Source organism: Leptodactylus fuscus, chromosome 8, assembly GCF_031893055.1.
Source record: "Leptodactylus fuscus isolate aLepFus1 chromosome 8, aLepFus1.hap2, whole genome shotgun sequence".
NCBI classification, from domain to species: Eukaryota; Metazoa; Chordata; class Amphibia; order Anura; family Leptodactylidae; genus Leptodactylus; species Leptodactylus fuscus.
In genome coordinates this window covers 31,106,915-31,251,093 of record NC_134272.1, presented here as the reverse complement: position 1 = coordinate 31,251,093, position 144,179 = coordinate 31,106,915, and the positions used below count along the sequence as shown (strand labels likewise).

At 43.2% G+C, this 144,179-nt stretch overlaps 4 protein-coding genes across 6 annotated transcripts; 2 read left to right on the top strand and 2 right to left on the bottom strand.

Moving 5' to 3' along the window:
* Positions 1 to 34,946: 34,946 nt before the first annotated feature.
* On the bottom strand, positions 34,947 to 43,686 carry MAIP1 (matrix AAA peptidase interacting protein 1). The gene is made up of 5 exons (XM_075284355.1): positions 43,327 to 43,686; positions 40,825 to 40,896; positions 39,147 to 39,273; positions 37,496 to 37,646; positions 34,947 to 35,117 (listed from the first exon to the last, which is right to left on the bottom strand). The coding sequence occupies exons 1-5, from the start codon at positions 43,603 to 43,605 to the stop codon at positions 35,039 to 35,041; spliced, it is 708 nt and encodes a 235-aa protein (XP_075140456.1). The 5' UTR covers positions 43,606 to 43,686; the 3' UTR covers positions 34,947 to 35,038.
* Positions 43,666 to 64,062, top strand: TYW5 (tRNA-yW synthesizing protein 5). Of its 3 annotated transcripts, XM_075284346.1 has the most exons (10): positions 43,666 to 43,780; positions 44,061 to 44,222; positions 46,752 to 46,840; positions 48,292 to 48,446; positions 48,522 to 48,591; positions 50,358 to 50,402; positions 56,329 to 56,466; positions 59,629 to 59,716; positions 62,521 to 62,637; positions 63,788 to 64,062. In XM_075284346.1, exons 2-10 carry the CDS (start codon positions 44,084 to 44,086, stop codon positions 64,042 to 64,044), a joined length of 1,098 nt encoding a protein of 365 aa, XP_075140447.1. In that variant the 5' UTR covers positions 43,666 to 43,780; positions 44,061 to 44,083; the 3' UTR covers positions 64,045 to 64,062. The 3 variants fall into 3 exon arrangements, with proteins under 3 accessions (XP_075140447.1, XP_075140448.1, XP_075140446.1); XM_075284347.1 differs by lacking the exon at positions 44,061 to 44,222; XM_075284345.1 differs by lacking the exon at positions 43,666 to 43,780 and having other exon boundaries at positions 43,795 to 44,222.
* Positions 64,063 to 71,809: 7,747 nt separating this feature from the next.
* Positions 71,810 to 75,543, bottom strand: C8H2orf69 (chromosome 8 C2orf69 homolog). The gene is made up of 2 exons (XM_075284349.1): positions 75,183 to 75,543; positions 71,810 to 72,994 (listed from the first exon to the last, which is right to left on the bottom strand). The coding sequence occupies exons 1-2, from the start codon at positions 75,414 to 75,416 to the stop codon at positions 72,182 to 72,184; spliced, it is 1,047 nt and encodes a 348-aa protein (XP_075140450.1). The 5' UTR covers positions 75,417 to 75,543; the 3' UTR covers positions 71,810 to 72,181.
* A 19,187-nt stretch (positions 75,544 to 94,730) lies between these two features.
* On the top strand, positions 94,731 to 142,476 carry LOC142216451 (aldehyde oxidase-like). Its single transcript, XM_075284272.1, has 35 exons — positions 94,731 to 94,809; positions 96,296 to 96,353; positions 98,634 to 98,730; positions 99,419 to 99,527; positions 104,827 to 104,953; positions 107,157 to 107,218; positions 107,659 to 107,781; positions 107,954 to 108,034; positions 110,244 to 110,385; positions 112,615 to 112,707; positions 112,791 to 112,942; positions 113,026 to 113,119; positions 114,239 to 114,348; positions 116,227 to 116,411; positions 116,666 to 116,828; positions 116,915 to 116,989; positions 117,518 to 117,687; positions 118,627 to 118,768; positions 119,006 to 119,128; positions 120,936 to 121,032; positions 122,776 to 122,900; positions 123,956 to 124,089; positions 125,855 to 125,942; positions 128,406 to 128,492; positions 128,729 to 128,920; positions 129,997 to 130,224; positions 131,462 to 131,557; positions 132,798 to 132,926; positions 133,257 to 133,331; positions 137,031 to 137,083; positions 137,965 to 138,079; positions 138,671 to 138,736; positions 139,236 to 139,424; positions 140,313 to 140,480; positions 142,082 to 142,476. Exons 1-35 carry the CDS (start codon positions 94,756 to 94,758, stop codon positions 142,130 to 142,132), a joined length of 4,053 nt encoding a protein of 1,350 aa, XP_075140373.1. The 5' UTR covers positions 94,731 to 94,755; the 3' UTR covers positions 142,133 to 142,476.
* The last annotated feature ends 1,703 nt before the right edge of the window (positions 142,477 to 144,179 follow it).

Genomic DNA, 144,179 nt, shown 5'->3' with positions numbered 1-144,179 from the left:
TTCAAAGAATATATTGGGGTGACGTGCACCCACAATTTTTGCTACTGCTATACAGTTCCATTGTCTCACTGGGAATTCAAAGAATATATGGGGGTTATGTGCACCCACAATTTTTAATACTGGTATACAGTGCCATTGTCTGACTGGGAATTCAAAGAATATATGGGGGTTATGTGCACCCACAATTTTTAATACTGGTATACAGTGCCATTGTCTGACTGGGAATTCAAAGAATATATGGGGGTTATGTGCACCCACAATTTTTACTACTGGTATACAGTGCCATTGTCTAACTGGGAATTCAAAGAATATATTGGGGTGACGTGCACCCACAATTTTTGCTACTGCTATACAGTTCCATTGTCTCACTGGGAATTCAAAGAATATATGGGGGTTATGTGCACCCACAATTTTTAATACTGGTATACAGTGCCATTGTCTGACTGGGAATTCAAAGAATATATGGGGGTTATGTGCACCCACAATTTTTACTACTGGTATACAGTGCCATTGTCTGACTGGGAATTCAAAGAATATATGGGGGTTATGTGCACCCACAATTTTTAATACTGGTATACAGTGCCATTGTCTGACTGGGAATTCAAAGAATATATGGGGGTTACGTGCACCCACAATTTTTAATACTGCTATACAGTGCCATTGTCTGACTGGGAATTCAAAGAATATATGGGGGTTACGTGCACCCACAATTTTTAATACTGGTATACAGTGCCATTGTCTGACTGGGAATTCAAAGAATATATGGGGGTTATGTGCACCCACAATTTTTAATACTGGTATACAGTGCCATTGTCTGACTGGGAATTCAAAGAATATATGGGGGTTATGTGCACCCACAATTTTTACTACTGGTATACAGTGCCATTGTCTAACTGGGAATTCAAAGAATATATTGGGGTGACGTGCACCCACAATTTTTGCTACTGCTATACAGTTCCATTGTCTGACTGGGAATTCAAAGAATATATGGGGGTTATGTGCACCCACAATTTTTACTACTGGTATACAGTGCCATTGTCTGACTGGGAATTCAAAGAATATATGGGGGTTATGTGCACCCACAATTTTTACTACTGGTATACAGTGCCATTGTCTAACTGGGAATTCAAAGAATATATTGGGGTGACGTGCACCCACAATTTTTGCTACTGCTATACAGTTCCATTGTCTGACTGGGAATTCAAAGAATATATGGGGGTTATGTGCACCCACAATTTTTACTACTGGTATACAGTGCCATTGTCTGACTGGGAATTCAAAGAATATATGGGGGTTACGTGCACCCACAATTTTTAATACTGGTATACAGTGCCATTGTCTGACTGGGAATTCAAAGAATATATGGGGGTTATGTGCACCCACAATTTTTAATACTGGTATACAGTGCCATTGTCTGACTGGGAATTCAAAGAATATATGGGGGTTACGTGCACCCACAATTTTTAATACTGCTATACAGTGCCATTGTCTGACTGGGAATTCAAAGAATATATGGGGGTTACGTGCACCCACAATTTTTAATACTGGTATACAGTGCCATTGTCTGACTGGGAATTCAAAGAATATATGGGGGTTATGTGCACCCACAATTTTTAATACTGGTATACAGTGCCATTGTCTGACTGGGAATTCAAAGAATATATGGGGGTTATGTGCACCCACAATTTTTAATACTGGTATACAGTGCCATTGTCTGACTGGGAATTCAAAGAATATATGGGGGTTACGTGCACCCACAATTTTTAATACTGGTATACAGTGCCATTGTCTGACTGGGAATTCAAAGAATATATGGGGGTTATGTGCACCCACAATTTTTAATACTGGTATACAGTGCCATTGTCTGACTGGGAATTCAAAGAATATATGGGGGTTACGTGCACCCACAATTTTTAATACTGCTATACAGTGCCATTGTCTGACTGGGAATTCAAAGAATATATGGGGGTTACGTGCACCCACAATTTTTAATACTGGTATACAGTGCCATTGTCTGACTGGGAATTCAAAGAATATATGGGGGTTATGTGCACCCACAATTTTTAATACTGGTATACAGTGCCATTGTCTGACTGGGAATTCAAAGAATATATGGGGGTTATGTGCACCCACAATTTTTAATACTGGTATACAGTGCCATTGTCTGACTGGGAATTCAAAGAATATATGGGGGTTACGTGCACCCACAATTTTTAATACTGGTATACAGTGCCATTGTCTGACTGGGAATTCAAAGAATATATGGGGGTTATGTGCACCCACAATTTTTAATACTGGTATACAGTGCCATTGTCTGACTGGGAATTCAAAGAATATATGGGGGTTACGTGCACCCACAATTTTTAATACTGCTATACAGTGCCATTGTCTGACTGGGAATTCAAAGAATATATGGGGGTTACGTGCACCCACAATTTTTAATACTGGTATACAGTGCCATTGTCTGACTGGGAATTCAAAGAATATATGGGGGTTATGTGCACCCACAATTTTTAATACTGGTATACAGTGCCATTGTCTGACTGGGAATTCAAAGAATATATGGGGGTTATGTGCACCCACAATTTTTAATACTGGTATACAGTGCCATTGTCTGACTGGGAATTCAAAGAATATATGGGGGTTATGTGCACCCACAATTTTTACTACTGGTATACAGTGCCATTGTCTAACTGGGAATTCAAAGAATATATTGGGGTGACGTGCACCCACAATTTTTGCTACTGCTATACAGTTCCATTGTCTCACTGGGAATTCAAAGAATATATGGGGGTTATGTGCACCCACAATTTTTAATACTGGTATACAGTGCCATTGTCTGACTGGGAATTCAAAGAATATATGGGGGTTATGTGCACCCACAATTTTTAATACTGGTATACAGTGCCATTGTCTGACTGGGAATTCAAAGAATATATGGGGGTTATGTGCACCCACAATTTTTAATACTGGTATACAGTGCCATTGTCTGACTGGGAATTCAAAGAATATATGGGGGTTACGTGCACCCACAATTTTTAATACTGCTATACAGTGCCATTGTCTGACTGGGAATTCAAAGAATATATGGGGGTTATGTGCACCCACAATTTTTACTACTGGTATACAGTGCCATTGTCTGACTGGGAATTCAAAGAATATATGGGGGTTATGTGCACCCACAATTTTTAATACTGGTATACAGTGCCATTGTCTGACTGGGAATTCAAAGAATATATGGGGGTTACGTGCACCCACAATTTTTAATACTGCTATACAGTGCCATTGTCTGACTGGGAATTCAAAGAATATATGGGGGTTACGTGCACCCACAATTTTTAATACTGGTATACAGTGCCATTGTCTGACTGGGAATTCAAAGAATATATGGGGGTTATGTGCACCCACAATTTTTAATACTGGTATACAGTGCCATTGTCTGACTGGGAATTCAAAGAATATATGGGGGTTATGTGCACCCACAATTTTTAATACTGGTATACAGTGCCATTGTCTGACTGGGAATTCAAAGAATATATGGGGGTTATGTGCACCCACAATTTTTACTACTGGTATACAGTGCCATTGTCTAACTGGGAATTCAAAGAATATATTGGGGTGACGTGCACCCACAATTTTTGCTACTGCTATACAGTTCCATTGTCTCACTGGGAATTCAAAGAATATATGGGGGTTATGTGCACCCACAATTTTTAATACTGGTATACAGTGCCATTGTCTGACTGGGAATTCAAAGAATATATGGGGGTTATGTGCACCCACAATTTTTAATACTGGTATACAGTGCCATTGTCTGACTGGGAATTCAAAGAATATATGGGGGTTATGTGCACCCACAATTTTTACTACTGGTATACAGTGCCATTGTCTAACTGGGAATTCAAAGAATATATTGGGGTGACGTGCACCCACAATTTTTGCTACTGCTATACAGTTCCATTGTCTGACTGGGAATTCAAAGAATATATGGGGGTTATGTGCACCCACAATTTTTACTACTGGTATACAGTGCCATTGTCTGACTGGGAATTCAAAGAATATATGGGGGTTATGTGCACCCACAATTTTTAATACTGGTATACAGTGCCATTGTCTGACTGGGAATTCAAAGAATATATGGGGGTTACGTGCACCCACAATTTTTAATACTGCTATACAGTGCCATTGTCTGACTGGGAATTCAAAGAATATATGGGGGTTACGTGCACCCACAATTTTTAATACTGGTATACAGTGCCATTGTCTGACTGGGAATTCAAAGAATATATGGGGGTTATGTGCACCCACAATTTTTAATACTGGTATACAGTGCCATTGTCTGACTGGGAATTCAAAGAATATATGGGGGTTATGTGCACCCACAATTTTTAATACTGGTATATAGTGCCATTGTCTGACTGGGAATTCAAAGAATATATGGGGGTTACGTGCACCCACAATTTTTAATACTGCTATACAGTGCCATTGTCTGAGTGGGAATTCAAAGAATATATGGGGGTTATGTGCACCCACAATTTTTAATACTGGTATATAGTGCCATTGTCTGACTGGGAATTCAAAGAATATATGGGGGTTATGTGCACCCACAATTTTTAATACTGGTATACAGTGCCATTGTCTCACTGGGAATTCCACAAATAATTTGGGGATTCATTCACCCTACATCTCAGGCTCTTGCCATATTCACCCAGGTTGTCAGTGCTGCACCAGCTCGTTCCCAGACAGCTCGGCCCGAAAAACGCGTTACCTATATAGAGGATTTGGACAATGAAGACAACATGTTCTAAATCTAATGTCTGCACCTTCTCCAGAATTAAAATAAAGGCAGCGTTTAACTTTCAAATAGCACTGCACAAAGGAAGAGCTTATCAGCTTGTCTCATGACATGCTACTGAAAAGTTTCATTTGTGTATCTTAATGTAAATATAGTTGTATAAGCTTTTTGGGTTTTAGGCACTGCCAAGTTATTTATTACCACCCACTCCCTTATAATGATGATGACGCCAAAGTCACTGTGGGTGTTCAGAGCTCACAGCTTTGGGTGACATTTGTCTTGCTCTCTGTCGGTACCAGCTGTCTTTTTGGATACCGTAAAGTTATGTTGACTTTATTAACAGCTATAGAAGCTTTAGCCAGGTTGTGACGGTGTGTAACCCTAACAACACTAAGTGGGATACACATTAATAGTCAGTCTATGTACGCTAAACGTATCACTGAAGTAATTTTTTTTCCCTCTCCCCTAATATAAGAAAGGAACAGACATTAGACCTAGACCGGGGTTCGAGGCTTGAAAAAATCCAGTATTATTTGTTCTTCATGATGTGAAATATGTGTTGAAAAGCAACCCAAGATGAAGTCAGCCATGTGTGCCAGTGTGTTACTTGGCATGCCTTTGCTGGCCCCAACTGTAAGGGTCACTCTCCATTTCCTCCATTTTCCACTCCCCTTCACACCATTTGTGGTGAAGCAATGGGATGCACTGAAGTGCACCCTCTAGCCTCGTGTGGGATAGGGACATCAGATGCCACTCCAACCCCCTCGTCTTCCTCCGCCAGCCAACGGTGCGAAGATGAGAGGAGTGTGCTCTGAATGTTTTCTGCCTAGCAGAGGCTAGTTCTCACTTACGAAAATGGCCCCACTTTGACCTGTATATCAGGCACAATGGTGTAGGTTTCAAAGAAACATGGCACCAACAAGTTGGAAAACGTGGGCCATGCGTGGACCGTGTTTGAGTCTGGCAAGCTCCAGATCTGCTACCAGGTTCCAGCCATTATCACAGGCGCAAAAATGCCAGGCCCCAGGTGTAGCAGGGAAAAAAAAATGCCATCTCAGCCAGGATGGCATCCCTGACCTCGGAGGCACTGTGCTGTCTGTCCCCCAAGCTGATCAGTTTCAGCACGGCCTACTGACATCTCCCCATGCCAGTGTTACAGTGTTTTCCGCTAGTAGCTGGGGTGGAGGTTGCAGCTTCGTAGGGTTTCAGTCTACTCCTGCCATGAATTTTGGCCTGGGAGAGGAGATAGGCCACCCCAGTTTGCACCCGGGGAACAGACTCCACCACATTCACCCTGCCTGTCATTAAAGATAAGCACTGCAGCATCCCTGACCACAGGCGCTTGTCCATGTGTCGGTGGTCAAGTGGACCTTGCAGCAAAGCGCAGAGCTCTGGGCCCGACTGATGTTATGGGACACATGCAGGCGCAAGGCAGAGACAGCACACCAAGAGAAGTAGTAACGGCTAGGCCCAGCATAGGGAGGTGCCCCAGCTGCCATCTGCTGACGGAAGGCCTGGGTCTCCAGAAGCATAAACAAACACCAACATCTCCAGGGCCAGCAGTTTATCGATGAGGCTGTTACAGGCTTGGGCATGGGGGTGGGTTGTATTGTACTTCTGCCTGCAATGAAAAGCTTGGGAAATGTGGAGTGGCTGGGAAGAGGCGCATGATGGTGCAGGCCAAAAGGGCGCATGAGGGTGAACTCCCCAATGTGTCAGAGATAGGTGTGTAGGTGTCCTTGCATCATATACTTGCACCATATTTGGCTTTGGAAGTTAATTTTGTGCCAAAAAGTGGTTAAGACAGCGATCCCTCAGCTACTCCCGTTACACTGTCTATTGAAGTTACCATCTGTGGAAGTGGACCACCATTTCTAAGATCCCAAAGGAAGCAGGCAAGAGATGTGCAGTTCAGAAAAAAAGATGAGAAAATAAGTTTAGGCTGTAGAGCACAGAGGGATCGGAGAGGACAGAGCTGGTGTCGGCCAGGTATTCCCACAACATGCGCCTATACTTGTCCCTCCTGGTGACACTAGGCCCCTGAGTGGCAGTAATTTGTCCAGGGGGGCCATTAACGTGTTCCAGACCTAGGAATAAGTCTTCCAACAGGGTAGAGTTTTGCATGCCTTTGCTTCTACCCACTGTTTTTGCTGCTTAGCTTCCCTCCACATCTACTCTGCTTTCACCCCTAAACATCACCCCAGTTTATGCCTTTGCTTCTACCCAGGTTTTTTGTTGATTTAGCTTCCCTCTACATCTACACTGCTTTAGCCCCTAGACATCACCCCTGTCCATGTGGGGTCGGTGGCCTCGTCATCCACCAACTCCTCTTCCAATTGCGCACTGCCCCCTTACTGCAAACCGCACATGACCACAGCTTGCCTTGATGGCAACTGTGTCTCATGATCCCCACTTAGGTCCAGACAAGTCGGTGGCGGGTCCAAAACCCCAAAATTGGAAGGAAATGGCAGATGCTGCAGTATTTCTAACACCTGTTCCTGGTGCTCGGGCCTGGTCTGTGTTGTACCCTGCACCCTGCTTAACGCATCTGCCATATCCGAAGTTGTGCTGAGCGCATGCTAATGTTTCGTGTCCAGTGCAATGGATGGGATGGGATTTCACATAAGTCTGCCACCCATGGCCACTCATGGTTGAGCAACTGAGGGAGTTGACTTTGACGAACCCGAGGGTTTTGGAGTTGGAACTACATCAAAGGTCTGTGCTGCTCACACACTCTGCTCAACACATGATATGTTTAGTGCCAGCAGTGTGGAGACGTCGCACAACAGCCGTTGTTCCAGCAGGTACAGGCGTTGTAGGAGTGCATAGAGGCTAGCAGCGGCAACTATACACTTTAAAAACTATCCGCACAAGCGCCACACTTTCACCAGTAGCTCAGGAACATTGGGGTACCTTTTTCAAAAGATTAGCAGCAATGAGTTAAAAACGTGGCCCAGGCATGGAATATGTTGCAGGCTGCCAAGCTACAGAGCCAATCCCAGGTTACGGCCATTATCACACATGACAACATGCCTGGGCCCAGGTGCAGTGGCAAAAACCACATTGCCGTCTCATCGAGGATGGCATGACTCACTTTGTAGGCAGTGTGCTGTCTGGCCCCCAAGCTGATGAGCTTCAGCACGGCCCGCTGACGTCTCCCCACACCAGTGTTGCAGCGTTTCCAGCTCGTAGCTGGGGTCAATTTAACAGCGGAGGAGGGTGGTGTTTCAGCCCTCCTCCCAGGAATGTTGTGTGGGGAGACAAGTCAGGCCACCACATTTTGCGACCCGGTCCACGCCTCAACTACATTCAACCACTGTGCCCAAATTGAAAGGTAGCGTCCCTGTCCGCATGCACTTGTCCATTCGTAACTGGTCACATGGAACTTTAGGGCTAAGCGCTGAATTTAGGGACCGCCTCATGTTTGGGGGAAAGTGCTGGTGTGGACGGCACAGTGCGGTGGCGCAGTAGACACTCTGCCCAAAAAGGGCAGAGTGTCCCCCAGCCGGGATTCCAACATCTCCTGGGCCAGATTTCTTGAGATGAGGCCGTTGAAGCCTTGGGCATGTGGGTGGGTTGCGCTGTACTTTAGCATGAAATGAAAGGCTTGGGAGATGGGGAGTTGATGGGAAGAGGCGCATGATGGCGCGGGCAAAAGGAGAAATGGCAGGAAAAGGTGAGGATAAGGGTGAACTCCCCAAAGTGTCAGAGGCAGATGTGGAGGTGTCCTGGCTCCTGGTCTGGACTGCAGCGCCAGCCCTGTCAACAGTGGAAGAGGCAGTGGCCGCCAGGCCAAACGACGATTATCCTGCGCTTGCTCTCACCCACTGAGCCCAGGGCTTGCCTTCCAAATGATGGCACCCGCAAGAGGTGGTGAGATTCCTCTCCGCAGATCTCCAAACCATCTTGGACTTGCAAATTGCACTAAATTTGTCATGTAACTGACATGTATATGATGAGTCTATCCATTGTCTGTTCATTTTGGTGAAAGTCAGCCTGTCAGCTGACAGACAGCTGTGCTTGTCAGTGATGATGTCACCGGCTGCTTGTACCCCCAGTTTTTGCTGCTTAGCTTGCCTCCACATCCACACTGCTTTTGCCCCTACACATCACCCCTATCCATGCCTGTGCCTCTAGCCATAAGTCTGCCACCCATGGAAACTCATGGTGCAGAAAGTGAGGGAGCTGACTCTGAGGAACCCTTGGGTTTTGTAGCTGGTACTCCATCAAAGGTCTCTGCTGCTCACACACCCTGCTGAACATACGGTATCTAGGGTTAGAGCGTGTGGTGACCTCGCACAACAGTAGGTGCTTCAGGCAGATGTAGGCCTTGCTGGAGTGTATTGCGGCTAGCTCCAGGTACTGTAGACTTGGGAAAGTGGGTGTCCAAGTGCCGCACTTTCACCCTTAGCTCAGCTAATTTGGGGTATGTTTTTAAAGATCATTGCACCACTACATTGAACATGTGGGCCAGGCATGGAACGTGTTGGAGGCTGGCAAGCTCCAGAGCCCTCCAACAAGCTAAAAAACCTGGCCCCAGGGGCAGCGGGGATAAACAAATTGCCATCTCATCCAGGATGGCATCCCTGACCTCAGAGGCAGTGTGCTGTCCGTCTCCCAAGCTGATGAGCTTCAGCCCAGCCTGCTGACGTCTCCCCACACCAGTGTTGCAGCGTTTTCAGCTCGTAGCTGGGGTAAATCTAACAGCGGAGGAGGAGGAGGGTGGTGTTTCAGCCCTCCTCCCAGGAATGTTTTGTGGGGAAACAAGTCAGGAAAATTCTTGAAACGGGAGAGTTTTGCATCTTTGCCCTTGCTGCCTATGGACATCCCTTTGCCTCTAGCCACCATTTTCCCTGCTTTGCTTGCCTCCAAATCCACACTGCTTTTGCCCCTAGACATCACCCCAGTCCATGCCTTAGCTTGTACCCCCAGTTTTTCCTGCTTAGCTTGCCTCCACATCCACACTGCTTTTGCCCCTAGACATCACCCCAGTCCATGCCTTAGCTTGTATCCCCAGTTTTTCCTGCTTAGCTTGCCTCCACATCCACACTGCTTTTGCCCCTAGACATCACCCCAGTCCATGCCTTAGCTTGTACCCCCAGTTTTTCCTGCTTAGCTTGCCTCCACATCCACACTGCTTTTGCCCCTAGACATCATCCCTATCCATGCCTCTTCCCCTAGCCATAACTCTGCCACCCCTGGAAACTCATGGTGCAGAAACTTTGGTTGCTGACTTTGAGGAACCCTTGGGTTTTGTAGATGGAACTCCATCAAAGGTCTGTGCAGCTCACACACCCTGCTCAAGATATGGTATTGTAGGGTTTCAGCGTGTGTGAATGACGGACAACAGCCTGTGTTTGGACAGATGTAGGCCTTGCTAGAGTGTTTTTAGGCTAGCAGCGACTCCTGTGCACTTGCAAAAGTGGGCGCACAAGCGCCGCATTTTCAACAGTAGCTTCGGTACATTTGGGTATGTTTTTAAAAAACTTTGCACCACTAGGTTAGACGTGGGCCAAACATGGAACGTGTTGGAGGCTGGCAAGCTCCAGAGCCGCTACCAGGTTCCAGCCATTATCACAGGCGTAAAAATGCCAGGCCCCAGGTGTAGCAGGGAAAAAAAAATGCCATCTCAGCCAGGATGGCATCCCTGACCTCGGAGGCACTGTGCTGTCTGTCCCCCAAGCTGATGAGCTTCAGCACCGCCTGCTGACGTCTCCCCACACCAGTGTTTTAGCGTTTGCCGCTAGTAGCTGTGGTGGAGGTTGCAGCGTCGTAGGGTTTCAGTCTACTCCTGCCATGAATTTTGGCCTGGGAGAGGAGATAGGCCACCCCAGTTTGCACCCGGGGAACAGACTCCACCACATTCACCCTGCCTGTCATTAAAGATAAGCACTGCAGCATCCCTGACCACAGGCGCTTGTCCAAGTGTCGGTGGTCAAGTGGACCTTGCAGCAAAGCGCGGAACTAAGGGCCCACCTGATGTTGAGTGACACGTGCTGGTGCAAGGCGGGGACGCCACACCGGGAGAAGTTGAGACGGCTAGGGACGGCATAGTGAGGTGCCACAGTTGCCATCAGGTCCGGGAAGGCGGGAGTTTCAACAAGCCGGAACGCCAACCTCTCCTGGGCCAGCAGTTTAGCGATGTTGGCGTTCTAGGCTTGCGTGGGTGGGTGGTTAGCGGTGTATTTCTGCCGGCGCTCCAATGTATGAGAGATGGTGGGTTGTTGTAAAGAAGCGCCTGATGGTGCCTTTGATGGTGCAGGAGAAGGAGATAAGACAGAAACAGGGGAGGATGAGGGAGAAGTCAACAAAGTGGCGGAGGCAGATGAAGTGATGTCCTGGCTCGTCCTCTGGAGTGCATCGCCAGCACTGTGAGCAGAGGCAGTGGCATGAACGGCGGGCGACGTTTGTCCTGCCGTTGCTGCCTGCCACTGATTCCATTGCTTGGATTCCAAATGACGGTGCATTGAAGTGGTGGACAGGTTGCTCTTCTCAGGGCCCCTACTCGATTTCGAGAGGCAAATTGTGTAGACGACACTATATCTGTCCTCGGCGCATTCCTTGAAAAAACTCTACACCTTCAAGAAACGTGCCCTCGATGGGGGAGTTTTTCTGGGCTGGGTACAAAAGGGAACATCTTCGGACATTCCGGGTCTGGCCTGGCTTCGGCAAAGCAGCTGACCTCTGCCTCTGGACATGTCTCTGCCTCTAGCTACCCTTTTTGGTGCTGCACCTGCCTCAACATCCACACTACTTTCCCAGCTTGACATCTGCCTTGTCCAGGTGGGGTCGGTGTCCTCGTCGTCCACCACCTCCTCTTCCAACTCCTGTCTCGCCTCCTCCTCCTGCACAATGCGCATGTCAACTGGCTGCCCTGACAGCAACTGCGTCTCATCGTCGTCGATGAGGGTGGGTTGCTGGTCATCCGCCACCAAATCGACCGGAGATGGAATGGAGGAGACTCTAGTGTTTGAGCATCTGGACACAGATACTCGTCTGTTAGGTCCGTGGAATCGCGAAATGGAGGGGCAGGTTGCGGTACAGTCAAAGGAAGGGAGAACAGCTCTGGGGAGCAGGGACAGTTGGGGTTATTGTTCTGAGAAGATTGGGAATTTTGGGTGGAAGGAGGACAAGACTGTTGGGTAAGAGGAGGTAGAGGCTGACTGGCTGGTGGACAATGTGCTTTAAGCGTTATCCGACAGCCATTGCAAGACCTGTTCCTGGTTCTCGGGCCTACTAATCTTTGTACCATTCAGCCTAGTTAATGTGGAACTTTTGTGCAAAGCGCAGAACTTAGGGCCCGCCTGATGTTAAGGGACACACGCTGGTACAAGGCTCAACTCACCCTAAGTGCCAAAAACACTGCTGGTGCAAGGCTCTACTCATGCCAAGGGCCTCAATCTCTGCTGGTAGCTCAGCTTAAGGTCATGTAACTTTGTTTGGAAGGGCTCATGTTAAGGGCTAGAAAAGTGAATTTTGGAAGGTCTTACCACATCACACACACACACACACACACACACACACACACACACACACACACACACACACTCAAAATGACAGTTAAGGGTGAGGGCTTTTGGAATTCCCATTGCCTATTCCATTTGTGGTTGTCATGGGGAACGTGATTTAAAGGGGTGGTTGTTACTGTTTGTTGAGCTTAAATTGGGGTTTGTGTCCATCCATTTGGGGAGTAAAGAAGGTTTCCAGGTATTTTCCCACTTTGATAGAGGTTTTTTTGAATGTGGAAAGTGTGTAGTTGTTAGGCAGTGATGTTGGGGTAATAGAGGGTCTTTGGTGTGTTAGATGCCCCCAGGCATGCTTCCCCTGCTGTCCCAGTGTCATTCCAGAGGTGTTGGCATCATTTCCTGGGGTGTCATAGTGGACTTGGTGACCCTCCAGACACGGATTTGGGTTTCCCCCTTAACGAGTATCTGTTCCCCATAGACTATAATGGGGTTCGAAACCCGTTCGAACACACGAACATTGAGCGGCTGTTCGAATCGAATTTCGAACCTCGAACATTTTAGTGTTCGCTCATCTCTATTCCCTACCCCTGTTTTAGAGGGTTAAACAATGGGCGTTCCCAGAGATTCCCAGGCATCATTTTCTCTGTTAGAAACATGCTTTGCACAGCTTTGTTCTACAACCTGGTCACTGGAAAATGACTGTCCAACTGCTGTGACATCACCCTGTACTCGGCGAAATCTTGCGCATGTGCAGTATGCTCTTGTAGTATTCAGTGTGTATGAGCATATGTCGCATATGGACTATTCACGTGTGCGACTTTGCAGCGCATACTGCACATGCACAAGATTTCACCAGGCAGATGATAATGTTGCAGCAGTCGGATAATCATTTCTCACTGGCTAGGGGGTGGAACAAAGCTGTATAGGAGCGTGTTTTCAACAAAAGCAGAGCTCAGGGAACTCTGGGAACACCCTTGTGCTCTGAGTACCCAATTTGAATCATGAATACAATTTATTTTTCTCAGCATCCGTGGGCTATGCGTAACTAAAGTTCTGTGAGCCTTGGTGAAAACTTGACCGTGACTCTCTACCCTCTACAGCGTGTTCTTGATAGCAACAGGTCCAGAGGACGGCACGGTACGAAACACGTGTTGGGGTGGGCCTACTGACAGTATTGTGCACTCATTTATGCTGTAACATGGGAATGTTTTTACTGCTTTTTCCATGACACCTTCATGCATACTTCTCTTTATATTTGTGACCTACTGATGCTGCTCAGCCACTGGGAAGTACCCTGTGCATATTTAGCACATATTTTCTATTCCTATTCCTCTCCCCACTTTTGGGGTCTGAACTAGTCATTGTACTTTTGAGGATAGGTATTAGTGACCTACTGATGCTGTCCAGTTATTGGGATTTATAGATATATTTACTCTGTGCTTATTTAGCACGCACTCACTACTGTGTTTCCCCCGAAAATAAGACCGTGTCTCATATTAAATTGGCGCCCTAAATATAGGACCTGTTTTATTTTCGGGGAACGTCTTATGACAACCGGCAGTCATGCCGGCACTTTCTTAGTGGAACGCAGAAATGACTGTAGGTAGTGTAGGGGAGGGGGAGAAGGTATCCTACTTACCTTTCCCATCTTCGTAGCAGCGCTGGTGCTGCTGTTCGTCCTGGCAGTAGTGGGCAGGGCTTAGTGAGGCTTCGGGGGCAGGGCTTAGTGGGCCTTTCGTGGGCGGGGCTTAGCGATCCTCACTTCACTGACACAGCAGCCGGCTGTGCACACGGAGCACATCGCACAGTGTTCAGCCGGCTGTAATGATCCCAGCCAGGATCGGCAAGTGAATAGGGCCCGTAACGGCCTATTAAAAAAAAAAAAGCGGTAGCGGCTGTCACGGGGCCCCCTAATGGCCCGGGCCCTGTGGCAGCCTCCGCTGCCTCTATGGTAGTTACGCCACTGATAGTGTCATATACTAGTGACAGATAAATTGGTCCATGTAATGTCTTATATCATACAATGCCTATATAAATAATACTTGCACTTATGGTGTCAGGCATGTTCACATATCTGATGTCAGACATGTCATACAGAGTCCAGATGCCACATCTTACACTGCCCATATACACAGTGTTATATAAAACTCATGTGAATACTGCCATAAAATGCCATTCTGATGCTGCCATACAGAGCTATCTACAATCACTGACTGATGTGCATACAGGACATAACAGTTGTCAGTATTAGCTTAGTACATACACTCACCGGCCACTTTATTAGGTACACCATGCTAGTAACGGGTTGGACCCCCTTTTGCCTTCAGAACTGCCTCAATTCTTCGTGGCATAGATTCAACAAGGTGCTGGAAGCATTCCTCAGAGATTTTGGTCCATATTGACATGATGGCATCACACAGTTGCCGCAGATTTGTCGGCTGCACATCCATGATGCGAATCTCCCGTTCCACCACATCCCAAAGATGCTCTACTGGATTGAGATCTGGTGACTGTGGAGGCCATTGGAGTACAGTGAACTCATTGTCATGTTCAAGAAACCAGTCTGAGATGATTCCAGCTTTATGACATGGCACATTATCCTGCTGAAAGTAGCCATCAGATGTTGGGTACATTGTGGTCATAAAGGGATGGACATGGTCAGCAACAATACTCAGGTAGGCTTTGGTGTTGCAACGATGCTCAATTGGTACCAAGGGGCCCAAAGAGTGCCAAGAAAATATTCCCCACACCATGACACCACCACCACCAGCCTGAACCGTTGATACAAGGCAGGATGGATCCATGCTTTCATGTTGTTGACGCCAAATTCTGACCCTACCATCCGAATGTCGCAGCAGAAATCGAGACTCATCAGACCAGGCAACGTTTTTCCAATCTTCAATTGTCCAATTTCGATGAGCTTGTGCAAATTGTAGCCTCAGTTTCCTGTTCTTAGCTGAAAGGAGTGGCACCCGGTGTGGTCTTCTGCTGCTGTAGCCCATCTGCCTCAAAGTTCGACGTACTGTGCGTTCAGAGATGCTCTTCTGGCTACCTTGGTTGTAACGGGTGGCTATTTGAGTCACTGTTGCCTTTCTATCAGCTCGAACCAGTCTGGCCATTCTCCTCTGACCTCTGGCATCAACAACGCATTTCCGCCCACAGAACTGCCGCTCACTGGATGTTTTTTCTTTTTCGGACCATTCTCTGTAAACCCTAGAGATGGTTGTGCGTGAAAATCCCAGTAGATCAGCAGTTTCTGAAATACTCAGACCAGCCCTTCTGGCACCAAGAACCATGCCACGTTCAAAGGCACTCAAATCACCTTTCTTCCCCATACTGATGCTCGGTTTGAACTGCAGGAGATTGTCTTGACCATGTCTACATGCCTAAATGCACTGAGTTGCCGCCATGTGATTGGCTGATTAGAAATTAAGTGTTAACGAGCAGTTGGACAGGTGTACCTAATAAAGTGGCCGGTGAGTGTAGACCAGCGCTGCATTGCCTCTAGGCTCCGCCCCTTTTACTCGGTCACGTGACTAGATGCAGCTCACCCGCCCACGCGGGTGATTGTGACGTCACAATCGAGCTGTAGAATATTTACCAACAGTAAGTGCAGGAAAAGTCAGTCTAGTTTCTGAAGAAGAAGGAGGAAGTTAGGCAGAGGCTCCATCTAGTGGCCGCTGTATAGTATGACAGCTTTGTGAAGCAGTTATCACAAATAATGCTAAAGAGAACCTTTCATCACTTTGGGCACATGCGGTTTTATATACCGCTAGAAAGACGACAGTGCGCTGAATTCAGCAGACTGTTAGCTTTCACGATCTGTGCCCCAGGTGAAGCGCTGTATTGTGAGTGCAGGGAGGAACGCCTCCCCCAGTACTATCTGACAGTGAAGAGCTACGGTATCGGCACCAATAGCTCTTCACCTGGGGCACAAATCGTAAACGCCGACAGTGCGCTGAATTGAACGCACTATCGGCTTTCTAGCAGTGTATAAAACCGCATGTACCCCAATTGACGAAAGGTCCTCTTTAAGGTTGAAACAACGGAGTGTTGTAGGAACAGGAAAATGCAAAGTAAGCGGAGGATGGATCTATCATATGGCGCATCTCTATAGACCCCATTATAATTGCATAGACTATTTTATTATATACTTTATATGTTAAATACCAACACATATTATATTAGACATTTTAGATATAGTCTATATTTTTCTATGGGGCCCATTTCCCCTCATACAGATGGTGTGTACTATTAGGGCTAGTTCACACGTAGTTATTTGGTCAAAAGAATGTCTCCCATAGAATTCAATGGGAGCCGGTTATTTCCTTTTTCCACAAGCGGTATTTTACCGCTCACGGAAAAAAGAAGCAACCTACCTTGACGCGGATTCCGCAGCGGATTCCGCGTCAAGACAATCCCTCCGGGCTAGGCCCTTTCATTTGGGCCTAGTCTGGAGCAGAAAGCTGTGTGTCAGAAGTCGTGACAGTTAGGCTGGGTTCACACGATGTATTTTGGCTCGTAATGTGGCACGTAGACAGCGCGGGAGCTTTTGTGGGTTATTGGGAGGCTTTTTTTGGAGGCTGATTTTGAGGCGGATTCCTGACCAAATTCCTGACCAAAAAACTCTGTGTGAACTCAGCCTATAAACACCACTGCACTACCTAAAACCCACTATTAGGGTCCGTTCACACGGAGGAAAATGGGACTGAATTTGGTGCTGAATTTCAGTGCTGATAAAAAGCCTCCCATTGACTTCAATGGGTTCCTTTCTCTGCTAGCAGAACTGAAATTCTGCTAGCAGAAAAAGGAATCCATTGAAGTCAATGGGAGGTCTTTTTCAGCGCTGAAGTTCAGCACCAAATTCAGCCACATTTTTCTCCGTGTGAATGGACCCTTATAGTGAGCGGCACACCTCCTGGAATAGTTAACATTACCTGTAGCCGTGCTATCCTGGAAAAGCTGATCTGCAGGGGTTCAGGTTGTTGGACCCCTGCAGATGTAATATTGATAACTTATCTTAAGGACAGGCCATCAATATTAAATAGATGAGTTAACCCTTTAAAGCCTATCAGGGAATTGAAGCAACCCATGTAGTGGACAGAAGGTGTAAAATAGAAAAGAAAAACAAAACAAAAAGACGTACTCACCGGTCCCCGGCGCTCTGTTGTCCGCCACTAGTGTCCATTCAGTCTCATTCCGGGACATTCTCGCTGTGAGCCCTGTGCCTCATGTGACCGTTGAGATCAATTAGGTATAGGGGGTATAAGATTAACAGAAATGAGACCGAACAGTCACTGACGGGGTGCTGGGGACAGATGAAAATGTTTTGTTTCTTTTTTAAAATTTTATGCCTCCCTTTGCACCACAGGGGTCACTTTACTTTACGGACAACCTCTTTAAAGGGGTTGTCTCAATCTCATTTTTTTTATGGCTGCTTTACTGATCCCCCCGATACAGTGGCCCTTCCATACTGTAATGGGGACCAGTGTTTGGATATTAACATATGTGGGTGCAGTGAGGGGGGGGGTGGGTAAGATGCAGTAGAGGCGCAGGCTGCTATACAGCAGAGGGATATTTCTGCTTCTTGTACCTTATTGTGTACAGGACAGGTTCTAGAAGCTGCGCCGTACAGCTGAACAGTCCAGTGGCCGTGTGTCGGCCCTTACCAATCAGGTATGTATGACCTATCCTAAGGATAGACCATTAAAAAAAAATTAATCGTGGACAATCCCTATAATTCTGCCATCTAACATAGGAATAGTGTCATATACTAGTGACATATAAATTGGTCCAAATAACGTCTTATATCATACAAAGTCTATATAAATAGTACTTGTACTATTTATGGTATCAGACATGTCCATATATCTGATGTCAGACATTTCATACAGAGTCCAAATGACACATCTTACACTGCCCATATACACAGTGTTATATAGAACCCATGTGAATATTGCCATAAAATGTCATACTAATGCTGCCATACAGAGCTATACTAATACTGCCATACAGTTCTATATTAAGAGTTCCACGCTAATACTGCCATACAGTTACCATCACTGACTGATGCGCATACAGGACATAACACGTGTCAGTATCAGCTTAGTACAGTGCTGCCATGCCTATAGGCTCCGCCCCTTTTACTGAGTCACGTGACTAAAGTCAGCTCACCCGCCCACGCGATGCTCTGTGACATCACAATCGAGCTGTAGAATGTTTACCAACATTCTAAGTGTAGGAGACGGCAGTTTAGACTCTGAAGAAGGAGGAGGAACAGCCAAAAGGAGAGCGTCCGCTCCTCCGCCCCCCCCCCCCCCCTCCGGAATAGCAGCATCGCTCCTGCCGCTGCTGGCTTCATGCAGGGCAGGAGTGTAGCGATGTCGCAGGCACCCGTGTCGGCGTCTAACACTACCCGGCATCCGCCTTTATTGCAGCGAATGCCGGGTCTGTATTGCATTGTGAAGGCTGGAGAACTGACTGGTCTCACCATCTATGAGCGAGCATGCAGGGCCAGCGGCATCTCGCCGCTGGCTTTGCATATGTAACCCCGCCCACCAATGACGCAACAAAGCAGGAAGAAAGAAGAATTTACAGCAGCGAAGAGTTGTGAGTATGCGACGTGGGAATACCCCTTTAATGTCTTATGCTGTTTCACTGGTATCTTCTCCTCAGCCAAGAAAATTAAGATGCATGATTGTTAAATATTATATATTTACAATATTCTCTAGCAGACATGGGGTTAACACTCTACTGACATCATATCTGTTGTATTTTGGGTACATGGGTGCGGTTAGAGTACACCATTTTAGAAATCTCCCTACATAGCTGTAACATGGAAGGTAACACCCACTCTCATGAACATAAATGAGTGACAGACACACACGTCGTTGTCGTCATCCATGAGGGGAATCCATGGGGAATCTATGGCAGGTCTGTCTGCTATCCCTCTCTGTCATCCTGGACAAGATGTCGTGAATATCCCAGATGACCAGACCAGATGACAAGCATGAACCAAGCTGTAACTACAAGATATCCAGATGATTTAACTTCTCTGAAGATGTAAGCTATTGACAATTGACTGATATTTGTGTTATTTGGACATTTTCCCTGTTCCTGTGTTTTCCTTCAAGATATTAATAAACCTCTACACTGTTTTATAACAAGCTGACTTCTTCCTATCGTGGATAAGGCCTTCAACACGTGACACAAGTCTATCCCACAATTTCAAGGCTAGGTACGGATATTTAACAGTGGATACAAGTCTCACCGGCAAATACAAGATATTTAACAATGATGCTTTTTCGTTTCTTGGCCCAAGAGGATGATCTGACGCCAGAGGAAAATGGCATAGCATTTTTTGCGGATTGGTTAGTCAGACATTCTGGACCATCAGGCACTTTACTATCAGTTACTTGTAAGTTAGATGATAGGAAATACTGCGAGCAAATGCAACAATTCTGGAGATGGATAGGGCAGCATATTGGGGTTGGAGGTGGCTGCATTTTTAATGTCATGGGTGAAGGCCCTAAAGCTTGCATCCATGTTGTTAAATTCAATTGACTGTGCCTGACAGTTCAGACTATTGACCCTATTGTCGTTTGTCAAAGCAGCAAACTTCTTCCTTGCAATTGGCTTCAGCATTGAGTTCCAGGTTCTTGCCCTCACTGTGGACAAGGAAAGGACTTTTTTGTGATAGAGAGAAGACAAATGGTGTATTTTTTTGTTACTAGAAGAAAGCTCCTCTTTTGCATAAGTAAGATCTCGGTGCGCTACTCCTGTACTATTCTACGGTGACATGCGTAGTGATGGGTTTAACTACTTTCGTTTTAAGCAAGATGCTTTGTGAGTGGTCCGTACTTAGCAAGATTAAATCTTATAAAAGTGTATACCTTTGCCGTCTTGTGCCACCTCAAGCTTGCCGTTGTTTCACTCCTGTCGTCCATCACAGGGGTGAACTTTTTTTCGGCCGATGCAGCATATTGCCTTCTATGTCTTCATTTAGTGTGTTATGCCTTTTCATTGGCATCTTCTCCTCAGCCAAGAAAATTAAGATGCATGATGCTTTTTCTTTTCTTGGTCCAAGAGGATGACCTGTCGCCAGAAGAAAACGGCATAGCTTTTTTTGCGTATTGGTTTGTCAGACGTTCTGGACCATCAGGTGCTTTACTATCAGTTACTTATAAGTAGATGATAGGAAATATTGTGAGCAAATGCAACAATTCTGGAGATCGATAGGGCAGCATTTTGGGGTTGGAGGTGGCTGCACACCATGGGTGAAGGTCCTGAAGCCTGCATCCGTGTTGTTAAATTCAATTGGCTGTGCCTGACAGTTCAGAATATTGACCCTTTTGTCTTACGTGAAAGCGGCAAACTTCTTCCTTGCGATTGGCTTCACCGATAAGTTCCAGGTTCATGCCCTCACTGTGGGGAAGTAAAAGACTTTCTTGTGACACAGAGGACAAATGGAGTATTTATATGTTACTAGAAGAACGCTCCTCTTTTGGATAAGTAAGATCTTGGTGCGCTATACCTGTACTATTATGCGGTGACATACGTAGGGATGGGTTTATCTACTTTCGTTTTAAGCAAGATGCTTTATGAGTAGTCCGTATTTAGCAAGATTGAATCCTACAAAAGTGTATACCTTTGCTGTCTTGTGTCACCTCAAGCTTGCCGTTGTTTCACTCCTGTCGTCAATCACAGGGATGAACTTTATATCGGCCGATGCAGCATATTGCCTTGTATGTCTGCATTTAGTGTCTTATGCCGTTTCACTGGAATCTTCTCCTCAGCTAAGAAAATTAAGATGCATGATGCTTTTTTTTTTTCTTGGTCCAAGAGGATGACCTGTCGCCAGAGGAAAGCGGCATAGTTGGGTTTTTTTTTGCGTATTGGTTTGTCAGATGTTCTGGACCATCAGGCACTTTGCTATCATTTACTAATAAGTAGATGATAGGAAATATTGTGAGCAAATACAACAATTCTGGAGATGGATAGGGCAGCATTTTGGGGTTGGAGGTGGCTGCATTTTTAACACCATGGGTGAAGGCCCTAAAGCTTGCATCCATGTTGTTAAATTCAATTGACTGTGCCTGACAGTTCAGAATATTGACCCTTTTGTCGTGCATCGAAGATCCAAACTTCTTCCTTGCAATTGGCTTCAGCGTTGAGTTCCAGGTTCTTGCCCTCACTGTGGACAAGGAAAGGAATTTTTTTGTGATAGAGAGAAGACAAATGGTGTAATTTTATGTTACTATAAGAAAGCTCCTTTTTTGGATAAGTAAGATCATGGTGTGATACACCTGTTCTATTCTGTGGTGACATACGTAGAGATGGGTATATCTAATTTCGTTTTAAGCAAGATGATTGATGAGTGGTCCGTACTAAGCAAAATCAAATCCTACAAAAATGTATACCTTTGCTGTCTTGTGTCACCTCAAGCTTGCCGTTGTTTCACTCCTGTCGTCCATCACAGGGGTGATCTTTTTATCGACCGATGCAGCACATTGCCTTCTATGTCTGCATTTAGTGTCCTATGCCTTTTCATTGGCATCTTCTCCTCAGCCAAGAAAATTAAGATGCATGATGCTTTTTCTTTTCTTGGTCCAAGAGGATGACCTGTCGCCAGAGGAAAATGGCATAGTGTTTTTTGCGTATTGGTTTGTCAGACGTTCTGGACCATCAGGTGCTTTACTATCAGTTACTTGTAAGTAGATGATAGGAAATATTGTGAGCAAATACAACAATTCTGGAGATGGATAGGGCAGCATTTTGGGGTTGGAGGTGGCTGCATTTTTAACACCATGGGTGAAGGCCCTGAAGCCTGCATCTATGTTGTTAAATTCAATTGACTATGCCTGACAGTTCAGAATATTGACCCTTTTGTCGTGCGTCGAAGATCAAAATTTCTTCCTTGCAATTGACTTCAGTGTTGAGTTCCAGATTCTTGCCCTCACTGTGGACAAGAAAAGGACTTTTTTGTGATAGAGAGAAGACAAATGGTGTATTTTTATGTTACTAGAACGCTCTTCTTTTGGATAAGTAAGATCACAGTGCGCTACTCCTGTACTATTCTACGGTGACATACGTAGTGATGGGTTTATCTACTTTCTTTGGAAGCAAGATGCTTTATGAGTGGTCCGTACTTACCAAGATCAAATCCTACAAAAGTGTATACCTTTGCCGTCTTGTGTCACCTCAAGCTTGCCGTTGTTTCACTCCTGTCGTCCATCACAGAGGTGATCTTTTTATCGGCTGATGCAGCACATTGCCTTCTATGTCTTCATTTAGTGTGTTATGCCTTTTCACTGGCATCTTCTCCTCAGCCAAGAAAATTAAGATGCATGATGCTTTTTCTTTTCTTGGTCCAAGAGGATGACCTGTCACCAGAGGAAAGCGGCATAGCTTTTTTTGTGTATTGGTTAGTCAGACGTTCTGGACCATCAGGCACTTTACTATCAGTTACTTGTAAGTAGATGATAGGAAATATTGTGAGCAAATGCAAGAATTCTGGAGATGGATAGGGCAGCATTTTGGGGTTGGAGGTGGCTACATTTTTAACACCATGGGTGAAGGCCCTAAAGCTTGCATCCATGTTGTTAAATTCAATTGACTGTGCCTGACAGTTCAGAATATTGACCCTTTTGTCGTGCATCGAAGATCCAAACTTCTTCCTTGCAATTGGCTTCAGCGTTGAGTTCCAGGTTCTTGCCCTCACTGTGGACAAGGAAAGGACATATTTTCTGATAGAGAGAAGACAAACGGTGTATTTTTATGTTACTAGAAGAAAGCTCCTCTTTTGGATAAGTAAGATCTCGGTGCGCTACACCTGTACTATTCTGTGGTGGCGTACGTAGGGATGGGTTTATCTAATTTCTTTTTAAGCAAGATGATTTATGAGTGGTCGGTACTTAGCAAGATCAAATCCTACAAAAGTGTATACCTTTACCGTCTTGTGTGTCCTCAAGCTTGCCTTTGTTTCACTCCTGTCATCTATCACAGGGGTGAAATTTTTATCGGCTGATGCAGCACATTGCCTTCTTTGTCTTCATTTAGTGTGTTATGCCGTTTCACTGGCATCTTCTCCTCAGCCAAGAATATTAAGATGCATAATGCTTTTTCTTTTCTTGGTACAAGATGATGACCTGTCGCCAGAGGAAAGCGGCATAGCTTTTTTTGTGTATTGGTTTGTCAGACGTTCTGGACCATCAGGCGCTTTACTATCATTTACTTGTTAGTGCCTGACAGTTCAGAATATTGACCCTTTTGTCATGCGTTGAAGCGGCAAACATCTTCCTTGCGATTGGCTTCAGCGTTTAGTTCCAGGTTCTGTCCCTCACTGTGGGCAACTAAAGGACTTTTTTGTGACACAGAGGACAAATGGAGTGTTTATATGTTACTAGAAGAACGCACCTCTTATGGATAGGTGTAAGATCATGATGCGCTACACATGTTCTATTCTGTGTTGACATACGTAGGGATGGGTAGAATCTAATTTCTTTTTAAGTAAGTAGAACGTTCTGGACCATCAGCCGCTTTGCTATCATTTACTAGTATGTAGATGATAGGAAATATTGTGAGCAAATGCAACAATTCTGGAGATGGATAGGGCAGCATTTTGGGGTTGGAGGTGGCTGCATTTTTAACACCATGGGTGAAGGCCCTGAAGCCTGCATCCATGTTGTTAAATTCAATTGACTGTGCCTGACAGTTCAGAACATTGACCCTTTTGTCTTAGAAAGAACAAATACAACAATTCTGGAGATGGATAGGGCAGCATTTTGGGGTTGGAGGTGGCTGCATTTTTAACTTCATTGGTGAAGGCCCTGAAGCCTGCATCTATGTTGTTAAATTTAATTGACTATGCCTGACAGTTCTTAATATTGACTCTTTTGTCGTGCGTCGAAGATCCAAACTTATTCCTTGCGATTGGCTTCAGCGTTGAGTTCCAGGTTCTTGCCCTCACTGTGGACAAGGAAAGGACTTTTTTTGTGATAGAGAGAAGACAAATGGTGTATTTTTATGTTACTAGAAGAAAGCTGTCTGCATTTAGTGTCTTATGCCGTTTCACTGGAATCTTCTCCTCAGCTAAGAAAATTAAGATGCATGATGCTTTTTTTTTTCTTGGTCCAAGAGGATGACCTGTCGCCAGAGGAAAGCGGCATAGTTGGGTTTTTTTTTTTGCGTATTGGTTTGTCAGATGTTCTGGACCATCAGGCACTTTGCTATCATTTACTAATACAGTAAGTAGATGATAGGAAATATTGTGAGCAAATACAACAATTCTGGAGATGGATAGGGCAGCATTTTGGGGTTGGAGGTGGCTGCATTTTTAACATCATGGGTGAAGGCTCTGAAGCCTGCATCCATGTTGTTAAATTCAATTGACTGTGCCTGACAGTTCAGAATATTGACCCTTTTGTCGTGCATCGAAGATCCAAACTTCTTCCTTGCAATTGGCTTCAGCGTTGAGTTCCAGGTTCTTGCCCTCACTATGGACAAGGAAAGGAATTTTTTTGTGATAGAGAGAAGATAAATGACGCACCTAGGTTTTAGAGGAGGAAAATAGGGAAAAAAAAATTTGAAGCAAAAAATGGTAAAATATTTAATATTTGGGAGTTGTAGTTTTGCAACAGCTGCAAGGCCACATTGACAGGTGACCCTGCAGCTGTACGGGGATGCATAGAGTGGGGTTTTTTGCGGGGCCAGAAGTACTTTTTAGTTTTACCATTTTGGGGAATATCTATTGCTTAGATCACCTTGTATTGAAAAAAAAAACCCGGTGGTTTATGACATATGATTTTCTACTTTTATATATATGTTCTAGGGACAGGAGGTGATTTAGAACTTTTATTTTTCATATTTTTATTATATATTTTAAAAGTTTTTTTGTTTTTTTTTTACTATTTTATTCCCCCCCGGGGGCTTGAACCTGCGGTCACTTGATTGCAAGTCCCATAGACGGCAATACAAGTGTATTGCCGTCTATGGGACATTCTGTCTATTACTATTACGGCTGGTCATAGAGACCAGCCGCAATACTAATACAGCAGTGACAGGCCTGGGAGCCTCATTAGGCTCCCGGCTGTCACCCGAACAGGTCGGCTCCTGCGATATCGCCGCGCAGGAGCCGGCCTGCAACTTTACAGGTACGGGGCCGGTGGGGACCGGCCCCGGGGGAGAAGAGGCCGCTGACAGACTGCAGACCTGGCATCCGCTGTACTAGAGAGGCGGATGCCGGGGAGGGATAGACGCCGGGGCCTGAGACATCGCTACGATCCTCTGCCCTGCCTGAAGCCAGCGGCGGGGGGACGGAGGAGCGGAATAGCATCACTCCTCCCGCTGCTGGCTTCAGGCAGGGCAGAGGATCGTAGTGATGTCTCAGGCCCCGGCGTCTATCACTTGCCGGCATTCGCCTCTCTATTACGGCGGGTGCCAGGCCAGGCACATTCAGACTATAAGACGCACCCTTCTTTTCCCCCAAAATTTTGGGGAAAAAAAGTGCGTCTTATAGTCCGAAAAATACGGTAATTTTATGTTACTATAAGAAAGCTCCTTTTTTGGATAAGTAAGATCATGGTGTGATACACCTGTTCTATTCTGTGGTGACATACGTAGAGATGGGTATATCTAATTTTGTTTTAAGCAAGATGATTGATGAGTGGTCCGTACTTCCTTGCAATTGACTTCAGTGTTGAGTTCCAGGTTCTTACCCTCACTGTGGACAAGAAAAGGACTTTTTTGTGATAGAGAGAAGACAAATGGTGTAATTTTATGTTACTAGAACGCTCCTCTTTTGGATAAGTAAGATCTCGGTGCGCTACTCCTGTACTATTCTATGGTGACATACGTAGTGATGGGTTTATCTACTTTCTTTGGAAGCAAGATGCTTTATGAGTGGTCCGTACTTACCAAGATCAAATCCTACAAAAGTGTATACCTTTGCCGTCTTGTGTCACCTCAAGCTTGCCGTTGTTTCACTCCTGTCGTCCATCACAGAGGTGATCTTTTTATCGGCTGATGCAGCACATTGCCTTCTATGTGCTTCAGCACATTGCCTTCTCATGTGCTTCAATTTTTAGATTAGAAAACAATGTTTTTATGGCCATTTAAGTCTCTTGCTATTTCTATGCATCCTAAGAACTTGTATGTGTTTTTGGGTAGCTGTTTTTTACTTTTAAAAAACGATCTTTAGAAAAAAAAAACCCATAGACTTGCATTGGGATCGGAATTGGGATCGAGATCAGGTTCGAATGAAAAATGATTGGCAATCGGATTTCAAAATCGATCCTGAAAAGTCAAGATTGGCTCAACCCTATTTGTCAGACGTTCTGGGCCATCAGGCGCTTTACTATCAGTTACTTGTAAGTAAATGATAGTAAATATTGTGAGCAAATGCAACAATTGTGGAGATGGATAGGGCAGCATTTTGGGGTTGGAAGTGGCTGCATTTTTAACACCATGGGTGAAGGCCCTGAAACCTGCATCCATGTTGTTATATTCAATTGACTGTGCCTGACAGTTCAGAATATTGACCCTTTTGTCGTGCGTGGAAGATCCAAACTTCTTCCTTGCGATTGTCTTTAACTTTGAGTTCCAGGTCCTTGCCCTCACTGTGGGCAAGGAAAGTACTTTTTTTGTGATAAAGAGAAGACAAATGGTGAGAAAGCTCTTTTTTTGGATAAGTAAGATCATGGAGTGCTACACCTGTTCTATTCTGTGGTGACATACATAGAGATGGGTTTATCTAAATTCTTTTTAAGCAAGATCCTTTATGAGTGGTCTGTACTTAGCAAGGCCAAATCGTTCAAAAGTGTATACCTTTGCCGTCTTGTGTCACCTCAAGCTTGCCGTTGTTTCACTCCTGTCATCCATTCAGGGATGAACTTTTTATCGGCCGATGCAGCACATCGCCTTCTATGTCTTCATTTAGTGTCTTATGCCTTTTCACTGGCATCTTCTCCTCAGCCAAGAAAATTAAGATGCATGATGCTTTTTCTTTTCTTGGTCCAAGAGGATTACCTGTTGCCAGAGGAAAGCGGCATAGCTTTTTTTGTGTATTGGTTTGTCAGACATTCTGGACCATCAGGCGCTTTACTATCATTTACATGTAACTATGTGATAGGGAGTACAAATGCAACAATTATGGAGATGATTACCCTGCCTAAAACACTCCGCTTCCTTTTTTATCTCTATGCGCACCCTGCTTGTTCCTCTTTCTTCAACTCTGGTGTGAGAGAGTGAAGGGTGTGGTCTGGGAAGACAAGTATGTCCCAGCCAGGCAGCTAAAGGGTGTTTGGTAAAGACCCATACCAGGAAGGTCAGCTGACTAATCAAGGCCTGATAGTCTGTGTGTGAAGACTGGCAAGTGGGAAAAAAAACCACACATACACATCTGAATTTTCCAGGCACAGGCATAACTTGAAGCTACTGGCTGCCATGCAAAATTTGTATTGAGGCCCCACTTACTATGTGGTAGCTATAATAATGGTAGATTGTTATATCTTAGAGAGGTCTTAGGATCTCATTGGGCTCCAGGGCTTAGTAGCTATTGCTATCTCTACACCCTCTAGAACAATGCCCCTTATTTCCATGTAGACATTTATTAAGGCTATATAGGCATAGCCATAATATATTCTTTCATTTCTAAAAGAGAATCTGTCACATTTAACCTGCAGCCAACATGTTATAGAGCAGGAAAAGATAACTAGTATATACAGTAGTTGTTTGGGAAAAGAGTCAGAATAACTTGTAATTCAGTCATTGTAATTTGGGCTTAGTAGAGATGTATAATTTCCAAAAGATTCTAGAAGTTTTGGTTCTGCAAGTATGGTGACATGGGACTGGTTGTAAAACCTATTTACCACTAGAGATGTGTGAATCTGTTTCTACTCACCCGGATTTGACCTAGATATTGCAAATATATTTTTAGGAACCGAACAAATGGAGATTCATATCAGACAAACTAAAATGGCAACCACATTAAACTGTGTGGTCTCTTCATAATTGGTGGAGGCGGAGAGGAGGTAAAAAATAAAACAATATTCACACTCACCTTCTGTTACCTCTTCTGGTCCTACTCGCGGTGTCCAGCACTCTTCTGTGATGCCATCAGCCTAGACTCAGCAATGAAACCGTGCTTGGGCCTTAGCCGTGATATGAACAAGACGTACGTCATGAGCTCACTCCATACACTACAGATGGCGGCTATATAATATAGCTAGCACCTAACAGTCGTGATTGCTGCTGGCACCGATCGTGGCTGTACACGGTTTAGGTACCACAGCAAGATGCAACTGTGGCATCTAAAGTGCGTTAGTGGCAGGTGCTGGCTGTATTATACATCCAGCACCCACTGTGTATGGACAGCACCATATTAAACGACGTATGTAACTAATACATACCAAAACTTTAAACACTAGGACACATTAATACTCAAGTTCTCTCTACAAAGCTAGCACTGGCCAACAGGAGAGCAGATGCATATCCTGGTGGGCCCCTACCCAGGGGGCCTAGTGGGTTCATAGCCCTTCAACCCATGCAAGAATGGCTCATTTCACAGTACACTCTCTCCACTTCATACAGATAAGTAGCATACCATATGGCAGCTAGCCTATGCACCTATATAATAAACTGGGTACAATCCTTAACAAACTACTCCGTTTATTAAATATATATGCGTTGGATAGCTGAAATGGCATCTTGACACAGAGGCAGGTCTCCCTCTTGGACCGTCTCCTGTCACTTTGGGGACCACCAATCATCTTGCCCACAAAGCAAAGGGGATCCTAATCTAAGACAAGGGGTGGGTAGTAGGCTAATACTGAGAAAAATGGGTGGCAGGTAATATTTGTAGGGTCCCGAGAATTAATACTACTACCCTAGGCACACTAGTCCGATACTGCTATCTACCCACAATTCTATCAGTGATCTGTATTTGCAATGTGGATATAAAACATTGTTTATTAAATATCTGAAAACCAAAAGCATTAAAATCTTCATTCAATGCTGTGAGAATTGCTATGACAGTATTAACAGACACTCCAGCAGCCAGTGGTAGGAAAAGCAAATAGCCCCTGTTCTTTGCATATGCCTGCAAGTCAATCCATGATATAATCAGTGACATCATAGATCTATATTTATCTATTGATTAATATAATGGTGATGGGAGCAAGAGTGTACTACCTGATAGGGGGATACATATTGCTTCCTTGCAAGTATATCTGTTAATATAGGACTGCTAGTGTACCCTCTTCTGTCCCCGACAATCTCATTAGATTCTGCAAGTCAATCCATGATATAATCAGTGACATCATAGATCTATATTTATCTATTGATTAATATAATGGTGATGGGAGCAAGAGTGTACTACCTGATAGGGGGATACATATTGCTTCCTTGCAAGTATATCTGTTAATATAGGACTGCTAGTGTACCCTCTTCTGTCCCCGACAATCTCATTAGATTCTGCAAGTCAATCCATGATATAATCAGTGACATCATAGATCTATATTTATCTATTGATTAATATAATGGTGATGGGAGCAAGAGTGTACTACCTGATAGGGGGATACATATTGCTTCCTTGCAAGTATATCTGTTAATATAGGACTGCTAGTGTACCCTCTTCTGTCCCCGACAATCTCATTAGATTCTGAGATAAACCTGGTTAAACCTCTAATTTTCCTTACCAAAGTATGTTATACATTATATAAAGAGGAACTAGAGAATTGGTCACCGATTTAAAACAATGAAGCAAACAGCCCCTCCCCCTTCCTGACAAGTTTTGCCACAAATTGGCAACCTTTGAGGTACCTCTGACGCCGCTAAATCTGTGAGCCTTTCTATATGAATAGTATATCATATATGTAGCATTTTCAGAATCAAGGAAGTTGCCCGTGTTACTAGGAACTGTAAATGATAACATTTTCAAGCACCCGGCACCCATTGAACACAAGTAAACTCGTGTCAGAATCAAGCACTGCAAAACAGAATCCCATTGAGTTTAATGAGTTCCGTCGTTCCATCTTATGCCCAATACACATTGAAATGGGAGGCTTTTTAACCCAATGATTTCAATGTGTTACGCGCGTTAAACGGAATCCATTGAAGTCAATGGGATTCTGTTTTGAAGCGCTGATTCTGACAGTACTAATTCATTCTACCTAGCTAAGAAAGATAAAAATGGGGATAGAATTGAAGTGGACGAATGATCAGGATGCAATATTAACAGTTTACAATACATCAAGAATGGCACATAGTGACCCATTCTGTACTACAAGTCAAATTGGATCTTATATCCCAAACCTAGGGTGGCAAACATTGTTGACAGCTACAGATGTTCCATTGACCTCATACCACTGTCCTCAAAGGCATGGTGCACAGCAAGATGGCAACAGAATGAAGGCCTGTCCTTTTCAGCTACGAGTGTCACTTTTGTCTCAGATGCTAGAGATTGGTCTGGAGACCACATGGTTAACGCCATGAAGTGGCCTTCAAAAAGGGAACATCACACTGGTCCTACTTCTGGGATTATGGTATGGGGTGCCATGCCATAATTTATGGTAACCAGACCCCACTAGTCTTCATTTCAGGTACACTACAATCTCTAAAGTATCCCAGGAGCCACTTTTGAACTGGATGACGCCAGGCCACGTGTTGCTGTGGCTGTGCGGCCTAAATCTGCTACCATGGCCTGCAACGTCCTCTTGTCTCCCATCCAGCACATCCATTATGTCATTGGTCAGCAATTGCAAAAGGAGCTGCCAGCAGCCCATCAGAGGTATACTTTAGAGTTCAAGATTTCATTTAATCTGAACACCCGACTCTCATTTGCAGGGAGTGCCACTTTAATCATAAAAGCAGTCTATCAACAGCATATTGGTTATAAACCAAATCACCGTAGAGGAGATTCTACAGTTTCCAAATATGCCTGTTACTCAGCTTTGGAACCCCATTTTCATATCATTCACTTTTATTAATATGCAAAAGAGAGGAAAAGTGCTTTTGCTTAGGAATCTAGAGCCGAGACTAAAAAAGGTGAGCTAATACAGGTCTGCAAATGACTTTCCCCATATTTGCATATAAATAAATACAATAATTTACATGAGAATGGGGCTCCAAGTTTGGTAACTATAGAATAACTTTACAAAAGTACTGGGAGTATGTTTATAACAATTTTATTGCTGACAGAACCGCTTTAATGTAAATTCTATGATAGCAATTGTGATACATAATCCCAGTAAAGCAGTACTGTAGTTAATGGTATATTTGTAGATATTCTGACCTAGTTTATTGTTGGTTACATACCTCTACATTTTTGTAGCAGTAACAATGTTCACGAAGCGTCGCAACATTTGCTACTATTTGTCACAGCACCATGTGACGTCACTCAGGAGGCTGGAAGAGGCCAAAGACCTGTCATAGCCCAGGGAAGGTGAATTACATTGTTTTTATTGGGGATTAGAGATGAGCGAGTACTATTCGAAACAACAGTTTCGAATAGCACGCACCCATAGCAATGAATGGAGCCGGCCGGCACGCAGGGAGTTAAGCGGCAGGACGCTGGCCCCGGCTGCGTCCATTCATTCCTGTGGGTGCGTCCTATTCGAAACTGCTGTCTCGACTTACAAAGCCGTTTTCTCTCCACTGGGGGATTATGGGAAAATATGCAAATCTGTTTTCCAAGATGTAAATAGGAAAACAGTGCCTCTGCTTGCTGCCCTCTAGGGGCAGCCCCCTTAAACATCATGCATGACTTTTTCAACAAGCCTTGTGTCACAGCTAATCATACTCTGGAAACTGAAGAGAAGAGTATCACAGCAGTTCAGGTTTGGACATGTTCGATCTGAACAAATCTGCAGGTAGAAGCTCACAAATACTGTAATAACTAAACCGAAATAACCAATGTTCACAAAATCATGTTTATTAGCCTGATTCATGGTCAGTTTTGGTTATTTTTGATTAACATTGTATACCTATTCATGGCATGTGATCTGTGGACCTCAAACAGCTGGACCCCACATAGATCAGATGTTCTGGCAATCTCCAGGTGCCAAAAGCAGCTGCAGTGTATGGGAAGTGCATTCAGGCCCATCCACTGCAAAGTTCTGCTTCAGGACGTGAATAGGAGCAGCCTGCATGCACTTCCAGTCCACTAAATCAGTTTCCGATGCCAAGAAGCTGCTGGAACATCTCATTTCTTCAGGGTACGAGTGTTGGACCCCACAGATCACATAATGTGGTTAGGTCATTGGTATGAGAAATCCATTTGCGGCCAAAATTCCCTTTATATAAAAAAAATGACTGACTATGACAAGCTAAAAGCACACAGAGTGCTGGATGCAGTGGCATCCGTCCTAGACACACCTGTAGGTGTGCCAACAGTGTTAATCCCTTTTAGGATGAGGCCCTACATTGCAAAAACACAGCGTTTTTGGCTGCTGTGGAAATGCAGGGGGGATGGAAGCTGTGTTTTACAATACCAGCAATGTGAATGAGGTTGTAGTTAATCTCATCTATGCGTTGTAGAATAGCTGAAAAAAATTCTCTGTATATTGAATAGGGAAAGAAAAACAGCAGAGAAAAATGCAGCAATAATTATGTGGAATACTGTGGAAAAAAACCATTTTTCCTGCAATTTTCTGCAGTGTTTTTTAGCTGCATTTCGCTACGTGGGGCCTTAGCCTTAAGTTGTGTCCTCAAGTTACCTCTATCCACAGGATGAGATGGTGATGGGGGTGTCCAACCACCTGAAATTGCCCACTGGACAGTTAAGCATATAAAGAACTGAGAACTAAATGGATAAATTATGAGTTATTCTTTTGATGTTTGTCTTATGCGTCGTTCTCGTTTATTGTTTTTTTTTGGACCCTATTTTTGTAGGTCCTGTCTTGTTTATTGTTATACCTTACTTCTCTATTAATTTTGTTATAAATAAAGAATTTATAAAAAAAAAATTGAGTTATTCTGAATCTCTTCCCACAAACCTATACATCAATCTGCTCAGCTCCTTCTGCCCTACAATATGATGCCTGCAGATTACACAGTCTTTTCATTGTGACAGGTTTCCTTTAAATCAGTTCATAGAAGTATTAATACTCGAGTATAAGCCAACCCCCCTAATTTTACCACAAAAAAAACTGGAAAAACTTATTGACTCGAGTATAAGCCGAGGAGGAAAAATGCTAGCAGTACCATACAGGCCTAAAGCCTATACTAGCAGTAACAGCCTGTTGCCATACAGGCCCAAAGTCTATGCTAGCAGTAACAGGCTGTTACTACTAGCACAGGCTTTGGGCTTATACGGTACTGCTAGCATAGGCTTCGGGCCTATATGGTAATATCCCAGACCACGTGACATCTGGGATATTACCATATAGGCCCGAAGCCTGCTAGGATTAACATCGGAACCCGGAGAGGTAAGTAAAACTCTTTATTATGTTCTCTCACCTCCCCTGGAGCTCTGATTATTATACTCAGGGGTCCAAGTATAATAATAGCGGCAGTGGGATCGCGGCCTGGGCTCGGGCCTACTCACTGTGGGTGAGGTTGGTAAATAGGCCGCTACCTGGTGGGGATATTCCAGCAGGTAGCGGAATATAATAAAACAAAGTTCTTATACTTACCAACCTCGCGCTGTCGCTTCCTCTTCTCCCGGCAGTACGCTGCGTCTCAGCGTAGGAGGCATGATGACGCCCCTTGCACTGAGATGCAGTAAGATGTCATCGACACATCCCGGGTGCGGACCTGAGCTTGTGATGTAGCCGGGGGGCAGGGACTGGAGCAGAGGCCCGCTGCTGACTGTGGGCGGCTGCTGGAGCAGTGCTGCTGCCGATAGGAGAGTGGTGAAGCAGTGCTATCTCCAGGGCCACCCCAAGATGTTTCCAAGACAGAGAAGACGCTCTGGAAACATCCTGGGGCGGTCCTGGGGACAGCGCTGCCTCACCACTCACCTACCGGAAGCATTGCTGCTCCAGCGACCTCCCACAGGGGTCTTGCCGCTTAACTCGAGCATAAGCCGAGGCGGGCTTTTTCAGCACAAAAACTGTGTTTACAAGCAAACAAAACAGCTTTTGCACTTGTTTCAGCAGATACTCTGTAACTGTTATGTTTGCTGTCAAATATTTACCTGTACTCAACTAGTTTTGTAAATAATTAGAATCCATAAAGTGAACCCTTCTCTGTTCACGCTTCCCCATTACCCCACACTATATGATGCCGTTTCAGGCTAACTTTATATGCCCAGGCATCATCTGCATGTTAAAGGACACGACTGGTGACGGCTCATACAGTTTTATGTTTGTGTAATGACAGTCACCTCTATTACAAAACTGTCTGACCATTGTATAAGCAATTCTACCTCCGATGCCGCTCCCGCTACCTCTTGTGTCACCCCCTCTACCTCAAATTGTAAGCTCTTGCAATCAGGCCCCTCAGTCCTATTGTGTGAAGTGACTATTTCTTTGTAATGTATCTTCCTGTCTGTATTTGAACCCTACAAATTGTACAGTGCTGCAGATTATGTAGGCGCTATATAAATAAAATGTATTATTTTCCCAAAGACAAATGATTTCATATTTATACCAGTGAGAGAAGTCATTGCTACAGTTTACGGATTTGTTTTGCACCTATGTAATAATACATGACTGCCAAATATAATTGAAAACAAAAGCGGATGTAGAAGGTATTAGTTTTACTCTAGAATAGTGATTGTGTCTGTCACAAAGGGGAATATAAACAACACTGACAGGATAAACTCAAATGTCTGCTAAGTTCACTCTAATAATTTTGAATGCTCGATGCGTGTGATGATCCAGTCTGGTTTCACGCCTTGTGTAAATTCTCTAAGAAACCTGAAACAACAAAAAAAACACAAGTGAGACGGAAGTGATCAGCTACAGCGGCCATATACACATCACAATAAGATTTGAAGCAACAATCTTATATCTATTAGCACTTAATGGTGCAGTACTCAAGTTGAATGAATGTAAACATGTTTTAGGTTTGCAAATCCAAGGCTGCTTTTACACTATCAGTACATGGCCAGTGATTTTGTGCCAGAAGTGGGTTGAAACCACACGACATGTGCAAATCTCTCTACTATACGTGATCTGTATGTAATCTCCCCTTTAGATTTTGGCTCACAGTCACTTATCACAATCCCTGACCAAACACTAACTGTGTGAAAGCAGCAAAACTATAATTTCTGCATTAAGGTAAAAATATATATATATTTTTTTTTTTTAAAAAGGCAGAAACTGGCTTCTTAGAAACATAGTAAGGCTAGCTTCACATCTGTGTTCGGGTTTCCATTCGGAGGGTCTACTGGGGGCCCCTTAAATGGAAACCTAATCCACATAAAAAAAGCGGTTACCTTAGGAAACCTGAGGATCTCATAGACTATAATGGGCTCTGCATTGCTTCCACTTGAAAAATGCGTCGAGCAATGTCCTGCTTGCAGCGTTTATCTTGCCGCATTTTTCATGCAGAGAGGGGAACAGAATCATCAAGCGCAGTTGTGAACTGGCTCTTAGCCCAAAGCATGATTGCGAGCATCCCTTGACTCCATGCCAAAAAGGATTACTAGTATTTATCAGCCAATGAGAGGAGCCAATACTGGACCATGACAGGCAGGTAAAATTTTTATTTGGAGATGTTTAATTTCAACACTTTTTTTTATGTCTGGTCTTTTTACTATCTTTCAATTGCCCACTGTCTGATGGACAATGTGCATTACTAAAGGCATCCATTGAAAAAAGCAGTGGCATATTTTTATGTTTATTAATGGTCACCGGGGGAGGGGGGGGGGGACAGATTGGGGAAGCTGATATGTGTGCTGAATTCAGCGCACCATCGGCTTTCTAGTGGTATATAAAACCGCATGTACCCCAAGTGATGAAAGGTCCTCTTTAACTGGAGTCACTGATTGCAGGAGGCATGGGGCACAGTGGGTGATGCACAATGGCCCTAATGAACATTTGTTAGGGCTGTTATATAGATACAGCATAGTGTCCCTAATGAACATTCATTTAGTCTGATATACACTACCCACTGGTACTACAGTAATGCGGCCCTAACACTGGTACTACAGTAATGCGGCCCTAACACTGGTACTACAGTAATGCGGCCCTAACACTGGTACTACAGTAATGCGGCCCTAACACTGGTACTACAGTAATGCGGCCCTAACACTGGTACTACAGTAATGCGGCCCTAACAAACATTTGTTTGGTCTACTATGCTGTACATCTGTATAATAGTTCTAATGAACATTAGGGCCAGTATGACATAGATTTGGAATTAAATAAATTTATTTGGATGGAAACAAATCTTGAGATTGAACTGGCTGAACCTAAAACAAAACATGAGAGGTTTGTCCAACATTATTGATCGGGTAATCTTTGGCTGAATCACACAGAGCTCACTATTGTGACTTAGGTCTTATGCACAAAACTTTCTGCTCTGTAAAGGATCTAACCTATATGAAGCAGTTATACATAACCATATACATCGTGTCCATGCTGTACATGCAAATTGCAGATTATCACATTACAGACATACAGTATTCTCCACTTCAAACAATGCTTCATATCTGTACAGAACCACTACACCTGGAGTGCTGTGTGCCTGAGGGTTTACATAGCCAAATAGTTAAAGGGAACCTATATGGAAGATTTCGGACACTAAACCACCTGCAGATCCATACAGACCAGGGGTTTAGTGTCCCAAATAGCCCTGCTGTAATGTCAACCATGCCTGAATTAAAAATAAAAAAAACCTTTATACTCACCCAGCGTTTGCACTCCTGGCAACTGTGCAGTTCTTTAGTGTAGTCCGGAGAAGTACACCTCAGTTTCAGTGGACACATGGCCAGTTAGGTTGGGGAATACATCCCCCACAGGATTTGGGAGCATCAGAGAAGATTCTGATGACACTCATCTCTACAAGAGTCTATAAAGCCCTGTGTGTGAGTTAGTGTAGCTTATTACTACCCCCAGTTTCAATTGGTTGTTTCATAGAGACCTCCCCCTTCTATGACTGAGAGCATCTCTCACAGTGGCCACATGGCACCTCCTCCAATGACAACAGATCACTGATTCAGGTCTTAATTCTTTAACCAGTGTCAATCAGATTATTGCTAGGCTGTCTTGTGACGAAAAATGAGTTGTTTTCACGCAACAAGCATGTTAAGAGCTGAACAGTGCATCAGTAATTTTAGAGGACTTCTTACTCATAGTTTGCGGTGAGAACACGCTTAGAGTCCTTTGTATTTTCATTTCCCATTACTACTTGAAAAACTTTTGTTCCATCTATCTCTTCATCGGGAATATCAGCATGTGATAAGTACCAAAACCGCATGAGTATACGGACAAATTTCCTCCCTAATAAAACAAAACACTTAGTTACATAATTTGCATGGTAATGGACAACATACACACATCAGTTACAAGTACAATACAGGATACAATCATTCACCAAGAAAACAAACAAAAAAAAACAAAAACAAAAAAAAACACCCAGATAGAAATGTCAGATTGCTAGAAAACTTGACACTGCAACCATTATATGTCTTGTCAAAAACAGTTTAAGGCCCCTTGTAGATGACTGTGGCCATGGTCAGTGTTCTATCCGTGTATTTCATGGATAGCACACTAACACATTCCCGTACATGCGACTGTGAATTTCACGTTCCCATATGTGAGCTGACAGTCCGAGCCGCAAAATATAGAAAAGGTCCTATTGCTTCCGTGGCTCCTATTCATTTAATGAAAAGAACCGTGGAAGTATGGCCCGCGCACAGGCCCCGTGTCCCCCATGTCCCGCCCGTGCTTTTATTTCACGCTGGCCGGCTGCAACACGGTTGTCAGTAACCGGCCTAAGGCAGGTCTTACATGACCGTATTGATTTTCCGGTCTGCAAGTTGCTGATCAGCAACATAGACACCGCAGACGCCCGTGTCCGGCCATACTCGCCCATAGAGTTCTATGGGCGAGTCTGTGCAGTGCCGTGAATTCACAGCCTTTACGGACCTGCTCTATTCAGTGTGGAGGCCGGACACACCACAGATAAAATATCCGGTGGTGTAAGAGGCCGCACTGAATATAATGTGTCCGCAAATGGTCCACAATTGAAAACCCTCAATTGCGGACTTACATTACGGCCGTGTAAGACCAGCCTAAGGCTCAGGCCACATATTCCAAAAACATGTGTTATTTGTTGCAGGTTCACTCCTGTGAGTGGGCCAGTTCAGCAATGTGAAGGCCAATCCACACCAAACATGCAGCAAAAAGGTGACCTGCTGTGGGTTGAACATCTGTAGCTCAAGACACTTTGTGCTGTAGTTTTTTTGTTGTTTTTTTTTTTTACAGTGCGTGAATGGGATTTTTTAATATCTCATAACCATGGTCAGAGTTTTTCTACTAGAAGTAACTGAATAAATGAATGAATAAATGACAGCAATCAAAGATCTAGAAAACCATGAGGACTTGATACAGAAATTATACTGGAAAATTGTACAACTTTTTAATATGCAAACAAAACCATTTGTCTCTCAATATTGGTCTGAAAGTGGACAACTCCTTTAAGTGCAGCAAAATACTTTTTAAAATTTGCTGTCACTGTATTCTCTCATATACTCTAATCCATGTGTCAATCATTTATGTATACATAAAAAAAGAAAAATATACTTGAAGGTTCACATGGTAAGCTCCAGGTTTACAGTCATAATACATAAAATTACAGCCGTATCATTTTTATTTTATTTTCCATTTTAATCTTTTAAAAAATACCTCCCAATAGATCAACAGATACCTATGGTGGTGTGGAGCTGGCAGGATGATATTTACAATTCATTAAAAGTGCGTACTGTACCTTACACATACCATCATCATCATAGTGGATCGCGACATCTCCAGGAAATGAGTACATAATCTCATCAGACTCAGCAGCCAGTGCTTTCCTATAGTTGTCTGAAAGTACTGAGCATTTTTCGGACAATTCTCTCAGAATCTGCAGAATAATAAAATATGTTAGTTTGTTTATCATTGTATTATAACTCTCACTAAGATGAAGCAATCTGAACGAAACAACGTGCAATGTGCTCCTCAGTATATGGAGCTTTGACCAAGTTTTGAGCTCTTGAACTATGGTGACATGATAAACGTGTATTTCTACCTTTTTGCAGCAATTTGACATGTTGAATAAGACCTCCCAGTCTCCTGTGCTAGGTGTCTCGGAGGTTTTGTGCACATCACTGGCTATCCTGTGGCATTTTTGGCCTCACGGCCTCTGCCATGAGAAGGGGTCAATGATCCAGTAGCTTCCAGTTTCCATATTCAGAATAACACACTTTGAGGGTACATCACAAACACCATCTGACATTGAACTGGGGGCCCAAAAGATTTGCGCCATGAAGACACATTGCTCAATACTGTACAACAGCATCCCGATGAGAAGTTGAGTGACTGATACTGGGTTACAGAGGTATGCACCCAGAAGTCACAAATGGAGGTTAAATGGCCCTGTCCGGTGCCCATCTATTCACTGATGTGGTGGCATCCAAGACTTGTTTATACTGAGGAGCAAACTGCATGTTGTTCAGATTGCTTTGGTCTAGTGAAACGTATTACAGAATATTTGCAGCCTCTTTCAAGTCTTTTCTGATGGATCCATTTCTGGCTTTGGCTCAGGAACATGGGTTACAGGAAGGAGAGCTGAAGTATGTCAATCTGTGTTGCTTGAGAGGTGTTGAATAGATGCAGTGGTGTCCGATAGCAATCTACTTCCTCTCTCCCTAGTGTCAAGACATGATGGTTCTTAGGATTGGTCATCAATAGCATGTCACTCAGGTTCCAAAGCTCTGACCCACAGTGGCCCCTGCAATCAGCCGAACTAGCACAGCACCATACACTATCTAGTGGCTGGGAAAGGTAATGCAAGCTTAATTCCAGTCAAAATTAGTTAGAATGAGCTTGCAGTACCCTTTCCCAGGTGCTACAAAGCATATGCGGCTGTGCTAGTCTTTGTACACTGCAAACAGCTAGAGGTGCTAGAAAATCCTAATTTAGGCCAGGACCTCACATAGCATAAATGCTGCGGGAAAAAAAATGCAATGTTATCTAGTCACAACAAAGTGGATGTTATTCTAGTGAATCTCATCCCCACTTTGCGGAAAACTATGTGCAGCGGGCACACTGCGATTTCTAAAATGGTCACACCTTTGGAAATATCAACTATACCTATAGAAACGCTGGTGGTTTTGCTATAGGTATAATGGAAGGAGAAAGTCTGCAGAGGAAGCCTATGTCGACCTTCTGTGAAAAGAGTTGCGGGAAAAACCATGATGCATTGCTGTTACATGGGGCCTTAATCTTAAAGAGGCAAGAGTCAATTCAGATAGATCCAACTCCTTTTTTTTAGTGCCAACTCACTAACATTTTTTGAAAGAAAGAAAGAAAGAAAGAAAGAAAGAAAGAAAGAAAGAAAGAAAGAAAGAAAGAAAGAAGGGAGGGAACCATCCAAAACACCCCCCAACAATAATCTAGTAGGGATTTCACGTACCTCACTGGACACAAGGTTTTCTAGTGCATCAAACTTGCACTGAGACAACAGTCTGGATACAAAGGAAAAGGCCTGAGAAATGGAAAAACAATAATATCAACACTGATACTGCAGGTGCTGGGCTAAACACACAGCAATTGAATAAAGCTGGTCCATTGCCAGTATATTAGACCGGCATGGACTCTTGAGATCGGAGCAGACAAAACATTTCTCAAACGAAACCTGTTGTGTGTGTCCTGGCAGGATTTCTTCTTATACTTGGAGCTAAAGATACAACTGTCTGAATGCTGCACCTGTGCACCCAGGGTTTCTTCTAAGATGACGGCAAAGACACCATATTTACTGGACTGAGGACTGCAACGGAATTTTTTTTTTTTGTCAATTTATTCACTTTGCAATGGAGAAAACACATAGGCGGCCATCTCTTCTTACAAATGAAGTGGCAGGCGGGTCAACCATGCAGGGAAGTAGCAGAGAAAACAAGACATGTATCTAGGGAATCAGACAGTAGAGAGAAGACACCTATTCAGTCTCCTCTACAGGGAGAACAATGCTCATCACTGGATGTTTAGAAACCTGGACGAGTTGCCTCCCAATTAGACCCTTTAGAAATATAGGGAAGAAGACAGGTGTGACATAAGGAAGAAGAAACTCAACTTAGGATTTTTTTTTTCGGGGGAGAGGAAATGATGTGTTTTACTTTGGCGTATCTAAGAGTTCTTTCAATTCAGAGTTCTTAGAATATGATCTTCTAATCACTGATATAATGCACTGTAATACTAAGTAATGTTGGTCGTCCGTTTTTAAGCCCAGACAGCAAATGCTGTACTTACTCCAGATCTAATGACCACAACAAGGAACATGACAGGGTCAGGAGGTCAATAGACCTGCAGGTAGTTTAGGCTTTGTGAAACCAACCTTACCAACAGACTGGTGCAGAGTGGCCTTGGAAGAAAGATAAAGGACCCTTTATTTTAGGCAACAAGTCTTTGAAAGAAGGCTGTGAACTGAAGCAAGCACATCAAGCCAGATAGGTTAAGATCACCTAAATCAAATGTTGTTTTACCCTTGGGAATCAGTGCCTAAAGTGACAGACATATCCCCGTTTTTCTCAATATGCAAACAAGCTCTTCGAAGTAACGAGGGCATTGCCATAGTTCTAAATGGGTCAGCCCTCATTTCTCCAAAGACACAATTTGCATATTTTACAAAACAGTAATATCTTGGTAACTGAAGGACCAGTTCACAGGGGGAAACACCAATTGTCCTCAATGGCAGTACCCTGGCTAACCTGTATAACCACTACTAGGGCTATGTTAGCAGGGCCCCATCTAAGCAGCCTCTCCTCACTTGCTCTGTACCACCAATACTAGGGCTCTCTGAGCAGTGCCCCACCTCAGCAGGCTATCTACACTTGCCCTGTACAATCGATACTAAGGCTCTCTCCGCAGCCTCTCCTTACTTGCCCTGTACTCTATATAACCAATACTACGGCTCTCTCAGCAGCCTCTTCTCACTTGCCCTGTATAACCAATACTATGGCTCTCTCAGTAGCCTCTCCTCACTTGCCCTGTACCCTGTATAACCAATATGATGGCTCAGCAGCCCCTCCTCACTTGCCCTGTACTCTGTATAACCAATACCATGGCTCTCTGAGCAGGACCCCAGCCCAGCAGTCTCTTCTCACTCGCCCTGTACCCTGTATAACCAATACTATGTCTCTCAGCAGCCTCTCCTCACTTGCCCTGTACAACCAATACTATGGCTCTCTCAGCAGCCTCTCCTCATTTGCCCTGTACTCTGTATAACCAATACTATGGCTCTCTCAGCTGCCTCTCCTCACTTGCCCTGTACTCTGTATAACCAATACTATGTCTCTCAGCAGCCTCTCACTTGCCCTGTACAACCAATACTATGGCTCTCTCAGCAGCCTCTCCTCATTTGCCCTGTACTCTGTATAACCAATACTATGTCTCTCAGCGGTCTCTCCTCACTTGCCCTGTACTCTGTATAACCAATACTATGGCTCTCTGAGCAGGACCCCAGCAGCCTCTCCTCACTTGCCCTGTACTCTGTATAACTAATACCATAGCTCTCTCTCAGCAGCCTCTCCTTCTTGCCCGGTCCTCTGTATAACCAATACCATGGCTCTGTGAGCAGGACCCCAGCCCAGCAGTCTCTTCTCACTTGCCCTGTACCCTGTATAACCAATACTATGTGGCTCAGCAGCCTCTCCTTCTTGCCCTGTCCTCTGTATAACCAACACTATAGCTCTCTTAGCAGGACCCCAGCCCAGCAGCCTCTCCTCACTTGCCCAGTCCTCTGTATAACCAATACTATGGCTCTGAGCAGGACCCCAGCCCAGCAGTCTCTTCTCACTTGCCCTGTCCTCTGTATAACCAATACTATGTGGCTCAGCAGCCTCTCCATCTTGCCCTGTACTCTGTATAACCAATACTATGGCTCTGTGAGCAGGACCCCAGCCCAGCAGTCTCTTCTCACTTGCTTGGCCCCGTCAGTAAACTCTTCTACGCTGAAGTCCCGGTCCAGGTAGGTTCTGATAAGGAAGAAGTAGATTTTGGTCCGAAACCAGATGATGGGGTTCGGAACACCGACAACTACTACCCGGTTGGAGCCCGGGCTCTGACTGCTGTAGCCCCGCGTCACGGCTAGGAGGCCCGAGCACTGAGCCACCGGCGGCCGCAAAAGGGGAACAGGTAATAGTGGACATCTCGGTGACCTGACACAGACCCGAGACAACCGGAACACCGAGCGCAACATTGTGCACCCGTTAATGTGTCCCTCCCAGCAATAATCCTCTCACTCAGAGGTCCGACCGAGACACTGTAATCTGCTGCACACTGACAGTGGTCACGTGACGGTGATGCGATCAGAGTGCAGCGGCTCGTGCAGGAATGCTTCTTAGTGGCTGCTGCTGCTGCTTGTAGTGTGGAAGGTAAGAAGGTGCCGAGTACTGAGGCCTGCCGACACCCCTGATGTCACTGACCGACAGCTACAGCACTAGAGACCTGCTGTCAGGAAAGTCAGGTGTTCCACTTGTGGCCACTACGTGGCGCTAGTGAGCACTTATAATTTAAAGGGGTTGTCAAAAAACAGGCTGGGGTAGGTGAAAAAAACACTTGCCCTGTACTCTGTATAACCAATACTATAGCTGTCTCAGCAGCCTCTCCTCACTTGCCCTGTACTCTGTATAACCAATACTATAGCTCTCTCAGCAGCCTCTCCTCACCTATCCCCGATGCCTGTCAGCACTATCCCGTCCTGTAGCGCCATTGTTCTCTGCCAGCAGAAGTTCCACCAGCACGTGACAGGAGGAAATTGGGACATCACAGTCCAGGAGAACTTGCGCTGCAAGCAGCAGGACCAGACAGGGACAGGTGTTTTGGGTTTTTTTTGTTTGTTTTTTTTATCTCCCCAGACTAATTAAACAATAATATTTTAAACTAAACAAGATCTTTAAGGCCCAGTTCACATCAGTGTTCGGACCGTTCCGTTCCCCTATCTGCATGAAATATGCGGAAAGTCTTGCAAAAAGAACTTTTCTCTCACCATGTTTCGTGTAGGAAACCACGCAGATCCCATGATAAACTATGGGATCTGCAGGTTTCTTTAGGTAACAGGTTTCCGTTCTGGGGGGTCTCCACGCAGACTCCCTGAACAGAAACCTGAACTGGGCCTAAGGGAGTCTATCACCGTTCCCAGCTACTGTAATGCACTGGTATAATAATGTACATGTGATGAATACAATTCCACGGTGCTCTATAAATAAATAAATAATAATAATTCGAACCATACCTTTCAAATGTTGATGAGCCGCCGGGATGGTTGTAAAAACCTGTTTTAGGCTGAGGCCCCATGTTGCGGAAACACAGCTTTTTTTGTTGCAGTTTTTTGAGCCAAAGCCTGGAGTAGACTGAGCAGAAGGGAGAAGTATAAGACTTTTCTATATATGTCCCATTCCCTCTGTAGCCACTCTTGGCTTTGGCTCAAAAAAATGCAACAAAAGAAGCTACGTTTCTGCAGTGTGGGGCCTTAGGCTAAAGCCCCACGTTGCGGAAACGCAGCTTTCTTTTGTTGCAGATTTTGCTGCGGTTTTTTGAGCCAAAGCCTGGAGTAGATTGCAAAGGATAGAAGTATAAGAGCTTCCTATATGCGTCCCATTCTTTTTGTAACCATTCTTGGCTATGGTTCAAAAAATTGCAACAAAAATAGCTGTGTTTCCACAATGTGGGGCTTTAGCTGTAGGCTAAAGATGCTCCTGTAGTACTGTAGAAAAGCATGTGTTAACATGGGTTAAAAAGCAAATGTGTAATAACACCCTTATAGTCTGCATCTGGTTTTGGCTTCAAAACTGCATAAGAAAACATAATGCAGAAACTGATAGAATATGGGCGTCCTCAGACTGGGTTTCTCTTTGAAGACTGATGGCTTACCATTAAAATTAATAGTAACATCTGCAAGGGGTTACTGCAGTTAGAAACTGCATGCGATTCGAGGACTTTTCACCTCCTGGGGCACATGCAGTTTTATATACCGCTAGAAAACTGACTGAAGTGCACTGAATTCAGCACGCTCTCAGCTTTCCCGTTCTGTACCTCTGGTTTAGTGCTATCGGTGCCGGTACCGTAGCTCTTCACTGTCAGAAGGGACTTTCTGACAGTCAGTCAGGAACGCTCTTCCACACAGTAGCATCTATAGCGCTGTACTGTGAGAGGGGGTGTTGCTTTCCTCACCACTCTCACAGTACAGCGCAATAGGTGCTGCTGTGAGCAAGGGTGTTCCTGACTGACTGTCAGAAAGTCCCTTCTGACAGTGAAGAGCTACGGTACCAGCACCGATAGCTCTTCTCCGGGGGGCACAGCCGATAAAGTGCTGAATTCAGTGCACTGACGGCTTTTTAACGGTATATAAAACTGCATGTTCCCCAGGAGGTGAAAGGTCCTCTTTAAGAAGTATTAAAGAGGTTTTCCCATCTCCTTATTTCTGCAGTTCTCCTGTTGTCTCTTCTTCTCATTTCCTGTATTTCCCCCCCCCTCACCTGTCGCTGAACGGGACACTGAGGTATCACAATACTTATAGAGATCAGATAATAGGCACATGCTTGTAGAGAAGGGACTCAGTGTTATCTGTGTGTTTACATATAGAGATAACAGACTTTATCAGCAAACTACAATTAGCTGAACTGATTGTCCTGCTAGCAGAGCAGTGAGTGATGTCACTTGTCCTATCAAACAGGTCAGTGGTTATGGTAACGATGGGTAAACAATGGGAGCAATAAGCTCACATATCAGGCAAACAAAGCAGCATTTCTAAAACAATATATTTAGGAAAAATCTTCAATTTACGGTCAATGCCATTTTTCAAATCCTTATAGGAAAGTGTAATGCACCCTAAAGATTTCATTCATTTTCTGTGCTCACAGCAGCAGGTAACCATCTTGGTAAGATACATAATTATATGAGACTGAATTCTACACAAACTTTGCCAAATGTATAAAAAAAATGTCAATATTCACTTATAAAAAAAAAAACTTCCAAAAGAAAGAACCCAGGTGGCACCACTGTTTCACGTGTCCAGCATGTTAAATATCCTTTATAATATTACCAGCATGGAGGGAAAAAATAGATTACTGCCCAGATTGAGCTGGTGGTGCTCACTGAATGAAAAAGTATCAGTCCATATATCCCAAAACAAAAGAAAGTATCAGGGCACTCACCACCAGTGTCTTAAAAGTAGGATATATTTATTTCTTCACCTTTATAATATTGCGCATAACGGGGATGGCAGCGTTGAGCATAACATCAACAACCGTTTCGTGTGCTATATACACGTCTTCTGGCTTGACATATTCACTTATAACAATTGTGACTTGTTGGAATGATCTCTGTCATGTGTCCCATGTGCAGGTGGTATGGAGTATAGACCGACAAAAGTCTGTGTGCCTGAATACTCAGAAGTAGACAAACACAGGTTTCTACAGGAGATTTATAATGTGGTAAGTGTTTGCAATACAACTATGTAACCTACAGAGTCTTAAAAACAAACAGAAATAAGTTGTCTCTTATTCAAAGTAAAGCAAAGTCTTTCTAGAAAGAAATTGAAACCCTGCGGGATTTAAAAAACAGTTTTTGAAATCACAGCATGTTTACTGTGGATATATATTTTAATGTAGATTGTGAGCCCCATATAGGGATCACAATCTACATTTTTTTCCTATCAGTATGTCTTTGTAGAATGGGATGAAATCCACGCAAACACGGGGAGAAAATACAAACTCCTTGCAGATGTTGTTCCTGGCAGGATTCGAACCCAGGACTCCAGCGCTGCAAGGCTGCAGTGCTAACCACTGAGCCACCTAGTTTGCGACAATTCACTTCCTTTTTTGCAGAACAGTATTTAGTGCAACACATTTCGGATCTGGACTAGATCCTTTCGCAAATTTGCTGTTATTCAATAACATCTGTAACATGTTCCATGAAATTACACAAATAAAATAGTCTTGGAAAAAAAGAAAAAAAATTGCTGGGCTGTGAGGAACGCCCCCCCCCCCCCCCCCAACAGTACAAGGCTACGGAAGAGTACATTGAAGGGGAAAGATGGGGGGGGGTGTTCCTAACAGCCTACCGATGACACTGAGCTGTAAGGCCCGTCCTTCTGCGGATGGAGAGATATCGATGATGAAACTAACAGCACTCTTATCTATGGCAGCAGATATGAAAGGTCCTCTTTAGGGAATCGTACAGTGATTCAAGGTTGTAAGACCAGCTTGTACAAAGGGAGACGCCTGAAAGTAAAATTACACTCAGTCGGGCTCATCTGATCCCTGTGTTTGGCAGCATCCAGGGTCATGTTGTACATTTTGCATGTGTAATGTAAAAACCCAACCTAATGATCATTCAGCTGATAATAAGCCCATAAATAAAAGGCTTACCTCTAATGTAATGCATTATTGTGTTGTCCTATCTGTACACAATATATATAACATGGCCCCAGAGAGATCCATATCACATGGGCACCTAGTGCAAATGTGCATGCATGACATCCCACCTTGAAGCATAACCTTTGGGGTAAGGCTCCACTGCAACTTTCTGCAGAGCAACTTACCAATTTCTTTGTTGTCGACAGCTATGGTCTTGAGTATTCCTTGAGTATTCCTCTGAGAAGCCGCTGAGGTCACGCTAAAAATCATAGTGGCATCCGAGTCTAAGAAAATGGTGCTGATCTGCTCCAGTTATGTAAATCCAAGCAAAAAATGTAACAGAACATCTCACGTCTTACACGCTCTTAGTAGTTGGAATAGCACCTGCAAAAAGACACCAACGTCTTGACTTACATTGTGAGAAAAATATGGGGCTATCATGAAATGTAGGCAATTGTACAAAAATATTATCCCTGATGTAGGCACAGTAAATCCAATGTAAAGTATACTCCGCTTTTGTCTTCAAGAGAAAACCAGCTGTACTCAAAAACTTGGATTTGGGCGCTTGTAAAACCCAGTGGACTGTGGATTATATGAGCAGGAAGGGTGGTGGACGAGAGGTGAAGATCCACGTGTCTGAGGTACCCCAGATGGATTTCATCAAGAAGAATTTCATTTACAGGCGAGTTTCCCTGCATACATGTATACATGGATATACTACTCGTACAAGGCTGATAACCTGATTTCTCGATTTCAGGTCTCTGCCATTTGATGTATTTGTAAATAGAGCAGCTGAGAACAAACACAAAGACTTCTTTATCTCGCAGGTAATTCACATTACATTACATTGCTGTCATTTCAAATTTTTTTTCATTGTGTCATTGCTTGAAATTAAATTCTGACTGTTAAATAATATTTAACACTGACACAGGCAGCAAATCATCATGAACGTAGCCCCCACCCATTCCTGAGCAATCAGTGCAATTAGTTTTGGTGCCTGATATGCTATTTAGGCTATGTACTGTCAAGTGGTTGTGTCAGGCAAGGGGGTGTGATTCAGAGCTCCATTCGGAGGCAGCCAGTGTCGGTGCTCAGAATCCACACACCTTGTTTGTTCCTGCCTAACACGGCCCTTCTGACAATATAGAGTCTAAATAGCATATTTGGCACCAAAACTAACAGCACTTATTGCTCGGGAACAGGTGGGGGACTAGAGAATAAATTCCAACTGTGTCAAGAAAAATGTTTCTTCTCTGGATGCTGGGGTAAGGTGAAAAAAAAAAAATACGTCCCCAGTGTTTTTTTTTTTTGTTTTTTTTTTACTGTTTTTCACCTTCCCTGACCTCCAGAGAATTTGTTACATTCTGAAACCTATGCCATCTTATTTTTAGTTGTTTGAGGACTTGATTTTTATGAGACAAGTCATGTTTTTTAATGGCATTTTTCTGGGGTGCATATGACTTATTGATTAAATATTATATTTTCAACTGCTCACTTTACAGTATAAATAACATTACTCATATTCTGCGGATCAGAAGGGTTATACAGTTAAAAAATATTTTGTATTGGTATCTTCTAAAAGCCATAACGTTTTAATTTCTAGTGAAAGGGGTTGTCCAGAGAGTTTAGATTCTCTTACCTGATCCTAATATATTGTGTGGTATATTTTTCATTTTATTACTGATTATTACTGATGTATGTGCACCAGCACATTGCATACTGAAGTATTGGATTTGTAAGACTGGTGACTCTGTATCATAGGGCTTTCTTCTTACATTATACCTATATGGAAACCGCCGGCGTTTCTGTAGGTATAATTGACATGCTGCAATTTACAAAGATGTTTAGTGGGTACAAATGCAAATGGAAAATATGTCACGTTCCCTAATGTAGACACCCACTGTAATACCTATCAAAGGTCTAAATTATCAAGGTCTGATAAATCATATACATATGTTGGCACTTTTGTATACACCCCCAGTGTGCATAATGTTATATACACAGTCCAGTCACATTAATGTGAACACCTGTCAAAATCCAGAATAGCCACCTTTGGTAGAGCGGACCGCTGCGAGACCTGCAGGAAGAGAGAGGATGTTGTGATGACGTTCACTGGGATGTTGAGCCATGCCGACTCCAGTGCCGTGGCCAGCTGCGATAGGTTACATGGTTGAGCATCCATGGTGCGAGCAACCCTATCGAGGTGGTCCCACAGATTTTCGATTGGGTTCACGTCCAGGGAATTTGCTGGCCAAGGGAGTACGGTAAACTCATCCCGGTGCGCCTTGAACCAAGCACGTACACTGCGAGCTTTGTGATACGTCACACTGTCCTGCTGGTAGATGCCATCATCCTGAAGAAAAACAATTCACATGTAGGGGTGAACATGGTCCACAAGGATAGATGCATACTTGTGTTGATCCATCGTGCCTTCCACAATGATGAGTGCACCCAGATGGCTGATGACTGGTTATTTAAAGTTGATGTCAAAAGTAGGTGCTTGGTCACATTAATATGACTGGACGTGTATCTGTAACAGGATGACCTTATTAATTTCCTGCACACTCAGCATTTTCAAAACTTTTTCCATTAGGATGAAAAATATTATCTACGATCTTTGGGTGAAGACCCTCGCAAGGTAAAAAGTAAGCATTATATTTATTCAATTAAACATTAGTGTAAGGCCTGGAACAACATACATGCTTGCTATGTTTTATACATTACTTATTTTATTGGTCCAAAAATGAAAGTACAGTGATATTTTTTGTTTTGCAAAACCAAAAATGCCCCCCGCAGGGGCAACATGATGACCCAGTGGTTAGCATTGCAGCTTTGCAGCGCTGGAATCCTGGGTTCGAATCCCACCAGGAACAACATATGCAAGGAGTTTCAGTATGCAACATCTCCTTGCATACTGAGATGTAACCACAGAGGCAGCAGACCTTGACACACACATCAAATCAGCGAATTGGTTCACAGAAACCCCTGCCAGGAGCACATCAACAATCGCCCAAATCTCTGTCACACCCCTAAAATAAACAGATTGTTAGAACAGTCCAACTTATAAAGTTTATCAGCCGCCATGTATGTTACTCAACAGAGAAAACAGCAGGTGTTACTGGTGATGTCAGGTGTGTCAAGAACAGTTCAACTTGACTATGTGACAATAACTAGGGGTATTCTAGATATTTTCTCAAATTCCTGTATGTACAAGGAACTCAAATACTGAATTTACGTCCTCCCGCACTGTGCTATACATGTTCCGTCTGTAAATCAAGTGAATACAGAAGCTGTACCCCTGTGCTTACCCGAAAACGGTGACAGTTTAACCCCTTATCATATAAACTCAGAGTAGGGGAGTATAACCTACCCAAAATGGGACGTATTAAAATATAGCCTTTATTGGTTCAGTTAAAATACCCAAAGGAACAAACAAACAAAAAATTCCCCATTAAAAAAGAAAGAAAGGAAAGGAGAATGGACAGAGTAGTGTGTCTCTGAAATTGCTATGTCAATTGGACAGCATTCACACCTAGCAGCTACTAGAGAACCACAGTGAGCAATCTGATTTACTTGTATGGAATCTCACAACACTCCTGCACTTGTGTCCATATCATTAACACTTTGCTGTTCACTGGTATCGGTGTACTGCTAGGCTAGTCTTTGCTTTCTGATAGCTAATTCCTCCTTCTTAACCACTATTGTATTAACCCTTTTCTCATGCTAATAGTGCACTAGGTATCTTGCTTGTATAGCTGAGTAGGGAGAAGTTTACTGACTCACATATATCAGGGAATCATTCAACTAACAATAGGGCAAGCTAGACACTTATCTCGCCCATTCTACCACCTCAATCTGTCACCTGACCGGTTTCAATGTCCCTTTACTATCGGACACATCATCAGAGGTGTCATTTCTATTGTTTCTTTCTGACACTGGAGTATGCTTTGTATATTCAGTATAGCCCCCAGCCCCTGTCAGCATTGATAACAGCCGGGGGAGGGGGGGGGGGGGGCTGGGGGCTATACCAGTGAACAGCAAAGTGTTAATGATATGGACACAAGTGCAGGAGTGTTGTGAGATTCCATACAAGTAAATCAGATTGCTCACTGTGGTTCTCTAGTAGCTGCTAGGTGTGAATGCTGTCCAATTGACATAGCAATTTCAGAGACACACTACTCTGTCCATTCTCCTTTCCTTTCTTTCTTTTTTAATGGGGAATTTTTTGTTTGTTTGTTCCTTTGGGTATTTTAACTGAACCAATAAAGGCTATATTTTAATACGTCCCATTTTGGGTAGGTTATACTCCCCTACTCTGAGTTTATATGATAAAAAAATTTTTGGGTACGCTACAAGAATATTAATAATCTAAAATAAAACAGTTTAACCCCTTCACTCACTGAAGGCACCATACTCAGGGGTTTCTGACAACCTTGCCTCACAAACTTCCTACAGTCAGTCCAGGAGTCATAGAAAGGTCTTGTTATGGTGGGGATGATAAAACGGACTGCTTTTACTGAAGACAGACACATTTCCTGCAGCGCTTTAGACAGAAAGTTTGTGGAGTTCTCCTCCGCGGACTTTCTGTTACAATTATATCTATGGGGAAAGCCCGACATTTCCGTAAATATAATTGACATGCTACGATTTCCAAAACCATGGAAATCGCGGTATGTCCGCATGGCTGTTTGTACCGTATAGTGGGCATGGGATTTGCTTGAATCCCATCCACTTTGCCTGTACTGTAAAACATCGCAATTTTTTCCGATCGTGGCGTTTCCGACCCATGGGGCCCCGGCCTTAAAGGGATTGTCCAAATTTTAAAAAACTAAGTCTAGTTTTAATTTTTCAGTAACAGGCAAATTTTGTCCATGGGCATTAATGTCTGATATCAAAGCTCAGTGATCAGTGAGGGAAAGATTAATTCTGCTTCAGCTTTGCACCACGGACAGCCAGAGGAGCGGAAAATGTAGATGAGATGAGGGCAGAAGTCTGCTTCAAGTTCCTTCTCCATTTCAACTGTGTGAACATACCCTTAAAACTGTGGCTTTTTTTTCGAATTTTATGCAATATATAATACTTTTGTGTCAAAAAGACAAAATTGTTGGTAAGTATAATACCCTTTATTGGCTAACCAAAAAAAAAAACACATTTCAAAGCTTTCAAAGCACAAAGGCTCCTTCTTCAGGCATCTAAATATGAATGATTATAGAGGACCTTTCACCTCCTGGGACACATGCAGTGTAATACAGCGCTAGAAAGCCGCCATTGTTCTGAATTCAGCGCATTGTCAGCTTTCCCCTTCTGTGCCCGCGGTGAAGAGCTATCGGTGCCGGTACCGTAGCCCTTCACCGTCAGAAGACTGTTTCTGATAGTCTGTCAGGAACACCCTTCATCACAGCAGCGTCTATTGCGCTGTACTATGAGAGCAGTGAGGAACGCTCCCCTCAGTACTTGTCCATAGAAGGGTCATTCCATATCAAGTGATCCAAATAGGAATATTTTTTTTACCTGACGTCTTTAGATTTTTTTTATTTTTATTTTTTATGAAGTACAACTTAAGTTAATTACAAATAAAAAGTTTTGAATTTTTTTCTTCATCAGTTAATTTTTTATAGACTTCTAAAGTTTTGAAAAAGGGTGAATTTTGGCCTGGTATGGCTTTACATTTTTTAACATATCTTGGGCTAGAATTAAGATAAATAGGTGGGAGAGGCGTCATTTTTCTCAGAGCGGTACCGGCTTTCATTTGATATGTCACAAGACGATGTTTCTTTATATTTTGTTTTGGAGAAATCAAATTCAAAATTTTGATGCGCAATTGTGAAAAAAATGTATGTTTTAAAATTGTGAAAAAATGCATTTGTGTTACTTGTGTTCTTGGTTATATTTGTACAGGTTTTCAACTTGGGACCAAATTGGGATCAATTTTTTTTTTTTTTTTTTTTAAGCCTTGAATCATCTGATTTTATGTTTGTGTGAGCTTCTTCCTTTTTTCTTTTCAAATAACAACTTGCTGAATTCAACATTTATAAGCAACAATAAAAAAACATAAAAAACAAATCCTGTAAGTGCCAGAACAAATACATCTTATCATCAGAACACAACTTGTTCAGCATTTTCAACCTGAATGCATTGAACAAACCGAAAGAAAAAAGCTGCTCATATCCTCAAGTGGGATTGTCTAAATCAGGGGTTCGCAAACTGCCGGCAGGCGTGCATTTATAATGAAGCTCCTGGGGAGCTCGGGCCAGGCAATGGAGCACACTTCACTTTACCTATTGGAGGGCACCGCTCCCGATATCTGTGCGACCTGCTCTGCCACCGACCCACTGTTTAAAAAGTTTGAGGACCCCTGGTCTAAATAGTCTCATCCTAATTATATGTTAACAAGAGTACAAGAACCAATATTTATAACACCTATTTCTACATGTAACAATTGTTTTTTATTATATCACTAAACATGTAATTTATTAAGAAAAATAGTCCAGTAGATAAATCCTCATTCTATAAAATATGAACTAATTAAACAATTAATAGGACATTTTTAAACTACTGGCCTTTTATCATCATCTTCTTGTGGTTATCTGAGGTGAACTACAATAAGTGTCCTACCAGAAACACTCCTCTGAGAGAGATGGTCCCACTCTAGTGTCATATTACAGGACCTGTATACTGCTAGTCTTACACTAGTTAACATTAAAATTTTGTGAGGTGGATCATTCTCTGTACATATCTCACATATAGACCCCACACTTTTAGACCACAGGCTGAACAGATCTGAATTCAAGATTTTCGGAATGACACTGTAATAGTTATATTTTAAAATATTATCCCATCGAGATCCCAACTTGAATTTTGGTACAGATGTGGCTAAGGGCATAGCAGGCCCATGTGCATTTTTGGAAATTTTTAAATAAAACGTTTTTTTCGGAAATGCTTTTTAAAATTTTGCGTTTGCGTTCACATGGGTAAAATATTAACAAAGATACTCTTGTGACATATTTGGTGAAAGCCTGTATAGTTCTGAGTAGAATGGCGTTTATTTTGTTTCTCTCTCTTTTTTCTAACCTAAGTTATGAGGAGAAATGTAAAGGCAGGCAACACAGAAATTCGCACTTTTTCTGAACTTTGAAAATCAATTAAAAATCCAAATAAATTTCTAGAATTTTTTTTTCTTCACATTTTGCATTCTCTGACACACTATTACCAAATAACAAAATCTCAAAAGAATTAAAAATATAGAGGGAAAAATCATTGGTTCGCTTGACACGGAATGACCCAGAAGAGCACTATCAGGAGGGGAAGGAGGCGTTCCTCACCGGTTACAGTACAGCGCAAAAGGCGCTACTATGAGGAAGGGCGTTCCTGACTGACTGTCAGAAATGCCCTTCTGACAGTGAAGAGATACGGTACCGGCACAATAGCTCTTCACCGGGGCACAGAACGGAAAAGCCAATAGTGCAATGAATCCAGCGCACTGACGGCTTTCTAGCGGTGTATTAAACCGCATGTGTGCCAGGAGGTGAAAGGTCCTCTTTAAGGTTAGGTTCACATGTGCACTCTGTGAGCGCTAAGGGATTCTGTTCACCATTCAGCTTGAAAAAATTTTGGGGCGGTAACTGCGCAAAAAAAACAGGCAGAGTCCATTATAGTTTCTGGGGTCCACGGGTTTCCGTAAGTAACCAGTTTTTAAGCGGATTGGGTTTCCAGAAGCAGATCCAAAGACCGGAAACGCAAGCACAGAAGTGAATCTAGAGTGGGGCCCCAGCGGTGGCTCAGTGGTTAGCACTGCAGCCTTGCAGCGCTGGAGTCCTGGTGATCAAATCACGCCAAGGGCAAAAAACCATCTGCAAGGAGTTTGTATGTTGTCCCCGTGTTTGCATGGATTTCCATGCCATATTCCAAAGACATACTGAGAGGGAAAAATGTACATTGTGAGCTCTATGTGGGGCCCACAATCTACATAAAAAAAGATGTGAACCTATAGTCAATTGTAAATGCATCATTAATTTGTAAATCCCTGAAGAAGGAGCCTTTGAAAGCTTGTAAATGTAATTGTTCTGGTTAGTCAATAAGGGTATCATACCTGAAACACTTTTGTCTTTTTGACACAACAGTATCAAATATTGTATGATTGGGGGCCACATGGTGGCTCAGTGGTTAGCACTGCAGCCTTGCAGCGCTGGAGTCCTGGTGTTCAAATCCCGCCAAGGGCAAAAAACCATCTGCAAGGAGTTTGTATGTTCTCCCTGTGTCTGCATGGATTTCCATCCCATATTTCAAAGACATACTGATAGGGAAAAATGTACATTGTGAGCTCTATGTGGGGCCCACAATCTACATTTAAAAAAAGAAAAAAAAAAATATTGTATGATTGTTTTTTCCGGGTAACACTTTACCAAACTATTTTTCTCTGTACTAGACAATTTTCTAATACGAAGAATAGGTATATTAATATTGTAGTAGTGAGAGTAGTTATAGGTTTTTGTAAAAGACATGTCCCTGAACATGTACGCTCTCACACAACCTTCTGTTTTCTTGCCACTATTTTCTATACACAGGATATTGCAGACATCAGTAAACAATTTCCAGAGTTGGCAGAAGACATTCGAATTCCAGAATTCTTTGAGAAAGACCAATTCTTCTCCAGTGTGTTTCGTATCAGCTCCCCTGGACTACAGCTCTGGACACACTACGATGTATGATAAACTATAGAAATATAAGCATGTGGGTCAAACAGCAAGCTCTGCAAACAAAGTAGATACAAATGCCGCTCAACTTCAGACAACTGAGCAAATCAAATTGAAACATGTATTTAAAGATGATTTCCTCCCAAAATGTAAAATTGTTCATATAAGTAAACTAGAAGGAAATTAGAGCAGTAGCCAACATTTTCAAAGTTATTTTTTTATAGAAATATCAGCATTTTGTATTTCGTTTCATCTTCTGTTTATATTAGTGACAACAGAAAGTCCAGCCATGTTGGTTGTCATTTTTTACTTGCTTCCCCGTAACCGATTGTAAAACTCTTTACAGCATCATTTTTGGGGAAGGTGTGTTAACTTCCTTCTGCTCTTTTCCATTTTTGGCAGGTAGAAAACTTGGCAGCAAAATAACCCCAAAGAGGGCAGGCTTTAACCCTTTAATGACGCAGGGTAGTTTGTACGTTAATGCTCGGCGACATTTTTCATATTTTCCTTCCCCACCTTCCAAAATTCATCATTTTTTTTATTTTTTTGTAGACGTAGATAAGTAAGGGCTTATTCTTTGAGTGAAGAGTTGTACTTCGCCACCGTTTTGGGGTACATGTAATGTTAAAAGCGGTAAAATAAAAACCAATACATAATGCCCATAATATGCTATTATATGCCAGTGATAGGTGATGCTCTTGACATCATGTAGAAGAAGGACTAACAGCACATTCAGATTACTTGCAAGTAGGGTTGAGCCGATCTCGACTTTTCAGGATCGATTTTAAAATCCGATTTCCGATCATTTTTCATTCGAACCCGATCTCAATCCCAATTCCGATCCCAATGCAAGTCAATTGGATTTTTTTATTAATTGGAGATTGGATTTTAAAAGCAATCCTATTCACTATACAGCATGGAATCTAACAATTGTTAGAATCCACGCTGTGTAGTGAATCACTAACGTAGCCAGAGGATTTTTTTTTAATCCTCTGGCTACTTAGTCCCTCCTGGTGTCCACTTACATCCAGAGATGGTTGGTCCGGTGCCTTCCTTCTTCTTTGCCTCGCTGCCGCTCCACGCTTGTTTTCTCCCTTCGCTGCCCCCTCCCTGCCAGGTTAGGAGAGTGTGGGCGGGTACTGGGAGGGGAGACGTCACATCTCCCCGCCCTGTACCCACCCACACTCTCCTAAGCCACAAGCCCCGCCTACCTAGCACTTTAAACACTAACCTGGGAGGCGGGGCAGCGAGGCAAGAAGACTGCAGCGTGGAGCGGCAGCGAGGACAAGAAGAAGGAGGGCACCGGAGCAGCCATCTCTAGAGCTAAGTAGCTGCTAGAGATGTTTAGTTTAGCCTCCCATTCGAATGAATGGAGGCAGCCGGCGCACAGGGGGTTAAGGCTGTACAGCACTACACCCCAACAAGCATTCTGCCAATGCTTCTTCTGGAAGGTGTGGGGGTGGAGGAAACATCATATTCAATAGGGTCAGTTGGGCACTGTTGGTGTCCGCTGATTTAGAAATGTATATGTGTCTGTTGTTCTGGTCCTATGATGGAATAGAACAAGACACCTGGGTGCAGATGTGAACATAGTGTAACGTACACTCACCGGCCACTTTATTAGGTACACCTGTCCAACTGCTCGTTAACACTTAATTTCTAATCAGCCAATCACATGGCGGCAACTCAGTGCATTTAGGCATGTAGACATGGTCAAGACAATCTCCTGCAGTTCAAACCGAGCATCAGTATGGGGAAGAAAGGTGATTTGAGTGCCTTTGAACGTGGCATGGTTGTTGGTGCCAGAAGAGCTGGTCTGAGTATTTCAGAAACTGCTGATCTACTGGGATTTTCACGCACAACCATCTCTAGGGTTTACAGAGAATGGTCCGAAAAAGAAAAAACATCCAGTGAGCGGCAGTTCTGTGGGCGGAAATGCGTTGTTGATGCCAGAGGTCAGAGGAGAATGGCCAGACTGGTTCGAGCTGATAGAAAGGCAACAGTGACTCAAATAGCCACCCGTTACAACCAAGGTAGCCAGAAGAGCATCTCTGAACGCACAGTACGTCGAACTTTGAGGCAGATGGGCTACAGCAGCAGAAGACCACACCGGGTGCCACTCCTTTCAGCTAAGAACAGGAAACTGAGGCTACAATTTGCACAAGCTCATCGAAATTGGACAATTGAAGATTGGAAAAACGTTGCCTGGTCTGATGAGTCTCGATTTCTGCTGCGACATTCGGATGGTAGGGTCAGAATTTGGCGTCAACAACATGAAAGCATGGATCCATCCTGCCTTGTATCAACGGTTCCGGCAGGTGGTGGTGGTGTCATGGTGTGGGGAATATTTTCTTGGCACTCTTTGGGCCCCTTGGTACCAATTGAGCATCGTTGCAACGCCAAAGCCTACCTGAGTATTGTTGCTGACCATGTCCATCCCTTTATGACCACAATGTACCCAACATCTGATGGCTACTTTCAGCAGGATAATGCACCATGTCATAAAGCTGGAATCATCTCAGACTGGTTTCTTGAACATGACAATGAGTTCACTGTACTCCAATGGCCTCCACAGTCACCAGATCTCAATCCAATAGAGCATCTTTGGGATGTGGTGGAACGGGAGATTCGCATCATGGATGTGCAGCCGACAAATCTGCGGCAACTGTGTGATGCCATCATGTCAATATGGACCAAAATCTCTGAGGAATGCTTCCAGCACCTTGTTGAATCTATGCCACGAAGAATTGAGGCAGTTCTGAAGGCAAAAGGGGGTCCAACCCGTTACTAGCATGGTGTACCTAATAAAGTGGCCGGTGAGTGTATATAATGCTGCCCTATACAATAGTTTAAAAGAAAGTGAGAATGCTGCTACCTCATCTGGTCCATTGGCAGACCAGAACGTAAAAAGGGCTTTTACATCATTAACATACATCATAAACGTCTGGTAGAAGGAGAGTTATGTATACAGTGCGGCTCAGTGAGCTTGGCTGTTTCCACAATCCTGGCCACCTCTTCCACCAATCACAACATGGATTTAATGGCTGGTGGCCACACGGAGGGGTCAGTGCAAGTTCTAGAGGTGGGAGCTGCATCTGTCAGACACTGATGGCATATCCTACTTACTATCCTTGATGTGCTACCTTTGACTTGAGAATCTTGTACTTGTAGGTCATGGATAACTTGCTGATTCAGGTGACTGGAACAAAAAGAGTGGTCCTCTACAGTCCACGGGATTCTCCATATTTGTATTTATCAGGTAGAGAAAATAGAACATTATTGAATAATATTTTGTTGGTCTAACACTTGTATGGAAAGCAGTTGAAATAACTCGTGGAAAGAACCGTAATGCGTTCACGCCGCGTTTTTTTTCCGCAGACTTTAGCGCTGCGATTACGAGCCATGGGGCCTTAGCCTAATAGTACAGTGTATGCCGGGTCTTTAAAGATGGTAGTTGCTCTGCATAAGCACAGCTGCTATTAGCTTACTTTAATCATGGGTATTGAAGGCCAGGGACCCCTGACTCTTCCCCCTTCAATAAAGAAAATGGCCTCTAGGACAGGTCCCCATCGGTTCCGTACCTTTATCTTTGCAGGTTGTCTCCCGCACACGTAGACCTTGTCCTCTGACAGTCGGAAGCATTATGAAGGCTCCCAGGCTTGTCAATGCATTATAGCTATTGAGGCTGATCTATGATCAGCCTCAATAGCTACAGTCCTATGAAAACGTTTGGGCACCCCTATTAATCTTAATCATTTTTTGTTCTAAATATTTTGGTGTTTGCAACAGCCATTTCAGTTTGATATATCTAATAACTGATGGACACAGTAATATTTCAGGATTGAAATGAGGTTTATTGTACTAACAGAAAATGTGCAATATGCATTAAACCAAAATTTGACCGGTGCAAAAGTATGGGCACCCTTATCATTTTATTGATTTGAATTCCCCTAACTACTTTTTACTGACTTACTGAAGCACAAAATTGGTTTTGTAACCTCAGTGAGCTTTGAACTTCATAGCCAGATGTATCCAATCATAAGAAAAGGTATTTAAGGTGGCCAATTGCAAGTTGATCTCCTATTTGAATCTCCTCTGAAGAGTGGCATCATGGGCTACTCAAAACAACTCTCAAATGATCTGAAAACAAAGATTGTTCAACATAGTTGTTCAGGGGAAGGATACAAAAAGTTGTCTCAGAGATTTAACCTGTCAGTTTCCACTGTGAGGAACATAGTAAGGAAATGGAAGACCACAGGGACAGTTCTTGTTAAGCCCAGAAGTGGCAGGCCAAGAAAAATATCAGAAAGGCAGAGAAGAAGAATGGTGAGAACAGTCAAGGACAATCCACAGACCACCTCCAAAGAGCTGCAGCATCATCTTGCTGCAGATGGTGTCACTGTGCATCGGTCAACTATACAGCGCACTTTGCACAAGGAGAAGCTATATGGGAGAGTGATGAGAAAGAAGCCGTTTCTGCACGTACGCCACAAATAGAGTTGCCTGAGGTATGAAAAAGCACATTTGGACAAGGCAGCTTCATTTTGGAAACAAAAATTGAGTTGTTTGGTTATAAAAAAAGGCGTTATGCATGGCGTCCAAAAAGAAACAGCATTCCAAGAAAAACACATGCTACCCACTGTAAAATTTGGTGGAGGTTCCATCATGCTTTGGGGCTGTGTGGCCAATGCCGGCATCGGGAATCTTGTTAAAGTTGAGAGTCACATGGATTCCACTCAGTATCAGCAGATTCTTGAGAATAATGTTCAAGAATCAGTGACGAAGTTGAAGTTACGCCGGGGATGGATATTTCAGCAAGACAATGATCCAAAACACCGCTCCAAATCCTCAGGCATTCATGCAGAGGAACAATTACAATGTTCTGGAATGGCCATCCCAGTCCCCAGACCTGAATATCATTGAACATCTGTGGGATGATTTGAAGCGGGCTGTCCATGCTCGGCGACCATCTAACTTAACTGAACTTGAATTGTTTGTCCAAAATACCTTTATCCAGGATCCAGGAACTGATTAAAATCTACAGGAAGCGACTAGAGGCTGTTATCTTTGCAAAAGGAGGATCTACTAAATATTAATGTCACTTTTCTGTTGAGGTGCCCATACTTTTGCACCGGTCAAATTTTGGTTTAATGCATATTGCGCATTTTCTGTTAGTACAATAAACCTCATTTCAATCCTGAAATATTACTGTGTCCATCAGTTATTAGATATATCAAACTGAAATGGCCGCTGCAAACACCAAAATATTTAGAACTAAAAATGATTAAGATTAATAGGGGTGCCCAAACTTTTTCATAGGACTGTATGTAGCGAATCTCCCATAGATTGCTATACAGTTGTATTGCATTCTATGGAACTTGCAAACAAATGATTGCAGTTACAGGATGTCAGAATATGCCGACTTTTAGAAAAAAAATTTTTGCAAAGTTTTAGATTTTTGTTATGACGTTAAAATGAAAATAAAACTTTATAAACCTGGTATTTCCAGAATCGTACTGAAACATAGAATACAGTTGACATGTCATTTTGACTGCAGATTGAACGCTGGAAAAACGAAACCCATAAGAAAGTTGCACAAATGCAGTTTTTTTTTTCAAATCCACCTCATTCAGAATCTTTTTCCAGCTTCCCAGTACATTGTACAGAATAATAAATGGAAGCATCATGAAAAATTATTTGTCCCACAAACATTAAGACCTTATATTGCTCTGTGAAAGGAAAAACAAAAAAAGTTATGGGGTTTGGAAACCTCAAAAAATTCAGGCGGAAATTTTCGGCGGGAAGGGTTTAAAGGTTGTGCTATGGCAGATGTTGGGAAGAGGTTAATATTGACTTTTTTATGATGCCGCAGCTCCTGCCTTTACTTCTAATATTGGGATGGACATAGTTGTAAGCTGCAGGCTATGGGGTCTCTAGATCTCTGTTAGCTGTGATATGAATGCCAGGAAAATCCGCACAAATTCCTTTTACACTTCTGATATAGTTTTATATCTCCATTAATAAAGTATCCAAATTAGAACTTGTTCACTTTTCTTTTCCTAGGTGATAAATCAGAAGTGTTAGATGTAGATAATCCAGACTTGGTCAGATATCCTCTTTATTCACAAGCTAGAAGATATGAATGTACCTTACATGCTGGAGATGTGCTGTTTATACCAGGTTAGTGTTTTCCTGTTACCTTGCCTGGTGGATAAAAGGCCTCAGAAAAAGACGTGAATTATGTTTTGTTTCTGCTGCCTAGATACATGTCACAGTGTTTAAAGAGGACCTTTCATATCCTCGGGGACATGCGGTTTTATATACTGCTAGAAAGTTGACAGTGCGCTGAATTCATGAGGAACGCCCCCCAGGAGGGAGGGGGCGTTCCTCACCGCTCAGTGTCGTGGCTGGGCGGTAAGGAACGCCTCCTCACAGTATAGCGCTATGGACTCTACTGTCAGGAGAGAGACTCTACTGTTCCCAGCTAGACTGTCAGGAACGTCCTTCTGACAGTAAAGAGCTATTGGTAACAGCTCTTCACCCTGAGCACATAACGGGAAAGCTGATAGTGCACTGAATTCAGCGCACTGTCGGCTTTTTAGCGGTATATAAAAGTGCATGTGCCCAAGGACATAAAAGGTCCTCTTTAAAGAGGATCACTCCATCAACACCATTTGCATCCTATAATAGGTGTCGCTCCACTGATTGCAGCACTTTTTCTCATGTTCCTGAGCAATAAGTGCTGTTAGTTTTGGTGCCTGATATGCTAATTAGTCTCTCTAACGTAAGGTGGGTGGTGTCAATCAGGAGTCGGGAAGGGGTGTGATTCACCAAGGTGGAGAATGTCAGAGATAAGAATCATGCCCCCTTGCTTGCTCCTGCCTGACACCACCCACATGACATTAGAGAGACGGATTAGCATGGTCATTCACATGGACCATCAAAAATATAGATGTGTGAATAACCCTGTAGACTCCCCATTTTGTAAACTGCCATTCCATGGCCACTTTTCCTGCTGTGTAAATAGATCCTACAACCATTTCTCATTGTTAGGTGCATTCATGTAATGTGGTTAAAAGTGATTCAGAAAAACAGCATGCAGGTTTGCTGCAATTTTTTTCATGTTACAAGTGTAAAATATTAAATAAATGTGAAGAAACTACACCGCAAAATCCATCAAAAACTAACAGTTTTACACATACAAAATTTTGATGCAAATTTCAACGCAGCTTTAACTGTAGTGCCCTGCACTGTGTGAACGCACCCTGACTATACATTGATTAGTAAGTGGTATCTGCTCCGTTAACCTTCTTTCTTCTTCTTGGTTTAGCCCTCTGGTTTCACAATACAGTTGCTGAGGAGTTTGGAGTCGGAGTAAATGTGTTTTGGAAGCATCTACCATCTGAATGTTATGATAAAACAGATACGTATGGAAACAAGGACCCCACAGCGGCTTCAAGAGCCGTGCAGATTCTGGACCGGGCACTAAAAACACTCGAGGAATTGCCTGAGGAATATAAAGATTTTTATGCTAGGAAAATGGTATTGCGGATACAGAGTAAAGCCTACAGTACAAACTATGAATAAAATTTGTTATACCGAGTAGACATTGATTTTCTTGTTGTTTTCTACACCAATGAAAATGTCTAAGACACAATATACAGTATGTCTGGTAGTGTCCCCTGCAGTGTTCATTAAAAAATTTTAGGGTTCACCACCCATGAACTATTATTATATTCTGGGGTCTCTCCTCTCCTGAGCAAAGGAGTTCTGGACTTTTCAATGACATCACAGATTGCAAAGGCCTGTAATTAGGCCTCAATGGTCACGTGGGTTACATTGGCTTCATTATTTATCGTGAGTCATCTGACATCATTAGAGAGGGCAGTATACCCACTCCGAAGCCCATGGATGGGGCAATGGTAATGGCCTGAATGACAGTTGTAGCAGAGTGAGGCCTCATTCACATCTAAGTTGGTAATCTGTTCGGGGGAGTCCGCATGTGGATCCCCCCGAACAAGCTACCGAACGCATTGGCAAGCCGTGTGCAGTGAAGTCACACGGACCCCATAGACTATAATGAGGTCTGTGTGCTTTCTGCATGGAACATGTGGAGAGAAAAGTATTTTGCGATCTACTTTCCTGTCCACATGACTCGTGTGGTGACCATGCAGAAAGCACACGGACCCCATTATAGTCTATGGGGTCCGTGTGCTTGCACTGCACACCGCTTGCTAATGCGTTCCATAGTCCGTTTGAGGGGGTCCTCATGCAGTCTCCCCAGAACGGATTGCCAACGCAGATGTGAACGAGGCCTTAACTGGAACTCCTGCAATTGGTTAACCTTTTTTTACCACGTGATGTGGGAAGCATAAGGCCCCCTAAAGGGGAAGCAGAGCCGGCCGTAGCCAGGAGCAATGATGTCATCCAGCAGATAATGTCCTAATTAGGGGGGGAAGCTGCAGGGGCCCCAAGAGCCTCCTAGGGTCACGAGCTCTGTAGTAGCTGCCATTGATAACAGTAGTGTGAACGTAGTCTTACAATACAATATATTGTTTCGTTAGGTAACCTTTGTTCAAAAGTAGCAAAATGGAGCAAGAAGAGTCAGTCCACACATACAAGTACTGAAGAATCTTTATTTACCTAGGACGATAACAATCAAGAAATAGCAACAAGACAATTTTCTTTTTAAAACACTGACAAAAGACTCACTCGGATTCATCCAATTCAGCGTACAATTGAGGCCTCATTGCGGCTGCTCATGCAAGACACATTCCTAACCAAATCATACACGGTGGGATTCACAGATCACTAACAAAATGGAATGATGTAAGTCGAGCGGAAAATAACACTGTATAGCATTAATAGCCATTGCATTTATTCTATTGTGTACTGATGGACAAGGTGCAAACAAGTGAATTTAAATTGATCACAAATAGAATAATAAGGAGAAAAAAAAAAAATCACACGGCTGCTGTCCTGCTTACGTAAATGGTTCCTGCAAAACAAGCTGATGTGATTTCTGGCCACAGTAGATGTGGAAATCCATTCTAAGTGTGGCCTCCGTCCAGCCATACACAGATTTTGGACTGTGTTTGGAGTCTGAACAAGTTTCGACAGCTGACAGTCGGAAATATCCAACATGACCTATCTGTTTTTGGCAGACTAAGGTTTACCACTGGTTGGATGTTCACAGCGTTAACATATGTTAGGCCTCGTTCACATCTGCGTCGGTAATCTGCTCGGGGGAGTCCGCATGGGGACCCCTCCCGAATGAATTTGCAAGCGGTGTGCAATGAAAGCACACAGACCCCAATAGACTATAATGGGATCCGTGTGCTTGCCGCCAGATCTTCGCACAGAACATGCGGACAGGAAAGTGGAATGTGAACTACTTTCCTGTCTACATGATTCGTGGGGGCAGCGCGCGGCAAGAGCACAGACCCCATTATAGTGTACGAGGTCCGTGTACTTTTACTGCACAGCGCCTGCAATTGCGTTAGATATTCCATTTGGGGGGTCCCCATGTAGACTTCCCTGGATGGAATACCAATGCAGATGTGAACCAATCCTGATCCATTTTTTTTCTATGGACTGAGTTTTCCACGGTCCTATGTGCAGGCTGACAGTCCAGGCCACATCAGGTAGAACAGATCCTATTCCTGTCCTATTCTGCAGCCTGTGCTTCCATGGCTCCTATTCATTTAATGCACGGCCGGCGCACACGGACATGGAAGAGGTACAATTTTCTCTTTTATATTATTTTTTCCTGTGTAGTTTCCACCCAAGGTCCACTGAATAAAATGGACGTGTGAATAGCCCTAAGGGTTAGTATGCCGATGGTTATTTAATGAGGAAATTAAAAGAAAAGTAACCAGCTAGTTCTTGGATGAGAAACCTGTTTGTGTGAACAAGCATTGTTACTGCTAACCTTGCTAATCTTTCTGCAGCTCCTACGTGCAGTGTTATTGAATGTACAAGGTTAGGCCGCTTGTTGCTTGGAACACTTTTACACTAAATCCGTCACCTTTATTTTTTACTCTTTGCACAAACAATCCTTGCAATTTATACAATTTTATAATACAAAAGCTCATCCCTTTTTTTAAATTATTTTTTGCATAGATTTAGTTTTTTCCAAATAAAGACAATTACAAAAGCAGGTCACACAAAAGTCAGTTGTTATGGACAATTTTGGTCAATGAGTATAAAAAAAAATAATTAAAATTCCTACAAATAACGGTTTGCAACGGCTGATGGCGGAGTTCTGTCTGACTCCGGTGTCCTATATGCATTCTAACCTTTTTATCCCTCTCTGCATTCCCGCTTTCATTACCTTTTACACTCTATTTCAATGTAGCTTTACTAGACCTTGTATTTTGTGTGTACGGAAGATTTTTGCATAGTTTTTATTACTTTTTGATTTAGAGATGATCAGAAAACATCAATTCTGGCATCCGAATTTTGATGTTTATGGCATTTATCACGTTGAATAAATAACGTACTCATTTTATTTTAGGGGTTGTTATGGATCTGGTTATACCAATTGTGGGGTTGTTGTTTTTTTCCCATTAAGCCTTTTTTTCCTGAAAAACGACCTATGTGCTGCAGTCAGCATTGACCGCAGCATATAAAGGATTAAATGGCAAGTATGCTTCTGACTGATACTGGAGGGAGACATCATTAAAGGGGCTCTATCATTGGGAAAACTCATTTTTAACTAAGCATATATTTGCATAGCCTTTAGAAAGGCTATTCCAGACATACCTTTAATTTGTTAATCCTCTCAAAGATGTTTGAATTAGCCCGATTTTATTGATATGCTAATTAGCCAGCAAGATGCACTCGGGAAGTTCACTGAGCACTGTCTGCTGTGTGTGCACAGGGGGAGGTGAGAGCAGGGAGGCCCATAAGTAGTCATCAGCAGCAGCCTCCCTGCTCTCACCTCCCCCTGTTTACACATAGCAGACAGTGCAACTTGCTGGATATTATTCACAGACAAGAAACAGTTTCCCCTACTGTACTCATAGATTGCTCTTTTCCCGTGTCATTCCTGCATTTATTTGCCCTCTATTTACAATTCAGTGTTCCTGAATCTCCTATGTTATGGTCACTTGGGCTTTTGTCAGTTAATGGTTTACTATTGTACAGTTACTCCTGGCAGAAGTACATGTAAATAAACCAGTATTAATAGCAATGTTTGCGGTCAGACTTCTCCTTATTGTACATGCCCCAAGCTTCAAAGCCAAATGTAAAATGTGCTGCAGCTATGTAAGAAAGCTTATACAATCATAGAACATATTGCCCAGCAAAACCCTGTAGATATTTCAATTCTACATGAAACCTCAGGTACAATTTTAAAGTGGAACAGACAATTAAAAACCAAAAATTTGTTAAAGGTACACTAAACCTAGAAATTAAGGATAGAAGCAAACAGGAGACCCTGCTCCTAGTGCTTATTAGTCAGCATGCTCCTACGAGAACAACCGCTTTTTTGGAAATCCTGCAGATAACACGTGTTAGGCTGAGTTCAGACGAAGTTTTTTGGTCCGGAATTTGATGCAGAGGCTGCCTCAGATGCCAGACCAAATAAGACCAGTAGCCGCGACTGGATGCTGGTGCAGTGCACTGGCATCCAGTCGCGGCACTTCGCTCCGAATTAGGCCCAAATGAATGCGCCTAGCCAGGAGGGAGTGTCGTCAGGTGGACGTCTGCGGCTGAACCGGCTGCGGAATCCGCCTGAAGAAAGGGCATGTTGCTCCTTTTTTCCACGAGCGGGAACAAACCGCTTGCGGAAAAAAGAAATGACCAGCACCCACTGATTTCAATGGGAAACATTTTTGGGCCAGGATTTTGACGCGGATTCCACATCAAAATCCTGGTCAAAACCCCCGTCTGAACTCAACCTTGATCCTCTGCAGTTATCTCACAACTGCAGGGGAATAATGCTGCTCTCCTAGAAGGGAAAAGCTAATAAGATCAAAGTAAAAGAAAGACATTAAAGGAGGAATAGCTGGAATGTCGTATATTGGATATTGAAATGTATTTTTTTAAACAACAGTTTAGTGAACATTTTTTTCAATAGTGTTTTAAAAGCCAATATTACAGGCTCTAAACCTCCCCCCTAGCAACTCACTAAGACCAGGATCACACGGGGATTTTTGGACTGGATTTTGACGCGGAGGTCACCTCAATATCCGGTCCAAAAAACGGCTAGCCGTGACTGGATGCCAATGCAGTACATACAGTGCACCAGCATACAGTCGCGGCATTCCGCTCCGGATTAGGCCCAAATGAATGGACCTAGTCGGGAAGGAGCGTCGTGGACGTCCGCAGCTGAGTCAGCCGCGGAATCTGCATCAAGAAAGGCATGTGCCTTCTTTGTTCCGCGACTCAATGGGAGGCAGCTTTTTGGGCCGGATTCTGAGGCAGATTCCGCGTCAAAATCAAGCCCAAAAAACCCCATGTGAACCCAGCTTCAGCGGTTAATGAAAATCTGTACACATCTGTATTGTAAGTGTGTAGAGATGTAGCAGGTGCCAGGGTGGGGTGGGGGGTACTTTAAATGGCTGAATCACTTGTTTCTCACACAGGGACTCAAAGTGCAGAGTCTTGTGGAATAGGGGAATTAGGGATAAGCAACCTATATGGAAGTCACGAACACCCACAATGATCAGTTGTTTTACAGGGAGTCAATTTACCCATTAGTCTATTTTTGGAATGTGGGAGGACACCCATTCAAACATGGGGAGAACATATAGACTACAATGCATATGTTGCCCTTGTCTGGGAAACAAACACTGTAAGGCAACAGTACTAACTACTGAGCCAGTCTGCTGCCCCTACACAGTTCATGCTCCATATAAACCACATGCTAGAATGTATTTTTAATCACTATTATCTTCATTATGTATCAGCTTCTATATGACACCAGAACCAGTTTTCTATTTGCTATAATACCAGAAATCCTCCTCCTATTGTTTTGTACACTTTGTAGAAAAGATGAGAAAATACTACTTATAGTGAATAGGAAATCTCCCCAAGACCAACAACTTCCAGTGTTCATATAGCAGCTTATTCCAAATGTCTGGAGCTGCACTTTAGCAAGGTCTTCTGTCGTCTGTGCTGACACGTTTGCAGACTCTAACAATGCAGTTATATTTGTCTCTGGATAATAATTCCTGTCCATTTGCTCTATTAGAACATATGGAGGTAACACAAGGGGGATGGAGGGGGTTCCCTGTATTGTATTACCTTCTATACATTAGAATGGCTGTATGATTAGGAAATGTACTTGCTTACGCTAGGTTCACACCTGCATTAAGGTTTCCATTGGGGACCCAAAAACAGAAACCCAATCCGCTTAAGAAGTGGTTACCCGCAGAAACCCACGGACCCCATAGACTATAATGGAATTCGCTGGGTTTCTGCCCCAAAAAATGAATTTTTTTTAGCAGAGTGGGGGTTGTAATCGTGAACGATCAATGAGCGCAGATGATATCAGATATCAGCGATAATAGTCATCTAAGAAACAATTCTCTTTAATACAAAAGCATGCAGGTATCTGAAATCATGCAACATCCTGAAAGCTGCTGTGTATGAACTCTCACCAATGGGCGGGTGTAACTCAGGAGGCTATAAGAGTTAATACTGTGGTGGATGGGGCTATTATATGAACACTGATGTCAATTTATAAATGGCTACCACTGCCCCATGCACAGAGTTTGGCAGTTTATTACTAATAGTATAACAAAGATACAAAGGACCCTGTAATGATTCTGCAAAATTGCGGCCGCAAAATTACACGTTATACGCCCGTAACGACACATTGAAATGAATGTTATCTGTTTTGAGCGCTCTGGTATACATGCCAGAATGCGTGCATTAACTCCGTGTGAACTAGCCCTAACAGAGCCTCTTAGGCAGTAAGGAGACAACCCCGAACCATCATCATTCAGATAGATAAGAGAATGCAACATGTCAACTGCAGAAATTGCTTCCTATATATGGAAGTGATCCAATATGAGAGAATACCCAAAAAACTGCCAAAAGAACGTAGTCTGTATTCTACCCATGGATCCACAGGCGCTGATTTTAGGATTCAATCCCTTTCTAACCCCTACTCATAAAGGGAATTACTCCAATAACAGAAAGCTCGGGACTTGCTGTATATGCAACTATTCAGAATACCTTCACCAGCAATGAGAGATATTAAGTGGACGAATCCATCTAATAAAGCAGCAAATTCAGAGATGATGGTAAAGCATAAGAGGAACATTTCCTGGATTTATCAGCTGCAAAACATTTGCTTGGTTTTTTTTTTTGGTTTTTTTTTATAAATGCTAATAAAAATGCTCAGGATAGCAGGCCCTAAAGTGCACTCATTAAAGGGGAGCTCCGGGCAGAGATGGCTCTCCACTACTGAATACACTGGTTACATGAAAGCACTTACTAATGTACAGTACGAGTTATATCTGCAGTCATGCTCTCCATGGACCTCAGGACGTGAGACTGCTAACTTGACCCCGAGGAGAGCTCAATATAACATGATGTAATGTGCAAGAAGGGATTTTCTGTCAAAAACTCACATAGGAGACCAGAGGTCTAACACCAAGCACATTTAAAGAGGACCTTTCATGGTCCGGGGCACAGGCAGCTCTATATACTGCTGGAAAGCCGACAGTGCGACTGCACTTCCCGATCTGTGTCCCGGGTAAAGAGCTATCAGTCCCGATACCGTAGCTCTTTACAGTAAGAAGGGCGTTCCTGACAATCAGTCAGGTACGTCCTTCTCCACAGCAGTGCCAATAGCGCTGTACAGTGTGAGCGGGGAGGAACGCCCCCTCCCCTCCTGATAATACTCATCTATGGACGAGCACTGTGAGAAGAGGTAGGGGGCGTTCCTCCCCGCTCACACTGTACAGTACGATAGGCGCTGCTGTGGAGAAGGACATTCTTGACAAACTGTCAGGAACACCCTTCTGACTGTAAAGAGCTACGGTACCGGGACTGAAAGTTCTTTAACCGGGGCACAGATCGGGAAAGCTGACAGTGCGCTGAATTCAGCGCACTGTCGGCTTTCCAGCAGTATATAGAACTGCCTGTGCCCCAATCCATGAAAGGTCCTCTTTAAGTAAGTGTTTAACCATAACACTGTCTACCTGGAGTACCCCTTTAATGTTATTTCTGGCAATCTTCCATTTCTAGTAAGGATACGAGACTGACCAGAATAACAGCATTTTTTTTTTTTTTATGATGCAACCAATCTGTTCCCAAAACAATTCCAGTGAATTTTTTTTAAGACACCAGTACAGTATTAGATCTGTGAGGGTATAAAACCCGGCATCCCCAGTGTATAGAAGAAGAAGCAAGTGAATGGCAGCTAAACTGCATAGTATTGCATGACCACTACACAGTGTATGGAGCTATTTCAGGCTCTGAACAACTGATCGCTGGGGTGTCAGGTGTCTTAGGCCATTGATAGCCATTCTTGGAGACCTCTTTAGGACTGCAGCTTCAGGTTGCCTTCAGTTCCATGTTCATAAGCCTCGCCAAGGACTCCACTCACCTATATTTACTCCATTAATGACACGAGCACAGATCCACCAACGGTGCATGAAGTGGAAAGGAGACTGCGCTTTGTGATGTTTAGAGTTGAAGAATTAATTGTGATCACATAGCAGAAAGCACACCTAGCATCATCATCATCCACTTCTTATACATACTTTCAGAAAACCTCATGGACTCGGAAATGGTTATCCAACGAAGGTGCCTCATAAGCGAAATGTAACTGATTATCAACCGTTACATCGTAACCTTTAAGAAGCTCCGTAAACTTCCTGTGTTCTTCCCCGATCCAGGAACGCATGGAGTCACTGACTTGATATGGAGTGACATGTGTGTGAACTGTAATCCCCGTGTGGGCAAATACTTTCAAAATGTTTGGGCAGGTGACCCATGTGTTGCTACCCCCAGAATGGCCGCCATCCAGCCAATACATGGATTCTACGTTGGCAAGAAAAGAACTGATTTCTTTATCTTTTTTGGCTTCTTGCAATTCATGAAGCAGCTGATTTAACACAACACAGCCTTTACTGAACCCTATCAGAGTGAACGACAGGGAACCCTTCACAGATGGTAGCCCAAGGCAAGCTGCAGTGTCCTTGGAGAAGCGAGAGTCGTCCCCTTCTTCAGAATGGCACCCGTTGGTAGAATATAAGGAATGACTGTAGTCTTGGGCAATGATATACTTATTACTCTCGGACAGAAGTACATTTTGCGCCATTGTGAAAGCGTTCCCAAGCAAGGAATAGAGCTGCTTGAAAGCTCCCAGATCCGCGCTGTGCTTCGGAGCGCCAAACATATTACTAGACACAAAGTTGTCATAGCAGCTGAATTTGTGCAGGTGCATGCGCGACGGCTTTATTATCCAGATATAACTGGCAGGAAACCGCTCAAAAAGAATAGCAGAAATGTCTTCCAGGCTCCAGCGCTTCCACCGAAAATTCTCAGAGTGATCTGCCATTGTATCACGGTAATTCTAAAAGGATTATAAAGCAAATACAAGTAAGTATTGGAAAGGGTTGGCAAGGTTTCTTGTGTACATGTTCAGACACACTAAGTCAGCCTATGTTGGCACTGCGCCAGCATTTATAGGGATGGTTTCTCTATAATGGTGCGGTTTTATAACCCTATTTAGTGCCAAATGCCACACCCTACACCCATACTAGGCTGCTGGGGTCTGACAACACAGGGTGTATATGCGGGGGATTTTTCACCATTTTCACCCAGGAATTCCATGGCAAAGTGGATGAGATTTTGGCAAAGCTCACGCACATGCAGTGGCAAATATCCATAATGGAATCAACACATAACATTAACTGCTGTGGATTTTAAATCTGCCATGGGTCAATTTATGTCACAGATGAGTTAACCCTTAGCAATGCATCAAATTACATTGCTCATGGCATGCATTACCCACTCTTTGAGGTCAACCTTCCCAACCAGTGTGGACACAGACACACCCCGCTCCATTCATTTCAACAGGGGTGTCGGAAATAGCTGAAGTACAGCAGTCTATTCTATCAAATGAATAATGTGAGTAACCGATATTAACCCTGTGAGACCCTTATCCCCCTCGCCAATATGTCTCTGGGGTGCTGACTGTGGGAAACCTGCTGATATAATGGAAACCCAGATATAACTTGTAGATATGGCATATACACACACACACACAGTGCCTTGCAAAAGTATTCGGCCCCCTTGAACTTTTCAAACTTTTGTTGCATTTCAGGCTTCAAACATAAATATATCACATTTTAATTTTTTGGGGAAGAATCAACAAGTGGAACAAAATTTATTGGATATTGTAAACTTTTTTTAACAAATAAAAAAAAAAAGAAGAAAAGTGAGGCGAAATGATTTGGCCCCCTTGCGTTAATACTTTGTAGCGCCACCTTTTGTTGCGATTACAGCTGCAAGTCGCTTGGGGTATGTCTATCAGTTTTGCACATGGAGAGAGTGGGCTTTCCCCTACTACTGGCCGCTCCTTGTCCCTTTCTTCCCCTCTTGCATGGCAGGTCCAAGTCTATGACCATGATCCTCTAAGAAGTGAGAAGTGCTAGGAGGATGTAGAGTGTTCCTGAACCATCTGGGCACAGATAAGCATGTTACTCTCAGAGGGGGCACGGTTTGGGTAGCCTGATGTAACATACAAGTGCTGGGACTCCCACAGTCTCATTTCCACCAGGCAGCATTGTGTAGCAGTGTTTCTGACATACAAGGTTTCCCATTATACTTTCACTCTACAGGTTACACTCCTCTTTTTGGATTAAAATCCTGATGGAAAATCGGCTAGTGTGAACGTGGCCTGTACCTGCAGTCTAGTGAGCTGATTATTTCTGCACACAGATACATGCATGCACACATATACATACATACACACACACGTCTTACTACCGATCCCCCTTATCATTTCTGCACACATACATATATACACACACATGCACATACATACACACACACATATATATACATACATATATACACACCCATATATATATATATATATATATATATATATATATATATATATACACACACACATACAGACACACACATACAGACACACACACACGTCTTACTACCGACCCCCCTTATCATTTCTGCACACATACATATATACACACATGCACATACATACACACACACATATATACACACACACACCCATATATATATATATATATATATATATATATATATATATATATATACACACACACACACACACACATACAGACACACACGTCTTACTACCGACCCCCCTTATCATTTCTGCACACATACATATATACACACACATGCACATACATACACACACACATATATATAAACATACATATATACACACACACACCCATATATATATATATATATACACACACATACAGACACACACGTCTTACTACCGATCCCCCTTATCATTTCTGCACACATACATATATACACACACATGCACATACATACACACACACATATATATACATATATACACACCCATATATATATATATATACACACACACACACACACACATACAGACACACACATACAGACACACACACACGTCTTACTACCGACCCCCCTTCCCCACTCGCTTCTCGCCACGTGACCAGCACGCACTGCGCTCTGTATACAGTATATAACAAGCCAGACATGACACTTACCTGCACGTCTCCCGGGAAATAGACGACATGGTGCGGCCTCTGCGCTCCGCTCCGGGGCGGACACACCAGCACGTCGTTACACTTTGCGGGCTCAGTCCCCGGCACTTTCGGAAGTCTAAAGAGCGAGTGCGGCTCATGCATGGCGCTCACCCCCGCACACATGCTGATCACTCCGGCCACAGTCTGGAGCAGCAGGCGGCGAGCAGAGCGAAGGGCTGTACGTAAAGTGCGCATGAGGCTGCGGTTGCTATGGTTACTTAGGAGCGATGAGGCCAGGTCCTAGTAGGCTAAAGTACTTTTGCCGATGTCACGATCACGTGGTCTGTCACATGACGTGCAGAAAGCTAGTGGTGGCGCTGAAGGACCTTTGCGAGGTCACGGTCATGTGATCAATCACGTAGTAGTAGTAGTAGTAGTAGGGTTCTACTGAGTGATGGCTAATTTGCATAGGGACCTATGATGTAAGGGTGTATTCACACTGCACACTTGGAGGCAACTAATACTGCATCAATGCTGCACTGGAAAAAAATCTACCAGTTGTTATGGTGCAGGTTTCTTTATTTTACAGGTTAAATATGTTAAGGCTAGGTTCACACTGTCATCATTCAAATCCATATATTGCATGTAGTTTTGCTGTAGTTTCTAAATTTTGCAGGTTAAACACGTTAAAGCTACCAAAATTTGTGGGGTAGGATGTTGATCCAAGGATTTAGTCTTGTTACCATACTACACAACCTCTTAGCAGTGGCGTAACTAGGAATGGCGGGGCCCCATGGCGAACTTTTGACATGGGGCCCCCCCCGACACCGAAGATCTCGACCGAGTCCCTCCTACGCATTCCTGTGCGCTCTATTATGTCCCATAGTGGCCCCTGCACACAGTATTATGTCCCTTAGTGGCCCCTGCACACAGTATTATACCCAATAGTGGCCCCTGCACACAGTATTATATCCCTTAGTGGCCCCTGCACACAGTATTATGTCCCTTAGTGGCCCCTACAGGACTAAATACTGTCACCGCTGACCGCTATACCAGGACAAATTGTGGATAAAAAAAAATCTGGTCCTGTGCATTACAATTTAGTAACTCCATGTGCATCATATTAATAACAGTTAACCCTATCATGTCCCTCACATTAAGCCTTGTGTACCTCACATAAGAGTTACTGATATGTGAGAGACATGGAGGTAATAATAAAGTATCTTCATTACTATTACCCCCAAATGTCTCACATATCAGTAACTCTTATGGTGAGGCAAACAGGGGTTAATGTGAGGGAGATGATGGGGTTAACTGCTATTACTATGAGGCACATGGAGTTACTAAAACACAAGTAATCCCCCCAAATGCCTGATAGTAATAAGTATAGTAACCCCAGTACGTACCTGTGTAGCTTCAGTTTCATTTTCCTAGAGCAGCTTCTTCCTCTTCTCTTCTGTGCAGGAGCTCGGCAGGGATAAGCCCCGCCTCCTCCTCTCATTGGTGGGCAGAGGACAGCAGAGAAAGGGAGGGGGGAGAGAGGGGGAGCGTCCTGCAGCGCTGACAGGAGCCAGACCTGCAGCTCCTGTGTGTCAGCCGTTGCTGCAGCTTCGGGGCCCCCTGTTGGTGGAAAGTATTCCACCAACAGGGGGCCCCGATCATTATACTCGGGGGTCCGAAAAGACCTCCGAGCATAATGATAGCAGCAGTAGCAGCTGTCACCGGGCCCCTAATGTCCCGGGCCCTGTGGCAGCTGCTACCGCTGCTATGGTGGTAGTTACGCCACTGCCTCTTAGATATAAGGGTCTCTCTATAACGGTGCAGGATTCCCTCAGAACTTGGTAATTTGTCTATTTATCGCTGGGTTCACACCAGCGCCTCAACTCCGTTTTCAGGTTTCCGTCTTCTGCATGTAGAAAACGGAAACCTGTCATGCCGAGTCTGGCTGTATGCGCTGATGAGCGTTTTATGCTCTCCGCGGCGAAACCGTTTTTTTTTAAACCGGACACAGAGTACTGCATGTCCGACTCTGTGTCCGGTTAAAAAAAAAACCGTTTCGCCGCGGAGAGCGTTTCCGTCTCCTGCCCCTGTTTTGTGCAGGAAACGGAAACCTGCAGAACAGAGTACGGGCGCAGATGTGAACAAGCCCTTAGTACTTTTAAGTCAGCGCACGTCCTCCTGGCTAACCTGGTGACACTTAAAGGGGTTGTCCAGGATAGATTAAAATTTTACCACTAAGCTAAATCCCCTCCCCCTGCCTAACTTTTAATTTACGCCCTTAAAAAAAAAGTATATTTACCCATATACCTGGGGTGGTCATATGACCGACCCAGGCACATTTTATGATTTCCTGGTGACATTCTGTTTCAGCATTTCCAGAGACGGGAGGCCACCAGTACTCCTCTCTCTTCCCACCATACTTATTCACTTCCTCTTCTGCTGGACAGTGCTTCCTTCACAAGGAGCTGGCGCCTACGCAATAGAATGCTGTTCTATTGTGCAGGCGCCAATTCCGGATCCCAGGTGCAGGCAGTAGAGGGGACAGCAGCGCCTCAAAGTCATCTCAGGATGAGAAGACAAGTACAGTGTTGGCCAAAAGTATTGGCACCCCTGCAATTCTGTCAGATAATACTCAGTTTCTTCCAGAAAATGATTGCAATCACAAATTCTTTGGTATTATCTTCATTTAATTTGTCTTCAATGGAAAACCACAAAAAGAATTGTCAAAAAGCCAAATTGGATATAATTCCACAGCAAACATACAAAAGGGGTGGACAAAAGTATTGGCACTGTTTGAAAAATCATGTGATGCTTCTCTAATTTGTGTAATTAACAGCACTCGTTACTTACCTGAGGCACCTAACAGGTGGTGGCAATAAGTAAATCACACTTGCAGCCAGTTGAAATGGATTAAAGTTGACTCAACCTCTGTCCTGTGTCCTTGTGTATACCACATTGAGCATGGAGAAAAGAAAGAAGACCAAAAAACTGTATGAGGACTTGAGAAGCAAAATTGTGAGGAAGCATGAGCAATCTCAAGGCTACAAGTCCATCTCCAAAGACCTGAATGTTCCTGTGTCTACCGTGCGCAGTGTCACCAAGAAGTTTAAAGCCCATGGCACTATGGCTAACCTCCCTAGATGTGGACGGAAAAGAAAAATTGATGAGAGATTTCAACGCAGGATTGTGCGGATGGTGGATAAAGAACCTCGACTAACATCCAAACAAGTTCAAGCTTCCCTGCAGTCTGAAGGTACAACAGTGTCAACGCGTACTATCTGTCGGCGTCTGATAGGGACAGGAAAGTTTTTTTTTTTTTTTTTCTGTTCTGCAATGTATTATATCCTTACAGCTTCCACATAGGTGGTCTCTTAGTTTTTCCAGTTTTTTTTGGGCAAATAGACCTGGTATGGGATTTCTCAGTGCAAGTCTAAGCAGATTTGCCCATCATCAGTGACAACTGCTTGAACCGCTAATATGGCTGCCATATATGTAGTCAACCACTGTTTCCAGAAACAAACTGCAAAACATATTCATTAGTCTGAACTCCTAAAGGAAACCTTGGTCAAAGCCCCAGGTGCTGTTGGGACCGGACGGCAGCCAGGGACAGGTAAGTATGTTTTTTTTTCACTTTTCAGCTTCTTTGACCTCCTGCTGCAATAATGAAATATCCTTTAGGCCGGGCAAAAATGACAGCATTTTACAGTCCTTGCAAGGTAGATAGGATTCTAGCAAATGTCATCCACAAACTGTTGCAGCTTTGGAAATCGCAGCATGTCAATTATACTTACGGAAATGCTAGTAATTTCCTTATAGGTATAATGGATGCAGACTTTTTTGTGAAAAGCTCAAGAAAAACTGCAATGCGTTTTGTGCTGTGGCTTTCCTGCATCACTTTTTCGCTGTGGCCCGCTACGTGGGGTCTTAGCCTTAAACCTCTTCTGAGTTCCATTTTACAGGTAAGTCTGAACTAGACTGTAAACCTCCTTGTCATGTTCTCGAGATTCTAGGAAACTGAGATAAAGGGATAAGGGTTGGTTCACACTATTGTTATCCGTTAGAGATGAGCGAACAGTGTTCTATCGAACTCATGTTCGATCGGATATTAGGCTGTTCGGCATGTTCGAATCGAATCGAACACCGCGTGGTAAAGTGCGCCATTACTCGATTCCCCTCCCACCTTCCCTGGCGCCTTTTTTGCTCCAATAACAGCGCAGGGTAGGTGGGACAGGAACTACGACACCGGTGACGTTGAAAAAAGTAGGCAAAACCCATTGGCTGCCGAAAACATGTGACCTCTAATTTAAAAGAACAGCGACGCCCAGCTTCGCGTCATTCTGAGCTTGCAATTCACCGAGGACGGAGGTTTCCGTCCAGCTAGCTAGGGCTTAGATTCTGGGTAGGCAGGGACAGGCTAGGATAGGAAGGAGAAGACAACCAACAGCTCTTGTAAGAGCTAAATTCCAGGGAGAAGCTTGTCAGTGTAACGTGGCACTGACGGGCTCAATCGCCGCAACCCAGCTTTCCCAGGATCCTGAATGGAATACACTGTCAGTGTATTCCCGTATACCCGATATATACCCCGATACCCGTTCCAACGGTGTGCCCCCCCACCTTCACCCCAGAAATACCCTGCAAGTCCCCTAGCAATAGAATTGGGGCTATATACACCCACAATTTTTACTACTGGTATACAGTGCCATTGTCTGACTGGGAATTCAAAGAATATATTGGGAATACAAATACCCTCATTTCTTGCTACTGCCATATAGTGCCAGTTTCTGACTGGTAATTCAAAGAATATATTGGGGTTACGTGCACCCACAATTTTTACTACTGGTATACAGTGCCATTGTCTGACTGGGAATTCAAAGAATATATTGGGAATACAAATACCCTCATTTCTTGCTACTGCCATATAGTGCCAGTGTCTGACTGGGAATTCAAAGAATATATTGGGGTTACGTGCACCCACAATTTTTACTACTGGTATACAGTGCCATTGTCTGACTGGGAATTCAAAGAGTATATTGGGAATACAAATACCCTCATTTCTTGCTACTGCCATATAGTGCCAGTTTCTGACTGGGAATTCAAAGAATATATTGGGGTTACGTGCACCCACAATTTTTACTACTGGTATACAGTGCCATTGTCTGACTGGGAATTCAAAGAATATATTGGGGTTATAAATACCCTCATTTCTTGCTACTGCCATATAGTGCCAGTTTCTGACTGGGAATTCAAAGAATATATTGGGGTTACGTGCACCCACAATTTTTACTACTGGTATACAGTGCCATTGTCTGACTGGGAATTCAAAGAGTATATTGGGAATACAAATACCCTCATTTCTTGCTACTGCCATATAGTGCCAGTTTCTGACTGGGAATTCAAAGAATATATTGGGGTTACGTGCACCCACAATTTTTACTACTGGTATACAGTGCCATTGTCTGACTGGGAATTCAAAGAGTATATTGGGAATACAAATACCCTCATTTCTTGCTACTGCCATATAGTGCCAGTTTCTGACTGGGAATTCAAAGAATATATTGGGGTTACGTGCACCCACAATTTTTACTACTGGTATACAGTGCCATTGTCTGACTGGGAATTCAAAGAGTATATTGGGAATACAAATACCCTCATTTCTTGCTACTGCCATATAGTGCCAGTTTCTGACTGGGAATTCAAAGAATATATTGGGGTTACGTGCACCCACAATTTTTACTACTGGTATACAGTGCCATTGTCTGACTGGGAATTCAAAGAGTATATTGGGAATACAAATACCCTCATTTCTTGCTACTGCCATATAGTGCCAGTTTCTGACTGGGAATTCAAAGAATATATTGGGGTTACGTGCACCCACAATTTTTACTACTGGTATACAGTGCCATTGTCTGACTGGGAATTCAAAGAGTATATTGGGAATACAAATACCCTCATTTCTTGCTACTGCCATATAGTGCCAGTTTCTGACTGGGAATTCAAAGAATATATTGGGGTTACGTGCACCCACAATTTTTACTACTGGTATACAGTGCCATTGTCTGACTGGGAATTCAAAGAGTATATTGGGAATACAAATACCCTCATTTCTTGCTACTGCCATATAGTGCCAGTTTCTGACTGGGAATTCAAAGAATATATTGGGGTTACGTGCACCCACAATTTTTACTACTGGTATACAGTGCCATTGTCTGACTGGGAATTCAAAGAGTATATTGGGAATACAAATACCCTCATTTCTTGCTACTGCCATATAGTGCCAGTTTCTGACTGGGAATTCAAAGAATATATTGGGGTTACGTGCACCCACAATTTTTACTACTGGTATACAGTGCCATTGTCTGACTGGGAATTCAAAGAATATATTGGGGTTATAAATACCCTCATTTCTTGCTACTGCCATATAGTGCCAGTTTCTGACTGGTAATTCAAAGAATATATTGGGGTTACGTGCACCCACAATTTTTACTACTGGTATACAGTGCCATTGTCTGACTGGGAATTCAAAGAGTATATTGGGAATACAAATACCCTCATTTCTTGCTACTGCCATATAGTGCCAGTTTCTGACTGGGAATTCAAAGAATATATTGGGGTTACGTGCACCCACAATTTTTACTACTGGTATACAGTGCCATTGTCTGACTGGGAATTCAAAGAGTATATTGGGAATACAAATGCCCTCATTTCTTGCTACTGCCATATAGTGCCAGTTTCTGACTGGGAATTCAAAGAATATATTGGGGTTACGTGCACCCACAATTTTTACTACTGGTATACAGTGCCATTGTCTGACTGGGAATTCAAAGAGTATATTGGGAATACAAATACCCTCATTTCTTGCTACTGCCATATAGTGCCAGTTTCTGACTGGGAATTCAAAGAATATATTGGGGTTACGTGCACCCACAATTTTTACTACTGGTATACAGTGCCATTGTCTGACTGGGAATTCAAAGAGTATATTGGGAATACAAACACCCTCATTTCTTGCTACTGCCATATAGTGCCAGTTTCTGACTGGGAATTCAAAGAATATATTGGGGTTACGTGCACCCACAATTTTTACTACTGGTATACAGTGCCATTGTCTGACTGGGAATTCAAAGAGTATATTGGGAATACAAATACCCTCATTTCTTGCTACTGCCATATAGTGCCAGTTTCTGACTGGGAATTCAAAGAATATATTGGGGTTACGTGCACCCACAATTTTTACTACTGGTATACAGTGCCATTGTCTGACTGGGAATTCAAAGAATATATTGGGGTTATAAATACCCTCATTTCTTGCTACTGCCATATAGTGCCAGTTTCTGACTGGTAATTCAAAGAATATATTGGGGTTACGTGCACCCACAATTTTTACTACTGGTATACAGTGCCATTGTCTGACTGGGAATTCAAAGAGTATATTGGGAATACAAATACCCTCATTTCTTGCTACTGCCATATAGTGCCAGTTTCTGACTGGGAATTCAAAGAATATATTGGGGTTACGTGCACCCACAATTTTTACTACTGGTATACAGTGCCATTGTCTGACTGGGAATTCAAAGAGTATATTGGGAATACAAATACCCTCATTTCTTGCTACTGCCATATAGTGCCAGTTTCTGACTGGGAATTCAAAGAATATATTGGGGTTACGTGCACCCACAATTTTTACTACTGGTATACAGTGCCATTGTCTGACTGGGAATTCAAAGAGTATATTGGGAATACAAATACCCTCATTTCTTGCTACTGCCATATAGTGCCAGTTTCTGACTGGGAATTCAAAGAATATATTGGGGTTACGTGCACCCACAATTTTTACTACTGGTATACAGTGCCATTGTCTGACTGGGAATTCAAAGAGTATATTGGGAATACAAATACCCTCATTTCTTGCTACTGCCATATAGTGCCAGTTTCTGACTGGGAATTCAAAGAATATATTGGGGTTACGTGCACCCACAATTTTTACTACTGGTATACAGTGCCATTGTCTGACTGGGAATTCAAAGAGTATATTGGGAATACAAATACCCTCATTTCTTGCTACTGCCATATAGTGCCAGTTTCTGACTGGGAATTCAAAGAATATATTGGGGTTACGTGCACCCACAATTTTTACTACTGGTATACAGTGCCATTGTCTGACTGGGAATTCAAAGAGTATATTGGGAATACAAATACCCTCATTTCTTGCTACTGCCATATAGTGCCAGTTTCTGACTGGGAATTCAAAGAATATATTGGGGTTACGTGCACCCACAATTTTTACTACTGGTATACAGTGCCATTGTCTGACTGGGAATTCAAAGAGTATATTGGGAATACAAATACCCTCATTTCTTGCTACTGCCATATAGTGCCAGTTTCTGACTGGGAATTCAAAGAATATATTGGGGTTACGTGCACCCACAATTTTTACTACTGGTATACAGTGCCATTGTCTGACTGGGAATTCAAAGAGTATATTGGGAATACAAATACCCTCATTTCTTGCTACTGCCATATAGTGCCAGTTTCTGACTGGGAATTCAAAGAATATATTGGGGTTACGTGCACCCACAATTTTTACTACTGGTATACAGTGCCATTGTCTGACTGGGAATTCAAAGAGTATATTGGGAATACAAATACCCTCATTTCTTGCTACTGCCATATAGTGCCAGTTTCTGACTGGGAATTCAAAGAATATATTGGGGTTACGTGCACCCACAATTTTTACTACTGGTATACAGTGCCATTGTCTGACTGGGAATTCAAAGAGTATATTGGGAATACAAATACCCTCATTTCTTGCTACTGCCATATAGTGCCAGTTTCTGACTGGGAATTCAAAGAATATATTGGGGTTACGTGCACCCACAATTTTTACTACTGGTATACAGTGCCATTGTCTGACTGGGAATTCAAAGAGTATATTGGGAATACAAATACCCTCATTTCTTGCTACTGCCATATAGTGCCAGTTTCTGACTGGGAATTCAAAGAATATATTGGGGTTACGTGCACCCACAATTTTTACTACTGGTATACAGTGCCATTGTCTGACTGGGAATTCAAAGAGTATATTGGGAATACAAATACCCTCATTTCTTGCTACTGCCATATAGTGCCAGTTTCTGACTGGTAATTCAAAGAATATATTGGGGTTACGTGCACCCACAATTTTTACTACTGGTATACAGTGCCATTGTCTGACTGGGAATTCAAAGAGTATATTGGGAATACAAATACCCTCATTTCTTGCTACTGCCATATAGTGCCAGTTTCTGACTGGGAATTCAAAGAATATATTGGGGTTACGTGCACCCACAATTTTTACTACTGGTATACAGTGCCAATTTCTAACTAGGAATTCAAAATGCGCAAGGCTCCCGGAAAGGGACGTGGACGAGGCCGTGGGCGAGGTCGGGGGAATGGTTCTGGGGAGCAAGGTAGCAGTGAAGCCACAGGGCGTCCCGTGCCTACTCCTGTGGGGCAGCAAGCATTGCGCCACTCCACAGTGCCAGGGTTGCTTGCCACATTAACTAAACTGCAGGGTACAAACCTTAGTAGGCCCGAGAACCAGGAACAGGTCTTGCAATGGCTGTCAGAGAACGCTTACAGCACATTGTCCAGCAGCCAGTCAGACTCTGCCTCCTCTCCTCCTATTACCCAACAGTCTTGTCTTCCTTCCTCCCAAAATTCCGAAGCTTTACAGAACAATAACCCAAACTGTCCCTGCTCCCCAGAGCTGTTCTCCGCTCCTTTCATTGTCCCTCAACCTGCCTCTCCACGTCACGATTCCACGAACCTAACAGAGGAGCATCTGTGTCCAGATGCTCAAACACTAGAGTCTCCTCCATCTCCGTTCGATTTGGTGGTGGATGACCAGCAACCCACCCTCATCGACGATGATGTGACGCAGTTGCCGTCAGGGCATCCAGTTGACCGGCGCATTGTGCGGGAGGAGGAGATGAGACAGGAGTTGGAAGAGGAAGTGGTGGATGATGAGGACACTGACCCGACCTGGACAGGGGGGATGTCAAGCGGGGAAAGTAGTGTGGATGTTGAGGCAGGTGCAGCACCAAAAAGGGTAGCTAGAGGCAGAGGCAGAGGTCAGCAGCTTAGGCGAAGCCAGGCCACACCCGGAATCTCCCAAGATGTTCCAGTTCGTACCCAGCCCCGAAAAACTCCCACCTCGAGGGCACGTTTCTCGAAGGTGTGGAGTTTTTTCAAGGAATGCGCCGAGGACAGATATAGTGTTGTCTGCACAATTTGCCTCTCGAAATTGATTAGGGGCTCTGAGAAGAGCAACCTGTCCACCACTTCAATGCGCCGTCATTTGGAATCCAAGCACTGGAATCAGTGGCAGGCAGCAACGGCAGGACAAAGGCCGCCTGCCGTTCACGCCACTGCCACTGCCTCTGCCTCTGCCACTGCCACTGCTGACTGTGCTGGCGATGCACTCCAGAGGACGAGCCAGGACACCACTTCATCTGCCTCCGCCACTTTGTTGACTTCTACCTCATCCTCCCCTGGTCCTGTCTTATCTCCTTCTCCTGCACCATCAAAGGCACCATCAGGCGTTTCTTTACAACAACCCACCATCTCTCAGACATTGGAGCGGCGGCAGAAATACACTGCTAACCACCCACACGCGCAAGCCTTGAACGCCAACATCGCTAAACTGCTGGCCCAGGAGATGTTGGCGTTCCGGCTTGTTGAAACTCCCGCCTTCCTGGACCTGATGGCAACTGCGGCACCTCGCTATGCCGTCCCTAGCCGTCACTACTTCTCCCGGTGTGCCGTCCCCGCCTTGCACCAGCACGTGTCACTCAACATCAGGCGGGCCCTTAGTTCCGCGCTTTGCACAAAGGTCCACTTGACCACCGACGCGTGGACAAGTGCATGCGGACAGGGACGCTACATTTCACTGACGGCACACTGGGTGAATGTAGTTGAGGCTGGGACTGCTTCCCAAACTGGCCCGGTGTACCTCGTCTCCCCGCCTAACATTCCTGGCAGGGACACGAGAAGAACACCCCCCTCCTCCTCCTCCGCCACCGCCTCCTCCTCCGCCACCGCCTCCTCCTCCGCTGTTAGATTGACCCCAGCTACGAGTTGGAAACGTTGCAGCACTGGCGTTGGTAGACGTCAGCAGGCTGTGCTGAAGCTGATCAGCTTGGGGGACAGACAGCACACTGCCTCCGAGGTGAGGGATGCCCTCCTCGATGAGACGGCAATATGGTTTGAGCCGCTGCACCTGGGCCCAGGCATGGTCGTTTGTGATAACGGCCGGAACCTGGTAGCAGCTCTGGAGCTTGCCGGACTCCAACATGTTCCATGCCTGGCCCACGTCTTCAACCTAGTGGTGCAACGTTTCCTAAAGAGCTACCCCAATGTTCCAGAGCTACTGGTGAAAGTGCGGCGCATGTGCGCCCACTTTCGCAAGTCGACAGTAGCCGCTGCTAGCTTAAAATCTCTCCAGCAACGCCTGCATGTGCCACAACACCGGCTTTTGTGCGACGTCCCCACACGCTGGAACTCAACGTTTCAGATGTTGAATAGAGTGGTTGAGCAGCAGAGACCTTTGATGGAATACCAGCTACAAAACCCTAGGGTGCCACAAAGTCAGCTGCCTCAGTTTCACATCCATGAGTGGCCATGGATGAGAGACCTTTGTGACATCCTACGGGTCTTTGAGGAGTCCACAAGGAGGGTGAGCTCTGAGGATGCGATGGTGAGCCTTACAATCCCGCTCTTGTGTGTTCTGAGAGAATCCCTGATTGACATCAGGGATAACTCAGATCACACAGAGGAGTTAGGGATAGCATCCGATCCGTCACAGCTGGAGAGTAGGTCCACACATCTGTCCGCTTCACTGCGTTTAATGGAGGAGGAGGAGGAGGAGGAGGAGGAAGAAGAGTTGTCCGATGATGTGATGGTGATACAGGAGGCTTCCGGGCAACTTCGAATCGTCCCATTGTTGCAGCGCGGATGGGTAGACATGGAGGATGAGGAGGAAATGGAGATTGAACTTTCCGGTGGGGCCAGAGGAGTCATGCCAACTAACACTGTGGCAGACATGGCTGAGTTCATGTTGGGGTGCTTTACAACCGACAAGCGTATTGTCAAAATCATGGAGGACAACCAGTACTGGATCTTTGCTATCCTTGACCCCCGGTATAAAAACAACATCTCGTCTTTTATTCCGGTAGAGGGGAGGGCCAATCGCATCAATGCTTGCCACAGGCAATTGGTGCAGAATATGATGGAGATGTTTCCAGCATGTGACGTTGGCGGCAGGGAGGGCAGTTCCTCCAGTAGGCAACCAAGTTCTCACCGGTCCACACAAACGAGGGGCACACTGTCTAAGGTCTGGGACACCTTGATGGCACCCCCTCGCCAAAGTGCCGCCACGGAGGGTCCTAGTGTCACCAGGCGTGAGAAGTATAGGCGCATGTTGCGGGAATACCTTTCCGACCACAGCCCTGTCCTCTCCGACCCCTCTGCGCCCTACACGTATTGGGTGTCGAAGTTGGACCTGTGGCTTGAACTTGCCCTATATGCCTTGGAGGTGCTGTCCTGTCCTGCCGCCAGCGTCCTATCTGAGAGGGTGTTCAGTGCAGCCGGTGGCATCATCACTGACAAGCGCACCCGTCTGTCAGCTGAGAGTGCCGACCGGCTCACTTTGATAAAAATGAACCACCACTGGATAGAGCCTTCATTTTTGTGCCCACCTGTGTAAAGCACCCCAACATGAAACTCCATGTCTGTACTCAACCTCTCCAATTCCTCCGCATCCTCATACTCATCCACCATAAGCGTTGCACAATTCTGCTAATACTAGGCTCCCTCCAACATGATTTCCCCCAACTCTGCTGGTTAGAGGCTCCCTCCACCCTGATTTCCACCAACTCTGCTGGTTAGAGGCTCCCTCCACCCTGCTTTCCCACAACTCTGCTGGTTAGAGGCTCCTTCCACCATGAATTTGCCCAAACTGGGCTGTTTAGAGGCTCCCTCCACCATGAATTGGTCCAAACTGGGTTTTTTAGAGGCTCCCTCCACCATGAATTGGTCCAAACTGGGCTGGTTAGAGGCTCCCTCCACCATGAATTGGTCCAAACTGGGCTGGTTAGAGGCTCCCTCCACCATGAATTTGCCCAAACTGGGCTGGTTAGAGGCTCCCTCCACAATTAATTGGTCCAAACTGGGCTAATTAGAGGCTCCCTCCACCATGAATTGGTCCAAACTGGGTTTTTTAGAGGCTCCCTCCACCATGAATTTGCCCAAACTGGGCTGTTTAGAGGCTCCCTCCACCATGAATTGGTCCAAACTGGGCTGGTTAGAGGCTCCCTCCACCATGAATTTCCCAAAACTTGGCTGTTTAGAGGCTCCCTCCACCATGAATTTGCCCAAACTGGGGTGGTTAGAGGCTCCCTCCACCATTAATTGGTCCAAACTGGGCTGGTTAGAGGCTCCCTCCACAATTAATTGGTCCAAACTGGGCTAATTAGAGGCTCCCTCCACCATGAATTTGCCCAAACTGGGCTGTTTAGAGGCTCCCTCCACCATGAATTGGTCCAAACTGGGCTGGTTAGAGGCTCCCTCCACCATGAATTGGTCCAAACTGGGCTGGTTAGAGGCTCCCTCCACCATGAATTTCCCAAAACTTGGCTGTTTAGAGGCTCCCTCCACCATTAATTGGTCCAAACTGGGCTGGTTAGAGGCTCCCTCCACCATGAATTTGCCCAAACTGGGCTGTTTAGAGGCTCCCTCCACCATGAATTTGCCCAAACTGGGCTGGTTAGAGGCTCCCTCCACCATGAATTGGTCCAAACTGGGCTGGTTAGAGGCTCCCTCCACCATGAATTTGCCCAAACTGGGCTGTTTAGAGGCTCCCTCCACCATGAATTTGCCCAAACTGGGCTGGTTAGAGGCTCCCTCCACCATGAATTGGTCCAAACGGGTTTTTAGAGGCTCCCTTCACCATGAATTGGTCCAAACTTGGCTGTTTAGAGGCTCCCTCCACCATGAATTTGCCCAAACTGGGCTGTTTAGAGGCTCCCTCCACCATGAATTGGTCCAAACTGGGCTGGTTAGAGGCTCCCTCCACCATGAATTTCCCAAAACTTGGCTGTTTAGAGGCTCCCTCCACCATTAATTGGTCCAAACTGGGCTGGTTAGAGGCTCCCTCCACCATGAATTTGCCCAAACTGGGCTGTTTAGAGGCTCCCTCCACCATGAATTTGCCCAAACTGGGCTGGTTAGAGGCTCCCTCCACCATGAATTGGTCCAAACTGGGCTGGTTAGAGGCTCCCTCCACAATTAATTGGTCCAAACTGGGCTAATTAGAGGCTCCCTCCACCATGAATTGGTCCAAACTGGGTTTTTTAGAGGCTCCCTCCACCATGAATTTGCCCAAACTGGGCTGTTTAGAGGCTCCCTCCACCATGAATTGGTCCAAACTGGGCTGGTTAGAGGCTCCCTCCACCATGAATTTCCCAAAACTTGGCTGTTTAGAGGCTCCCTCCACCATTAATTGGTCCAAACTGGGCTGGTTAGAGGCTCCCTCCACCATGAATTTGCCCAAACTGGGGTGGTTAGAGGCTCCCTCCACCATTAATTGGTCCAAACTGGGCTGGTTAGAGGCTCCCTCCACAATTAATTGGTCCAAACTGGGCTAATTAGAGGCTCCCTCCACCATGAATTGGTCCAAACTGGGTTTTTTAGAGGCTCCCTCCACCATGAATTTGCCCAAACTGGGCTGTTTAGAGGCTCCCTCCACCATGAATTGGTCCAAACTGGGCTGGTTAGAGGCTCCCTCCACCATGAATTGGTCCAAACTGGGCTGGTTAGAGGCTCCCTCCACCATGAATTTCCCAAAACTTGGCTGTTTAGAGGCTCCCTCCACCATTAATTGGTCCAAACTGGGCTGGTTAGAGGCTCCCTCCACCATGAATTTGCCCAAACTGGGCTGTTTAGAGGCTCCCTCCACCATGAATTTGCCCAAACTGGGCTGGTTAGAGGCTCCCTCCACCATGAATTGGTCCAAACTGGGCTGGTTAGAGGCTCCCTCCACCATGAATTTGCCCAAACTGGGCTGTTTAGAGGCTCCCTCCACCATGAATTTGCCCAAACTGGGCTGGTTAGAGGCTCCCTCCACCATGAATTGGTCCAAACGGGTTTTTAGAGGCTCCCTTCACCATGAATTGGTCCAAACTTGGCTGTTTAGAGGCTCCCTCCACCATGAATTTGCCCAAACTGGGCTGTTTAGAGGCTCCCTCCACCATGAATTGGTCCAAACTGGGCTGGTTAGAGGCTCCCTCCACCATGAATTTCCCAAAACTTGGCTGTTTAGAGGCTCCCTCCACCATTAATTGGTCCAAACTGGGCTGGTTAGAGGCTCCCTCCACCATGAATTTGCCCAAACTGGGCTGTTTAGAGGCTCCCTCCACCATGAATTTGCCCAAACTGGGCTGGTTAGAGGCTCCCTCCACCATGAATTGGTCCAAACTGGGCTGGTTAGAGGCTCCCTCCACCATGAATTTGCCCAAACTGGGCTGTTTAGAGGCTCCCTCCACCATGAATTTGCCCAAACTGGGCTGGTTAGAGGCTCCCTCCACCATTAATTGGTCCAAACTGGGCTGGTTAGAGGCTCCCTCCACCATGAATTTGCCCAAACTGGGCTGTTTAGAGGCTCCCTCCACCATGAATTTGCCCAAACTGGGCTGGTTAGAGGCTCCCTCCACCATGAATTGGTCCAAACTGGGCTGGTTAGAGGCTCCCTCCACCATGAATTTGCCCAAACTGGGCTGTTTAGAGGCTCCCTCCACCATGAATTTGCCCAAACTGGGCTGGTTAGAGGCTCCCTCCACCATGAATTGGTCCAAACTGGGCTGGTTAGAGGCTCCCTCCACCATGAATTTCCCAAAACTTGGCTGTTTAGAGGCTCCCTCCACCATTAATTGGTCCAAACTGGGCTGGTTAGAGGCTCCCTCCACCATGAATTTGCCCAAACTGGGGTGGTTAGAGGCTCCCTCCACCATTAATTGGTCCAAACTGGGCTGGTTAGAGGCTCCCTCCACAATTAATTGGTCCAAACTGGGCTAATTAGAGGCTCCCTCCACCATGAATTGGTCCAAACTGGGTTTTTTAGAGGCTCCCTCCACCATGAATTTGCCCAAACTGGGCTGTTTAGAGGCTCCCTCCACCATGAATTGGTCCAAACTGGGCTGGTTAGAGGCTCCCTCCACCATGAATTGGTCCAAACTGGGCTGGTTAGAGGCTCCCTCCACCATGAATTTCCCAAAACTTGGCTGTTTAGAGGCTCCCTCCACCATTAATTGGTCCAAACTGGGCTGGTTAGAGGCTCCCTCCACCATGAATTTGCCCAAACTGGGCTGTTTAGAGGCTCCCTCCACCATGAATTTGCCCAAACTGGGCTGGTTAGAGGCTCCCTCCACCATGAATTGGTCCAAACTGGGCTGGTTAGAGGCTCCCTCCACCATGAATTTGCCCAAACTGGGCTGTTTAGAGGCTCCCTCCACCATGAATTTGCCCAAACTGGGCTGGTTAGAGGCTCCCTCCACCATGAATTGGTCCAAACTGGGCTGGTTAGAGGCTCCCTCCACCATGAATTTGCCCAAACTGGGCTGGTTAGAGGCTCCCTCCACCATGAATTGGTCCAAACGGGTTTTTAGAGGCTCCCTTCACCATGAATTGGTCCAAACGGGTTTTTAGAGGCTCCCTCCACCATGAATTTGCCCAAACTGGGCTGGTTAGAGGCTCCCTCCACCATGAATTGGTCCAAACTGGGCTGGTTAGAGGCTCCCTCCACCATGAATTTGCCCAAACTGGGCTGTTTAGAGGCTCCCTCCACCATGAATTTGCCCAAACTGGGCTGGTTAGAGGCTCCCTCCACCATGAATTGGTCCAAACTGGGCTGTTTAGAGGCTCCCTCCACCATGAATTTGCCCAAACTGGGCTGGTTAGAGGCTCCCTCCACCATGAATTGGTCCAAACGGGTTTTTAGAGGCTCCCTTCACCATGAATTGGTCCAAACGGGTTTTTAGAGGCTCCCTCCACCATGAATTGGTCCAAACTGGGGTGGTTAGAGGCTCCCTCCACCATGAATTTGCCCAAACTGGGCTGTTTAGAGGCTCCCTCCACCATGAATTGGTCCAAACTGGGTTTTTTAGAGGCTCCCTCCACCATGAATTGGTCCAAACTGGGCTGGTTAGAGGCTCCCTCCACCATGAATTGGTCCAAACTGGGGTGGTTAGAGGCTCCCTCCACCATTAATTGGTCCAAACTGGGCTGGTTAGAGGCTCCCTCCACCATTAATTGGTCCAAACTGGGCTGGTTAGAGGCTCCCTCCACCATGAATTTGCCCAAACTGGGCTGGTTAGAGGCTCCCTCCACCATGAATTGGTCCAAACTGGGGTTTTTAGAGGCTCCCTCCACCATGAATTGGTCCAAACTGGGGTTTTTAGAGTCTCCCTCCACCATGAATTGGTCCAAACTGGGGTTTTTAGAGGCTCCCTCCACCATGAATTTGCCCAAACTCTGCTGGTTAGAGGCTCAATCCACCCTGATTTTCAAAACAAATGTTGGTGCCAACCTCAACTTACTACAAGGGCCAAATTCACTGCTGGTGACAAGCTCTCCTCACTGCAAGTGCCAAATACACATGTTTCAAGGTGTTTTCCTACTGTCAGAGAGGTGGTATTGAGTGTGTAAAGTGTGTAGTTGTTAGGCTGTGATGTTGGGGTAATAGAGGGTCTTTGGTGTGTTAGATGCCCCCAGACATGCTTCCCCTGCTGTCCCAGTGTGATTCCAGAGGTGTTGGCATCATTTCCTGGGGTGTCATAGTGGACTTGGTGACCCTCCAGACACGGATTTGGGTTTCCCCCTTAACGAGTATCTGTTCCCCATAGACTATAATGGGGTTCGAAACCCGTTCGAACACACGAACATTGAGCGGCTGTTCGAATCGAATTTCGAACCTCGAACATTTTAGTGTTCGCTCATCTCTATTATCCGTTGCTGTTATCCGTCACTTCATAAGAGCAATGAACGTTAAATGACAGATGCCAACATAGAGCCCCCTCTATTTGCTCTCTGCTCTGTCTGAATATACTTCCTTGTAAAAAAAAAAAAAAAAAAAGACAAACTTTTCTCTATAAAAAAAAAACAAACTTGAGAGTCTTCAGTAGTTGATACCTTTTTTTTTAATGGCTAGATTACAAGCTTTCGAAGCTCTGGGCTTCTTCTTCAGGTATTTTTAGAAATTGTTTTTAGATATAACTGAAGATGCCGAGAGCTTCGAAACATTGTAATCTACCATCATTATGAGTTAGCCATTAAAAAAAGGTATCAACTACTGACTTAAGTTTTTCGTTTTTTTTTTTATATTTCCTACCCACTGGCTAACACGGTACAAAAAGAAACATTTTCCTTATACTTTTCTCTGTTATGTCTTTACTTTTCCGATGGAAGAAAAGGTCTTGCGTGCAAGACTTCCATTACAAAAGTAAACAAACATGAAGTTTATAAAAGTATCCGTCGTTTTTTTCCCCTCTGTTATAGTCAGTAGTTAACTATTAGAGATGAGCGAGTCATGTTCGATCGAATACTACGGTATTCGAAATACTCGTACTCGATCGAACACTACTAGCTGTTCGAAGTTTAAGGTTCGATGCAGAACCAGCGTTGATTGGCAGAATGCTATACATTTTGCCAATCAAAGCTGGTTCTTCTCTTACCTTTCCGAAGTCTTCTCCGCGCTGCGTCCCCGCGTCTTCCTCCGGGTGGAATTCACTCTGCCTAGGCATCCGACCTAGGCAGAGCCGACTGCGCATGCGCAGTCAGCTATGCTCAGGCATCGGGCCGGGCAGAGCCGACCGCGCATGCGCAGTTGGCTCTGCCTAGGCCCACGATGCCTAGGCAGAGTGAATTCTAGCCGGAAGACGCCGCGGGGGCGCTGCGCCGGGAGAAGACTTCAAGGGGAATGCAGCCCGACCGTCACTCGTGGACTTGGTAAGTATAATTGTATTGAATTTTGCCTACCCCTGAAACGAGCATTTCCCCCCGTAGACTATAATGGGGTTCGAAATCCGTTCGAAAAGCCGAACAGTGTGCGGCTGTTCGAATCGGATTTCGAACCTCAGACATTTTAGTGTTCGCTCATCTCTATTAAGTATCTTTTTTTTTAACACAACAACAGTACAATATTACTAAATGACAACTGGGGTGTTTTTTGGCATAAATACGGCATCTAATACGCCAAAGCCATATTTATCACAAAAAAATGACAAAAGCATATTAGTAGCAAAAATAAGAACACCAATCATTTTAGCAGTGCGACAGCAAATTGAAAAAGAAATGTTCTGCTCATAAGGCTCATATCAGTAAGGGATATGAAGGGGTTAATGCCGCTATCTATACATTATATTGTCTTGTTTCTTTAACGGAGGAATGCTCACAATGCTTCTACCAATGGAAGCAAGTGGGAGGAATACGAGCTGCTTTTAGCTGTTGGCTCAGTTCCTGAATCTACTAGTGGACCTCACAAACTCACACACACATCGCTGGAAACATGGCCAGCTCTGCTGAATACAATCAATTATTATTTTACGTGAATGGGAGGAAGGTAAGCGGAGAATTTTATTGCCAAGAATGTTTTTTCCCCCTCTCTCCATAGATATATGCACTGTTCTTTAGTTGTAAAGTCAAGGCCTTAGTAACTATTCTGCTGTAAGGAATCCCTAAAAATTTAAATCAATAGGAGGCTTTTTAACCCATTCATTTCAATGTGTAGAGCGCGTGAGCCGGCACACATTGAAGAGAATGAGATCTGTTTTGAGCGCTCACAATCTGACACGTGTATACGTGTCTGAATGCGCGGCGCATAGTGATTCTTCCGTAGCAGTACCCCACTTTATTTATCTGGCATTACCGCTGATACTAGCGATTCTTCTATTAGATATACCATCTATAAGGGGCCATCTTGGAGCACTTAGAGTCTGAGGAAGGTCTATACTGACCAAAAACGTTTCAGTACTACTCTACAGTCTACTTTATGATACAACAATTGTGATTTACCTAACAATGTTGTTGAAATTTGCTGCTTGTATATTCTGAAACTGATTTGGTGATCAATAAGCATGTTTAGAAATGGCACTTTTAGAGTGAAGTCTATTACAGTCTATATACGTAGGTATAATTGATATGTTGCGATTTCCAAAAATGCAACAGTTTTTGAAATGGGATATCTGCTGGAATAGTTTTCTGTAATGTGTGGATGGGATTAGACAGAGTCCCATCCACTTTGCAGGTACTTTAAAACTCTGCAATTTTTGTTGTGATAAAATCGCAGAGTTTTTGCTACCTGTGGCCCCAGCCTAAAGATTAGACAAATTTATCACGGTGTTTTACATTGTATGATACATTTGGTGTATGTTATCACACTCGTCCATTTGTGCTAAAGTTTTGGCTCAATTTTGGTGTCATGCCCCTTTCTCTATAACTTACACCGATATGCCAGTTTTGTTGGCACATATTGAGCCAAGACTATGCAGAATTTAACTTAAAGATTTGCTCCAATGAATGCTGTATTATATCATTGATCTTAGGGGACAATATCTTCACATCACGGTCCCATATATACATAACTTATGGTGGTTGCACATTGGTATTATGGTATTAGTGGCATAATGTTAGGCATCACTGCTAAATAAGTTTTCTTAAGACATGCTATAAACCACTGTCTATATTAGTACATATGGATATCGTGGCGGTGTCTTCACTATGAATCCCCCTCTATCAGCCAGAATAGAGAACTGCTCTGTTCACGTGGCTCCTATTTTGGCATACTGGAATCATTCATGTATCACAGCCACAGATCTGAATGACTTTCTAATACAACATTTCACCTGCAACTTCATCTCTTAACAAAATCAGCTGCTTGCCAGGAAAGCGACTCAAATCAATCTGCTGTTTCTCCTGGGGTCCACATTTTGAAAGGGGTTGTGTCCAAAAAAATTCACATCATTATCTTTCACAGAATGCCTATAAGGATTATGGAGCATTCTTGTCAACATATTTATTATTGTCATTCTTTTTTTATATATATATAGATTGTTGAGAAAAATGCTGATCCAGAAGTCATGCTTTTGCCTTATCTTCGTAAAAATCGTATCCTTCTCAGTGTCAGAAATGTTAGATAGTTTTGGTTTTGTATTCCATTTATAGCACGTAATCTGTTAATTTTATATTTTATCTATAATATACTTCTGCTTTAGGGGGAGAAATGTGGAGGGGGCACAATCTGATGGGGGATAGATAATACCAGTAGTAGTATTAATGTGAACTAGCTAAGAGTTTTAGAAACCAGAAAACTCACTGAAAATTTACACACAAACATAAACACACACACACACACTATAATGTCCCAAAGTAGCCTCTAGACCAGCGCCGCACCTCCCATGAGGCGACCTGAAGTGACCGCTTCAGGCGGCGCTATGCCGGGCCCCCGGGGGGGGGGGCGGCATTTTTGATGACCTAAGCCAGTCCAGGACAAGCTGTCCTGGACTGGCTTAGCGTCACCATCTCGGCAGCCCGGCACGGGAAGCGAGCGGTAGATTGGGGAGGCCCTGTGGACGCAGCACTGCTCCACCGGCCTCCCCTGACGCTCAGGCAGAGAGCAGGTCCTCTCCCTGCCTGCTCTCTGCCTGCTAACACCGCCCCGCCCACCCGCTCTGCCCCCCTTTGCTCTTCCTCCTCCCCCTCCGCTCCACCCCCTCCACTCCACTCCCTCCTCCCGGGGGAGGGCGGCTTTCTGTCGTCCGCCTCAGGCGGCATAAAAGCTAGGTTCACCCTTGCTCTAGACTATATAATATCCCATAGTGGCACGTGCACACAGTATAATGTCCCATAGTGGCCCTTCACATAGTATTATGTCCCATCACGGCCCCAACAGTGTTTGTTGCAAATATTGAAACATTTCGGGCTCAGCAGAGCTCAAAATTTTTGTGGTACAGTGTTCCCTTGACTTTCGCGGGGGATACATTCCAAGGCCGCCCGCGAAAATCAAATTTCCGTTAAGTGGAGATGCGGTATTTAATCTCATGTTAGAGGATGTCCTGTGATACTGTTCATATCCAAAATAGTCTACGTACAGTACAGTTTATGAACTGATATGGGTACTCACCATTGAAGAAGAGTTGTTTTGCCTTTGTCCGTATCATATTGGTATCCAATGCAATGCTCTTCTTACGGCAGTCTTGTATCCATACGGACAAAGCAGCTCCCATTTTCATAATTCTTTTATTTCTAGGCGTCACCATCCTTTTTGCTTCCTTGTTGAATGTGATGACAGCTGTTTCTTCTTTTCATCCTTACGAATGTATCTCACACTCGATTCGTTTATTCCATAATGGCGGCCAACTTCCGCATATGAGCGACCCTCTTTCAACATATCTAACAGTTCAACCTTCTGTTTAATCGTTAGCATCTTCCTAGTCTTTTTACTTTCGTGGCCTACAATCGGCGCTCAACGTTTAGGAGGCATCTTGGGTATGTCGCACAAACACCGTACCTGTACTAGTGAGACGACGGCTGGTAGGTGTGTGAGAAGGATTTGGTACTGTGACCTAGCGCGTATTCAACCAATCAGCATCCGGGTGTCACCAAAGAATATACAGTACAGTATCACTCCGCTCAACTAATAGCGGTACCTGTACAGTACATGTATATACATGTACATGTAGATCGGGCCGCCGCGGGAAAACCCGTGGTGTTCAAAAAAACGCGGAGTATCCTTCCATTAATATTTTTTGAAAACCCGTGGTATAGCCCTACCGCGAAAGTCAAGGGACACCACTTAAGAGCTATTATTATACTCTGGAGTCTTTTCAAGTTCCAGAATATAATGATCGGAGGCCCAGGGAGGGTGACAAATGTAAAAAAAAACACCCAGTGGTACGCAAGTCTCCTGCACTCTGTCGTGATTCCCTGCTGGTTTTGGTTATCTTCAATGATGTCACAGATGTGGGTTACGCCGGAGCTATTATGCGTCGCAGTGCGGGCCTGACGCGCGTGACGCCTGTCTCTAAGATTGCGTGCCATATGGCAGCCGCTACGGCTACTATGGCGGTCCTTATGCCACTGTTTGTATTTTATTTAAGTCTCTGCTAATGCTGGGTTTAGGAGCCCAGTACAGTTTACCTGACAGATTTTCTTTAAGTTGCCTTATGTATAAGAGATACGATATACTATAAGTCTGGTGATCAATCATTCATTAGGGACTAAAATCAGCTATTGAGATTCCTACGTATACTAATCCTTCTTCATACTTGAAATTGTGAGCTATGTCTTAGGTACCGGTACATCCTACTGATTATAGTAACCAGTCCTGTTTATAGGTATCAAACATCCGTTTTCTATGATCTATTTCCTTAACTGTTTTTTTGTAAGTTCTCCTTACTGGCACAAAGTATGGATGTGGAGGAGGCGGGTGCGGAGCCTGCACTGTGATGGTATCTACAATTCATCCTGTCACCAAGAAGATTCTGTATCCTTAGCTCACCCATTATGGAAACACTTTAGTTATTACAAAGTCATAGGGGAGAATTATTTATCCTATGAATACCTCAGCTGGTTTGAGATGTGCCAAAATTATTAGAAGGCCCCGGCTTCATCATGAGGTCCTGTGCGCCTGAAATTGAAGTGTGTGGCATAGATTTCATCTATAACTTATATACGATTGATTATTTTACCTCAATTATGACGATTAAGTTATTATTTTAGGGTATGACCCTTTTTACTTCCTACACCCCCTTTTACGCCACGTGGGATCGCTGCGTCCCAAATGTGATTAACTCATGAAAAACTTCAGTGCATGGCAATTTCAAGTCAGGTTTCTTATCATATAGACCACTGAAGATGTCGTGGTGTGGGACAAGTGATTTTGTCCTTTTTTTATTTTTTAGGTTTTCATACACCAAAGGAAAAAAAAATACTTTCCTTAAAACACCGCTTTGTGATTATCGTGCAGTCACCCTTGAAGAAGCTGCAATGGAACAAAGCATATTGTCTATATCATTCACAAATTCTGGAAACCTAAGTGTAAAGCCATAGTAAAAGAATAGCCTCTATCTAAATGGTACATAAAACATGGTGTTACAAGTCCAAACTTTTCCTCCATGTGGCTTTGTATGTGTGACCACCCCTCATTTCAGTTTGTGTCTTAACACTTGAAGCCATTTCTCGGCCAATGCTTGCCTGCTTCCAATATGCTCTCTGCATGGAGCTGCCATCACGACTGTGGAAGGAATTGGGAGCACCACCAGTAGGCTACACCCAGTGCAGGTAAGTGATGGGATTGTGGTATTTATTTTTACAAAATCCATGTATCATGTTGAATGCATCTTATCTTTACTGTGTACTGCTTTGACTATTATTGTGTATAATATTTATAGGTATAGCCTGCATGTGATGATAAAAACCTAATAAAAAAAAAAAATTGATTTGACACATTGACTGTCATCTCTGTAGGGTAAATCTATCGCATCTGAGTATATAGCTGCTGTTACATATACTATTACCAGATGTAGAAATGGTAATAGTAGATGTGCTCTTCTTATGTAACATGACGTAACTGGGTATAAAATTACTAAATACATCACCAGGATTGTGACAGGTTCGAGCATGAGCCAAGTTTTATCAGTCACGCACTTTGGAGCTTTGTATTCGATCTCTCCAATCTGAAGGTATTCTGTAACTGCAGTTCTGACTCTAACCAATAAGCCAAACAGTATACTGAGATTTCCTGTTTTCTATAAGAGATTTCTTTACAGCAGCCACCTCACTTATCAGCACACTGATGATCACAGCTAGTATGTATATGTTGATAAGACACAGAATCCATCAGTCACTACAGCTGCTGGTCACATCTTATCTAATCCACTCTCTGCACAATGAGCTCTGGACAGATCACAGAGCATTCCTAAAAAAACCTCTCCCATAGAAGTCAATAGAGTCTGCTCCAGACCACTATGTCTTTGGCCCATGCTTCATCTCCAAGAAATAGGAAGTTGCTGATTATTTTAGGCTTAGTGGCTAGAGTTGGAATTGCAAGATTTTTAGGATTTATTTTAAATAAAGATAAAAATATCGCAAAATTAAAAACAGTACCAAAAATTCTTTAAAAAATATGTTTAACGTAAAATCATGATTTATAAAATAGGTAATTTCCTCGCAACTTATTGCCTTCCTTATGTTTTGTGGCAGGAACTGCCATAGACAATTAGGAATTTTTGAGCTGTATCTCTGATATGGTTTGAGTTAGTATATTACTTGTGTGCGTGACATGGGGAAATGAAAAAGTAGGCATTGGCGCCTTGCAATGAACAGTGTGATAAATTACCATATAAAGAAAATTTCAAGTATTTTATAAAGGCACGTGGAACGTGTCTGGTGTAAACACTGGAAAAACCCACATTTATACTCAAATGCCTACTCAAAAGTAGGACGGAAAGGGAAAAATGGGGCTGGTGTTGAGGGTCCCCGTATACTTGGAGTATACACCTTTCCCTTTTTTACTTTAATATATATATATATATATATATATATATATATATATATATATATATATATATATATATATATATATATTAGTGTATTGTATTATAATATTTATGAATGTCACAAATGCTGCCAGAAAATGAAAGTTTATTGGAAAGTTTTGGTATGCTTTAGTAAGAATGCACAGCTCATTCTGGGTTATCTTCACATATACCCTGTTCCTGGAAAAATGTGCAAAGTCACTCTCTATAGCCTGTAAAACTCTGCAGAACCTGTTAATCATTACTTGTATTCAGGGCATGTCACGAAATACGTGGATTTCATTTATACGCAAGTTATATATCTGAATGGAGTTGTTTCTGCAGAAGGCATGTGGTTTTACACTAGCCCCATTACATTTCTGCAACAAATCTACCATATGTGAATATACCCTTAGGGCTAGTTCACACGGGGCAATTTGGCAGCGGATTTTGACAGGAAATCCGCCTCAAAAACCACTGCTCCATTGACTTCAATGGGAACCGCTCGCTTCTTTTTTCCGCTATCTTTTAGCAGAAAAAAGAAGCGAGCTGCCCTATCTTGCCGCAGATTCCGCAGCTGATTCGTCCGCAGTGCGAGGCTCCGGCCCATTCATTTGGGCCTAATCCATCGCGGAATGCCGCAACGGGATGCCAGTGCACTGCATCGGCATCCCGTCACGGCAGCTGCGATAGAATGTGTACACGCGGAACCCCGGGTGAACTAGCCTTTACAGTGTTACAAATAGTACTGACTGCAGAATGTAGCTTAAAACAGTAAAGGACTAGAGCTCTCAGCTTTGAAATATCACAGTTGACAGGTGGCAAAAACTAGATCAATAGCGATCAAATGCATCAGGGGGTCCAAAGGCAAGATCGCTGTTCCTCCTCCCCGTCCGTGTGGGTTCAGAGGGGTCACCAATCCAGAGGCCAGGCCACAGCCTGACTGCTTATGCATAGTTCTCATAGGAACTAATGTTCGATGTTATGCAATGCTAAACATATATACATAGTGCATCAGCATCCGGTCGCAGCATCCCGCTCCTGATTAGGCTTGGATGTATGGATCGAATCAGGAGGGAGTGTCGAGCCATGGACACCACGGCTGACTCAGCCCCAGAATTTGCGTGAATATAGGGTATGTTGCTTCTTTTTTTTTCTGATAGCTGAAAATAATCGCTAGCGGAAAAAAATTGTGACTGGCTCCCTTTGAAATGAATAGGGGGCATTTTTGCAGGCGAATTTGGAGGTGGATTCCATGTCAAAATCCGCCTGCAAAAAACTCTGTGTGAGCCTACCCTAAAAATCCCACCTTTATAATTTAAAAATATATAACGTAGACAAGAATGAATAAATAAACAAACATATTAGGGATACCCAAGTGCATATAAGTCCCCAGTATCCAAAATTAGCATTATTTATCCAGTGCGGAGAACACCATAAAAAAAAATATGTACTGCAATGTGCAAATTAACGTATTTTGTCCACTTTGCTTTCCCAAAAAAACAATAAAAAATGCTCAAAAAGTCATACATACCAAACATCGGTACCTATAAAAAGTATAGCTTGTCCCACAAATAAAGAGCCTTGACGTGAACAGTGCAGAAAAAAGTTATAGGAGTCAGAATACGGTGACCCCAGGAAAATCGTTCATTATCAAAAAGTGACGTTTTATTTGTAAGAGCGGTAAAACGTAATAAAAACCAATATAAATATTGTAACACCGTAATCGTAATGACCCTCCAGACAAAGCTGCCATGTCATTTTTAATGCAGAGTGAATGCCGTAGGAACAAAATTCCAAAAAATGACAAAATTGTGTGTTATTTCACATGGATCCCAAAAAATGTAAATAAAAGCTTATGAAAACATACCCAAATGTACCCCAATAATGGTGGTAAATGAAAGTACGACTATTCAGCCAAAGAATAAGCCCTCAGATAACTATGTTGACAGAGAAATAAAGAAAAGTTATGAATTTTGGAACATGGAAAGGGAAAATATAACAATAAAGTCACCGAGCATTAATGTAGTAACTATCCTGCGTCCTTAAGGGGTTAAACTACCAAAGCAAGATTTAAGAATGTCAATGAGGTTAATACCTGAACTGCACAAGATAAGTTAAAAAAACATTTGCAAAGCTTAGTGTAGATTACAGTTAAACCGGAAAAATATGTTCAAAGGTGAACCAAGAGTGAAACATTACAATAATGTACAGTAAAGGTTATAGGTTCTGTCACAATGGGCTTTTTTAAAGGGATCCTATCATTAGAATCCCTTTTTTCTAACACGTAGGAATAGTCTTAAGAAAGTGTTATACAGTGTTAGGGAACCCTGGGACGGAACACATGAGACAGTGAGCCCTAAGCTGACGCCCCCAACTGTCCCCTCCTATTGCCAGGCCCTATCCTACGTAATAGGCAGCAACCACGAAGATGTTCCCTCCATGTATATGTGAAACACAAAACGCAGCCAAGACGGACAACAACAAAGAGAGGTCAGCTAGCCAAGGGTCAGTAACAGTCGAGCGATGCAGTGCCTAATCGGAGTCCAAAGAATAGTCAGTAAGGAAAGCCAAAGGTCAAGGATAATAATGTAAGCAAAAACAGGGACAGTAAAGAGCAAGTATGTGCACGGCAATAGCAAGCACTGGTGTGAATGAGAACCAAGGCTAGATAGGGAGGAAGAACCCGCCCATGGAGTTGACAGGAAGGCAGGCTGTCAATCAAAGGGCAAGGCCAGATTAACCATTAGAGGAGCAGAGAAGGTGAAGGAGATGGATGTGGTGGAAAATCAATTACCAAGGGAAAGAATAGGGCAGTGTAGGGCAGGAAGAAACCAACGGAATAAATCACAACCGAACACATCTCCTGCGCCGCAGCATGCGGCCGGATGATGACGCCAAAGCCCGGATGGGCAAAGATGTTACAGAAAGGCTATTCTTCTCCTACCTTTAGATGTCCTCTCCGTGCCGCTGTTCAGTAGATATTCCGTTTTCTGTCTCTATGCAAATGAGTTCTCTTGCAGCACTGGAGGCAGTCCCCAGCACTTAAACAGCACTGGGGGTGTCCCCAATGCTGCGAGAGAACTCTCCAGCGCCGCCTCCATCTTCTTCAGGAACCAGCCTCTACGCGTCGTCTTCCGGCCTGGCTTTCAATCTTCTACGCATACGCAATCGGCTCTGCTAGCGGGCCTTGGGCAGAGCTAACTGCACCTGCGCGCGGCCATTTTTTTGTGGCTGCTTACTACAAGAGCTTGCTTGCTTGCCACAAAAGAATGCCTGTGCACAGGTGCAGTCGGCTCTGCCTGAGGCCCGCTTGCAGAGCCAACTGCGCATTCGTAGAAGATTGAAAGCCAGGCCGGAAGATGACACGTAGAGTCCGGTTATGAAAGAAGATGGAGGCGGTGCTGGAGAGTTCTCTCGCAGCATTTGGGACGCCCCCAGTGCTGCGAGGGAACTCATTTGAATAAAGACGGAAAATATACCGAATGGCGGCACAGAGAAGACATCTAAAGGTAGGAGAAGAATAGCCTTTCTTAAGGCTATTCCTACGTGTTAGTTAGAAAAAAAAAGGATTCTAATGATAGGATCCCTTTAAATCTGTATATTTACTTACTACTTTAACACACCTTTTGTATATTAAAGAGTTTCTCCAGCATAATTTTTTTTTGTTTTATTTGGCCAGGAGAGTCAAAAAAGAACAAAAAAACATACTCCCCTGTCCCTGATGCTCCGGTGCGTCCTAGCATGGTCCTGCTGCTTGGCTGTCTTCTTTTGTTGGCTTGTGTCCTTCACTGAGCCTGCTGATTGGCCTCAGCGGTCACATGACACGGGGACTTCCACCAGAAGACAATAACAGCGCTGCAGGACCAGGTTGCATCGGGAGATATCGGAGCACCGGGACAGATGAGTATGTTTGGTTTTGCTTTTTTTTATAACTCCCGGAATAATTTAAACTATTTTTTTTTTTTTTTTTTTTAATCCTGGACAATCCCTGTAACAAGTTTTAGTTGTAGTTTTATCATAACTTTCATTATTGTTGATAGTAACGTAAAACTTACCTGCAGGAAAGGATAGCAAAGGCTCATGGCTCTCAGTGCGGTTTCTGTACTCCTGGGATGGTGATGTCTATGTACAGTTTGCTGAGAAACCACCCACAACCCACCATGCTGCAGATAAATGAAGCCCTGGGAGGTAGGACATTTTCATGGACCTAATGTTTTCTGACTTTTCTTCCCTTTATGTAAAGGTATGTTACCCCTTGTACAGATAAATAACTAGAATGCCTGAATCACGTCTGTCCGCAGGGACTATTCAATGAAAGCAGAGAGAGAAAAAAGCTTGATCGTTGGCTAAACTCTCCTCTATCTATATCCACTGGTCATGGTTAGGTAAATGCAGTATACAAGTTAAACTGTCTATAGGCCACCATTCTTGTGATTTAAAGGAGGGGGGGGGGCAAATGTCTGTATTTTATCCTTTTATTCAGTTTATAGGCCTTTTATTTTGTTTCCTATACAGTCAGCTTACTTTGTGCTATTTAAAATATGCACCCACTCCAGTCCTTCTCACACCCTAGGAGTAACACGCAACCCTCACAGGTACTTATGTGTAAAAATACTTATACTTAGGCCCTAGTCACATCTGTGTTTGGGTTTCCATTTGGCGACCCCCCAAATGGAAACCTATATGCATTAAAAAGCGGTTACCTAAGGAACCCCGCATAGTCTATGGGGTCCGTGTGGTTTCCTTAGGTAACCGCTTTTTAATGCGTATAGGTTTCTGTTCGGGTGGTCCCTAAGTGGACTCCCAGAATGGAAACCTGAACCCTGCTTTACTTAGAACTTAGAAGTAATAACGCAATATCAAAGTTTCCCAAAATTGCAAAGAGTACACAACCACACACCCCCTTTCCCTACCTCTCTGGCACCGATCATGTGTGTCCAGTAAGTAGGGCAAGGCTCAGCAGGGTTGGAGATTAGCTAGAAAGCGATCTAAATAGTCTAAAGTTGCACTTGCTTTATCACCCAGCATCAGCGAATGTAATAAGTCTGACACATTTTAAGACTCTCTAGCTAGTCTAAGGTTTCACTATCTACAAATTAGGCAGGATTGGTAAATCTAACTTTTGGTGATCAGTTTAGTGTCATCTGGAAAAACAGCTCAGATTCTCACAATAGAGATGTTCTCGCTTAGGTAACTGCTTAGACAATCCCTGCTAGTTATGGAAAGAGAATTTATGTAATTCAGAATAAGAAATACTACTTCAGCATAACCTAGAAGTGAAATACAGAAGCGACAGGAATGCAGATCGTATTCTTGCTCTCACAAGACGTTGATATTGACACAGGAGGCTTGGTTACATATTAACAGAAAAGCAGGAGTCTCAGTTTAAGACATTTATTTACTTTGTACAGAGTAGAGTTATAGGCTGTTTCAGAATTTACAGAAGCTAAAGCAATACTCAACATTTTTTGTGTTTTTTTTAGCTACTTTATACAAAATAGTCATGGAAGTAGATTCGAAATCTGCTATTGCTGCTGCCACCTATGTCTGTACCCATCTGTATCTGCATCTGTACCCATGCCTAGCTCCTGTCTCTGCAAAACACTGCAGCGCTTCTACATCTCGTGATATTCCTTCACTCGTGATACTTGGTCCATGTGTGTGCCGGATTTACCAGCCTGGACATCATTCTGGGAGAGGGACTCCTAACATTATAGTTATCTAGTGACATACCGTCCTGTAGTGACTATAGTACGGGACACTATGTTTCTGGGAGGCAGGGACTATATATTATAGGGTATGTTTAGGTTCATGCTTGTCCTGGAGATGGGAATACCCCTTGCAGTCCTGCCATCCAGTGTTAGTGAAGACTATGTTATCTCTTTTATCGGTTATGGAAAGTTGATTTTAAATCCTCGACCTTTATGTAGGGTTTGCTTTTCATAGAACTAGATTATATAAGGGAAACATGGTGGTTCAGTGGTTAGCACTGCAGCCTTGCAGCACTGGAGTCCTCGGTTTGAATCCCACCAGGAACAACATCTGCAAGGAGTTTGTATGTTCTCCCCGTGTTTGCATGGATTTCCTCCGATTCTACAAAGACATACTGATAGGGAAAACAATGTACATTTGGATCCCTATTTGGGGCTCACATTCTTCATTAAAAAAAAAGAACTAGATTATATGATGGTGGACTGGGATCTGGCTGCCTTTACTTAAATGATAGAACACAATAACCTTACCTTCAGAAGACTGAAATGCTAGATGTTTACTTTTATAAGGGCCAGGCTCTTGTCTAGATTGCATAATTGGAGATATTCCAAAAGAAAGTTCTCAGACTGGTTTAACTTTTGTTTTCAACCTTTGGTTTACTTATTTTTTTTTTAAATAGGTAATCTGTGCCGTTGTACTGGGTATCGACCAATAGTAGATGGATGCAGAACTTTCTGTAACGTAAGTAAAGAGTCAATGGAACAAACCTTCCATAAAGGAGTGTCACCACCCACGTACAGCTTATTACATTAACCGTAGTAAAACTATCACATACACCTTGACAGAAATTGTACATTCCCCATCAAACTGGCCATTACTTTGGAATAGCCTAACTTGCCAATGTCCAAACATTCCTGGCAGTTTTGTACAATGTTTCCCAACCTGCGTTCTGTGGACCCTCCCCAGTCAAGATTCATCTGGCTTTCATTTATTGTAGATCCATTCCATTACAAACCTTATAATGCTGTTGTGTGTGATAACCTCTTAAACCATTACCCAATACAGGCTAAGAGGTTTTTTATGAGGCTAAGAGTAGTAGTAAAACTTTAGTAGATAAAGTTAAAAAATAAACGCCTTGTCTACACGCCAATTGTGTAAATTGCCATTTTTTTTTCTCTAAGAAAGAGGACTGCTGTCAGCTGAAGGAAAATGGAGCTTGTAATCTCAATGGAGACACAAGCAAGAGTAATGGAGTAAATGGAGTCAATGGCCTGAATGAAGCTCATGACCCTGTTTCCGGAGATGTAAGCCTTTCCATTATGTATATACAATATGATGTAGTTATATATAGTTTTTATTTCTTTCTTCTGGAACATTATTCATGGTTTTTTTTCTTCTTCTTATACTTGAGCAATGAATCACATCCTTGCAAAAATCTGAAAGCTATCATTTGTATTTGCTTCCTTGTTTTGCTAGGTTTGCACGGGGTTGTTTAAAGAAGACAACTTCTTGCCTCTTGATCCAACACAAGAACTGATCTTTCCACCTGAACTACTAGTAAGAAGCAGTTTTGACCTCTGTAGTTTTGCACGTTAAGATGTAAAATGTAAAATCTAGAAATGAAGGTCCTCAGCATCTGCTTAATAAGGACCTGTCACTCTCCATAATATAACAATAACGGAGCATTTTTTTCTTAGAAATCTACGATCTACTGTTGACGACTGGTTGTTACTGGTTAGGAGGTGTGTCATCACTCAATCTTACACTGTCCAATCGCTCCTTATTGTTTCGGGTCACACCCAGCTGTGTACTTATCCAGAAATATCTAGTAGACAAAACTGAGAAATGAAACAGTAGAAAGTTATAAGAAAAGATGCCTTGCAATTGTTATTTCATGACTAATGCAAGTATTTACTACAATAAACATATCAGGGAGATAACATGTCTTTATTGTATTATAGCATATTATATAATGTGGATTCTTTAATTAGGATGTCATATCTATCATGTATGCTTACAGAGTCTATTAGCTGATTTTTATTTTTTTTTTGCACGGACACAAAGTCCTGCATGTCCGACTGTGTCCGTGCAAAAAAAAAAGTTTCACGGCAGAGAGGCCTCATAGGGACGGTGGCAGTTTTCTATAAAAACCCTTTGAAATGAATGGGATTAAACTGACTGTCAGCAAGTCGTCCCCAAGCAGGTTTGCCTGGCTTTTTTACTGACTAACAAAGGGCGGACAGCGGCACTAGTGTGAACGCCCACTTAGCCCTAGTAGGTTCAGAGAAGAGACGGTCTTCTGGGAATACAAAACATACTGAAAAGTAACCATTAAAATGTAAGGGAGAGAAGTTGTCCCTGTCTCCTATACTCTATATCAGGGGTGCCCAATACATCGATCGCGATCTACCAGATTGATCGCAATGGACGTATGGGTCGATCGCGGGATGCAGCCAGGGATCCCCGGGTCTGCTTGTTCACAGTGCAGGCTGAGGGTCGACTCTCAGCCTGCGCTGTGAACAAGCACTCCGGACACTTGCAGGCCGCTCTTAGGGATGGAGGGGGCCGGGGTGCTGCTTGTTCACAGTGCAGGCTGAGAGTAATCTTTGGACACTGGCAGGCGGGGCTGCCACAGCTCCAGCCTGCCAGTGTCCAGAGATAACTGTCAGCCTGCGCTGTGAACAAGCAGACAGCGGAGATCCCTGGGTGGCCATAGAACGCCACTGTCTCCTGCTCTCACGCTCCACCCGGCCCCGCCCACATGCCCGGTCCTGCCCACAGACACGTCCCGCCCCGGCCCTGCCCACAAGATGTGGTTAGTAGATCTTTCGACTTGGTCATGTTATAAAGTAGCTCACATGCTGACAAAGTGTGAGGACCCCTGCTCTATATCTTTTGATATGTTTGTTTTATATTAGTCCGTCAGCCCAGCAAATGATTTGCATATTAATAATAATAATAATAATAATAAATTTAATATTTTGTATTTAACAGTATTTTTTTATATATTAAACGACACAGTCCGTTCTCTAGTTCTAGAAGCCTTCATAAATTATATATTATAAGTTTTTATGCAGCTAATAGCACATTATGGTTACAGCACATTTTGCTTTTCTCTCTGAGGCATGGGGCATGTACTATATAGAAAATCTTCCTGACTAATAGGTTAATGCTCCAAACTTCATGCCCCACACTTCATTAAGCCTGGTCAGTTGCCTTGAAAGAAACAAATCACCCTTTGCACATAGAAAATTGCAGATTTCTCTGCTGTTACAAACAATATGTCCTGTTCTTAAACCCTCCCTCATTGCATTATTACTGATACATGTAATTTTGCCACGAAGTTCAGGGACAGTGGACTCCAAGTCAGGTTATAATGCAGCTAAAATTATTGCTGACATAGAAAAAGAACATTCAGAGAACGATCAGAAATGCTGCTTATTGTCTATGACTAACATCCCATCAGCAATAACACAAGCAGCTAGTCAGAAGTAGATGGGCTGGGGGACTCGAACAACAGAGAGTGAGACCACTAGAACAGTGGTTAAGCGTGGACACCTGCATACTTCATAGACTTCAGTGGAATTCAACGGGTGTGCACCATTTTCATGCAGGACTTTTCTCTCCACTGATTTCTGGTGACTTGAGCTGTGGAGTCTCCATTGGAGATTCTGGTACAAATGTGAACCTGTCCTTAGATCTCATGCACACAACCATGTAAAATCTTTGACGTAATTTGACATGTATTATGTTCTCTTACTTGCAGTTAATGGACAAAGAGAACAAAAGTGATCTGAAATTCCGAGGAGAGCGCATTACCTGGTTTTCTCCAACCAGTCTCCAGGAGTTATTACGCTTAAAAGTACAATATCCAAAAGCTCCACTTGTCGTGGGGAACACTGCAGTAGGTAGGCACAAAACAAAATAGAATAGAAGGTAATGATCACAGAAAAGCACAAGCATTAGGTAGATTAGATTTCTGATATTATGAGTTTTTGATTGAATATCCTAATAGAATGATAGTTGGTTGCCAGATGCTGAGTATGTCATTAAAAAGTGACAGCCAACATGGCTTCACCTACTGCAACGCTGAGGGTGATGAGATGACGCTGAGTTGTGAGCAACGGCCTGTATGATAGTACAAGGCTATGTTAGAGTACAGTCGGGGAGGGGGGGAGGGTGCGTGCCTCACAGCCCAGCGATCATGCTAGGCCAGGGGTGGGGAACCTTGGCTCTCTAGCTGTTGCAAAACTACAACTCCCAGCATGCCTATACTTGCTCTGCTGTTCTTGGAACTCGCATTGAAGTAAATGGAGCATGTTGGGAGTTGTAGTTTCACAGCAGCTGGAGAGCCAAGGTTCCCTACCCCTGTGCTAGGTTGTAAGTCTCGCCCTTCTGACAGTGGGGAGATATCGATTCCAAAATTATGGCTCTGATATCTCCAGCACTGTCACCTTTCTAGCGGTATATAATACCGCACATTGATGAGGACATGAAAGGCCCTCTTTAAGTTGAAGGACTACAACGCCTAGCTTTACAATCTACAGTAGGAGGATTAAAGTGAATAACATGAATTGTAAATGGAAATCTATTATTTAAAATGATCTTAAAACAAATATATATTTGCAGCTGTTTTGTGCAGGATAACTGTAGGTAATAACCACTTAAATGGTGACATGCTGCACTTTCCAGAGGGCGCCGATGAGTTGGGGTAGCTTGGACTCACTGTCCTGAATAGTGGAACAGCAAATGTAGGACTGTACTGCTGTCCAAAGGGCGACCCTGCTACCATAGGGCCCGATGCAAGAGCACCGTTGACTCTTTGGTTGAAGCGGCCCTGTGTGCAGTATGTGGTTAATCTTCACTTAATATTTCTGTCCTATCTGCCAAAGTCTGTTTGTGTGAATCCTTTGATTTCGCTCCAATTGCTGGCAGTCTGCAATGTTTGCCTTTTTATTTTATTTCATCCTCTTTCCATGGCACCTGATGTTACTGATCCTGCAACATGCTTCCAGAGGTCATGATGATTCTTTACAATGTTATGTAATTACACTGAACAACATGTCACATTTTACTCCCTTCTTACCCATGGGAGAGGGAAAATACAGGGAATTGGAGGTTATGTTACAAGTAATGTTGGCAATCATAGAGGACTGGTGGGCATTACCAGTGCAAAATAATGGAAACCTAGTGGTTATGGTGCCGGCTTAGCTCCTGAGTGGACGCTAGGTTTAAAGATCTGACATCCGCCATACTATTGTAACAAATGCCTGAAAGGAGAAGCTCAATATCAAACCAACCACAGTACATTATAGGGGGACATTATGCTGAGCACCATCTAACCTTAGATAGTCCAATAGATGCACTAATTCCTGGAAAATTACATTTTTAGAAATATGCACATGAACCTCAAGTGCAATGGGGGCATACCAGATCCTCCGAGAGCTCTGCATTCAGGATTGAAAACATTGCACCCAATAGCAGAGATGTACCTTGGCTTTCCTTCACCTAGGGCAAGAGTTCAGTTCACTGCCCTTACCTTTTATCTAAATACCCTGACACTGACAAGGTGGTTTGTTTGGGTCTCCTAATCTCTCCTTTCCCTCTATGCATCCAGAACCTGGTTCACTTCATTGCCAAGCTACATGCCTGACAGGTTCTTTCTAAGGTCTTAATCCTCATGCACACAACTGTGTGCAAAGTTAATGCACATGACTGTGTATTTTCACGGTCCAGTATATGGAGCAATGAACTGGGAGCAAAATTCAGGACAGGTCCTGTTCCTGTCCGTTTTGTGCCTCAATGAATGTGGTTGCGGAGGCAATGTTGGCACACTGATCCCTGTACCATCCATGCCATTGAATCACGGCCTATCCACATGCACACAGTTTTGTGCATGTCGTTTTATTCTGTGAAAATACACAGATGACGTCCTTGTATCATCTGTTTTTATGACCTAGTGACATAGAAAAGCATAGGAAAACCTGACCAAGCATGGACAGCACACGACTTGCAAATAAGCAGGGTGAAGTGCTGTCTAAACCTATTAGATGCTGTGTTATCAGTGCCACACTGATGTGTATATGTGTGACTGAGATTACATTTATACATAATACTATTTCTTTATTGATACTTAGGACCAGAAATGAAATTTCGAGGAGTATTTCACCCAGTCATTATTTTCCCTGCACGAATTGTGGAGCTCCACCTTGTGACTGAGAATGACACAGGTAAGGCCTTTCGCTGTGTAAGCCTTCAGGTATAAATGTCCTTTCCATGTGTCTTTGTAAATCATCTGCTTTGTGTATTGGAGGAATAACGGTGGGAGCAGCCTGCAGTCTGACCATACTGAAAGACACACTAAATGATGCTGTTTCCCGCCTGCCGGAGGAGAAGACCAAGCTTTACCGTACTCTATTACAGCAGCTCGAAACCCTGGGAGGTGCCCAGATTAGGAACACGGCTGTAAGTGGCTGCAAAGTCATCTAAGGAATAAAATATAATACAGTAGAGTCATTGATCAAACAAATATCTACTATTTCTTCCAGTCTATAGGAGGAAACATCATTACCCGGGCTACAACATCAGATCTAAACCCAGTTCTGGCTGCCGGAGGCTGCACACTAAACCTGGCCTCCAAAGGTATTTCAATACGTGAAATTCTCTTATTTTATTACTTTCATTCTTTTGCTGTAAAGCTCATCATTAGGGTTGAGACGATCTTGAGATTTTAGGATTGTTTTTAAAATCCGATTTTCGATCATTTTCCAGCCGATCCCGATCACGTTCGTGAAATTTGCTCGGTCACCAATCGGGATCTGATCTTTTCCGATCGCGATCGCTCAACCCTAATGGTCATACATGTGAGATATTAATCCACAGATCATTGGCAGATACAGTTTTCCCTAGTAGCATCTGCTTTTAATCTAATGTGTATGACCACCACAGATATCAGATTTTTAGCAGATTTCCCCAAATTTAACTGGATCTGACAAAGGTTTATAAGAAAATATCTTATGTGTATGGCCAGATTTATTAAACACTCCTTCCTGATGTATTGAGGTGTCTGTATTAATAACGTGCTTTATTCTTCATTAAATAACAATATCTCCTTGAAATATATTGAATGAATTGACAACTTGCCATAAACCTTTTCATTGTCAGCAGGGTGTGTCCTTACAGAATATGATTGGTGGCTGTATAGACACTCTCTTAGGCCTCATTCACATCTGCTTGGTAATCCGTTTGGGGAGCCCGCATGGGGCCCCCATCGAACGGAATACCAAATGCATTGGCAAGCGGTGTGCAATGAAAGCACACAGACCCCATAGACTATAATGGGGTCCGTGTGCTCTCCGCGCTGCATGTACGGAACATGCAGACAGAAAAGTAGATCGTGATCTACTTTCATGTCCACATGTCAATGTGTAAAGAACATGGACCCCATTATAGTCTATGGGGTCTGTGTGCTTTCACTGTAAGGGTCATCACTCTTAAGGGAAATTATAATGCCCTTTTCTCAGTTTATCCTCATATTTTAAGATGTTTTTAGAATCTTTTATGAAGAATACTAGTATTTACTAAAACAGCAATGTCAAGAAAGCTAAAGTGGTGTAAAATACCATCTAAATGTTTGCTAATGCTTGAGGAATAATATTTTCTAAAGCTACCTGTATCAATGAACTACTTAACATATACCAGACTTTTGACGTGTATTTAATTTACTTTTCCTAATGTACAAACCACCTTTTTCTCCAACAGATGGTACCCGACAAGTTCTTTTAGATGAGTCCTTTTTTGAAACGTCAGGAACCGCTTTCCCTAAACTTGAAGAAATTCTGGTGTCTGTGCATATACCATATTCTCATAAGGTATGCTTTATTTTTAGTTTGTTTTGTTTTTTTAACTTCTTTAAAATTATGCTTTAGAAATGTGACTTCATTACATAGAATATGCATATCATCACATAGAATGAAATATCAATTGTTGGCGAAAGGCAAAGGAGGAAAAATTTGGTAGATTTCCCAAAATCCCACAGTGTGCAAACCAAGCAAAGACTATATAACTTTCTCTGTATATTTACTGTATATGAAATTTTACACATGTATTGGAAATGTAGAAGTGAAAGATAACAATTTTTAAGTAAAGTAAATTTTAACAAAATTTCGAAGTATAAGTATCAAATTTAACTATTTTGCACCCAATCGAGTTATTTTACATTGTGTACAATAACTCCTAAAGCTATATTCACATCTGTGTTGGAGTCTACGTCACAGTTTGTCTAACACCGCTGGTTGAAAATGTCTTGCAAGTCCAAATTTTACAAAAACCAAAAAACGTACCCTACCAAATACCAAACAAAGTCCCACTATGGAATAGACCTAACAAACAAAAGAAACATGTCTCATGTTTCCTTTGGTTGTTAAGTCCAATTTTTTTGTGTGGCAGTTTCAGAACAGATACCCGATGGAATCCATTAACTATTGGGCTCCTTATGTGGCCACTGTTGTAGTAGTAAGCCTATCCTTTGTTCTAGTTCTACAATGGACCAATGGAGCGTAAACTCCATGTGAAGGCTCCCTAATGTAGTATTCCGTTCTTTTTTTTGTTAACACCTCCCCTGTATGTGGACAATTGTTATCTCAAATCAAATCAAACCCTTTAAGAATTGATACAGAAGACATAACACAAGTTATTAAATTGTGATATATGGCACAATGTCTAGCCTTCTTTAGGTGATGAGAGATAATATGCATCTTATATAAATGGATTTATATCACTTTATCTGGAACAGAGGCTTTTAGGCAATGTAAAGGTTACAGAACTACAGCCATGGGGGCCACACGGTGGCTCAGTGGTTAGCACTGCAGCCTTGCAGCGCTAGAGTCCTGGTGTTCAAATCCCGCCAAGGGCAAAAAACCATCTGCAAGGAGTTTGTATGTTCTCCCCGTGTTTGCATGGATTTCCATCCCATATTCCAAAAAGACATACTGATAGGGAAAAATGTACATTGTGATCTCTATGTGGGGCTCACAATCTACATTAAAAAAGAAAAAAGAAAAAAAAAAAAAGAACTACAGCCATTAATGGTAAACATTAGAGATGAGCGAGTAGTGAAATATTTGAGATTCGATATTCGTTTCGAGTAGAGCCTCAAAAAATGCTCATTTAATAGGAAACCACTATTCGACTAAAGGAGAGAGTCACCAAATCCACGAGTAGCAGGAGGAGAGTGTTTAGGAGGAGCGCTGTGCAGTTAAAGTGCACAGACCCCATTGTAGTCTAGTGCTTGCAGTTGCGCTGATAAAAAGTAAGCTCTCTCGTAACTGCAAGCTGCCAACTCTCTCACTAGGAAAGACGAGCCTGCAGTAGATCAACGCTGGTTCTGCAGCAGTCTCGTCCTTGCTAGTCGGGAGAGCTGGCAGTTTGCTGTTACGAGGGAGCTGACTTTTTTCTCATAGGAATGCATTGACCAGCGTTGATTGGCCAGTGTACAGCATTCGGCCAATTAATGCTGGTTCTGCCGGAGGCTCGTCTGTGAGGAGGTGAAGACTGCTGTGGTCAGATCTTAGACTGTATAGCATTCGGCCAATCAACGCTGGTTCTGAATTGAATATTTACTGCGAGTAGTATTTGATCGAGTACGAATATTTCAAATACCGTAGTATTCAATTGAATACCTTCTCGATCGAATACTACTTGATCATCTCTAGTAAACATCAATCTTTATATCCATCTATCTTGTGTAGGGGGATCATGTGTTGGCCATTAGACAAGCCCAACGCCGAGAAAATGCTTTGCCCATTGTCATTGCTGGAATGAAGGTTCAGTTTGAAGAAAACACAGACATTATTAAAAACCTTTGTATATTCTATGGAGGACTTGGAGCAACAACTGTGAGTGCAAAGAAAACCAGTCAACAGCTGGTTGGAAAGTAAGTACTTGTAAAAGTGTCACGTCTGTGAAATAAAATTCTGGCTAATATTTTGTAGCAAATCATGTGTACTGGTCAAAGGAACACGACATATCTGTGAATAATAAATAGGTCATTACCAACCTACTATACTGTATCAATCCTAATACAAAATGAGGTAGAATGGCTTAATAAATCTACTCATATTGAGCTCTTGTATTGATCCAATATGTATGTCATTTAATAGAATATTAGTTCATGTTTTCATTCTTCAGGCACTGGAATGAGGACATGTTGAGTGAAGCGTGTAAGCTGATATTGGATGAGATTCATCTTAGTCCGTCTGCTCCTGGTGGGATGGTGGAATATAAGAGGACGCTGACCATAAGCTTCTTTTTCAAATTGTACCTGGAGGTGCTGCAGGCACTGAACCAGTTGGTATGGCCTCGCTTAGTTTTTCTACCATATCTGCTTTCCTGGTAAACTTCTGTACTAACTTTTACTGAATTCATCATCTTTTACAGAATCCTAATAATCGAGACATTAGTGCTTTAAAGAAGTTTGATTTGTCACCTTCTAAACACATTCAGACTTACCAGGTAAGAATATGTAGGTTGGTTCATACTTGGATTTCCGAAGTGTAAGTAAAACCTGGATTAGCCAGTAAGCTTCTTATTATATGTTCTATGCAGTATCAAGTTATGTTCTTATTGTAGATGGCTTAAGCATATCATTTTGTCATATATTAGTTTTCTGGCCAGATGCCAGTGGCATTGTCTGCTTTGTATTGAAGCAAAGAATTCCTAATTAATCTGCTTATTTTCAATTCATGGTCATTGACCAACTCTCAGTTACTAAGAGTAGCTTAACCCACCTTGACTAAACCAGCCAATGACAGCTAGAAGCTGGATTAGATCATGTAGTTTAAGTCACTGTTGGTCTTTGAACTAAAAAAAGTGACAGGACAGTCAGGAATTTTCCCTTTTATACCAGACTTATTTGGTCTGAATCGAACATGATGATGGATTCAAGCAAACTAAGTCTGAAACTAATTTTAGTAATTTGCTCATCTTCCATGCTAATATTATGGAATTTCTAAATTCATAAATCTCTTTGAATTTTACTAGAATGTACCAGAAGACCAACCCGAACGTGACCCTGTTGGAAGACCTATTATGCATAGGTCTGGGATCAAACAGGCGACTGGCGAAGCCATATACACAGATGACATGCCCCCTGTGGATGGGGAACTGTATGTGAGCTTTGTCACCAGCTCCAGATCTCATGCAAAGATTGTGTAAGTTGGAAAGTCCATAAATGTAGTGTTGTATGTATTTAGTTATGCCTTGCTTTATATATACACAGCCACATTTTCAGTGTGACAGGACCACACCATAAAATTGAAAGCTGTTAGAGGCAATACGGTGGCTCAGTGGTTAGCACTGCAGCCTTGCAGCACTAGAGTCCTGGGTTCGAATCCCGCCAGGATCAACATCTGCAAGGAGTTTGTATGTTCTCCCCGTGTTTGTGTGGATTTCTTCCCATTCTACAAAAGACAAACTGATAGGAAAAAAAATGTAGATTGTGATCCCTATATGGGCCTCACAATCTACATAAAAAAATTGAAAGCTGTTAATGAGTATGACCTAGAAGGATAATAAAGAGAAGTAAATCACTCTTTCCATTTTCCGCAGATGTTGCTTTAATATTTATGGAGATGTGTTAGTAGAGATTGAACACAATAAAATGGAATAAATAATCTAATGAATATGCACCATTATTCTGCCCTTTATTTGTGGCAAAAACTGGTGTACAGCCTCATTTTCTAGTGTTTTAGACACTTTCTAACAGTTTGTGCATCTTGTATGGCATGATGGGGTTTGTTGAAGATTGTCTAATATGCTAAACAGTAGGACAGACATTTCGCCACAATTTTGGAAGTTGCGCCACAATTTGTTTCCCTGGACAACCCTTTGAAACAATATCTAATGTTAGAATTAAGATTCTGTCAGATCCCTTCTCTTTTACTACCTTGTAACAAAACCTATGCATGTATATGACAGAGGCAGAAGAAATCAGTGTCATCTGAAAGCTATCTGAAATGTATGGTCAGCTTTACGGCTATTCAACTTGGCAAATATGAATAGTTCAGATCACCTAAGGTAGATGTTAAAGTTCACTGTCTCCAGTTGTTCCAAAACCTGCGGCTGACCTTGCTGTTTCTTTGATCTTACAGGTCTATGGACTTTTCAGAGGCTCTTGCCCAACCCGGGGTATTTGATATTATAACCGCAGATGATTTTCCTGGCACCAATGAATGCACGCTCGATGACGGAACAGTTCACCTATTGGCATGTGGAAAGGTCAAATTAAATACGGTAAAGCCTTAGCGTGACTACTAGATGTATTCTTTTAGTGAAATGGATTGACAAGATCTTAAATAGGTAGTAGATACTCTAGTTCTCTACCAACAACTGATCTATCTGAAGATAAATTAAAGGATTATTTCACATCACTTTACATAAACTATGTTTTCAAAGTATTATTTCTCAGGTCTTTTAATATTACAAATAAATGGAGTTCCTCACATTTATCCTATTTTTTCTACCTTGCAGGTACATTGTGTGGGTCAGCTGATCTGTGCAGTATTGGCTAACACACCCGCTCAAGCAAAGAAAGCAGCTGCCAAAGTTAATATTGTCTATGAGAATTTGGAACCGGTCATTCTGACAATTGAGGTATGTTATATAATCTTTCAGGACTTCACATAGGATACTATAGATTAGAGGATCTACTTACCACTCTAAACAATGGTAGCATCCTCTGAACACTCTGAAATGTTGGCATTTACTATACTATAGGCCAGTGATGGTGAACCTTTTGGAGACCGAGTGCCCTAACTACAACCCAAAACTCATTAATCTATCACAAAGTGCCAACACAGCAATTTAACCTTAATACTTTGCGGATCCACAATTGCAGACAATTACGGGCCCACATATTATGGTCGTGTGAATGGGGACTCTTACCAAGCTTTCAATTATATAAACAATTTTGTTCTGCATTTGGTATAATTTTGAACAATTAATGTGCACTATTTACATTGCACAAATCTGTTTTATCGTGACCGTGCAGTGCTATTATGATCTGTACTAATATTACATATCTTCTATAAAACAGATACTATGTGATATAAATAGTGAAGGGCCTCCATACAGTCCAATCTGCTTCACAGTGGCCCTCACACTTATAATCTGCTCCATAGTGGCCCCCACACAGTATAATCTGCTCTACAGTGGCCCCCACACAGTATAATCTGCTCCATAGTGGTCCTCACACAGTATAATCTGCTCTACAGTGGCCCCCACACAGTATAATCAGTACCACAGATGGGTGCCCACAAACAGGGCTCTAAGAGCCACCTCTGGCGTCCGTGCTATAGGTTCGCCATCACTTCTATAGGCTATAGATTTGCAGGTTAGAGGAGGGGGCAATTATTTATATTAAAGAGTATATTACAATTTATAACCTGATATCAACAATTTTGCCAGCTATTCCACAAATATTGCAAAGATCCCACATGTTAATATTCTACATTATCACCAATTTCATTTGGGCTTTATATAATGTGGAAATTGTATTTAGGTGTAAAACAGATTTTCATTAAATTGTCAAACAAAAAACATCACAACAATGCAAAACAAAATCAGGTCAAAAGCAAGTCCAGATACTCGTGTGAGACAACAAAGAAAATTGTATTTAGATGTAGCAATAACGCATTTAATATAGCCTTACAATTAAAGGGAGTCTATCATCTCCCCCATGCTGGTCTCAACTGTCAACTCTGTATTACAGAGCCTATTAGAGCGATAGATAATATACCTTTGTTATGTATGTTACTGTTGAAGATTTGGAGAAAAACAACTTTGAATTCTTATACAAATATGGCAGTTGGTGCCCTGGGGGCGGGTCCTTAGATTCTAGTAACGCTGCTCTTGCCAATCAAACCCTTACCACTTTCTACTTGCCACCCCTTGCAGTGGGAGTTGATCTTCCTACTATTATGACATTACCCGCAGTGCTACCAGACCAAGGTCCACCCCCATTGCACCAACTGCCTCATTTGCATAAGACTTCAAATCTATAAAGCTGTCACCAAAAAAGACCAAGGATTACTTCCCTTATGACTTTGGAATTTGAGTAGTAGCTCTTCAGACTTAAGATAAGTGGCCATTCACTCTTCACCTACCTCCCAAAGAATTAAAAAAAAAAAAAGATCTGCCTACTGACTAGAAGAGCACTGGGGCAGAGGCTGGGATGGAAAATACTACTATTATTCTGACACTAGGCAGATATTTATATGAGGCCAATGTAAGCAATTCATGACAGTTACAGATCTTAGTAAGTATATGGAGTGGAGCGTCCTCAGATCATCTCTCTTATATAGAAGAAGGCGGCAGCTAGATATGTGGTGCTTGTTAGTATAACATTAGCAATGCATGTTTCCTTAAGCAGTGGTACAGTGTCCTTGGTTTTATGTTCCAGGAAGCCATTAACAACAATTCATTCTACCAACCACAAAGGCAACTGGAAGTGGGAAATGTGGAAGAAGCCTTTCAGACAGCGGATCAGGTGCATGAAGGTAAAGTACACATGGTTACTAATATAGCTGCCATAATATGTAAGAGACTCCTTCATAAATAAGAATATATTAGAGAATTGTACAATTACTGATGTCTTAAAAAGGACCTTTCACGTCGTCATAGATGTTCGGTACTATATACCGCTAGAAAGCTGACAGTGCACTGAATCCAGCTCACTGTTGGCTTTCCTGGCATGCGCCCGGTGCTGGAGTCAGTGGACCACTATACCACGGATGGAGCTTTCTGTTTCTGGCACATATTGTTTAAAGGACAGGCGCCGGAAGCAGTCTATACAGTTGATCATTCTGGGGGCCAGGTGAGAATAGGTTATTAAAAAAATGCTCAGACAACCGCTCTTAACACCTTAGGAAGCTGGAAAATTGCAAAGAAAAATATAAAACATCATAAAGCATGTTAGATATCAATACAACAGTTAACTACTAGCAGTGGCTCTTTTTTGGGGAGCATTGCATAGACATTTGACTATTTTTTTTTCTGTTCTATATATACATCTTCTTGTATATAAATAACTAATTTTAATGTCTCCCGGGGGAGAGCCAGAGAGCCCGTCCGCTAAAACAGCGGTTAATTGCGGATCCCAGATTTGCCTCGGGTTTCTGCAATTTTTATACTGAACCTGGCAGAGAGAAAAGCTTATTTCACCACCATATTCTGAAGTGTTTTACAGATATTGTCATCACTTGCTTTCTAAGTAGGGCTTACAATCTAAACTTGAGTACCCAAAGGAATTCCTCACAAACTCAGGAGAACATAGAAACTCCATGTAGAGCCGAGAATTTCAGCACTGCAAGGCAACAGTGCTAACCACTGAGCCACCATGTTTCCAGGCCATTACTTTATGCCTGGCCTCACGGATGGTCCAGACACCATTCGTGAGGCCTTCTGAAGACACCATCCATCAGGACTTACTACAGCACTATACCACAATCCAATTTTACCACATGGCCATGTTTAAGATACATTTTGAGGCAATACTTTGCTTCATCTACAGCCAACTCCAGTTTTGAATATTTGTATAAATTAAGACCCCTATTAGACCATATCAGGGTGCAGTTTTCTTAATTATGTCCCTGGTACATTTTAAAGGGGATACCTATTAAAAAGCAGCCCCAGATGGGTGACTCTAAAAGGTGCTCTGACTGCATGGGGGCCTGTAAAGAGGTCAGTTACTGCATGGGGGCCAATAAAGGGGCGCATACTATATGGGGGCCAGTAACAGGGGTAAAATACCATGTGAGGATCATACCCTTATCACGTTAAGTCATGAGGAGACTGTGATGGAGATATTAGTCATACCCAGGAGTTGTGACTAACAAGGGAGCAACATGATTCGTCTGAAGCTGTTCCCGCCCCCATGACTACTTAGGTTAATTCCGTATGACTTTTTATGCTTTCAATATTATAACTTCACTTTGCAACAGAAAGATTACAGAGAAACAGCAACGGAAAGGAAATTTCTTCATCCCTTGGGACCCCCTTTATGAGCCAGAACTGAGAGAAACTAAGAAAGCCAAACCCTTTCATCTATTCCATGGTCGACCATTCATTAAATAATGTAATACTAAATTTTCCAATGTAATACTACTTGCTTGGCCAGCTACAGCTTTCCTGAAATTAGGCTCATGGCTTCAGCTGGTTGCTCATATTTTATTTAAAAAAACGGTTGTCTTGATGAGACCACCCTTTAATGGTTTTCTTTCCCTTGTTTGTGACTATTACAGGTGAAGTCTCTCTAGGGGGCCAGGAACATTTCTACATGGAGACCCAGAGTATCCGAGCTGTCCCTAAAGGAGAAGATGGAGAAATGGATATGTATTTGGCTACCCAAGATCCAACTCATACACAGGTAAAGCAACATTAGGGACTGTGTCAGCAGAAAATTACCAAGTTTTATGTTTTATATTATGCTATTTTTTTAGGAATTTTTTTTATTTTCTTTTTAAAAAGTACTAAAGACTACTGACAATGGATGATGTCACAGTGTATCTACCTCTCCACCCCCCTACACAGAATGTTTGTAGAAATCTCTCCCACGATGTAACGCGGCGCTGATTCTTGCACGATAACTTGCGTAATAATCAGCGCTGCAAAACAGAATGCCTTTGACTTCAATGGGTTATGTATAATGCACGTAACACAAATTGAAACCAAGGGTTTAAAAAGCCTCCTATTGTTTTCAATGTGTCACGCGCATTAAACAGAACCCATTGAAGTCAATGGGATTCTGTTTTGCAGCGCTGATTCTTATGCGAGTTATCGTGTGAATGCCTCCATAGACTACAATGTGTTGGCTCCAGTCTATTTCTGCCTATGGCCATGAGACTGCTGCAAAGCATATCACTAAATGCTGTTAACAAAGCAGAGGAGATGCTTAAACAAGATGGCAACCCCCATAATCCTGTGCAGAAAAGAGAATTTAAAAAATCTACAATCCGAAGATAAAAAAAACAATTAGAAACAAGTGATTTATTTTACTATCTAGTTTTAAAAAAAATTTCAGAACATCCGTATCAAGTTAGGGTCACACCTGTGCTGCTTGAAGACTCTCCAGCGACGCCCTTCTTCTTCTACAGCCGTGCCGTCCTCCTGCTTATTCTTCCGGCAAAATTGCATTCACTCGTGTAGTGGCGACAGAAAAATGGCTGACAAGACATGTGCAGAGCCAACACTTATTCTTTGGCGTGCTAGAAAAAAACAAATGCCTGCCTTTCAAAACAATGGGCATTTTCTATCCAGAATTTGGAGCTGATTTTGAGCCAGAATGTTAACAGCACGTTAACAAGTGTTTAATTAATAAGTTTTTAGTTAAATAAATGTAACAACATATAATATGTGAATGGTCCACAAATACAGTATATAAAAATAATACATTTTATTTATCATCATCCATATGCTCTATAGAGTCTGATAAGTGCAGCACTGAATGTACCTGCCAACAGGATTGCATGTCATGTGAAAAGAGTTGGAGGAGCTTTTGGAGGAAAAGCTACGAAAACAGGATATCTTGCAGCCATCACTGCAGTTGCTGCCTACAAGTAAGTGATCTTGTATGCAAAATGTAATGTTCTGGAAATATCTCTGACACTTGGTTCACATCTGCGTTTGGTAATCCGTTCTGGCAGTGAAAGCACACGGAGATTATAGCACATAGATTATAATGGGGTCCGTGTGCTTGATGCAAGATCTCTGCACAAGTCATCCGGACAAGAAATTAGATTGTGAAGTACTTTCCTGTCCTCATGTTCCCTGTGGAGATCTCACAGCAAGCACACAGACCCCATTATAGTCTATGGGGTCCGTGTGCTTTCACTGCACACCGCTTGCAAATGCGTTCGGTAGTCCATTCAGGGGGAGTCCCCATGCTGACTCTCCTGAACAGATTACCAAAGCAGATGTGAACGAGGCTTGATGCAGACTAAAATTTGTATGATGTACATTGTTTTCAATCTCCTTATATACGCACTTGGGGGTAGTTTCACATCAAAGATAGCAGCTTCCTGGACTTTACAGACTTTACATAACCAACATGGCAGCTAATGGCAATCCAAAAGAAAAGGCTTTATTCAGCTTGTAAATGATTGCAGGAATGAAAATAACATGCACGGGGCAATACCTAACTTCTTAAATCCTGACTATTTTTAGGCTAAGTTCCAACACTGCGGAAACGCAGCTTTTTTTTGTTGTAGATTTTGCTGCGTTTTTTTGAGCCAAATCCAAGAGTGGCTACAAAAGGAATGGGGAATATATGAAAAGTTCTTATACTTCTGCATGCTCCTCAATACACTCCTTGCTTTGACTCAAAAAAACACAACAAAATCTGCAACAAAAAAAGCTGAGTTTCCACAACGTTTTAGGGTCCATTCACACGGAGGAATTTGGTTTGGAATTTCAGGGCTGAAAAAAAAGCCCTGAAAAGTACTGAAATTCCTCACCAAATTCCTCACCATTTTCCTCCGTATGAATGGACCCTTAGTCTTAAGAGCAAGATAACTGAGGTCTCTCATTGGCAGTCTGGCTCAAACTGAGCTCAGCCAAGTCCATTCTTGATAACCGACCACCTGCCTGTCTCCCTCTGGTCCTCTCTGCTCCTGCTTCTGCAGGTCACAAGCAGCACTCTGGGGTTCACACACTCTCACAATATCTATCTATCTATCCATCTATCTATCTATCTATCTATCTATCTATCTATCTATCTGTATACAGAATATAGGCACCCAAGCCATTCAGCTGTTTGGAGGTACCTATGTATCCTATTCAGTCTTTACACAGTGCAATGTGTAAATAATAGTGGTCTTGCAGGGTATTGCTTCTTCCATTCTCCAACTATTGGCCCTGATTTACAGCCTAGGGAAAACCCATCAGTAGCGTGAAAACCCTTTAAATACAAGACTTAAAGGGGTTGGTCATTGTAATGACACTTTGAGGACTGTACTACAGATAACACATAATAGCTATATGTCATATAATAGCTATATTCCTGTCCAAAATAGGACAGGAATAGGACTTGTTCTATATTTTTGCAGCCTGGACTGTCAGCTCACACATGTGTAATTCACGGTCATACGTACGGGCCCATACAAAGGAATTAAATACACAGATAGCACTGATACACTGATCACAGCCGTGGTCATCTGCAAAGGGCCTAAAATATTTAAAATGTGCATTACTTGCAATACATTCTTTACCATCCTGCAATAAAGTCCGCTTGTATCAGTAAAAACACAATTGTGAGTGTATTACCATAATACTACTTTTTCCCCAATTTAATTTTTACTTTTACAATGACTATTTTAATTCCAGAACAAAGCGTCCAGTTCGTTGTGTCTTGGAACGTGGAGATGACATGTTAATTACTGGAGGACGACATCCATATCTTGGGAAATATAAAGTAAGTTGAAGTGAACTACCTCCGGCCTCCATAGACAAGCAGAACTTAGTAAACTTAGTGCAATATACAGTTAGGGCCAGAAATATTTGGACAGTGACACAAGTTTTGTTATTTTAGCTGTTTACTAAAACATGTTCAGAAATACAATTATATATATATATAATATTGGCTGAAAGTGCACACTCCCAGCTGCAATATGAGAGTTTCCACATCAAAATCGGAGAAAGGGTTTAGGAATCATAGCTCTGTAATGCATAGCCTCCTCTTTTTCAAGGGACCAAAAGTAATTGGACAATGGACTCTAAGGGCTGCAATTAACTCTGAAGGCGTCTCCCTCGTAAACCTGTAATCAATGAAGTAGTTAAAAGGTCTGGGGTTGATTCCAGTTGTGTGGTTTTGCATTTGGAAGCTGTTGCTGTGACCAGACAACATGCGGTCAAAGGAACTCTCAATTGAGGTGAAGCAGAACATCCTGAGGCTGAAAAAATGAAAAAAATCCATCAGAGAGATAGCAGACATGCTTGGAGTAGCAAAATCAACAGTCAGGTACATTCTAAGAAAAAAGGAATTGACTGGTGAGCTTGGAAACTTAAAAAGGCCTGGGCGTCCACGGATGACAACAGTGGTGGATGATTGCCGCATACTTTCTTTGGTCAAGAAGAACCCGTTCACAACATCAACTGAAGTCCAGAAGACTCTCAGTGAAGTAGGTGTATCTGTCTCTAAGTCAACAGTAAAGAGAAGACTCCATGAAAGTAAATACAAAGGGTTCACATCTAGATGCAAACCATTCATCAATTCCAAAAATAGACAGGCCAGAGTTAAATTTGCTGAAAAACACCTCAAGAAGCCAGCTCAGTTCTGGAAAAGTATTCTATGGACAGATGAGACAAAGATCAATCTGTACCAGAATGATGGGAAGAAAAAAGTTTGGAGAAGAAAGGGAACGGCACATGATCCAAGGCACACCACATCCTCTGTAAAACATGGTAGAGGCAACGTGATGGCATGGGCATGCATGGCTTTCAATGGCACTGGGTCACTTGTGTTTATTGATGACATAACAGCAGACAAGAGTAGCCGGATGAATTCTGAAGTGTACCGGGATATACTTTCAGCCCAGATTCAGCCAAATGCTGCCAAGTTGATCGGACGGCGCTTCATAGTACAGATGGACAATGACCCCAAGCATACAGCCAAAGCTACCCAGGAGTTCATGAGTGCAAAAAAGTGGAACATTCTGCAATGGCCAAGTCAATCACCAGATCTTAACCCAATTGAGCATGCATTTCACTTGCTCAAATCCAGACTTAAGGCGGAAAGACCCACAAACAAGCAAGACCTGAAGGCTGCGGCTGTAAAGGCCTGGCAAAGCATCAAGAAGGAGGAAACCCAGCGTTTGGTGATGTCCATGGGTTCCAGACTTAAGGCAGTGATTGCCTCCAAAGGATTCGCAACAAAATATTGAAAAAAAAATATTTTGTTTGGGTTATGTTTATTTGTCCAATTGCTTTTGAGCTCCTAAAATGTGGAGTGTTTGTAAAGAAATGTGTACAATTCCTACATTTTCTATCAGATATTTTTGTTCAACCCTTCAAATTAAACATTACAATCTGCACTTGAGTTCTGTTGTAGAGGTTTCATTTCAAATCCAATGTGGTGGCATGCAGAGCCCAACTCGCGAAAATTGTGTCACTGTCCAAATATTTCTGGCCCTAACTGTAGTGGATAACCATAACTTTTGGATATGGGATGTCCCTCACTCCTTACTAAAACCACCCAAACTACAGTAAATATTGACTTTGGAATAAATGCACAAAACACTTTATTTTGGGTGTCAAAATGGCCACAGCTTTATTTAAACTCACAGAAGTAAAATAATCACAGATGGAGTCAGGTGAAGTGCTAGATGGGAACCCCCCAAACGGAATACCAAACGCATTTGCAAGCGCTGTGCAGTAAAAGCACATGGACCCCATAGACTATAATGGGGTCCGTGTGCTTGCCGTGAGATCTCCGCACGAGCCATGCAGAAAGGAAAGTAGATAGAGAAGTACTTTCCTGTCCGCATGTTCCCTGCTGAGATCTCACGGCAAGCACACGGACCCCATTATACTCTATGGGGATCTGTGTGCTTTTACTGAACAGCGCTTGCAAATGCGTTTGGTATTCCATTCGGGGGGTCCCCATGCGGACTCCCCCGGACGGAATCCAAATGCTTATGTGAACGAGGTCTTACTCTGTTCAGCGCTTTTCTTTGACATGAACATTGACAGCCCAACACTAGTGTAACCTACTGTATAATGTTGCCAATGTATATTGTTACTTATTTCAGTTTTTTATTTTATTTATTTTTATTTAGATATTTTGATTTTTATTCTTTTGGGTTGCTATGGTGCTATTCAGACAATATAGAGAAAATGTTTTTGGATTTTTTGTTACTGGCAAAAATTTGTCTTTCAGGTTGGGTTCATGAATGATGGCCGTGTAACTGCTCTGGATGTCTCTTATTTTAGTAATGCTGGATCCACTGCAGATGACTCTGTCCTTGTGAGTTTTTGTTTTTTCTTATGTCCTCCATGAACACACCTTACTTGTCCTGATATACCTTAGGAAATCACATCAGGTGCACCAAACTGTAAAAACAGTTGGTTTGTATCTTACCGCAGCTTCAACCAATATTATTTTCTCCTAGAGTATTGGACCATTAAAAAGAGCAGATGGATACAATGTAATCTTTCCACTCATAAACCAATAACTAATTCCAGATATAATCTGTTTTCCAGGTGGTAGAGGTTGCTTTGATGAACATGGACAATGCCTACAAAATACCCAATCTGAAATGCAAAGGCAGTGCCTGCAAAACAAACCTACCATCGAACACAGCCTTCCGGGGATTCGGCTATCCTCAAGCTGCTTTTGTAACTGAAACCTGGATGAGTGAAATAGCTATTAAGACCGGGCTTCCACCTGAGAAGGTAAGTAGAATAGATCTGGTGTGACTGGAGGCCTTCTTTTATCTACTATGTTCATTTTTGTGCGAAAAACTTATAAACACCCTACTTTATTGCATCTATAGTTGAAGGGGTTAGGGTGTTTGTGTGTGCACGGTGACCCCTTCAATCAGCTGGTCAGTAGGGGTACCGGTGTCAGGCCTCTACTGAGCTCTTATGAGTGACTTATTCTGAGAACAGAACAGGTTATCCACCCCTTCTACTCTTTTCATATTTAGTTCACACTACCACCGCTGTCTGCCTCGGAGTTTACATCGTAGACCCCGGGGAAACTGGACTGCGGACGGCTAGCAGCGCTAACCTAGTAAAGAGGTAGCAGAGCTGGTTCAGTGATATAGCAGCATTGGACCAGCACTATAGCAGAGTAGCCCTTGATGTAGCAGAACTGGCTTAGCAATATAGGACCTGCAGATAGGTGACAAACTGAAATCTTGGGACCACCATTTTCAGACTAGTAGGTAACAGCTGCCATGTAATGTCACATTATCCCTGCAGTGTACACATGTAGGCTGACCACCACTTGTCCTCAGTGATAACAGCCGATTGCCTTTGCTATTGATTTTAGAAGTTGGACCCAAATATGATGATTTGCTATCTAAGGGGGCATTCACACTGAGTAACGCCGGGCGTGTATCACAGCCGTACACGCCGGCGTTACGGCAGACTGCCGAACACTTCCCATTCACTTCAATGGGAGCGCTCGTAACAGCGGCGTTTACATTGAAGTGGATGGGAAGTGTTCGGCAGACTGCCGTAGCGCCGGCGTGTACGGCTGTAATACACGCCTGGCGTTACGCCGTGTGAATGCCCCCTAAGGCTGGGTTCACACTGTGCTTTTTAACACCAATCACATGCCTTTTTTTTAAAATTGCAGTAATAAGTGCCCATATTATTATGCATTTCAGCTATTAGGTAATGACTATAAAAAACCTCTGGGTTGCTGGCATAGTTCAGCTGAAGTGTATTATAATTTGTATATACTGTATTTCCTGATACTACAGAATCAATGACCCTAGCCTGTTGTCTTCTGTGTGTTTCAGGTCCGGGAGCTAAATTTGCATCGGGGAATTGGCATAAACCATCTGAAGCAGGAGATAGATGCCAGGACTTTGATTATGTGCTGGAATGAATGCATAGAGAAGTCTTCCTACCACAACCGAAGACTGGCCATTGACGAATTTAATAAACAGAACTACTGGAAGAAGAGGGGCTTGGCCATCATCCCTATGAAATTTCCCATTGGATCCATTGTAAAGTTTTTTGGGCAGGTAATGTCAGCTAGCCGTGGTGCTTTGTTTAGATTAAAATGGTGCATGCAGTATCCTCTAACTTGTCTGTTTCACAGCAACTTAGTGACATGCTTATATTTATCAACAGACATCAAATATTTTTTTCTACATGATCTCCATGCCCAATACCCAAGTAATGAATGCATTATGGGAGCACGACAACACTGCCAACCAGAGAGGGGAATAGAAATAATAAAGATGACAGAACCTATCCCTTACTATATATGAATTAAACATCATTATATTTCTTCTCCAAAGATGTTTGATAAGAGCAGAAAAGAAAGCTCTTTTTTCCCCCCAGATTTAAAGGGAACAGGAGGGGGATTGGTGGCAGTGTGCTCAGAATAGGTCAAAAACATAAAAGTATTGACAGTCCCATCAGTGTTTTTTTTGCTGTTGCCCATATCCCATCTGGTCACACAAAATCAGTCAAGTTCTCAAGGAGCATATCTTTGAACTATATCCAAGGCGTGGCTACAAAGAAGAAGTTGGTCAACTTCTTTTCGTATATCACGACAGATTATAATGTGCCTTGCCTCCAGCAATATACCGGTTAGTGCAATTAAAACATACAGGTTTGGTAAGAGGTAAATCACCCACTAGTCTACTTTCAATTCCATCTGATCAATAAACTACCATGGCTTCAGATTTCTCCGTCTATGCTTCAGTCTCCAAGCATGGGAAATGGGAAACAAAAACCTCTGAGTGAATTGGGACCGTTGACAAAGTACTCGGCTAACTCAGGTGGTCTCCATACAAATGAATGGAGCTGCTGTGAGACCACCATGCTCCATTCAAAACTAGGGGGGGGGGGCAAAACAACCCAGTTCTTGAGACCGCCGTTGATGTCAGTGGTGGGACACCAACCAATCAGCAAGTTGTCTCCTATACTTTGGATAGTGTAACTGTCTCTAACTGGGCTACCCATTTTACCTCTTACCAGTCCAATTGTTGGAGGCAGTGCAAAGTACTGTATATTCTGTTGTCGCCAGAAAACGTCCGCTCATTTCAAGTATCTTGTGGTATTTTTGTAAAACAAAATTATAATATTCATCTCTTAGTAAGTGATAATTATTCTGTATTAATTCAGAAAACATATAAGGTTCATAACATGGCTGCAATGAAAGGTAATATTTTGGGGGACTTATGAGCCAAATATGAAACCTGATTGCTGAGTGCTGTTTATTTCATGCTACATTTACTGTCCTTGTTATAGGCGGCTGCTCTTGTCCATGTCTATTTAGATGGATCGGTCTTAGTCAGTCACGGTGGTGTAGAGATGGGACAAGGTGTTCACACAAAGATTACACAGGTACATTTTTGAATTATATCTGCCATGTTTAATCCATATATTGGAGATGTGTTAATATGACACTTATGTCTGTCCCTGACTAAAGATATTAGTGATCTATCCTTAAAGAGGACCTTTCACCATCTGGGGTACATGCGGTTTTATATACCGCTAGAAAGCCGACAGTGCGCTGAATTCAGCGCACTATTGGCTTTCAAGTTCTGTTTTCCCAGTCAAGAGCTATCGGTGCCGGTACCGTAGCTCTTCACTGTCAGAAGGGCGTTTCTGACAGTCAGTCAGGAATGCCCTTCCTCACAGCAGCGTCTATAGTACTGTACTGTGAGAGTGGTGAGGAACACCTCCCTCCCCTCCTGTTAGTGCTTGTTCGTAGACAAGTACTGGGGGGCATTCATCACGGCTCAGCGTCATCGCTGGGCAGTAAGCAATGACCCCTCTCACAGTACAGCGCAATAGACGCTACTGTGAGGAAGCCTCAGTGGACCCCAAGGGCCCATAAAAACCTGGAGCTGGCCCTGGGTAAGAGTCACTGTTCTAGGAACTGTTCTAGCGCTATTAAGGGCTCAGCAGCTCAGAGCACTTTGCAGAGAGAAAGAAAAATAGAAGAGAATATAGGTGGCTGGCAGCAGGGATTCAGTTATCAGCCCGACCACAGAGGTGGCCTGAAACTTAGGCACCAAGCTGTAAACACTGAGGATACATATTCTGCTGTAGCTGACAAACAGATAAAGATATATGAAGCAATGTATTTGGTAAAAAACACTTCACTTAGCTTAAGCTACAAGTTTAAGTATGAGCCTGGAGATGGTAATATCCCTTTAAGATAGGTCATCATGATCAGATCAGACACATTCAAAGATCAGATGTTCTTAGCAGAACTATACATCATATGAATCTGGAAGCAGGCAACTCTGTACTCATGCAGTGGTTCTGCCAGGTTACTGCATATCACTTTCTATTAACTTGCATGGTAGCTGATTTACAGTAACCAAGCACAGCCACAACAAAGAGAGCAGAGCCATTTTACATGTTGAATCCTGCTGCAAAACCCATCATGTGAACTTACGGTACTTTTAATATGCTATGGTAGAATCATATAGTTGTATTCTAGTGTTGTGTCTTCTAAAAGCTTTTTGTAAATATTCAATGAATACACAAAGATTATGAGCTACAAATGTTACTATTCACAAGTAATTTAACTTTTTGTTTTACGGTGTTCACTGTATGTTTTTGCTTTCTTTAGATTGCAAGTCGTGAACTTCAGATCCCTATATCAGATGTGCATGTAGTTGAAACCAACACAGCTTCAGTTCCCAATACCATGGTGTCTGGAGGATCTCTAGGGACAGATGTCAATGGCATGGCAGTGAAGGTGATCTAATAAACCGCAATGTTTTATATAGACTTCATTCACATCTGTGTCAAAGTCTCCGTCACAGACTCTGTCGCAGATTCTGCCAAAAATTGGCAAATAGAAAAGTCCTGCATGGAGTCTATGGGGTCATTGGGCATCGGGTCCCCCGCAGATACAAGCAATGGACAGCATGACGCAAGTGAGAACCTAGCCTTAGCTTGACATCTTGCTCAGCGTCTTGAATAATATTTTACAGGTGTCATAAAAATATTTTGAACAAGCATCACATTTTTGTGTTCATATAAAGTGCTAATTTGTACCTTTTACAGCATGTTTTTACGTTCACAGAGCGCATGCCAAAAAATTATGCAACGTCTGGAGCCCATTAAAGAGGCAAACCCTAAAGGTTCATGGAAGGACTGGGTGAGCATTGCTTTTCGCCTACAAAAATTGTTTAATATACGCAATACAGTGATGCAAAATGCATGTGTGAATTCATGCAAAATCCTGTACATGTATGTCATGTTGATCACGTGGGCTAAATAGTGGGAGGTGGCTGTTATTGACATGATGTATTGAAAAGGTTTAAAAAAGATCTTTAAGGGTTAAGCAGTAGAATATTATACTATTATCCATTTTCAATGTATTGTTGTTGGAAAGACCTTAGATACAGAAGCCACTTTTACAACTCCCACCATAAACTACTTAAAGGGGTTGTATGGGATAAAATAAAAATGTAACACTAAGCTAAACACCCTCCCCCCTCCTAATTTCTAATTTAGTCACTTACAAAAATATATAGTGACCTAATTTACTGTCATGTGACCGTCCCAGGCCCATTTTCTGGTGACGTTCCGTTTCCAGAAACGGAACATCACCAATAATCCCCCCCCCCCAACCCCATCATACTTACCTGTCGCGGCATTCTATCTGGATTAGGCCCAAATGAATGAGCCTAGTCGGGAGGTCGTGTCGTGCGGTGGATTCCGCTGCGGAACCCGTCTCAAGAAAGGGCATGTCACTTTTTTTTCTCCACGAGCGGGAACAAACCGCTCATGGAAAAAGGAACCCATTGAATTCAATGAGAGGCGGGTTTTTTTTAGCCGAATTCTGACATGGATTCCACGTCAAAATCCAGCCCAAAAAACCCTGTGTGAACCCAGCTTTAAAGGGCAAAAAACTTTTATTTTATTTTTTTTAAAAAGAAGGTATTTTAGTGCTATTAATAGCATAATAATTGCACTAAAACACCTTTAGCAGTGTTTCGAGTGATTTCTGGTTTTCTCGTCGAGCTCCTGGCATCCCTCACTCCCTCACTCACACCCCTTCCCTGTTTCCCCAGCTAGCCCATGGACTACCAGCCCTATATATCTACCTACCTAACTCAGCCCCAATTCCCCACCCAAATCATATATACCTATCTTCTGTGTCCTGGAGATCATTTTCTTTGTTCCCCCTGGCATCTTCTTCTGTGGCCTTCTTGCACATTCGTGTTATGCGCTTTTCCCTTTTGCTGGCAGCTGTACAATTAAAGCTGGGAAGAAGAGACTAGTTCTGCTGTAACAGCACTAATATGACCTGACCACTAGAGTGCCACAAAGCAGTAAAACTATCGTATGTACTAGTACTATAAACACTAGAGTGCTTTCTTTAAGTAGGTCAGGTACTTTATCTGACCCACATGAATGGCCTCGCATCCATCCAAACAATGCTCTACTCTACACTGAAGATGGGCAAGAAACCCAAAACAGCCGTCTGTGGATGGGGGACTCTTACTTTTGGAAGTCATTTCTTGGTTTGGCTTGTATCCTAAGTCACAATGCTTTTTGAAAGTCAGGCGCTGACTTATAGGAAGCTACATTCCAATAGGTGGCGCTAGAGGCATAGGTTTCCTTATTCTATCAAGTAAAACGTATATCGTTGTTTAGAAGGAATATTCCATAGCTGACGCTCTCAAGTACTGAACAAAATTCCAGTGGCATCTATACATGGTGTAGGGATTTTTGTGCAAACAAATACCTTATTTTCCTGTAGATAGCATAGGTCTGGCTTTCAACTTTACTGTGCAATTACTGTATCATAATATCCCATCATAGCTTTGCACTAATATTGCTGTTCCAGTGTGTTGAAGGGTCCGACCGGCTCTCTCAGGCACCTGGGTCTAAGAAGGACTGGAACCTCTTACCATCACTCTTATAGTACCATCATATTCGGCAGCGCTTTTACAGATATATTGTCAACACTGTATTATATAGGGCTCACAATCTAAATTCCCATTATCAGTATGTCTTTGGAGTGTGGGAAGAAACCAGAGTACCCAAAGGAAACCCATTCAACATGGAAACATACAAACTCCATGCAGATATATATATATACTGCTATATAGTGGTACTGTGACATTGAATGAGCTCTACTGTACTTTGTGTGCTTTCTGTCATGCTTACTAGAGATGAGCGACTAGTACTCGATCGAGTAGGTATTCGATCGAATACTACAGTATTTGAAATACTCGTACTCGATCGAGTACCACTCGCTATTCGAATGGAAAAGTTTGATGCAGAACCAGCATTGATTGGCCGAATGCTATACAGTCGGCCAATCAACGCTGGTTCTTCTCCTACCCTTAGAAGCTTCCTCCGAGCGTCTTTCGGCTCTTCATTCACTCTGCCAGGCATCAGGCCTGGGCAGAGCCGACTGCGCATGTCCGCTTGTAGTGCGGGCATGCGCAGTCGGCTCTGCCCAGGCCTGATGCCTGGCAGAGTTAATTCAGAGCTGGAAGACGCCACGGGGACGCTGCAAGGAGAAGACTTCTCAGAGGATCCAGCCCGACCCTCACTCGTGGACTTGGTAAGTATAATTTGATCGAATGTTGCCTACCCCTGAAACGAGCATTTTCCCCCCATAGACTATAATAGGGTTCGATATTCGGTTCGAGTAGTCGAATATTGAGGGGCTACTCGAAACGAATATCGAACCTCGAACATTTTACTGTTCGCTCATCTCTAATGCTTACCACGGAACTTTGGAACAACTTTTGATTTTCTGTCATTAATAAATGTTGTCATATATTTATGCAAAATATTTATCTATTAATGAATGTTGACTTATTTTTGTGAATTCCTGCTCTTCTTTATTCTTACCCTTGAGATCTGTACACTGCTTCTCATTGGAGTACTGGTATACTGACTCTTGTGTAATTCGGGAAGGGTGTGATTCAAGCAGTTATATCTCTGGGATCCAAATGGCTGAACATTCAAAATTAGCAAGAGCAGAAAAAGAGGGAGGGGGTAAAAAGATATAAAAATCTAAACCCAACTTAGGGAAGGACGTGGGGTAGTGTGGAGTGCTAAGGTGCATATGGATAGGGAGAGGGTAAAGTAAGGACCCCACCTAGGAGAGTGTATGTAAGCGATGCATGCAACCCAACTTGGCAATCAAAGCTGAAGACATAATGGTAGACCTGGGATACTAGACCTATTGACCCAAGCCGTCCAGACTCTATCAAAGAGAGAGTGAGTATCAGAGATAGTAGCATTGATTTTTTTAAAATTATTATTCCATGGAGCATGATGGGGGCATGACATCAGACAACATCGGTCACCATGATAAAACATCTTTTCCAGTTGAAGGCTGATGTAAATCTGACCTGCCGTCAAGATTTATTGAAATAATTTAAATTGAGCATATTTAAAGTCGGCAGGCTTATCTATGGAGATTTTACAGGTAGAACTGTGATCCTGGTGTCTTATGAATGTTGAGAATCTCTGCTTTCATACGTCATATGAAGTAGATTTTAAACTGCCCCCTCCAGACTCAGCTTTCCTGCATTATACAAGATGTCACCTCTCTATACAACTAGTGGAAGCCGTATGCAGAGTTCAGCTCTCAACAGAGAAAAAGGGAAAAGTGCAAAATGTCACAGAAAAGAGACAAAATGCCTCCAGAAAATCTGAAGTAGCTTGAAAGTTGTGTTACACTTTAATGTCCGAGGCTTTGCTTTTACACTATTTGGTTTAGTGTGAACCAAATGTAAAGATTTTATCATTCCAGTAAATAACCTAAAGAGCTTACTTCTTATAGGAACACTAATCATTGTTTTTGTTTGATTTTTCCTGATCTCAGGTGAATGCAGCATTTTTGCAGTCAATAAGTCTCTCTGCCACAGGCTATTTCAGGTAAATATGATGTTGTCTGAACACGTATTATTGAGTTCCTGCTAATGCAGATTTCAGTACGGGTCAACCTTATAAGACTTTTTAAAAACAAGTGGAACAATGCTAAGTCTAAGCAAAAAGCTTCTGGGCTCCAATACTTCTTAAAGGGAGTCTATCATTGGGATTGTTTTTAATTTTAACTAACCATTTCTTCATGTAGCCTTTAGAAAGGTGATTGTAGTCATACCTTTCAATTATGTTCATGCATTAGAAGAAACCGGATTTTACAAATTAGAGAGTACAGGGGGCGTTGCCACTGTGTTATGATTACACCCGCCCCCTTCTTAGTTGTAGTTCAAGCCTCCTCCTCCTCTTCTTTACTTCTTTCTTACTTTATGTGCCATCCATCATCTTGGACTTCTTACATGAGTAGGTGCAATATGCCTGCTCATATAAGAAGGAAGTAAAGAAGAAGAGGAGGAGGTTTCAACTACAATCAATAAGGGGACAGGGATGCAGGTCCAGGCCGATGACATGGGAGTGCTCGGAGCACAGTGATAATGCCCCCTGTGCTCCGTGAACTCGAATTTGCATAAGAAGAAACTGTCTTTTCATCTTTTTCATGAAAACACTGGCAACATAATTGAAGTATAACTCCAATAGTCTTTCTACAGGCTACATGAAGAAATTTTTAGTTACAATTATAAAAAAAATCCAAATGATAGACTCCCTTTAAGAGGCAAGGGAACTGCCCCCCCCCCCAAAAAAAACCCCCCAATCAAACCAAACCCCAGGGATACAATTGTTACCTTTGCAATATGTATAGTGTTCCACTTCCCATACTTGTCATACATCCTTTCAACAAACCGTGATATTCTTTATCAAATATTTTATTCCAACAGGGGATTTGGCCGAGAAATGAACTGGGAGAAAGGAGAGGGTAACCCGGCTCACTACTTTGTATTCGGAGTTGCTTGTTCTGAGGTAGAAATAGACTGTCTGACCGGAGATCACAAGGTAAGGAGATCACGATGAACCATGTGTTCTTATAACCCTGTGACGCTGGGTTCACACCAGTGTTCGGTCTCTGTTCTCTGGCAGAAGATGGAGACCTGGAAGACCATGTCCGGCCGTGAACGCCTGTGAGCGTTTTATGCTCTTCGCGGCAAAACCGTTTTTGTTTTTTTTAAAGCCGGACATAGAGTCCTGCATGTCCGACTTTGTGTCTGGTTAAAAAAAAAAAAACGGTTTTGCTGCGGAGAGCATAAAATGCTCACGGGCGCTCACTGCCGGACACTTTTCAAATGGGTTTGAAAAATGCCTGCAGGTTTCCGTTTCCTGCCCAGTTTCGAGCAGGAAACAGAAACCTGTATAACGGAGACCCCGGGCGCAGATGTGAACGAGTCCAACCTATAACCCTACAATCCCCTACAGTGTTGTGAAAATAATTTTCCAAAAAACATCACACAAATAACTAATATGAGATAAAATGTTTGCCTTTTTAAATAGGGCTTATGTATCAATGCAAACAGCAGGGTATGAGTATATTATCACAGTTTGACTTATCTTGTTTCTTAATGTGTTGTATATATTTGTCCCTTTTACTAGAATCTCCGCACAGACATAGTTATGGATGTTGGATGCAGTATCAACCCGGCAGTGGACATAGGACAGGTATGGTTAAAATTAAGCTGGCTGTTAAATGGAGAGCGCTGCTAAGATAGCATGGGGACTCCCCAAATGGACTACCAAATGCATTGGCAAGCAGTGTACAGTGAAAGCACACAGACCCCATACACTATAATTGGGTCTGTGTGCTTTCTGCACGGTCTCTGCACAGAACATGTGGACAGAAAAATACTTCACGATCTACTTTCCTGTCCGCAAGACTCGTTTGGAGACCGTGCAGAAAGCACACAGACCACATTATAGTCTATGGGCTCCGTTTGCTTTCACTGCACACTGCTCCCCAATGCGTTTTGGTAGTCTGTTCGGGGAGGTCCCCATGTGGTCTCCTCCAAATGGATTACCGACACAGATGTGAACGAGGCAGATGTGAAAAGGCAGAAGCCAAGAACACAGCCTTTATGTAGCATGTATAAAAGTAATAATACACATTTCGTTGGTACTTTGTACTGAGATATATATGCTTTTGCTGTGCTTTATATTTCAGGTTGAAGGTGCTTTTGTTCAAGGTCTTGGACTTTTCACAATTGAAGAGCTTAAATTCTCTCCTCAAGGTGTACTTTACACCCGAGGCCCGGCTCAGTATAAGATTCCTGCTGTCTGTGACGTTCCAGAACAGTTCTACGTGTCCTTGCTCACCGATGTTCCCAACCCTCATGCTATATACTCCTCTAAGGTACCGAATATATGGCCCTCAGTAAACTCATTTTCCAAGTGCTTTATCTTATTCATGTATCTGTATCTGGTATTGCCACCAAACTTCATTTACGAGGAAGATACTGAGCCTGCAGTGACTGAAGTTGGATACTTCAGCTACTTTTTCTGTTCATTGTGGGTCTACGGGTGAAAGTCTTACCCCTACCGATTACCAATCTTATGGGCGAGCCATCAATATCATAGCCCAGAAAAAACTCTTTAAGGCCATAAACGCCGCGATTTGCCTGCGGTGGAACTGACTGTGGGAAAAATCGCGGCGTTTTACAGTACTTGCAAAGTGGATGGGATTCATGCAAATGCTATGGCCACTTTGAGGAAAAAAAAACGCAGCGCAGACACGCTGTGATTTGCAAAACCGTCGCAGCATCTCAATTATATCTACGGAAACGCCGACAGCTTTCCCATAGATATAATTGTAACAGAAAGTCAGCGGAGGAAAACTCTGTGAACTTTCTGTTCAAAGCGCTGCGCGAAGAACCGCGATGCGTTCATGCCGCAGTTGTTCCCGCAGCGCTTTAGATCTTTCCTGCGGCATTTGAGCCAAAGCCAAGAATGGTTTGAGCAGAACGCTATGCTCATTGGCTGCACAATATCAGGGCAGGAAAATCTAGTCATTTGCGCATATTTATTATTGGCTTTATGCCAGGTATTTGGTGTAAGGAAACGTTGCAAACCATGGTGTAGATTCCAGCATAGATCCATGGGCCTATGAGTCGCCCAATGCTTTATTCTTCATAAATATTCCCCACGGTTTTCAGAGCCATTAAACGCAGTATGAATTATGTATGCTTATTTATTATCAAGTATATCTGTCTCATTGACATACTGTTTATACCATTCTCCACAGGGTATCGGAGAGCCAGCTTTGTTCTTGGGCTCATCTATATATTTTGCTATAAAAGATGCTATATTATATGCAAGAAAAGAGAGAAGTCTGTCAGAGCTCTTCACTTTGAACAGTCCAGCTACCCCAGAGAAGATAAGAATGGCCTGTGGAGATAAGTTCACAAACATGGTACGTCCTAAGGTGGCCATACACATTAGATGGATGTCAGCTGAAAGCCATCAATTTTGGTGGGACTGGTTGACTCTCCTTAAATGGCAGACAAGATATATATATGGGGATATTCTGATTCTCCTGTGACAGAGAAAGAAGAGTCAAACATGTTGATTTCCAACATGCTGTGCGGAATCGCTCAGGTAGATGCTTGTAGCAGTGCAGGAAACAGGGACACAGACACTGGATTGCACACAAGTTCAGGCTTTATTCACATGTAATGCATACGCTGCTTTTGCAAAGCCACAGGATAAACAAAACAAAATCCTTCTTGGCTGACAAAACTAACTTAAACGTAAGGAAACTTTTCCCTGACTATACTGGAGACTGGCTACCAGTCTCCCACCTTGGCAACAACAACGGGTGGCACAGTACCTGCTTTGGAGGTCCGGTCTGGACAGGTCAACTCTGTCAGTGTGGTGCCAGACTGCTAGTCTTCACACTCAGAGTGTTATTAGGGCCTGATTAGTCAGCTGACCTCCCTGGTGTGAATCTTTACCAAACACCCTTTAGTTGCCTGGCTGGGACATACCTGTCTTCACAGACCACACCATTCACACTCTCACAATGCCCAATCCCGTTCTCACTTTAGATAAGCTGCCGATAGAGGTGTCTGGCAATCTACTTCCCTCTCCCCACTGACAACACATGCTTAACCAAGCCGAGCTTGCACGTGTATGGCAGGTCCGTAAGCAGTGACGTAATTAGGAATGGCGGAGGCCCGTGGCAGACATTTGACATGGCCCCTTTTCAGACCCCAGAGTATAATAATCGGAGACCAAAGGGGGTTAGCAACATAAAAAAACAATGTTACTTACCTATCCCCCGCTCTACTGCAGTCCTTGGTGGTGTTGGTCATCTTCAATGAAGTCCGGGACGTCACGTGACCTGGGACGTCACATGACCTGGGATGCAGGCCCCGGTCATGTGACGTCATGGAGAGTCACAGAAGTAGGCCCGAACACAATTTTTTATGTTACCTTACCTCCCCTGGATCTCCGATCATTATACTCAAGGGTCTGAAAAGACCTCTGAGTATAATAATGATGTTTGTGGGGCCCTTGACGTCACTTACCGATCCCGGCCACTGCCAGGATCGGTAACGGCCTATTGAGCATAAAAAAAAAGCAGCGATAGCAGCTGTTGCTGGGACCCTAATGTCCCGGGTGCCAGCTGCTACCCCGGTAGTTACGCCATGGTCCGTAAGAATATCTGTTAGCCAAGCTATCTGAAATTTATACCCAGCTTTTAAATCTTAACAAGTTGTAGTGAACAGATCAGAGACATTTATGTGATCTTGGTAACACCAAACGTCTCACATCTAGTAGTGTCTGTGCTAGGTATTGCAGAATCATCCTTCAGTTTGTTCATTACAAACCACTGTAGACACTGACAAGGCTGTGGTCTAACCCAAATATGGACCCCCAACAGTCTGATATGAATGGCCCATTCTAGGTTATAGAGCCATCATAGAACTCCTTGTGAACTCCAACTATTTCTTCTGTATATGATATGTTGTATAACATTATATAAGTATTTTATCTCATTCTTTGTTTCAGATACCAAGAGATGTGCCCGGCACCTATGTCCCATGGGCCATCAATGTATGAAGAGAGATACTGCTATGCAATACCTGATGTCTTCCTCATGGTTTCCTAATCTTAATGTTTTTGTAATTAATTGTCTTTCTCAAGTTTTATGGGAACTTTCTTTTCCTTGTCTATTTTATTTGATGGAGATTTTTTACTTTTAAGATCTCACAAATCTAAATGTGGGATTAACAGATTATCCTAATAGGCCATGGGTGGATACTGAGTCTTTGCAATAAACAGACCTGTAGAATGAGAAAAAGTTATTACTGCAATATAATGCTAGCTGACGCTGGGTTCACACTAGCATTCGGCAGTCCGTTCTCAGGTTTCCGTCTTCTGCATGCAGAAGATGGAAACCTGTCATGCCGAGTCCAGCTGTGAGCGCCAGTGAGCGTTTTATGCTCTCTGCGGCGAAACAGTTTTTTTAAAAAACCGGACACAGAGTACTGCGTGTCCGACTCTGTGTCTGTTTAAAAAAAAAAACTGGTTTCGTCGCGGAGCGCATAAAACGCTCACCGGTGCTCACGGCCGAACACCTTTCAAACCCATTCAAATGAATGGGTATGAAAGAGTCCTGCAGCTTTCCGTATCCTGCTCTGTTTTGTACAGGAAACGGAAACCTGCAAAACGGCTCCCGGGCGCAGATGTGAACGAGCCCTTAGAAAAATATAGAGCCATCTGGAAATTTACAGTAAATTGCTGATCAATAAATAGTAGCAATTTAGAAATTTATTCAAATTGTAAAGATTAAGAAGCTGCTACAAAAATACTGAAATTATTCTGTGTGATACACAAATATTCTGCAAGGTGTCTCTCAATAAAATGATTTAAAGGGATTTTTTGGCTTATTATATTGTCTCAAAGACTATGCCGTATTCAGTATTAGTTCTGTACCCATAGTGTCATTTCTTATCCCACTTTCTCTTTTTCAGTAAGTCACATGATCACAGTTTGATTTTTTTTCTAGCATGAGTTGCTTTGTAAACAAAAGCCATTAGAACTACCGTCAGGGTCACTGTAACCATAGCACTATTGGTGCACTTGCACTGGACCCTATAGTTGAGGGTCTCACTTGGGACAGCAGAACAGTCCTGCATTTAGAGTGGTGTCCCATTCCATGCTGCCCCGATATTTTACAGTTCCAACTCATCTGCGTCCACCCGACCTCCGGGCACAGATGAATAGTGACGTCACTTGAATCCTGCCTGTTGCTCCTTGAAACTGCTGGCAGCAAAGACAGATAGAGAAACGGAGAAAGGTGAGTACTATCTTTTTTATTTATTTGATTGCTACTGTGGGGGGAAACCTGGAAAGGAAACATTATACTGTGGGGGGGGGGGGGGGGCAACTTGGAAAAAGGACATTAAACTGAGGTGGGACAGATTAATGTATGAGGTGCATCTGTTCATGTCTGATGCCTCTGCAGGGGTATTTGATAGTGGCCCTCATACAATATAAATCCCTTCAGTGACCTATTACACTAAGGGTATAATTTATGTGGGTCAGGTGTGACCACATGGATTATGTCTACTGTATTATGGAGATTTGGGTGAAGTTTAAGGGGTGAGATGTTAGGTCCTGTTAGCAGAGAATATCTGAGTCAGTGGGTTGTGAACCATGGCACTATAAAACCTGTCTGACTTTTGCTCACTTCTGGTGGGGTAGCCTTCCCGGTATTCAATGTTTCACATCTGTTCATGGATCTTCAGGTTACTAGTTCCTGAGCTGATTCCAGTATTGGTAGCAGCAGACCCGGTGGATGAAAAGATACCAATGGGAAACACAAGCACCACAGGTCAGGCTAAAGAAAGATCAAGTAGTGGTAGGTGGCCGGAGCAGGTGGCAATGAAGCAAAAGTCACAATCAGGTCATCGTTGGGCACAGGTAACAGGATAGGAACAGCAGAAAGATACATAGTCAGGAACAAGCCAAAGGTCAAGTCGGATAACAGGAATGTCTTACAAGCATTCTAAAAACCTTATTTTTGAAGCATCAATCAGACCTACTAAGCTGTCATATAGGTAAGGTCCAACAGCATTTAGCTGGGGACAGAATTACAGGTGCT

Excerpts from the sequence above, each read along its gene's own strand:
- MAIP1 (XM_075284355.1), bottom strand. The coding sequence starts at position 43,605 with ATGTTGCGCTCGGTGTTCCGGTTGTCTCGGGTCTGTGTCAGGTCACCG. Across the intron at positions 40,897-43,326 it reads TTACTGACGGGGCCAAGCAA|GCCTTTTCCTTTGTATCCAG; the intron begins GTGAGAAGAGAC and ends TCCATTTCTCAG. Across the intron at positions 37,647-39,146 it reads GATCCACTATGATGATGATG|GGAGGAAATTTGTCCGTATA; the intron begins GTATGTGTAAGG and ends TTGTTTTATTAG.
- TYW5 (XM_075284346.1), top strand. The coding sequence starts at position 44,084 with ATGCCTGTCAGCACTATCCCGTCCTGTAGCGCCATTGTTCTCTGCCAG. Across the intron at positions 46,841-48,291 it reads TACAGGAGATTTATAATGTG|AGAAAACCAGCTGTACTCAA; the intron begins GTAAGTGTTTGC and ends TTTGTCTTCAAG. Across the intron at positions 48,447-48,521 it reads AAGAAGAATTTCATTTACAG|GTCTCTGCCATTTGATGTAT; the intron begins GCGAGTTTCCCT and ends TCTCGATTTCAG.
- C8H2orf69 (XM_075284349.1), bottom strand. The coding sequence starts at position 75,416 with ATGCGCACTTTACGTACAGCCCTTCGCTCTGCTCGCCGCCTGCTGCTC. Across the intron at positions 72,995-75,182 it reads ATTTCCCGGGAGACGTGCAG|AATTACCGTGATACAATGGC; the intron begins GTAAGTGTCATG and ends TAATCCTTTTAG.
- LOC142216451 (XM_075284272.1), top strand. The coding sequence starts at position 94,756 with ATGGCCAGCTCTGCTGAATACAATCAATTATTATTTTACGTGAATGGG. Across the intron at positions 112,708-112,790 it reads TGTGACTGAGAATGACACAG|GAATAACGGTGGGAGCAGCC; the intron begins GTAAGGCCTTTC and ends TGTGTATTGGAG. Across the intron at positions 121,033-122,775 it reads AGCGGATCAGGTGCATGAAG|GTGAAGTCTCTCTAGGGGGC; the intron begins GTAAAGTACACA and ends TGACTATTACAG.